This window comes from Lissotriton vulgaris, chromosome 4_1, assembly GCF_964263255.1.
Source record: "Lissotriton vulgaris chromosome 4_1, aLisVul1.2, whole genome shotgun sequence".
In the NCBI taxonomy this organism is placed as follows: domain Eukaryota; kingdom Metazoa; phylum Chordata; class Amphibia; order Caudata; family Salamandridae; genus Lissotriton; species Lissotriton vulgaris.
Window position 1 is genome coordinate 1,944,337,264 of NC_141691.1, and position 144,179 is coordinate 1,944,481,442.

The window sequence follows — 144,179 nt, forward strand, 5'->3', positions numbered from 1 at the left end:
TGATTTTAAACCATTGTACTCCATTTTTACACAATTTTAGACGTTTTGCGTGCTCCCTGGATGACGTGGTCCACCCATTGCCACGTGAAAGTTAACAACACACCAAGATGAATAGGGCGCCTCTGCTCCCCAAACCCAGATGCACAGCTATGATCATTGATGTTGCATTTGTTAATATTTTTTCTGTTCTTTACTCCAATAAATCCAATATACTCTATTAATTTGAATATTATTAGTTCATTTAATTCCAATGTACTGTCCACACATGATTAGCCGATGTTTTTAATAATACTTCTCATGCCACGGATATGCCACAAAAGGCCTTTTTCAGGGCACGCTTATAAAACATTAAACATCTTTAATATTCAATGATGATGTCACCCAATGCATTTCAGACTTTTTTTAAGTCCTTCCTCAGGGGTCCACTGAAAGTTTAAATAAAAACGTTGCTATAAACATTTAGCTTGAATAACTGCAATTAAATACAATTTGCAACAAGGTCACGTGACTCTACTGCTTTTAAAATCACCCCATGGTTGTACACATTTTAAGCGCTACCCTCAAAAACCGGAGCTAAAATGCTACCGTAATTGGATTTAAAACGAATCACCTAACTGACTTTCTTATCACGATATTAAACCCTCCACAATCTAACGCTCGGTGACCAGTATACCACCCCAGATATCTTCATTTTAAATCCACCCAATTCTCAACCGAGTTTTGCTGCCTCTCACTTCCATACCTGTAACATTAAGTTCTGTTTACACACACGATGGCGGCGTTGGACTGCACGCCATCTTCTCCCGTAAGTTTAACTCCTTAGATAAAACCCCGCCTTTTGCTACCTCGCCTATCACAGCCTGTCATTACCTTCCACACCGTCTTCCTACCTCTCCCATAATACCTCTGTGCAAAAAACCTGGTCAATGTATCCAATCCCGTGCATGTTGTTCACTGCTTTATCACTCTGCGCCGTGCGTGCTTACCCCAGCTGATTCATTACTATCCCCCGCCCACCCTGTAGATCTTATCTCATGCGCAAAAAACGATCTTCCTGACCACGTTGTTATACGTACAATTTACATTTTTCATGATAACGATGTTTAAAAACAGTAAAACCACATAGTAAATAATGGTTCATAGTACTCGTGTCCTCGCTCTGTAACAACGAAATGCGCCCAAGCAGGTTTCTTCGACATTAAAGATGTGCTTTTCACGTGAATTTTCCAGTCCATCAGAAGTCTATTGATCAGTTGTTTAGCTTGTTCATTTCTTTTATGGGTGCTACGTGCGAGTCGGACAGTAAATTTCACAATTCTAGTAGAAGTTGCTGTGCACACCTTATTTTTGATTTTAAACCATGGTACTCCATTTTTACACAATTTGAGACGTTTTGCGTGCTCCCTGGATGACGTGGTCCACCCATTGCCACGTGAAAGTTCACAACACACCAAGATAAATGGGGCGCCTCTGCACCCCAAATCCAGACGCACAGCTATGATCTTTAATGTTGCACTTTTTAATATTTTTTCTGTTCTTTACTCTAATAAATCCAATATACTCCATTAATTTGAATATTATTAGTTCATTTAATTCCAATGTACTGTCCACACCTGATTAGCCGATGTTTTTAACAATACTTCTCATGCCAGGGATATGCCACAAAAGGCCTTTTTCCGGGCACGCTTATAAAATATTAAACATCTTTAATATTCAATGATGATGTCACCTAATGCATTTCAGACTTTTTTGAGTCCTTCCTCAGGGGTCCACTGAAAGATTAAATAAAAACGTTGCTATAAACATTTTGCTTGAATAACTGCAATTAAATACAATTTGCAACAAGGTCACATGACTATACTGCTTTTAAAATCACCCCATGGTTGTACACATTTTAAGCGCTACCCTCAAAAACCGGAGCTAAAATGCTACCGTAATTGGATTTAAAACGAATCACCTAACTGACTTTCTTATCACGATATTAAACCCTCCACAATCTAACGCTCGGTGCCCAGTATACCACCCCAGATATCTTCATTTTAAATCAACCCAACTCTCAACCCGAGTTTTGCTGCCTCTCACTTCCATACCTGTAACACTAAGTTCTGTTTACACACACGATGGCGGCATTGGACTGCACGCCATCTTCTCCCGTAAGTTTAACTCCTTGGATGAAACCCCGCCTTTCTCTACCTCGCCTAGCACAGCCTGTCATTACCTTCCACACTGTCTTCCTACCTCTCCCATAATACCTCTGTGCAAAAAACCCGGTCAATGTATCCAATCCCCTGCATGCTGTTCAGTGCTTTATCACTCTGCGCCGTGCGTGCTTACCCCAGCTGATTCATTACTATTCCCCGCCCACCCTGTAAATCTTTTCTCATGTGCAAAAAACGATCTTCCTGACCACGTTGTTATACGTATAATTTACATTTTTCATGCCAACAATGATTAAAAACAGTAAAACAACACCGTAAATAATGGTTCATAGTACTCGTGTCCTTGCTCTGTAACAACAAAATGCGCCCAAGCAGGTTTCTTCGACATTAAAGATGTGCTTTTCACGTGAATTTTCCAGTCCATCAGAAGTCTATTGATCAGTTGTTTAGCTTGTTCATTTCTTTTATGGGTGCTACGTGCGTGTCGGGCAGTAAATTTCACAATTCTAGTAGAAGTTGCCATGCACACCTTATTTTTGATTTTACACCATTGTACTCCATTTTTACACAATTTGAGACGTTTTGCGTGCTCCCTGGATGACGGGGTCCACCCATTGCCACGTGAAAGTTAACAACACACCAAGATGAATAGGGCGCCTCTGCACCCCAAATCCAGACGCACAGCTATGATCATTGATGTTGCACTTGTTAATATTTTTGATGTTCTTTACTCCAATAAATGCAATATACTCCATTAATTTGAATATTATTAGTTCAATTAATTCCAATGTACTGTCCACACATGATTAGCCGATGTTTTTAATAATACTTCTAATGCCACGGATATGCCACAAAAGGCCTTTTTCCGGGCACGCTTATAAAACATTTAACATCTTTAATATTCAATGATGATGTCACCCAATGCATTTAAGACTTTTTTTAAGTCCTTTCTCAGGGGTCCACTGAAAGATTAAATAAAAACGTTTCTATAAACAATTTGCTTGAATAACTGCAATTAAATACACTTTGCAACAAGGTCATGTGACTATACTGCTTTTAAAATCACCCCATGGTTGTACACATTTTAAGCGCTACCCTAAAAAACCGGAGCTAAAATGCTACCGTAATTGGATTTAAAACGAATCACCTAACTGACTTTCTTATCACGATATTAAACCCTCCACAATCTAACGCTCGGTGCCCATTATACCACCCCAGATATCTTCGTTTTACATCCACCCAACTCTCAACCCGAGTTTTGCTGCCTTTCACTTCCATACCTGTAACAATAAGTTCTGTTTACACACACGATGGCTGCGTTGGACTGCACGCCATCTTCTCCCGTAAGTTTAACTCCTTAGATGAAACCCCGCCTTTTGCTACCTCGCCTATCACAGCCTGTCATTACCTTCCACACTGTCTTCCTACCTCTCCCATAATACCTCTGTGCAGAAAACCCGGTCAATGTATCCAATCCCCTGCATGTTGTTCACTGCTTTATCACTCTGCGCCGTGCGTGATTACCCCAGCTGATTCATTACTATCCCCCGCCCACCCTGTAGATCTTATCTAATGCGCAAAAAACGATCTTCCTGACCACGTTGTTATACGTACAATTTACATTTTTCATGCCAACAATGTTTAAAAACAGTAAACCCACATTGTAAATAATGGTTCATAGTACTCGTGTCCTTGCTCTGTAACAACAAAATGCTCCCAAGCAGGTTTCTTCCACATTAAAGATGTGCTTTTCACGTGAATTTTTCAGTCCATCAGAAGTCTATTGATCAGTTGTTTAGCTTGTTCATTTCTTTTATGGGTGCTACGTGCGAGTCGGGCAGTAAGTTTCACAATTCTAGTAGAAGTTGCCGTGCACACCTTATTTTTGATTTGAAACCATTGTACTCCGTTTTTACACAATTTGAGACGTTTTGCGTGCTCCCTGGATGACGTGGTCCACCCAATTGCCACGTGAAAGTTAACAACACACCAAGATGAATAGGGCGCCTCTGCACCCCAAATCCAGACACACAGCTATGATCATTGATGTTGCACTTGTTAATATTTATTCTGTTCTTTACTCCAATAAATCCAATATACTCCATTAATTTGAATATTATTAGTTCATTTAATTCCAATGTACTGTCCACACATGATTAGCCGATGTTTTTAATAATACTTCTCATGCCACGGATATGCCACAAAAGGCCTTTTTCCGGGCACGCTTATAAAACATTAAACATCTTTAATATTCAATGATGATGTCACCCAATGCATTTCAGACTTTTTTTAAGTCCTTCCTCAGGGGTCCACTGAAAGATTAAATAAAAACGTTGCTATAAACATTTTGCTTGAATAACTGCAATTACATACAATTTGCAACAAGGTCACGTGACTATACTGCTTTTAAAATCACCCCATGGTTGTACACATTTTAAGCGCTACCCTCAAAAACCGGAGCTAAAATGTTAACGTAATTGGATTTAAAACGAATCACCTAACTGACTTTCTTATCACAATATTAAACCCTCCACAATCTAACGCTCGGTGCCCAGTATACCACCCCAGATATCTTAATTTTAAATCCACCCAACTCTCAACCCGAGTTTTGCTGCCTTTCACTTCCATACCTGTAACATTAAGTTCTGTTTTCACACACAATGGTGGCGTTGGACTGCACGCCATTTTCTCCCGTACGTTTAACTCCTTAGATGAAACCCCGCCTTTTGCTACCTCGCCTATCACAGCCTGTCATTACCTTCCACTCTGTCTTCCTACCTCTCCCATAATACCTCTGTGCAAAAAACCCGGTCAATGTATCCAATCCCCTGCATGTTGTTCACTGCTTTATCACTCTGCGCCGTGCGTGCTTACCACAGCTGATTCATTACTATCCCCCGAACACCCTGTAGATCTTATCTCATGCGCAAAAAACGATCTTCCTGACCACGTTGTTATACGTACAATTTACATTTTTCATGCCAACAATGTTTAAAAACAGTAAAACCACATCGTAATAAATAATGGTTCATAGTACTCGTGTCCTTGCTCTGTAACAACAAAATGCGCCAAAGCAGGTTTCTTCGACATTAAAGATGTGCTTTTCAAGTGAATTTTCCAGTCCATCAGAAGTCTATTGATCAGTTGTTTAGCTTGTTCATTTCTTTTATGGGTGCTACGTGCGAGTCGGGCAGTAAATTTCACAATTCTAGTAGAAGTTGCCGTGCACACCTTATTTTTGATTTTAAACCATGGTACTCCATTTTTACACAATTTGAGACGTTTTGCGTGCTCCCTGGATGACGTGGTCCACCCATTGCCACGTGAAAGTTAACAACACACCAAGATGAATAGGGCACCTCTGCACCCCAAATCCAGACGCACAGCTATGACCTTTGATGTTGCACTTGTTAATATTTTTTCTGTTCTTTACTCCAATAAATCCAATATACTCCATTAATTTGAATATTATTAGTTCATTTAATTCCAATGTACTGTCCACACATGATTAGCCGATGTGTTTAATAATACTTCTCATACCACGGATATGCCTCAAAAGGTCTTTTTCCGGGCACGCTTCTAAAACATTAAACATCTTTAATATTCAATGATGATGTCACCCAATGCATTTAAGACTTTTTTTAAGTCCTTTCTCAGGGGTCCACTGAAAGATTAAATAAAAACGTTGCTATAAACATTTTGCTTGAATAACTGCAATTAAACACAATTTGAAACAAGGTCACGTGACTATACTGATTTTAAAATCACCCCATGGTTGTACACATTTTAAGCCCTACCCTCAAAAACCGGAGCTAAAATGCTACCGCAATTGGATTTAAAACGAATCACCTAACTGACTTTCTTATCACGATATTAAACCCTCCACAATCTAACGCTCGGTGCCCAGTATACCACCCCAGACATCTTCATTTTAAATCAAACCAACTCTCAACCCGAGTTTTGCTGCCTCTCACTTCCATACCTGTAACACTAAGTTCTGTTTACACACACGATGGCGGCGTTGGACTGCACGCCATCTTCTACCGTAAGTTTAACTCCTTAGATGAAACCCCGCCTTTTGCTACCTCGCCTATCACAGCCTGTCATTACCTTCCACACTGTCTTTCTACCTCTCCCATAATACCTCTGTGTAAAAAACCTGGTCAATGTATCCAATCCCCTGCATGTTGTTCACTGCTTTATCACTCTGCGCCGTGCGTGCTTACCACAGCTGATTCATTACTATTCCCCGCCCACCCTGTAGATTTTATCTCATGTGCAAAAAACGATCTTCCTGACCACGTTGTTATACGTACAATTTACATTTTTCATGCCAACAATGTTTAAAAACAGTAAAACCACATCGTAAATAATGGTTCATAGTACTCGTGTCCTTGCTCTGTAACAACAAAATGCGCCAAAGCAGGTTTCTTCGACATTAAAGATGTGCTTTTCAAGTGAATTTTCCAGTCCATCCTGTTCATTTCTTTTATGGGTGCTACATGCGAGTCGGGCAGTAAATTTCACAATTCTAGTAGAAGTTGCCGTGCACACCTTATTTTTGATTTTACACCATTGTACTCCATTTTACACAATTTGAGACGTTTTGCGTGCTCCCTGGATGACAAGCTAAACAACTGATCAATAGACTTCTGATGGACTGGAAAATTCATGTGAAAAGCACATCTTTAATGTCGAAGAAACCTGCTTCGGCGCATTTTGTTGTTACAGAGCAAGGACACAAGTACTATGAACCAATATTTACGATGTGGTTTAACTGTTTTTAAACATTGTTGGCATGAAAAATGTAAATTGTACGTATAACAACGGGTCAGGAAGATCGTTTTTTGCGCATGAGATAAGATCTACAGGGTGGGCGGGGGATATTAATGAATCAGCTGGGGTAATCACACACGGCGCAGAGTGATAAAGCAGTGAGCAACATGCAGGGGATTGAATACATTGACCAGGTTTTTTGCACAGAGGTATTATGGGAGAGGTAGGAAGACAGTGTGGAAGGTAATGACAGGCTGTAATAGGCGAGGTAGCAAAAGGCGGGGTTTCATCTAAGGAGTTAAACTTACAGGAGAAGATGGCGTGCAGTCCAACGCCACCATTGTGTGTGTAAACAGAACTTAATGTTACAGGTATGGAAGTGAGAGGCAGCAAAACTCGGGTTGAGAGTTGGGTGGATTTAAAATGAAGATATCTTTGGTGGTATACTGGGCACCGAGCGTTAGATTGTGGAGGGTTTAATATCGTGATAAGAAAGTCAGTTAGGTGATTCGTTTTAAATCCAATTACGGTAGCATTTTAGCTCCGGTTTTTGAGGGTAGCGCTTAAAATGTGTACAACCATGGGGTGATTTTAAAAGCAGTATAGTCACGTGACCTTGTTGCAAATTGTATTTAATTGCAGTTATTCAAGCAAAATGTTTATAGCAAGGTTTTTATTTAAGCTTTCAGTGGACCCCTGAGGAAGGACTTAAAAAAGTCTGAAATGCATTGGGTGACACCATCATTGAATATTAAAGATGTTTAATGTTTTATAAGCGTGCCCGGAAAAAGCCCTTCTGTGGCATATCCGTGCGATGAGAAGTATTATTAAAACATCGGCTAATCATGTGTGGACAGTACATTGGAATTAAATGAACTAATAATATTCAAATTAATGGAGTATATTGGATTTATTGGAGTAAAGAACAGAAAAAATATTAACAAGTGCGACATCAATGATCATAGCTGTGCGTCTGGATTTGGGGTGCAGTGGCGCCCTATTCATCTTGGTATGTTGTAGTGCTGCTATCACCCAGGTCACAAGCGCAAATGTGTTATTCTGTGAGTGCAGTGCCACAACATGGCCAACATGGAAGGTACAAGGAATCACTGCCCCTACATTGATCCATAGTTCCACACATGAAAGATTGTGGACATGACGCATCTGTGTGGATATAAATGTTTATTGCACATTCACTGGAGTGTTGCAGCTGTAGCAATCCAGGGCCACAGAAAGTTCAGGTTGCAGTTTTTGGCACATGGAGGGCAGCCAATTAGAGCAAAGCTTGTCTTCGTAGTTAGGCTGCTTCAACATATGTACTTATGTGGTCTGTCGGCTAGACTGCCGACCTTGGTGCTGGAAACCAGGGTTCGAGCCTCTGGGTCGCATCCACACCCTGTGATTGTAGGCAAATCACTTAATCTCCGCGTGCCTGAATGTGTAATGTAAATACGGTGCTCATTTAAAACAATCCAATACCTTCGGGTGGAGTTTGTGCTATATAAATATGCAACAACAAAAAACTCTGGCAATCCCCACTATACACTCTCCTTGTAGTACTCTAATGATCCAGTCTCTATGTTCGTACTTGTAGAATGAGCAAGAGAAAGTTACATAATTGATGTTTTCCCCACTGCTAGAGGTAACATCGTTGAATACGTTGTCTATAGCACAATGTAATGTGGTAGGGCCCAGGGGCAGCATCCTGCATACATAATGAACACCCCGGAACAGATAGATAGTGGAATTGGGTACGGGCATGTGCGCTTGACTTTTTATTACCAGGGCCACATGTCCAGTGACGTCTGTGCTGGATGCGTGTGGTGTGAGTGTAAGCCAGCCCTCCGGGATTGGTTGGTGCTGGTAACAAGTACAACAGTAATCATCGGATCATACATAGAGATTCAATCATATAGGGTCTTTGACTTGTGCTGCAGTAAGGTAGGTGCACCAGATGTGAAATAATACACAAAAGATTCTACCATAAAGGGTCCATGAGTTGTGGTGCACTGAGGTAGGGGCATCAGAAGCTTTGTGTTGATACGTAGTCTGGGCTGGGAGCATTGTCTGTTGCCTACTGGACTGTGTCATCTGCAATTGCGACTCGAACCAACGATGAAACATGAATTGAATACATTGTCGAAACATGTAGATTTCAGGACGTTATAGTTCAAATTGTGAGCTTGGGTGTCTGCAGTGTAGACTACTATTCAGTGTTCGTTTGGACTTGCAAGATGAATTTGGTTATAATTGTAAAGCTATAACTGATATAAAACAAGTTCTTGAAGCAAGGATACTAAAAGGATATTTTGTAGGTTTGAGGGACGTTATACTTAGTTGCCTTCTGCACTCTGCAATTAACGAGCGAAGACTCCATTTTAATTGTGAGCCCTGATGACTGCAGTGTAGCAGGAGGCAGCGGTCAGCAAGGGTCCACAGCCACGTGGCGTTGATTACAGCTGCACAGTTATTTGCAATTCAGCGTGTGTGCAGCCAGAGATGATAAGTGGTGCACTGAGTTAGTGGCACATACAGCAACCAGCATGTGTGGAGCCTGCGATGATGCCTGGTCCAGTCGGACCGCACTGGTAGCAATGTCTTTAGCCTACTGAATTCTACCTCATTAAGTCCACGTGGCGATGATTTATGGCGCACTGGGTTAGTGGCACCTCTGGAGCTCAGAGTGTACATATCCTGCGATGATGCATGGTCCAGGCAGGCCGCGCAGGGAGAAATGTTTTTTGCCTACTGAATTCTTCCTTATTAAGTCCACGTTGCGATGACTTATGGTACAGTGAATTAGTGGCACCTAAAGGACTCAATGTGTGCGCACCCTGTGATGATGGGTAGTCCGGGCGGGTCGCAATGTGTCTTGGCTACTGGACTGCGTCATCTGCAATCTCCACTCCACCTGAATTGTGAGCCCTGCTGTCCGCAGTGTAGATCCAAGGCAGTAGTCTGAACAGACATAAGTCTGCTGTGCTGTGGACGTGGGTTCGCAGGGGGTCTTTGTGGAGGAGGCCCGCGGTCATGACAGCAGCCACGTGGCACAGTGAGGACCTCCACTCTGGCAGACATGTTGGCCTTCCCACAAGTGAACCACGCCCAGAGCCCAGCCTATTTATTCACACTCCTACGCTGGAGTGGCATACATTGGACCAGCACACTCCACTTACGCTTCCAGGGGGGACAACACAGCTACATGACCGTGATCTTCCCCACTGCCTGAGGTAACATGGTTGCGTCCACTGTGCACAACATTACAAGTATCAGCAGCATATGTACATATGGAGAAGTTTGTGCTCTGCATAGTGAGGTCTGTCCAGCACATCACTGCTACACTTGGTATTGTGTGCATTATTATTGATGGGTGACTTGCGTCCTTGACACATACTAGGTTCCCACATCTCCGAACATTCAGCTATTGTGCGGCTGAGGTGCCATGGCGTTTTTGAGAAGGTCTGTTGTCCTGTTCTGCGCTGCCTCAGTGGTAGTAGGGGGGGTGTGGTCAGGGGGGAGTTCCTGGGGGTGGTTACGGTGGCCTTCTTGGGTGTCAGAGTTGCATGATCAGTAGTTCTATGACGCTTTGGTCTTTAGATGTGGCTCTGGGATGGGCTCCCTTTCATACTATAGGTAGTTGTCTTGCTTTACAAGAGTAAAAGGCTAGTGCAAAATTATTACTATTAACGCGGCTTATCGCCTGTTTTTGGATCGCATCGCAGATTTGACTGGCCGCTGAAAATATGGAGAAGTGGTGTTTTTGTGTTTTTTTTGCATGGGAATGCCTACTCTGAATATCATTAGATGTCACTCTCATTTGTGGCGATTATTTGGCGGAAGGTATCGATGGAAAACTGGCGAGATTTGCAGTTTTCACCAAATTGAGAATGGGATTATAATTTAAAAACACAGAAAAAACATAGGTTTAATGAACATTATATTTAGAAATTAGCATTTAAAAAAACCTTTGAAATTCACCAAAAAAACATAGGTTTCAGGGACGTTATAGTTAGAAATTATCATTTAAAAAACCTTAGAGATTCAATGAAAAAAATATATGTTTCAGAGACGTTATAGTTAGTTGGACATTTCACTCATACAAAACCAGTAAAATTCCCCTGTTGTTATAGTTAGTTCCGCTAACTATAACTCGCGCCGCCGCAATGCACTGCTGATGACATCACATATTGCATCATTCATGGCATGGTCAGTGACATCACTGATGACATCACTGATGACATCTCAAATGACATCACTGATGATATCATCCATGTGAAAATCTGATGCACCTTCTCTCACCCTAATATACCCTTTGATACACCATCTCCAAAATACAGAATACAATTTTCGAAACCATAGACACACCAATACCAGTTACTACATATCTAGTCACTGATTTTTAGGTCTACACATACATCCACTCATTTCTCTATACAATCACCCATACATGTAGTCATTCATCAATACAACACTATCATATGCACTCATACAACTACACAGACATTCATACACCAGCACTCATTCACTGTTACTCACACACCTAGTCAGTCAGACAAAGAATCAATCACACTTCCATTTACTGACCTATACAGTTGTACACACACCACCTCACTTATTCAAACATATAATAACACATACTTACTCTATTATACAACCACTAATACAAGTACACTCTCATCCATACAGCCACTCTCACAATCACAGACTCCCAATTAAGGGGTCGATTAGGATCGCGGACGGACTTGCGTCCGTCCGCGACCCCAGAGCAGGAGGGAACCTCCGCATGGCATGCAGTGTTCCCTCCTGTGCAATTAGGATGTGACCGCCACCCTGGCGGCCACATCCTCTATTTTTACCATTGCGGCGGGTGCGGCTTCAAGCTGCACCCGCGGCAATGTTAAAAATGCACGCATTGTATTTGCATGCAGAAAGAGGCAGGCACCGCGCGGTGCCTGCCGCTTTCTGCATGCAAATGCAGGGGGGTACCATAGGTACCCCCCATGTGCACCCCCCACCCCCCTTCACCTAGGGGGTCCGCATCGGGCCCACGCAGTGAAGTTCCGTATGCTTTTCCGCGGCGGAAAACCCGCCGCGGAAAAGCATATTTTACTGGCCATCCTAATATGGTGGACGGTGTCTGGAAGACACTGTCACCATATTAGAGCTTTTCCGCCGCGGTTGTAATCCGACCGCGGCGGAAAAGCTGCGGACGGAAACCAGGACCCACCAGCCATCCTAATCTGGCGGTGGGTCTTTGGTCAGTCCGCTGCGGATTTTCCGCATCCTCGGGGCCGGCAGTGGCTTCTGCCGGCCCCGAGGATGCGGAAAATCCGCAATCATAATGACCCCCATAGTCATGTTTATACACCGCCTCTCACATACACTGCCTTTTACATATATATTTAGTTGGACATGTACCACTGAGACATCCATTCTCTCACCAACAGACCCATACACACACTCACCCACCCATACAACTGTTTCAACATGCACTCTTAATCTCATACACCCAGTCAATCAACCACTCACATATCTATGAACTGAGTCACATACCTCCCACTAAACCACACACAGACTCAGTCTCCCATACAAATACTCAGGCAACTAATCAATAACCCATATAGACACTAATGTAGCTACTGACCAACTGATGCAGCAGCTTACAGAACAACAGACAGACTGATACAGACATTCACACAGTTTAGTCACTAACCCATGTATTTAGTGAAACACATTTAATCACTCACTTAAACAGTCAGTCACACTGTAGTGTAGCTCCTATATTCCCAATAGGCTCTGCACATTGGAATAATACATACTGTAGTTTAGACGTAGGACTGAGGTCGACTAGGTCTCTACCGAATATATTAAACTTAATAGTGAGTGCCAGCTAGCTCAAAGGTCACTAGAAACTTTCTCGAATAAACAAGAAGGGATTAGTTTCTTACAACTGCATAAACATGACAACTTTGTTTCCCAAGAATAAGAAATCAAATCTCTAGAGTCGCAGAACTATTTTACTCAGTCAATCGTGCATGCTTCGTTCCACCAGAGATGCAGAGAAATAGAGAGACGGACGTTTTCAATAAAAAGTATTTATTGAACAGTCTTCTTTCTCAAGCATTGGAAATGAACTGCTACAATCGTAATACTGGTTATAAAGTACAAGGCATATAATACAAACAGTATTATAAAGTAGTACTGTAAGAGCATGATATGGTTTCTAAGCCATAAAGTGCATAAAATGTATAAAATACATACAGTAATAAATAATGACTAAAAGTACTCAACTGGTGCTTCTAAAATATGCCTACCCCGGTGTACCTAACCTAAGTCTAGTACGAGGGAAGAAGTAAGTGAGGAGTAGCTTAAGTTTAGTAGTTCTCTGCCAGGAATCTATTCCTAGAATTATCTAAGAGGTCTAATCAGCTCCGTACCTTGGTTTTAGAATGAAAGAGGTCTTGTATCTCTCTCTCAGGACTCGATTTCCCAGATACCTGCAAGGGTAAGCCGGAAACACTGGAGCTGGATTTCTCGTCAAGAGAAAGGACAGCATCTCTCTCAGTGCGTAAGTTGGAGGGTCGGCTACCTTCGGCACTTGCTGCTGCAGGGCGTCGGGCAAGTAGATAATCGATATGCTCCAAAGCACTGTGTGTTTGTCTCGGCAAACCTAGGCATTTTTGTACCTTGAAGGTGCCAAGTTTGACGCATGTTTGTACTTAATAACGTCACTCAAAGGCTAAATTCTTGAAAAACGCCAGGAGTTCTTGGAGAACTTAATATTCAGGCAGGGGGAAGTCCCTAGCTGCTGAAGGCAGGTTTTTCCAAGAAACCGTTGTTGATTCTCGGAACTTAGTGGAAGTAGCCATGCCGTATTTGGGCTGTGTGGCTGTAAGGATATGATAAAGTATACCCATATAAGGGCATGAATCGGGAAAATTACACTAGGGTCCTATATTCATTTACAACCACACACCTACTGAATCCTCCATCCATCCACTCATTCTTCAGTACATCTTGGTGTATATATAATGAGCAGTACACACCCCACACAGAACCATCGAATCTAAGAACACAATGCTGGCAATGAGGAAGGCAAACGCCGAAACACGTCTGCCAGGTGTTTTTATTGAACTGTGATGTCCGGATGGTGGCAATAAAACTCCCCTGGTGTGGTTCCAATGCATGTGTTGGACCCGTTCTTTAGGAAGAGGCGGGACTGGTGGTGGATGTGTATGCAGCGGTCGGCGCTGCAAATCCGACACGCCTCTCGGTCTGGTGCTCCACTGAAGCCGGCATTTCTTTGTGGTGTTGCGTGCTGAATGCACACAGTGAGGCCCCCCCGCCATAGACTTTGTTTCGGTACCGGGGAGAGAGCAGCGTGATTCCAGCTGACTGGGACACCATCGGGAGACGATTGCCGCCAGGATGTGATATTGCAGCAGAAAGTGGGCAGACTCATACGGCCGACAACTGTTGGGGCATTACTAAGTGCACGGACCTGTAACTGTACCATGAGTCCACGTGTTGAGGAAGCGCCTACATGCCCTGTCTTTGAGAACTAGACGGACTACTTATCAGTGTGGGGACTCCATTTACCAGAATTCATAGCGAGGACTGCAGCAGAGGTATGAAGAACGGAACCTCTGATTGGACAAACTTGACTCCAATGGGAGTATAATGAGCAGTACATGCCCCACACAGAACCATCGAATCTAAGAACACAATGCCGGCAATGAGGAAGGCAAACGCCGAAACGCGTCTGCCAGGTGTTTTTTATTGAACTGTGATGTCCGGATGGTGGCAATAAAACTCCCCTGGTGTGGTTCCAATGTATGTGTCGGACTTGTTCTTTAGGAAGAGGCGGTACTGGTGGTTGATGTGTATGCAGCGTCCGGCGCTGCAAATCCGACACGCCTCTCGGTCTGATGCTCCACTGAAGCCGGCATTTCTTTGTGGTGTTGCGTGCTGAATGCACACAGTGGCGCCCCCCCACCCCAGACTTTGTTTCGGTACCGGGGAGAGAGCAGCGTGATTCCAGCTGACTGGGACACCACCGGGAGACGATTGCCACCAGGATGTGATCTCGCAGCATAAAGTGGGCAGACTCATACGGCCGACAACTGTTGGGGCATTACTAAGTGCACGGACTGGTCACTGTACCATGAGTCCACGTGTTGAGGAAGCGCCTACATGCCCTGCCTGTGAGACCTGGACGGACTACTTATCAGTGTGGGGACTCCATTTACCAGCATTCATAGCGAGGACTGCAGCAGAGGTATGAAGAACGGAACCTCTGATTGGACAAACTTGACTCCAATGGGAGTATAATGAGCAGTACATACCCCACACAGAACCATGGAATCTAAGAACACAATGCTGGCAATGAGGAAGGCAAACGCCGAAACGCGTCTGCCAGGTGTTTTTATTGAACTGTGATGTCCGGATGGTGGCAATAAAACTCCCCTGGTGTGGTTCCAATGCATGTGTCAGACCCGTTCTTTAGGAAGAGGCGGGACTGGTGGTGGATGTGTATGCAGCGGTCAGCGCTGCAAATCCGACACGCCTCTCGGTCTTGTGCTCCACTGAAGCCTGCATTTCTTTGTGGTGTTGCGTGCTGAATGCACTCAGTGGCGTCCCCCCACCACAGACTTTGTTTCGGTACCGGGGAGAAAGCAGCGTGTTTCCAGGTGACTGGGACACCAGCGGGAGATGATTTCCGCCAGTATGTGATCTCGCAGCAGAAAGTGGGAAGACTCATACGGCCGACAGCTGTTGGGGCATTACTAAGTGCACGGACCGGTCACTGTACCATGAGTCCACATGTTGAGGAAGCGCCTACATGCCCTGTCTGTGAGACCTGGACGGACTACTTATCAGTGTGGGGACTCCATTTACCAGCATTCATAGCGAGGACTGCAGCAGAGGTATGAAGAACGGAACCTCTGATTGGACAAACTTGGCTCCAATGGGAGTATAATGAGCAGTACACACCCCACACAGAACCATCGAATCTAAGAACACAATGCTGGCAATGAAGAAGGCAAACCCCGAAACACGTCTGCCAGGTGTTTTTATTGAACTGTGATATCCGGATGGTGGCAATAAAACTCCCCTGGTGTGGTTCCAATGCATGTGTCGGACCGGTTCTTTAGGAAGAGGCGGGACTCGTGGTGGATGTGTATGCAGCGGTTGGCGCTGCAAATCCGACACGCCTCTCGGTCTGGTGCTCCACTGAAGCCGGCATTTCTTTGTGTTGTTGCGTGCTGAATGCACACAGTGACGCCCCCCGCCATTAACTTTTTGTTTCGGTACCGGGGAGAGCGCAGCGTGATTCTAGCTGACTGGGACACCACCGGGGGACGATTGCCGCCAGGATGTGATTTTGCAGCAGAAAGTGGGCAGACTCATACGGCCGACAACTGTTGGGGCATTACTAAGTGCACGGACCGGTCACTGTACCATGAGTCCACATGTTGAGGAAGCGCCTACATGCCCTGTCTGTGAGACCTGGACGGACTACTTATCAGTGTGGGGACTCCATTTACCAGCATTCATAGCGAGGACTGCAGCAGAGGTATGAAGAACGGAACCTCTGATTGGACAAACTTGACTCCAATGGGAGTATAATGAGCAGTACACACACCACACAGAACCATCGAATCTAAGAACACAATGCTGGCAATGAAGAAGGCAAATGCCGAAACACGTCTGCCAGGTGTTTTTATTGAACTGTGATGTCTGGATGGTGACAATAAAACAACCCTGGTGTGGTTCCAATGCATGTGTCGGACCCGTTCTTTAGGAAGAGGCGGGACTCGTGGTGGATGTGTATGCAGCGGTCGGCGCTGCAAATCCGACACGCCTCTCGGTCTGGTGCTCCACTGAAGCCGGCATTTCGTTGTGGTGTTGCGTGCTGAATGCACACAGTGGCGCCCCCCGCCCCAGACTTTGTTTCAGCACCGGGGAGAGAGCAGCGTGATTCCAGCTGACTGGGACACCACCGGGGGACGATTGCCTCCAGGATGTGATCTCGCAGCAGAAAGTGGGCAGACTCATACGGCCGACAACTGTTGGGGCATTACTAAGTGCCTGGACCGGTCACTGTACCATGAGTCCACGTGTTGAGGAAGCGCCTACATGCCCTGTCTGTGAGACCTGTGAAGGACTGGGCTATTCTAAGGCCCAGCGGTGCCAGGGAACAACACCTGAAACCTTCGTGGGTTAACTGTTCCGGCGTACAAATTACAGAGACACGGGACACTTCCTTCGGCGTCAAAGATCAAGATTTATTTACTGCAGAGAACACAGAAGTCACAAGAAGTACAACGTGTGTAGGTTCTAGGAGACTGCTTCAAATTGCAACAGTGGATCGCTCCTTTTATACATATTTCCGTCATAGCACAACATGGCGAACAAAAGGTTACAACTCAGTTCCCACAGTAAACTTCAAAAGGGTCGCTTTCATGTCTTCAGGAGCCTGGAACATAATTACAGTAGCATCGCCGGTTCCCAACTATAAAAGTGCATTATCCCACGATTAAGTACATTACATTCCGGCTGTAAAACGAGTTTAAGGAAGAGTCAGAAACAGGTGCAAGGGAAGACAAAGATAGGCAACAGATTGAAAAGAGTGTAGGGGGCGATATCAAAAAACATGATTGCAGGATCAAAGGAGTCGTGCCTAATGAATGCACGGCTGAAACAATAGACCGATACGGCAAGATGCGCCTCGAGCGTGGCCATCTGCTTTTGCAGTGTCATCCCCCTCGCCATAAAGACACCCTCAAAGGAACACATGTCTTCCGCAAGAGTTTGGGAGTCCCAGGGTCACGAAGCGGACAATGTCCATTCGCTGGATACTTGAGGGCAAGAGACAAAATGGATGCCGTATCTAAAAAGGAACCCGTGGGTTCAGATGAAGAAACCCACGAATAAGACGAACGGTTCAGGACAGCGTAGCGAAAACGCGTACACCCACTAAACTCGTCATTTGCGGTTCATAGATACCAAACTCGTCCATATTCGAACGAGTAAAAAACACCACTATAATTGTCACGGAACCTTAGACGCCCTCCTTTTGCCCTCATGTAGGCAAGCACTAGTCGATATCAGAATCAATCTTGATATTCATCAGATCATTCAAATGTTGCTGCAACATCATTATATCCATCAATGCTTCCTTGGTAACAGATGGCCACCTTATACACGTCGTAGCACAGAGGCCACATAAGGCAGGACCACACTGTACGCAAAGACAACACGTAAACAGAAATGCTACAACAACCCCAATGATCATCAGAATCTTCCAACCCCACGTCGACATTAGGCCCCAAAACCATCCTAGTAGCGTCCAATCACCTACATCCACGTGTATGGACTCGGAGATCTTATGCAACTTCGAGATGGCTTGATAGACAGTTGGAGCGTTATCAGGGAAGAAAATGCAGCAACTCGAATGGATCACCTTACATACACCACCTCTATCCGCAAGAACAATGTCTAAAACCATACGGTTTTGCAACGTCATAAGCCTATCCGCCTGAAGCTCTGCTGTCAAATTACCAAGAGCACTTGCAGTTATATTAGCAGTCGATTCCACCACACGAGTCAACTGCCTCAGGTTCCTACTATTGATCATAGGTCCCCAAAACGGCAGGAAACCCTTAAAGAAGTCTCCTGCTTCTTGACCGGCAGTGTCTTCTTCGCTAATAACGCCTCTCACAACTCTAGTCTTGTGATAGTCCGACCCAACTGTGAAGGTCGGTGGCAACAGATTCGCAATATAACAGGTGCCGGAGAAGTCACGGGGCAACCATGTATATGCGCGGTCGTAACATACAAAGTATGTACCCTTGGCAGTCAGAAGAACAGCGGAAGAGAGTGTTGGTAAAACATACGTTTCAGTGCAAGCACTCCTCCCAAGCTGAGCTCGTGGGCTTCGGCCAACACCTTTCAAGCAGAAATTACCGAGATGGGGTACGATCCAGATCGGAGACGAACTTTTAAGCTGTCTATCACCCACTGACATGCTATACTCAGCCTCACTCAGATCCTTGTATGCTCGCACCTCTTCCTCTGGGATAAGCGATGCGTCAAAAATATCTCTAACCAAATCAGCAATCGCTCTTGCCAAAGGCTTGTGGTATGGGCCAGGACCATGATCTGCAGTGCGTGGCCCTCGATGGGGGTAGGAATCTAGTGCACTACGAAACATAGTTTGGAATGCTCGAGCTGACCCCTGGGAACTATAAGGAAGGACCAAATACGGAATTCCCCGATCCATGGTATGTGGCATTAAACCACATACCCAACAGTTAGTGGTGTTCATCACCAACTGATATTGATGAAGAAGCTGGACAAAGGAGTTATTCATGAATTCCGCACGTCTAATCTGTGCGTGTTGGGGTAGAGGATGAAAGAATTGTGGAGAAACAGTGGGAGTAGATTTTGGTACAGAAGAAGAAGTAGGTAAAGCAGAAGGCAGTAACGACTGTAGTCCAAAATACACTCCACCCACCATTAGCATGGAAACAGTCAGAAACAGCAGGAACACTTGAAACAGAAAGCATTTTGTTCGTACAACCCTATGTAACGTCGATCTTTGAACTAGCATCTTCTCCACTTCCGACAACTTTGAGAATTCCATCCTCTAAAAACCGTCCGCAACGTTCTTGACGCACTTCGTTCTGAGTAGCGATTATCAATTCCCAGGAGTTCCCAGGAATCGACCTAGTGTCAGGAACCTGCCAAACAGAAGGAAGTACCCGCACGGCCCTACGGTCAACCCGGATGTAAGGTTTTCTTTTAATCAAACATTCAATTTTAATGCGAATCTCCTAGCTGTGGAAAAAAACATACGTGGAAAAAGAACTCAAGAATTAATGGAAGATGCAATTGTTCATAATGTTCAAAATGACAGTAAGGGGGGGTAATATGAATTCAAAAAGGGCAAAAAAAAACAAAAACCGTTTTATTAGTCTTTGTTGTGAGAACGAAGAAAATATCTGCTTCTTCTAGGACAAGTCTGCTCTTCAAATAATTGTTCAGGTTGCGGAACAGAGTCCTGTCGATCAGATGATAATTCAAGCCTCGAGTTCTCCAATGGCAAAGGTTCAACAAATGTATCTGACTGCAATGAAGCGTCTCCTACAAGTTGAGCATCACTGAACGGCACAAATTTTATTGGGGTCTCCGTTTCAGTTGCGGCAAATCCAGTCCTCACCCAAGAATCTGCTGGTAAAGGAATAGGCACTTTCTTGGTGTGGGTGGCATGCACCCAATTTTTCCGGCCTTCCAGACGAACTGCAGTCCTTGTGGCTAAGAGGACTTGGAATGGACCAACGAATCTCGGCTCCAAATTGCGCTTCCTGCCGAAATTACGGGTGACCACCCAGTCACCCGGTTGGAGCCGATGTCCAGGACCCTCTGTCTGTGCCGGCAGTGCTTCAAAAACCTGTTGATGAATTAACCTCAGTTTAGCAGTCAGATCATGAAGATAATCAATTAACATTGGGTACTCCAGACTATCAAAGGCCCTAGGCCTCGGGACCCCCCCAATGTTCGCAGGACGGCCAAACACAATCTCATATGGGCTCAGCCCTACTCGAGAGTGTACAGTCGCCCTGGTTGACAAGAGAGCCAGAGGCAAGGCATCAGGCCATGACAAACCAGTCGTAGCTTGAATCTTAGCAAGTTTCAGTTTCAGAGTACCATTGTACCCTTCAACTAAACCTGCTGATTGGGGATGATTGGCGCTATGGAATTTTTGTCGAATTCCAAGGCCCTTACACACACTCTGCATTACACTCCCCACAAACTCACTTCCGTTATCCGACCATACAATCCGTGGCATTCCATACCGAGGAAAGTATTCCTTCAGTAGGATCTTTGCTGTGGACAAGGCAGTATTATCTTTAAGAGGATAAGCCTCGATCCATCTGGAGAATGCGCAAACCACAACTAAAACGTACTTCAGATTATTACATCTCTCCATATGGATGAAATCCAGTTGGATAACCTCAAAGGGACATGTAGGAGGAGAAAATGGCCAGGTGGAGTAGGGGTGCCTTTGCCGGGGTTGTACATCATACATACCATACAATTCTTAACCACTCTCTCAGCACACTTAGCGATACCATCATTCTTCCATACAGGGGACAGCAACTTGCAGATACCTTTCGCGCTAATATGTGACAAGCTGTGAGCCATAGGCACAACGGCTAGCACATATGCATCCGGTAACATCCATCTCTGACTTTCCGACAAATAAATCCAACATCCGTGCGCATCTAACTTTCCCGTGCTTTCTTTTCACTTAGTCTTTTCAGTTTCGGTGGCCTCATTCTGAATCGCTTTCACGCTCTCAACAGTGTCCTCACACATACCAGTCTCTGCCGGCCACCTTACTGAACTCGTAACGTACATTCGGGTTGCGAGGTTCTTAGCTGTCTCTTTAGCAATCTCATCCGCAAACGAGTTACCACGACCAACATCATCCGTCACCTTTCGGTGCGCGCTACATTTAACTATTGCCACCTGCTTAGGCAATGTAAGTGCGTCCAAAAGATCGTTCACGAGCTGTCCGTGTTGGATCTTCGTACCATGCGATGTCATAAATCCTCTTTCTCTCCACAGACGACCAAAGCTATGTGCAACGCCAAATGCATATTGACTATCAGTAAACACATTCACTCGCTTTCCCTTTGACAAAACACACGCTCTCGTCAACGCAATCAACTCTGCCGCTTGCGCGGAATTCTGACTCAATCTCGCAGTTTCCACAAACGTACTCAATGTAACCACAGCATACGCAGTCGTCACATCACCATTCGGCAACTTGAAACACGAACCATCAACATACAAAGTACCATCGGGATCTGCCAATGGAGTGTTTTTTAGGTCAACACGACCCTTCGTTTCTTCCTCAGTTCGCAAATAACATGTGGTGGTACATCATCTGATTCCATATGAGTTGGCAACAACGTCACCGGGTTTAGTACATTACAGTGTTTTATTTGTATATGACTTGCCAAAAGCGTCAACTCATAACCGGACAACCTTGCGCTCGTCAAGTGTTGGGTTTTTGTACGATTTAAAAGAGTGTCAACTGCATGCAGAACCATCACTGTAAGCATATTATCCATGACCAATCCTGCAGATTGTCGGATGGACACCGCAGCCGCCGCTGTTGCTCTTAGACAACTCGGCAACGCTCTAGCTACTGGGTCCAAGGTCGAGGAAAAATATGCACATGGACGCTGCTTACCGCCAAATTGTTATGTCAAAACACTCAACGCACAACCCTCTCTCTCGTGAACGTATAATGTAAACGGCTTGCTGTAGTCAGGAGTACCTAACACAGGGGCCGAACACAACGCATCACGCAATTCAGAAAAACTTTTCTGACACTCTTCAGTCCATGGCAAAGGAATCGGAACATCCTTGCACGTGAGGGCTACCAATGGCTTCGCTAGCAATGAAAAATTTGGAATCCACTGCCTGCAGTATGACGTGATACCTAGAAAGGCACGCACATCTCTCTGAGTTGTTGGCACAGTCATTCGAGCGATCGCTGCAATTCTCTCTGGGGTCAACCTTCTTCCCTCCTTTGACAATAAGTGACCCCGATAGGTTACTTCTTGACAACAATATTGCAGTTTAGAAGGTGACACCTTGTGATGTAAGTCACAGAGATGCTGTAACAGCGATACTGTAGCAGCTTTGCAGATCTCTTTATTATCAGCAGCCACAAGCAAGTCATCAACATATTGGATCAAGGCCGCACCAGCCGGTAACACAAACGCATCAAGTTGACTCTTTAGGGCTTGGCTGTATATCGATGGACTCTCACAGTAGTACTGAGGAGCGCGTTTAAACCTAAAGCTGCGACCTCCTAATGAGAAGCCGAATAGATCTCTGCTTTCCTCAGCAATCGGAATGCTAAAGAAAGCATTCTTCAGATCGATCACTGAGAACCAAGAAGCAGAGGCTGGAATCAGAGTCAGTAAAGCTGTAATGTCAGGCACCACAGGAAATTGTGGAATCACAATTTTGTTTACCTCCCGTAAATCAATGACAAAACAATACACAGGAGGTTTAGATGGATCAGTTCGTTTTAGAATAGGTAACACAGGACTGTTACACACATTTCCCCGAGTTTTCTCGATAACATCTTTCTTGATCAAGTCATAGATGATCGCTAACAACGCTCGTTCACCATCGAGAGAGATCCGATACTGGGGAATACGTGGCAATCGTACATTCGATTTCAATTGGACAACATAAGGTGATATGTCCAGCAGGCCCACATCATTGGGACCTGTTGCCCACAAAGACTCAGGAAGAAAACTCAATTCCGGTGGGAGCTTATCAGTTGACAAATACATAGGAGAGATCCCTCTCTGACCCAAAGTAAGCTCCACTCCCGAAGGAGAACAGTACAGGGCCGCATATAACCGTTTCAACAAATCCAGGCCCAAAAGATTCTCACCACAACCAGTAGTCAAAATCAAAGGAGCTTGCAGCTCACGAGGCCCAATTGTGAGGGGCAAAGGGCAAGAAACCGGATTGCTAACGGGGGCGCCAGAGAATCCAACGGAAACATTCGTTAAAACAGACAAAGGTGCGCCAGGGAGTTTCGAATGCATAATGGAACTTTTCGCTGCACCAGTGTCCAACAGAAAAGGCTCAACTACGCCCGATGTGGCAACTGCGACGTAAGGCCCTCTGTGATCAACCAGAACTGATACTACTCCCTCTCTTTGTCTATGGCTGGCTTAGTAGTTACCGTCATCAATATCATGCTCGACGTAACAGTCATCCACATGATACTGTGCAGATCTACCTGACGATGAACCACGCTGATCAAAGCATTTATTTGAATCTGATGAATTATTAGAACGCTCAGTCTGATTTTGAGTAACACCACGACCTCTACCACGTGAAGCCTGTTGAGGACCACTACAACCTCCTCGAGCCGAGCCACCATTATTTCGGTCGCGCAAAACCGGACAATCAAACTTCAAATGACCCTCACCTCTACAATATGCACATTGATTATATCCGAGCATAGATCTCGGCGTGGAAGAGTCATTATACGACTGCGACCTAGAAGACTGTGATTGTGATCTATTTTGCTGTCGAGAGTCATTCTGATTCGAGCGCGGAGGACACGCTTGCTGCAACAAAACTTTTGTTTTGAGATCCTTTGTTTTCTTATCTGCACGATCATTTTCCTCCTTTTCCCTATTTTCGTAATATTGAGCCGTGGCTAATATCTGAGCAGAGGTAGAGACAGCCCACAAACTTTCGGAATTTTTCAATTTGTTGCTAAGGTCAGGCAACAAATTCGATACAAATTTATCGACGAACAATCGCTGACCTCCCTCAGTACTCATATCCTGACCACTATGATCGATGAATGCCTCCTCAAATCTCGTAAAGAAATCGGAGATACTCTTGTCCTTCTTTTGCTTGCACGCTGACAGTTTATCCCAATTAACTCTCATTGCTGGCATAAGTGTCTTCATAAGCGTAATAATCCTCTGGGGCAAATTCTCAATAAGCTGTTCAGGCTTAGCCCCCCCAACTTGTCGCCCGTCGGACGCCGCAAGAGCAGCCCAATCACCGCCCAACTCGGCTACGTGATTCTCTTGACGGATTTTTGCCCAAATTGGTTGAGGTACTACGTTACCGAACATGTCAATAACGGCAAGGTTCATAATAGTAGCATCCACTAATTGGGATAATTCCTTATAATAACCTGCCGGATTTTTGCGGGGGTCAGGTAAAGTTTGCTTCACCTGCAAAACTTCTGACCGCTTCCATGGGAGGTGTATCCAAACTCTCTGGAAATGTGGCGGAATAGCAGGATTGGCATTAGCATCACCTGGCATCCAAACTGGAGGAACTTCTCGCATGGGATACTGCCCAGGTGTTGCCATCCACTCCTCAGTTTCATCCTTAAACAGTGCTCGAGGGAGTACAGTAGGCCGAAAAGATAAAAGTTGTCTCACAGCTCGTCGAACATTACTACCCACAATCATACCACTCGAAAACTGATGCTGAAGTTGAGTCACTTCGGGCGGCACATTGTCTACCTCATCATTATCCATTACTTCTTGTAAACATTTACACAGTTCCTCAAACACAAATCTCTGTGTTGGTTCATTAAATTCAGAGAAGGTCTCAAAAATTATGCGCGGGGTGTTTTCAACGGGATACCTAATCCAATTACGCGCCATTTTTATTAACGTATCACTTTCCCTACCACCAGGGATTTGACTTCGACGTTGAGGGACATCGGAAACATCGGACCCAAGGATAGGTCCAAATGGAGAGTAAAGAGTAGCAACAGCATTAGGTATGCGACTGCGAACAGACGGAGAAGAGGAGATAAGTACAGGAGCAACAACATGGGGACTAAACACAGGAGCAGTAGGAGCAGTAGGAGTAGCCAAGAGAGCAGAAGTAGCAGGAACAGTAGACTGAGAGGGTATAGGCAGTGGAGCAGTGGAAAAAGGAGCAGGCAAGGGAATAGGGACAACTTGGGGAACAAGAGGATTCGGAAGAACAGGACCAGCGACAGGCTGACCAGCAGCTGCCGGAACAACAGGTTGAGGAACAGGAGGAACCACAGGGGCTGTAGTATCCTGTGCATACGGAGGTGGTGATTTCAGTAGGTAGGACAACAAGGGGTCCTCTACCGCTTCCTCTCCCTTCTTATCAGAACTCGACGGTAAAACAGGATAACACTTATCCACCGCCATATGTTGCAGTCTAGCAAAAACTTCCTTTTCCTTCTCTTCTTTGTCTCACTGGAACTGCTCTGCATTTCTCATCACCGTAACAATACCTTCCCTCTTATTTTTCCTAAGCTGTTTGATTTCTTTCTGCTTGGCCTCTTTACGCCATAACCGAAAGGAATCAAACATGGCCGGCCTAGACTTCTTTTTGAACAATTTTGCTTCGAGATTATACAAAATTGCTGTTTCGAAACTACCATGAGGTGGCCAACTAAGGACACCATCATCCCTAGTGTAGCGGTTCCAATAATCGTTATACACGATGGGACCCACTCCGTGGCGACTATAGAGCTCATAGATCGGAGTTCCAACTGGAGGTATCGGACATGAGTCCTCCAATCGGGAATCCGCACCACAACTTTTAAAACAACTAAACAAAGTACTACGGCCAGGCATCGTGCACACTAACCGAGTTTCACAAACTTCAAGGGTTATTGATTTACGATATCCTCGCAAAAATGCAAGACCCTCGGTCTTTGGCAATTGCAATCGTCAAATAAAACTCAACAACTAAGAACCAATAACTAAGAACCACAAATGCAATGGAACCATGCAAACAACCAAGCAACAACAACAACCAAGGACTCTGGGAGCGACCCACAAATACTTAACTGAAAGAGCAATGGAGTCACCAGGAAGGCCCGTCTATCGTCTCGCTGTACAAAGGACTACGCCAGGCGCCAAAACAGGTCGACAGTCAGGGCATCAGTCCGTCACAGCCGTCAGGAGGCGGGGATCTTCGTGGGAAAAGTCTTCGGGCCACTTGTTTCGACAACAGGATCGATGAAGCGGGGTGCACCTTCCCTCGGAGATTTCACACGAAGTTCCTCACGATCGTCGGGCTTTGGACCGGTACCGCTGATGTCGCCCCACGTGGGGCGCCAACTGAAGGACTGGGCTATTCTAAGGCCCAGCGGTGCCAGGGAGCAACACCTGAAACCTTCGTGGGTTACCTGTTCCGGCATACAAATTACAGAGACACGGGACACTTCCTTCGGCGTCAAAGATCGAGATTTATTTACTGCAGGGAACACAGAAGTCACAAGAAGTACAACGTGTGTAGGTTCTAGGAGACTGCTTCAAATTGCAACAGTGGATCGCTCCTTTTATACATATTTCCGTCATAGCACAACATGGCGAACAAAAGGTTACAACTCAGTTCCCACAGTAAACTTCAAAAGGGTCGCTTTCATGTCTTCAGGAGCCTGGAACATAATTACAGTAGCATCGCCGGTTCCCAACTATAAAAGTACATTATCCCACGATTAAGTACATTACATTCCGGCTGTAAAACGAGTTTAAGGAAGAGTCAGAAACAGGTGCAAGGGAAGACAAAGATAGGCAACAGATTGAAAAGAGTGTAGGGGGGCGATATCAGAAAACATGATTGCAGGATCAAAGGAGTCGTGCCTAATGAATGCACGGCTGAAACAATAGACCGATACGGCAAGATGAGCCTCGAGCGGGGCCATCTGCTTTTGCAGTGTCATCCCCCTCGTCATAAAGACACCCTCAAAGGAACACATGTCTTCCGCAAGAGTTTGGGAGTCCCAGGGTCACGAAGCGGACAATGTCCGTTCGCTGGCTACTTGAGGGCAAGAGACAAAATGGATGCCGTATCTAAAATGGAACCCGTGGGTTCAGATGAAGAAACCCACGAATAAGACGAACGGTTCAGGACAGCGTAGCGAAAACGCGTACACCCACTAAACTCATCATTTGCGGTTCATAGATACCAAACTCGTCCATATTCCAACGAGTAAAAAACACCTCTATAATTGTCACGGAACCTCACCTGAACGGACTACTTATCAGTGTGGGGACTCCATTTACCAGCATTCATAGCGAGGACTGCAGCAGAGGTATGAAGAACGGAACCTCTGATTGGACAAACTTGACTCCAATGGGAGTATAATGAGCAGTACATACCCCACACAGAACCATCGAATCTAAGAACACAGTGCTGGCAATGAGGAAGGCAAATGCCGAAACGCGTCTGCCAGGTGTTTTTATTGAACTGCGATGTCCATATGGGGCAATAAAACTCCACTGGTGTGGTTCCAATGCATGTGTCGGACCCGTTCATTAGGAAGAGGTGGGACTGGTGGTGGATATATATATATATATATATGTATATACATATTCACTGAAAAAAACATAGGTTTCACACCAGTTATAGTTAGGTGGAAATTTTACTCGCATAAAACCATTGAAATTCCCACGTTATAGTTAGTTGGACTCACTATAACTTGCGCGTGCAATGCACTGCTGATGACGTCACATATTACATCACTCATGACATGGTCAGTGACATCCCTCATGACATCACTGATGACATCTCAAATTACATCACTGATGACAACATCCTTGTGACAAAGTGGCAGACCTCCTATCAGCATAAAATAACCTTTGACACACACATTCAAAAATAGAAACTAACATTTTCTTAAAAAAGGAGAAACCAATACCAATTACAACAACTTATTAGGTAATTCCAACATCTACATACACATCCACTCATTCACCAACAGTTCTATATAGTCACTCATGCATGTACTTACTCATCATATGTACTCATACACCTAGACATCCTGTTACACACTAATACTCATCCATATAGTTACTCACACATAAATTCACACATGCAAATAAACTATCAAAAAACCATTTACTTGATTATACGGCTATATACACACCACTACACATACTTCTACAGAAACGGAAACACATTTACTCTCTTAAACAATCAATTATAAAAACACATACTCACTAACCCACCCATACACACAATCATCCACCCATACAGTCTTGCACACATGCTGTCTTCAAAATACATACAAATAGTGAGTCACTCATTCATGCATCTGTGCTCTAAGTAATATCCCCCACCCAACCATACAGACACTGATACTCAAAAAAACAACGAATAACCCATATACACACTCATGTAGCTACTCACCAACCCATGCAGCCACTTATACACAAAGTGAGACACAGATACAGATATTTAAATATTTAAACATTACTCGCTAATATATGTATTCACTAGGATACATTTAATAAGTCAGTTAACCAATCAATTTTACACAAAAAACATCCATTTGGACATTTATCTACCCATTTATTCTTCCATCAACCTTTAGATATACATATATAAAAAATATTTATTTTTCAGAAAGATACACATTCACTGGATGATGTCATCAGTAATGTCATTTGAGATGTCATCAGTGATGTCATGATTGATGTCACTGACCATGTCATGAGTGATGTAATATGTGACATCATCAGCAGTGCATTGCACGGGCAAGTTATAGTGAGTCCAACTAACTATAACGTGGGAATTTCAATGGTTTTATGCGAGTGAAATTTCCACCTAACTATAACTGGTGTGAAACCTATGGTTTTTTCAGTGAATTTAATAGGTTTTTTAAATGCTAATTCCTAACTATAACTGGTCTATGGAAATTAACATGGGGAAAACACGTTTTGGGACCCCCCTTTTATCTCGGCCCCCGCATGACGAATCCCCCTGAAACTCTCAGGGAAGGACCGGAGCTCTGCAAGGCAAATTTGAGGAGGTTTTCAGGCAGATTCGTCAACCGGCGCCAAAGTTATTCACAATAGAATTTTGAGATTTTGCATTGAAAAAAATCCTAACTATAACTACCTACTATATATATAATACATATTTAAATGTTAAAGAAAACCACATTCACTGGATGATGTCATCAGTGATATCATCAGTGATGTCATTTGAGATGTCATCAGTGATGTCACGTACCATGTCATGAATGATGTAATATGTGACATCATCAGCAGTGCATTGCGGGGGCGCGAGTCATAGTTAGCGGAACTAACTATAACGGGGGAATTTCACCGAGGAAAAAGAGCCCATCAGTGGGGAAATGGCAGCACTACAAATCCCAGATGGCCAATCTGTGGGCGTGATGTATAAGAGCATGAGACTTTGTGTGCACGCGTCAATCTACTGCATGTGCCCGTGATCAAGGGGAAGGATCCCCGAAACGCGTTGGGCTTCGGCGCGTCCATTTGCACCAGCTGTTGTTTTAAAGAATAAAGGATCCTGCAGGAGACTGCAGAGCCCGCCTGCTTTCGTGTGCGGTTCCGTTTGTTGGACAAACTTTGAGCGTATATTTTTCCGGTCTGTCCAAGGTCGGGGGACCGCAACGCCGCCAAAAAGGGGTGGACTGTTGCTTCCACGATAACGGGGAGCAATACAGAAACGCAGGTATCGAGTAAGAACACCAGCGGAAACAACTGGAGGCTCATTGGAGCTTTGGTAAAGGACTACAACTACGCCGAGGAAGTAGAGCCCATCAGTGGGGAAATGGCAGCACTACAAATCCCAGATGGCCCATCTGTGGGCGTGATGTATAAGAGCATGAGACTTTGTGTGCACGCGTCAATCTACTGCATGTGCCCTTCATCAAGGGGAAGGATCCCCGAAACGCGTTGGGCTTCGGCGCGTCCATTTGCACCAGCTGTTGTTTTAAAGAATAAAGGATCCTGCAGGAGACTGCAGAGCCCGCCTGCTTTCGTGTGCGGTTCCGTTTGGTGGACAAACTTTGAGCGTATATATATATATATATATATATATATATATATATATATATATATATATAATACATATTTAAATGTTAAAGAAAACCACATTCACTGGATGATGTCATCAGTGATATCATCAGTGATGTCATTTGAGATGTCATCAGTGATGTCACGCACCATGTCATGAATGATGTAATATGTGACGTCATCACCAGTGCATTGCGGGGGCGCGAGTTATAGTTAGCGGAACTAACTATAACGGGGGAATTTCACTGATTTTGTATGAGTGAAATGTCCAACTAGCTATAATGTTCCTGAAACCTATGGTTTTTTCAGTGAATTTCTAAGATTTTTTAAATGCTAATTTCTAACTATAACGTCCCTGAAACCTATGTTTTTTTTCTGGGAATTTATATATATATATGAAACCTATGTTTTTTTCAGTGAATATATATATATATATATATATATATATATATATTTATATATATATATATATATATGTATATATATATATATGTATGTATATATATATATATATATATATATATATATATATATATATATATATATATATATATATATATATGTATATATATATATATATATATATATATATATATACTCCTCCAGTCCGACACATGCTCAGGCTTTTCAATTGTGTTTTTATTCCAACCAGTGCACATTTAATATGCCTCGTGATGTCCACAGTGTCAGCGTCCGGCAGACGCGTTTCGGCGTGTGCCTCTTCAGTGCCGGTTCAGTAGCTGACTGTGCCCAGGTGAAATTGACCACGTTGCTAAGGTTTAAAATACCGCCCAAGTGTTCCCATTGGTTGGGAGTCGATCTTGCACACAGCGGCCAGGGAAAGTTCCTTTGTTCGTATTTACCGCTGTGCTCCCTGCCAGGAAACCTCGGACTTCATGCACCACAATCCCGCGGTAAGGAACCGTTGAAAAACAAAAGTCAGTTTAAGGTGCAGTGACCCAACTTCGCACGCGATAATGCCTCTATTGCTCCTTCTAGAATCCTCGGGTGCGGGAGGCAGGTCGGCTTTCTTCACAATTGGGTAACCTTTAAGCGAACATCCTGTTCGCTCCCTCTCCCCAATGCCCTCGAGACACTCCAGGTAGGGGGGGCGCCGCACTTGTGCCTTCCAAGCACTATCCAGGAGAGTTTGTCGGTTCTTGTGCGGAGCTCCAGACCGAGGGGCGTGTCAGATACGGTGGAGCCGACCTCCACCTTAACATACTCCTCCAATCCCGCCTTTGGTAAAAAGACAGGTCCGACACATGCTCAGGCTTTTCAATTGTGTTTTTATTCCAACCAGTGCACATTTAATATGCCTCGTGATGTCCACAGTGTCAGCGTCCGGCAGACGCGTTTCGGCGTGTGCCTCTTCAGTGCCGGTTCAGTAGCTGACTGTGCCCAGGTGAAATTGACCACGTTGCTAAGGTTTAAAATACCGCCCAAGTGTTCCCATTGGTTGGGAGTCGATCTTGCACACAGCGGCCAGGGAAAGTTCCTTTGTTCGTATTTACCGCTGTGCTCCCTGCCAGGAAACCTCGGACTTCATGCACCACAATCCCACGGTAAGGAACCGTTGAAAAACAAAAGTCAGTTTAAGGTGCAGTGACCCAACTTCGCACGCGATAATGCCTCTATTGCTCCTTCTAGGTTCCTCGGGTGCGGGAGGCAGGTCGGCTTTCTTCACAATTGGGTAACCTTTAAGCGAAAATCCTGTTCGCTCCCTCTCCCCAATGCCCTCGAGACACTCCAGGTAGGGGGGGCGCCGCACTTGTGCCTTCCAAGCACTATCCAGGAGAGTTTGTCGGTTCTTTTGCGGAGCTCCAGACCGAGGGGCGTGTCAGATACGGTGGACCCGAGCTCCACCTTAACATACTCCTCCAATCCCGCCTTTGGTAAAAAGACAGGTCCGACACATGCTCAGTCTTTTCAATTGTGTTTCTATTTCAACCAGTGCACATTTAATATGCCTCGTGATGTCCACAGTGTCAGCGTCCGGCAGACGCGTTTTGGGGTGTGCCTCTTCAGTGCCGGTTCAGTAGCTGACTGTGCCCAGGTGAAATTGACCACGTTGCTAAGGTTTAAAATACCGCCCAAGTGTTCCCATTGGTTGGGAGTCGATCTTGCACACAGCGGCCAGGGAAAGTTCCTTTGTTCGTATTTACCGCTGTGCTCCCTGCCAGGAAACCTCGGACTTCATGCACCACAATCCCACGGTAAGGAACCGTTGAAAAACAAAAGTCAGTTTAAGGTGCAGTGACCCAACTTCGCACGCGATAATGCCTCTATTGCTCCTTCTAGGTTCCTCGGGTGCGGGAGGCAGGTCGGCTTTCTTCACAATTGGGTAACCTTTAAGCGAACATCCTGTTCGCTCCCTCTCCCCAATGCCCTCGAGACACTCCAGGTAGGGGGGGCGCCGCACTTGTGCCTTCCAAGCACTATCCAGGAGAGTTTGTCGGTTCTTTTGCGGAGCTCCAGACCGAGGGGCGTGTCAGATACGGTGGACCCGAGCTCCACCTTAACATACTCCTCCAATCCCGCCTTTGGTAAAAAGACAGGTCCGACACATGCTCAGTCTTTTCAATTGTGTTTCTATTTCAACCAGTGCACATTTAATATGCCTCGTGATGTCCACAGTGTCAGCGTCCGGCAGACGCGTTTTGGCGTGTGCCTCTTCAGTGCCGGTTCAGTAGCTGACTGTGCCCAGGTGAAATTGACCACGTTGCTAAGGTTTAAAATACCGCCCAAGTGTTCCCATTGGTTGGGAGTCGATCTTGCACACAGCGGCCAGGGAAAGTTCCTTTGTTCGTATTTACCGCTGTGCTCCCTGCCAGGAAACCTCGGACTTCATGCACCACAATCCCGCGGTAAGGAACCGTTGAAAAACAAAAGTCAGTTTAAGGTGCAGTGACCCAACTTCGCACGCGTAATGCCTCTATTGCTCCTTCTAGGTTCCTCGGGTGCGGGAGGCAGGTCGGCTTTCTTCACAATTGGGTAACCTTTAAGCGAACATCCTGTTCGCTCCCTCTCCCCAATGCCCTCGAGACACTCCAGGTAGGGGGGGCGCCGCACTTTTGCCTTCCAAGCACTATCCAGGAGAGTTTGTCGGTTCTTGTGCGGAGCTCCAGACCGAGGGGCGTGTCAGATACGGTGGAGCCGACCTCCACCTTAACATACTCCTCCAATCCCGCCTTTGTTAAAAAGACAGGTCCGACACATGCTCAGGCTTTTCAATTGTGTTTTTATTCCAACCAGTGCACATTTAAAATGCCTCGTGATGTCCACAGTGTCAGCGTCCGGCAGACGCGTTTCGGCGTGTGCCTCTTCAGTGCCGGTTCAGTAGCTGACTGTGCCCAGGTGAAATTGACCACGTTGCTAAGGTTTAAAATACCGCCCAAGTGTTCCCATTGGTTGGGAGTCGATCTTGCACACAGCGGCCAGGGAAAGTTCCTTTGTTCGTATTTACCGCTGTGCTCCCTGCCAGGAAACCTCGGACTTCATGCACCACAATCCCGCGGTAAGGAACCGTTGAAAAACAAAAGTCAGTTTAAGGTGCAGTGACCCAACTTCGCACGCGATAATGCCTCTATTGCTCCTTCTAGAATCCTCGGGTGCGGGAGGCAGGTCGGCTTTCTTCACAATTGGGTAACCTTTAAGCGAACATCCTGTTCGCTCCCTCTCCCCAATGCCCTCGAGACACTCCAGGTAGGGGGGGCGCCGCACTTGTGCCTTCCAAGCACTATCCAGGAGAGTTTGTCGGTTCTTGTGCGGAGCTTCAGACCGAGGGGCGTGTCAGATACGGTGGAGCCGACCTCCACCTTAACATACTCCTCCAATCCCGCTTTTGGTAAAAAGACAGGTCCGACACATGCTCAGGCTTTTCAATTGTGTTTTTATTCCAACCAGTGCACATTTAATATGCCTCGTGATGTCCACAGTGTCAGCGTCCGGCAGACGCGTTTCGGCGTGTGCCTCTTCAGTGCCGGTTCAGTAGCTGACTGTGCCCAGGTGAAATTGACCATGTTGCTAAGGTTTAAAATACCGCCCAAGTGTTCCCATTGGTTGGGAGTCGATCTTGCACACAGCGGCCAGGGAAAGTTCCTTTGTTCGTATTTACCGCTGTGCTCCCTGCCAGGAAACCTCGGACTTCATGCACCACAATCCCACGGTAAGGAACCGTTGAAAAACAAAAGTCAGTTTAAGGTGCAGTGACCCAACTTCGCACGCGATAATGCCTCTATTGCTCCTTCTAGGTTCCTCGGGTGCGGGAGGCAGGTCGGCTTTCTTCACAATTGGGTAACCTTTAAGCGAACATCCTGTTCGCTCCCTCTCCCCAATGCCCTCGAGACACTCCAGGTAGGGGGGGCGCCGCACTTGTGCCTTCCAAGCACTATCCAGGAGAGTTTGTCGGTTCTTTTGCGGAGCTCCAGACCGAGGGGCGTGTCAGATACGGTGGACCCGACCTCCACCTTAACATACTCCTCCAATCCCGCCTTTGGTAAAAAGACAGGTCTGACACATGCTCAGTCTTTTCAATTGTGTTTCTATTCCAACCAGTGCACATTTAATATGCCTCGTGATGTCCACAGTGTCAGCGTCCGGCAGACGCGTTTCGGCGTGTGCCTCTTCAGTGCCGGTTCAGTAGCTGACTGTGCCCAGGTGTAATTGACCACGTTGCTAAGGTTTAAAATACCGCCCAAGTGTTCCCATTGGTTGGGAGTCGATCTTGCACACAGCGGCCAGGGAAAGTTCCTTTGTTCGTATTTACCGCTGTGCTCCCTGCCAGGAAACCTCGGACTTCATGCACCACAATCCCGCGGTAAGGAACCGTTGAAAAACAAAAGTCAGTTTAAGGTGCAGTGTCCCAACTTCGCACGCGATAATGCCTCTATTGCTCCTTCTAGAATCCTCGGGTGCGGGAGGCAGGTCGGCTTTCTTCACAATTGGGTAACCTTTAAGCGAACATCCTGTTCGCTCCCTCTCCCCAATGCCCTCGAGACACTCCAGGTAGGGGGGACGCCGCACTTGTGCCTTCCAAGCACTATCCAGGAGAGTTTGTCGGTTCTTGTGCGGAGCTCCAGACCGAGGGGCGTGTCAGATACGGTGGAGCCGACCTCCACCTTAACATACTCCTCCAATCCCGCCTTTGGTAAAAAGACAGGTCCGACACATGCTCAGGCTTTTCAATTGTGTTTTTATTCCAACCAGTGCACATTTAATATGCCTCGTGATGTCCACAGTGTCAGCGTCCGGCAGACGCGTTTCGGCGTGTGCCTCTTCAGTGCCGGTTCAGTAGCTGACTGTGCCCAGGTGAAATTGACCACGTTGCTAAGGTTTAAAATACCGCCCAAGTGTTCCCATTGGTTGGGAGTCGATCTTGCACACAGCGGCCAGGGAAAGTTCCTTTGTTCGTATTTACCGCTGTGCTCCCTGCCAGGAAACCTCGGACTTCATGCACCACAATCCCACGGTAAGGAACCGTTGAAAAACAAAAGTCAGTTTAAGGTGCAGTGACCCAACTTCGCACGCGATAATGCCTCTATTGCTCCTTCTAGGTTCCTCGGGTGCGGGAGGCAGGTCGGCTTTCTTCACAATTGGGTAACCTTTAAGCGAACATCCTGTTCGCTCCCTCTCCCCAATGCCCTCGAGACACTCCAGGTAGGGGGGGCGCCGCACTTGTGCCTTCCAAGCACTATCCAGGAGAGTTTGTCGGTTCTTTTGCGGAGCTCCAGACCGAGGGGCGTGTCAGATACGGTGGACCCGACCTCCACCTTAACATACTCCTCCAATCCCGCCTTTGGTAAAAAGACAGGTCCGACACATGCTCAGTCTTTTCAATTGAGTTTCTATTTCAACCAGTGCACATTTAATATGCCTCGTGATGTCCACAGTGTCAGCGTCCGGCAGACGCGTTTTGGCGTGTGCCTCTTCAGTGCCGGTTCAGTAGCTGACTGTGCCCAGGTGAAATTGACCACGTTGCTAAGGTTTAAAATACCGCCCAAGTGTTCCCATTGGTTGGGAGTCGATCTTGCACACAGCGGCCAGGGAAAGTTCCTTTGTTCGTATTTACCGCTGTGCTCCCTGCCAGGAAACCTCGGACTTCATGCACCACAATCCCGCGGTAAGGAACCGTTGAAAAACAAAAGTCAGTTTAAGGTGCAGTGACCCAACTTCGCACGCGATAATGCCTCTATTGCTCCTTCTAGGTTCCTCGGGTGCGGGAGGCAGGTCGGCTTTCTTCACAATTGGGTAACCTTTAAGCGAACATCCTGTTCGCTCCCTCTCCCCAATGCCCTCGAGACACTCCAGGTAGGGGGGGCGCCGCACTTGTGCCTTCCAAGCACTATCCAGGAGAGTTTGTCGGTTCTTGTGCGGAGCTCCAGACCGAGGGGCGTGTCAGATACGGTGGAGCCGACCTCCACCTTAACATACTCCTCCAATCCCGCCTTTGTTAAAAAGACAGGTCCGACACATGCTCAGGCTTTTCAATTGTGTTTTTATTCCAACCAGTGCACATTTAAAATGCCTCGTGATGTCCACAGTGTCAGCGTCCGGCAGACGCGTTTCGGCGTGTGCCTCTTCAGTGCCGGTTCAGTAGCTGACTGTGCCCAGGTGAAATTGACCACGTTGCTAAGGTTTAAAATACCGCCCAAGTGTTCCCATTGGTTGGGAGTCGATCTTGCACACAGCGGCCAGGGAAAGTTCCTTTGTTCGTATTTACCGCTGTGCTCCCTGCCAGGAAACCTCGGACTTCATGCACCACAATCCCGCGGTAAGGAACCGTTGAAAAACAAAAGTCAGTTTAAGGTGCAGTGACCCAACTTCGCACGCGATAATGCCTCTATTGCTCCTTCTAGAATCCTCGGGTGCGGGAGGCAGGTCGGCTTTCTTCACAATTGGGTAACCTTTAAGCGAACATCCTGTTCGCTCCCTCTCCCCAATGCCCTCGAGACACTCCAGGTAGGGGGGGCGCCGCACTTGTGCCTTCCAAGCACTATCCAGGAGAGTTTGTCGGATCTTGTGCGGAGCTCCAGACCGAGGGGCGTGTCAGATACGGTGGAGCCGACCTCCACCTTAACATACTCCTCCAATCCCGCTTTTGGTAAAAAGACAGGTCCGACACATGCTCAGGCTTTTCAATTGTGTTTTTATTCCAACCAGTGCACATTTAATATGCCTCGTGATGTCCACAGTGTCAGCGTCCGGCAGACGCGTTTCGGCGTGTGCCTCTTCAGTGCCGGTTCAGTAGCTGACTGTGCCCAGGTGAAATTGACCACGTTGCTAAGGTTTAAAATACCGCCCAAGTGTTCCCATTGGTTGGGAGTCGATCTTGCACACAGCGGCCAGGGAAAGTTCCTTTGTTCGTATTTACCGCTGTGCTCCCTGCCAGGAAACCTCGGACTTCATGCACCACAATCCCACGGTAAGGAACCGTTGAAAAACAAAAGTCAGTTTAAGGTGCAGTGACCCAACTTCGCACGCGATAATGCCTCTATTGCTCCTTCTAGGTTCCTCGGGTGCGGGAGGCAGGTCGGCTTTCTTCACAATTGGGTAACCTTTAAGCGAACATCCTGTTCGCTCCCTCTCCCCAATGCCCTCGAGACACTCCAGGTAGGGGGGGCGCCGCACTTGTGCCTTCCAAGCACTATCCAGGAGAGTTTGTCGGTTCTTTTGCGGAGCTCCAGACCGAGGGGCGTGTCAGATACGGTGGACCCGACCTCCACCTTAACATACTCCTCCAATCCCGCCTTTGGTAAAAAGACAGGTCTGACACATGCTCAGTCTTTTCAATTGTGTTTCTATTCCAACCAGTGCACATTTAATATGCCTCGTGATGTCCACAGTGTCAGCGTCTGGCAGACGCGTTTCGGCGTGTGCCTCTTCAGTGCCGGTTCAGTAGCTGACTGTGCCCAGGTGAAATTGACCACGTTGCTAAGGTTTAAAATACCGCCCAAGTGTTCCCATTGGTTGGGAGTCGATCTTGCACACAGCGGCCAGGGAAAGTTCCTTTGTTCGTATTTACCGCTGTGCTCCCTGCCAGGAAACCTCGGACTTCATGCACCACAATCCCGCGGTAAGGAACCGTTGAAAAACAAAAGTCAGTTTAAGGTGCAGTGACCCAACTTCGCACGCGATAATGCCTCTATTGCTCCTTCTAGGTTCCTCGGGTGCGGGAGGCAGGTCGGCTTTCTTCACAATTGGGTAACCTTTAAGCGAACATCCTGTTCGCTCCCTCTCCCCAATGCCCTCGAGACACTCCAGGTAGGGGGGGCGCCGCACTTGTGCCTTCCAAGCACTATCCAGGAGAGTTTGTCGGTTCTTGTGCGGAGCTCCAGACCGAGGGGCGTGTCAGATACGGTGGAGCCGACCTCCACCTTAACATACTCCTCCAATCCCGCCTTTGTTAAAAAGACAGGTCCGACACATGCTCAGGCTTTTCAATTGTGTTTTTATTCCAACCAGTGCACATTTAATATGCCTCGTGATGTCCACAGTGTCAGCGTCCGGCAGACGCGTTTCGGCGTGTGCCTCTTCAGTGCCGGTTCAGTAGCTGACTGTGCCCAGGTGAAATTGACCACGTTGCTAAGGTTTAAAATACCGCCCAAGTGTTCCCATTGGTTGGGAGTCGATCTTGCACACAGCGGCCAGGGAAAGTTCCTTTGTTCGTATTTACCGCTGTGCTCCCTGCCAGGAAACCTCGGACTTCATGCACCACAATCCCGCGGTAAGGTACCGTTGAAAAACAAAAGTCAGTTTAGGTGCAGTGACCCAACTTTGCACGCGATAATGCCTCTATTGCTCCTTCTAGGTTCCTCGGGTGCGGGAGGCTGGTCGGCTTTCTTCACAATTGGGTAACCTTTAAGCGAACATCCTGTTCGCTCCCTCTCCCCAATGCCCTCGAGACACTCCAGGTAGGGGGGGCGCCGCACTTGTGCCTTCCAAGCACTATCCAGGAGAGTTTGTCGGTTCTTGTGCGGAGCTCCAGACCAAGGGGCGTGTCAGATACGGTGGAGCCGACCTCCATCTTAACATACTCCTCCAATCCCGCCTTTGTAAAAAAGACAGGTCCGACACATGCTCAGGCTTTTCAATTGTGTTTTTATTCCAACCAGTGCACATTTAATATGCCTCGTGATGTCCACAGTGTCAGCGTCCGGCAGACGCGTTTCGGCGTGTGCCTCTTCAGTGCCGGTTCAGTAGCTGACTGTGCCCAGGTGAAATTGACCACGTTGCTAAGGTTTAAAATACCGCCCAAGTGTTCCCATTGGTTGGGAGTCGATCTTGCACACAGCGGCCAGGGAAAGTTCCTTTGTTCGTATTTACCGCTGTGCCCCTGCCAGGAAACCTCGGACTTCATGCACCACAATCCCGTGGTAAGGAACCGTTGAAAAACAAAAGTCAGTTTAAGGTGCAGTGACCCAACTTCGCACGCGATAATGCCTCTATTGCTCCTTCTAGGTTCCTCGGGTGCGGGAGGCAGGTCGGCTTTCTTCACATTTGGGTAACCTTTAAGCGAACATCCTGTTCGCTCCCTCTCCCCAATGCCCTCGAGACACTCCAGGTAGGGGGGGCGCCGCACTTGTGCCTTCCAAGCACTATCCAGGAGAGTTTGTCGGTTCTTGTGCGGAGCTCCAGACCGAGGGGCGTGTCAGATATGGTGGAGCCGACCTCCACCTTAACATACTCCTCCAATCCCACCTTTGTTAAAAAGACAGGTCCGACACATGCTCAGGCTTTTCAATTGTGTTTTTATTCCAACCAGTGCACATTTAATATGCCTCGTGATGTCCACAGTGTCAGCGTCTGGCAGACGCGTTTCGGCGTGTGCCTCTTCAGTGAATACATATATATTTATTCACTGAAGAAAAACATAGGTTTCAGGGACGTTATATATATATATATATATATATATATATATATATATATATATATATATATATATATATATATATATGTATATATATATATATATATATATATATATATATATATATATATATATATATATATATATATATATATATATATATATATATTACCTACTGGTGGTCGCCAGTAGGTATATATAGTTAGGATTTTTTCTCTATGGGATTTTTGAAAATTCTATGTCTAATAACTTTGGCGTTTGTGGACGGAATTGGCTGAAATTTTCAGGAAAATTGAACATTTTGTTTCTGAGCAGCCCCTGACAATTTGGGGGGGTTTCATCAAGGGGGGGCCGAGAAAAAAGGGGGGTCCCAAAATGCGTTTTTCCCATGTTAATTTCCATAGGGCGGTTGGCCTCACTTTTAGCTCGAACGGCTGAATGGATTTGCACGAAACTTGGCAAAATTGTAGGGACTGTTAGCCCGATGTGCCTTTGCTAGGTCTCAATATATGTGCTCCAGTGGATTTTGAGTAATTTAGATTCAAAAAAAGATATATATCTGGGCGGAGCCTAACCACACATCTGATCTGATTGGCTGTCAGCACTTCATCCAAGAAGTGTTGGCAGCCATCTTGGGACCAATATACATGATAGCACCTCATTAAAAAGCATTGTAGTTAATAGAGGGTTTTAGGACTTTAGTTACATTATAAATCATTTGTTGATGGTACCATACTCGTTTTAGGAATTGTGGTGGGTTCTAAGGTGATTTTACCATGTGAAAAAACCTTCTGCTGTGATATCATGAATATTGTTTGAAAGAAAACTAATATCTCATGATTTTCCCACAGTGGTTTGGAAGGGGATCTATAAGCTAAACTGAAAGCATATTTTCTGTAAATTCACATTATCTTTCTCAGTCATGTGAAAATGAAGTCTGACATTCTCAGTAAAACATAAACATCCAACAAGGACAGAGACTGTCAGTTGATTCCTTTGTGTTCTACTGCAGCCTCCTAGAGTGTTCTAAAGAACAACTAGAGCGCTAACAGTCCTACTTATTACAAAGGTATGGCACACCTGAAGCCATCTTGATTGGAATAAAGTGCTAACTCTTAAAACATTTAATTTAAAAAGAAACAACATGAGGGGGTATATTTTGCCATAGAAAGTATGATTAGTGCTGCAGAATGAAAAATTAGGGCACATTTTGAGTGACTTCTCAAATCCTTTTCTATTTCATTAAAACATTCTGACATGCAGTCTCCCAAATTGGCCACCAGAGACAAAAGAGCCCAAATGTAGCCCAAATATCACCCAGATGTAGCCCAAGTATAGCCCAATGACAGAATGTCCCAGAGTGTTCTAAAGAACAACTAGAGCGCTAACAGTCCTACTTATTACAAAGGTATGGCACACCTGAAGCCATCTTGATTGGAATAAAGTGGTAACTCTTAAAACATTTAATTTAAAAAGAAACAACATGAGGGGGTATATTTTGCCATAGAAAGTATGATTAGTGCTGCAGAATGAAAAATTAGGGCACATTTTGAGTGACTTCTCAAATCCTTTTCTATTTCATTAAAACATTCTGACATGCAGTCTCCCAAAATGGCCACCAGAGACAAAAGAGCCCAAATGTAGCCCAAATATCACCCAGATGTAGCCCAAGTATAGCCCAATGACAGAATGTCCCAGAGTGTTCTAAAGAACAACTAGAGCGCTAACAGTCCTACTTATTACAAAGGTATGGCACACCTGAAGCCATCTTGATTGGAATAAAGTGGTAACTCTTAAAACATTTAATTTAAAAAGAAACAACATGAGGGGGTATATTTTGCCATAGAAAGTATGATTAGTGCTGCAGAATGAAAAATTAGGGCACATTTTGAGTGACTTCTCAAGTCCTTTTCTATTTCATTAAAACATTCTGACATGCAGTCTCCCAAAATGGCCACCAGAGACAAAAGAGCCCAAATGTAGCCCAAATATCACCCAGATGTAGCCCAAGTATAGCCCAATGACAGAATGTCCCAGAGTGTTCTAAAGAACAACTAGAGCGCTAACAGTCCTACTTATTACAAAGGTATAGCACACCTGGAGCCTTCGTGATGGGAATAAAGTGGTAACTCTTAAAACATTTAATTTAAAAAGGAACAAAATGAGGGGTATATTATGCAATAGAAGGTATTATTAGTGCTGCAGAAAGAAAAAGTAGGGCACATTTTGAGTGACTTTTCAAATCCTCTTCTATTTCATTAAAATTTCTGACATGCAGTCTCCCAAAATGGCCACCAGAGACAAAAGAGCCCAAATGTAGCCCAAATATCACCCAGATGTAGCCCAAGTATAGCCCAATGACAGAATGTCCCAGAGTGTTCTAAAGAACAACTAGAGCGCTAACAGTCTTACTTATTACAAAGGTATGGCACACCTGAAGCCATCTTGATTGGAATAAAGTGGTAACTCTTAAAACATTTAATTTAAAAAGGAACAAAATGAGGGGGTATATTTTGCCATATGAATTATGATTAGTGCTGCAGAAAGAAAAATTAGGGCACATTTTGAGTGACTTCTCAAACCCTCTTCAATTTCATTAAAAAATTCTGACATACAGTCTCCCAAGATGGCCACCAGAGACAAAAGAGCCTAAATGTAGCCCAAATATCACCCAGATGTACCCCAAGTATAGCCCAATGACAGAATGTCCCAGAGTGTTCTAAAGAACAACTAGAGCGTTAACAGTCTTACTTATGACAAAAGTATGGCACACCAGAAGCCATCTTGATTGGAATGAAGTGGTAAGTCTGAAAACACTCAATTTAAAAAGGAACAACATGAGGGGGTTAGTTTTGCCATAGAAAGTATGATTAGTGCTTCAGAAAGAAAAATTAGGGATCATTTAGAGTGACTTCTCAAATCCTCTTCTATTTCATTAAAAAAATTCTGACATGCAGACTGAAACATGCACTTTGAATACCAGCAGCAGACGTCCCTGGTGAGCAGTAGCTTTACTACAGTGATCTAATGTGCAACTAGAGTGCTAACATTCAGAATTTATGGCAAATGTGTGACACATCTGAATGCCTTCTTGATGGAACCAAAGTAAACAAGCATTGAAAATGCAATAGATCTCGCCCTCGTTTAAGTTAAAGCCATTCTGTTTGTAATGAGGTGCCTTTTTAGCTTTGCTTTTATTAGTGTTTTTTCAACTTTCATGTAAATAACATGCATCTGTATGCATATAAGTATATGTATGCATGCATTTATGTTTGTATTTATATAGATATACAGATGATATATGTTTATATATGTATGTATATATATATATTCACTGAAAAAACCATAGGCTATAGACCATATATAGTTAGGAATTAGCATTTACAAAACCTTGAAAATTCACTGAAAAAACCATAGGTTATAGACCATATATAGTTAGGAATTAGCATTTACAAAACCTTGAAAATTCACTGAAAAAACCATAGGTTATAGACCATATATAGTTAGGAATTCGCATTTACAAAACCTTATTTTACTCACACAAAACCATTGAAATTCCATATATAGTTAGTTGCACTAACTATATATCGCGCACCCGCAATCCACTGCTGATGATGTCTCATATTACATCATTCATGACATGGTCAGTGACATCACTGATGACATCACTGATGACATCTCAAATGACATCACTGATGAAATCTCAAATGACATCACTGATGACATCACTGATGACATCTCATTTGACATTACTGATCACATCACTGATGATATCATTCATGTGATAATACGATGAACCTCTTCAGACTCTAATATAACCTTAGATACAATCAGTATAAACAGACACTCACAGACTGTCACTTATCCATGGAGTTACTCACACACCTAGTCAGTTATGCAAAAAATCAATCACACTTCCATTTCCTCAACTATACAGTTATACACACCTTACTTATTCAAACATATACTAACACATATTTACTGTCTTATACAATCCCTGATACAAGTTCACAATGATCCATACAGCCACTCACACATTCACTGGCTCTTATGCACAGTTATTTATATATGTCAACTCTCACATGGACTGTGTTTTACATATCTACTTACTTTGACATGTAGCACTGAGATATCCATTCACTCACCAATACACTCATGCACACAGTCAACTGTCCATACAGCTGTTTCCACATGCACTTTTGAACCCATACATTTAGTGAATCAACTGCTCACACATCTATGCACAGAGTCATACACCTCCCAGCCACCCACACACATACTCAGTCTCCCATACAAATACTTGGGCAACCATTCAAGAACCCATATAGTTACTCATATAGCTACTGATTTAAACATGCAGCAGTTTACAGAACAACATATATAATGATGCACAAATTAAGACAGTTTAGTCACTAACCCATGCACTCAGTGAGACACATTTAATCATTCTCTCATACAGTCAGTCATGCACCTACTAAATCCTTCATCCAGACACTTATACATCCACTCATTCTTCAATATGTAAGACATATTTTGACTTTACAGAAACATACAGTCACTGGGTGTTGTCATCAGTGATGTCATCAGTGATGTCATTTGAGATGTCATCAGTGATGTCATCAGTGATGTCACTGACCATGTCATGAATGATGTAATATGTGACATCATTAGCAGTGGATTGCGGGTGTGCGATATATAGTTAGTGCAACTAACTATATATTGAATTTCAATGGTTTTGTGCGAGTAAAATAAGGTTTTGTAAATGCTAACCCCTAACTATATATGGTCTATAACCTATGGTTTTTTCAGTGAATATATATATATATAACATTCTTCAGCTTTTCAGAAACACACAGTCACTGGATGATGTCATCAGTGATGTCATTTGGGATGTTGTCCTAATTTCTATGCAGGTAAGTACTTATAAAATAACGCAGTCGGAAAGAAAGAGACAGAGTCCGTGGTGTTAGAGTTCTAAGGGGTTTTATTCCTTAAAAAGGAATGGTTCGTGAACTGGATATCATGCTCCTGACACCGCTGGGGTTCAGGAAGGGATAGAGCCTACTTTATTGATAATACATTATTATTATTATTATTATTATTATTATTATTATTATGTGTGTTCTTATATAGCGCTCAACTTACCCTTGGGCATCTTGGCGCTTGCATTGGGAACCCGTCCTGGCTTTTCCCTGTGAAATAACCCATACTGGGCATCCCCAAGGTGAAAGCCAGGCATCCCGCCGCGGGGGGCCGTAGTGGAGATTAAGCAAACTATTGCCCAGAGTTGCAGAGTGTGAGCCCATGATTTGAGTAGGCACCGATGCGAGAATTATCAGTCCGCTGATCCTGGTCCAAGACCCTGCCGCGTCGGGAATCGAACCCTGGTCCCGGGCCGTTCTCTGCACTCGGGTCTGCCGCCTCTAACCAGTGAGCCACACCTCTCCACCCTCTCCATACATAACTTTTATACTTAATGCACAGAATGAGAATCAATACAGAAGGCGTAACAGCTGAGAGAAACAAGATAAGAACACACACGTGTTAGCAATACGTAATCAGAAGGCGTGAACTAGGGCGTACACAGAGGTGTGTGCTAGAAACGTCATATGAAAGTGTCACAAGTGGGTGGGTACATAGCAGAATCTTGCAATGTCAGCAGAAATCTGAGGTCTGGATGCGCGCGCAGCTGCATGACGTATGATTGACGTGAAGCTGGAGGGTGCAGGGGACTTGACATTTACACTAGAGGAAAGAGACAGAAGTCTGGCATGTCAGATCAACTCGTTCCTATATCATATCTGATATCTAATGTTTGGGAACCATATTATCTAGAAGGAAAGGTCTCTTGGGCAGAGGCTATCCTATACTGACTGTGAATGCGTGCATATGTGCCTACGTGTCTGTGGGTAAAGCGAGGGGGCCATGGGCCTACCATGGTAACGGGAGCTATGAATTACTTGCATGGAGACAGAAAGGCCGGGCCCTTTGCTCTGCAGCTGAGGGGTTGTTTATCTATCCTGCTAGACTGGAATGTGTTTTCGGGAAGCTGAGCTTGGCTATGCTGATAACGTGAAGGTAAAATACTGTCTTTGGCAGGCAAGCAGGCCGAGCCAGGCCCCGCTCGCCTCGCAGGGAGTAGGACAGAGTTCATGGGGGTATCCCACGTTGCAGTTTCAGGAGGCAGAGATGACTTTATTAAAAGAAAAGGCTCGATGACAGAAATCGGGGCCTAGCTCACACAGAGCCAGGAATACAGAAAGTGCACCATACAAAGACGGTGGCAAGGCATACTTAGGAACGGAATATCCGACCCATTCATGGTGGATCTGAAAAAGGACATGTTAACGTTGGACGCAAATGTATTTGCGTCTTCATAGCTGGCACAGGAGGGAAGTTACATGCACTTTAAGCTCGTACATGGAGACGGTGGGGTACACGTTAGGGAACATTCCTGATCATAAAATTTCTATTTCCTCAATGTCATGAGTGATGTCACTGACCATGTCATGAATGACGTAATATGTGATGTTATTAGCAGTGCATTGAGGGGGCGTGAGTTTTAGTTAGCTCAACTAACTATAACTGACTAATTTCTCTGGTTTTGTACAAGTGAGATGTCCAACTAACTATAATGTCCCTGAAACCAGTTTTTTTCAGTTACATACCAAGGTTTTTTAAACGCTAATTCCTAACTATGATGTCTCTGAAACCTATGTTTTTTTCACTGAAAAAAAAAAAAAATATATATATATATATATATATATATATATATATATATATATATATATATATATATATATATCGCCCTACATCACCAGGCATTACAATTCCGCTATCAAAGATAGTCCATGACCTACATGGATAGACACCACTACTTGAGAGATGTCACGGACCAGCAAATGTCGGCGGTGTAAAGGCTGGAAGTTTGGAGACAATAACGGATACAAAACTTCGCCCAGGAACACACTGCGCATCCGCACCTGATCTAATTTGTAGCCAGCCTCAACCATGGGGAATGAAGGGAATCTGGATGAAGGACCGCAAATCGCAGCACGTTGGTGAAAGCAAACTGCACTCTGGGACTTGTAGTTTCACGTGCTGGATTACTGAGGCGGCTCCTCCCTAATGACAAGCAGGTGTGCAAGCAGATCTACTTTAGATGCCAGAACACTTAAAACTTTGGACCGCAGTGGCAGTGGCAATTTACAAGGAAGCGCATCTGATGAAAGCTTATTGCTGAAACGCATCATGCCAAACCTTGACCAATAAAGAATTTTGTTTTTAATCCAGTGTGCCCCCTCGTCTATCTTATGGAAGAGAGACAGCCTGTGGAAATACTAGCGCGGAGCAATACCGTGAGAGGGAGTCTCCTTCTGAAGTATCCAGTGTGTCACGTCTCGATGTGGACTAGGAAGCATCTGGATCGCCCTACATCACCAGGCATTACAATTCCGCTATCAAAGATAGTCCATGACCTACATGGATAGACACCACTACTTGAGAGATGTCACAGACCTGCAAATGTCAGCAGTGTAAAGGCTGGAAGTTTGGAGACAATAACGGGTACAAAACTTCACCCAGGAACACACTGCACATCCGTAACTGATCTCATTTGCAGCCAGCCTCAACCATGGGGAATGAAGGGAATCTGGCAGAAGGACCGCACATCGCAGCACGTTGGTGAAAGCAAACTGCACTCTGGGAGTTGTAGTTTCACGTGGTGGATTACTGAGGCGGCTCCTCCCAAATGACAAGCAGGTGTGCAAGCAGATCTACTTTAGATGCCAGAACACTTAAAACTTTGGACCGCAGTGGCAGTGGCAATTTACAAGGAAGCACATCTGATGAAAGCTTATTGCTGAAACGCGTCATGCCAAACCTTGACCAATAAAGAATTTTGTTTTGAATCCAGCGTGCCCCCTCGTCTATCTTATGGAAGAGAGACAGCCTGTGGAAATACTAGCGTGGAGCAATACCGTGAGAGGGAGGCACCTTCTGAAGTATCCGGTGTGTCACGTCTCGGTGTGGACTAGGAAGCATCTGGATCGCCCTACATCACCAGGCATTACAATTCCGCTATCAAAGATAGTCCATGACCTACATGGATAGACACCACTACTTGAGAGATGTCACAGACCTGCAAATGTCGGCGTTGTAAAGGCTGGAAGTTTGGAGACAATAACGGATACAAAACTTCGCCCAGGAACATACTGCGCATCCGTACCTGATCTCATTTGCAGCCAGCCTCAACCATGGGGAATGAAGGGAATCTGGCTGAAGGACCGCACATCGCAGGACGTTGGTGAAAGCAAACTGCACTCTGGGAGTTGTAGTTTCACGTGATGGATTACTGAGGCAGGTCCTCCCAAATGACAAGCAGGTGTGCAAGCAGATCTACTTTAGATGCCAGAACACTTAAAACTTTGGACCGCAGTGGCAGTGGCAATTTACAAGGAAGCGCATCTGATGAAAGCTTATTGCTTAAACGCGTCATGCCAAACCTTGACCAATAAAGAATTTTGTTTTGAATCCAGCGTGCCCCCTCGTCTATCTTATGGAAGAGAGACAGCCTGTGGAAATACTAGCGTGGAGCAATACCGTGAGAGGGAGGCACCTTCTGAAGTATCCGGTGTGTCACGTCTCGGTGTGGACTAGGAAGCATCTGGATCGCCCTACATCACCAGGCATTACAATTCCGCTATCAAAGATAGTCCATGACCTACATGGATAGACACCACTACTTGAGAGATGTCACGGACCTGCAAATGTCAGCGTTGTAAAGGCTGGAAGTTTGGAGACAATAACGGATGCAAAACTTCGCCCAGGAACACACTGCGCATCCGTACCTGATCTCCTTTGCAGCCAGCCTCAACCATGGGGAATGAAGGGAATCTGGCTGAAGGACCGCACATCGCAGGACGTTGGTGAAAGCAAACTGCACTCTGGGAGTTGTAGTTTCACGTGCTGGATTACTGAGGCGGGTCCTCCCAAATGACAAGCAGGTGTGCAGGCAGATCTACTTTAGATGCCAGAACACTTAAAACGTTGGACCGCAGTGGCAGTGGCAATTTACAAGGAAGCGCATCTGATGAAAGCTTATTGCTAAAACGCGTCATGCCAAACCTTGACCAATAAAGAATTTTGTTTTGTAATCCAGCGTGCCCCCTCGTCTATCTTATAGAAGAGAGACAGCCTGTGGAAATACTAGCGCGGAGCAATACCGTGAGAGGGACTCACCTTCCGAAGTATCCGGTGTGTCACGTCTCGGTGTGGACTAGGAAGCATCTGGATCGCCCTTTATCACCAGGCATTACAATTCCGCTATCAAAGATAGTCCATGACCTACATGGAAAGACACCACTACTTGAGAGATGTCACGGACCTGCAAATGTCGGCGTTGTAAAGGCTGGAAGTTTTGGAGACAATAACGGATACAAAACTTCGCCCAGAAACACACTGCGCATCCGTACCTGATCTCATTTGCAGCCAGCCTCAACCATGGGGAATGAAGGGAATCTGGCTGAAGGACCGCACATCGCAGCACGTTGGTGAAAGCAAACTGCCCTCTGGGAGTTGTAGTTTCACGTGGTGGATTACTGAGGCGGGTCCTCCCAAATGACAAGCAGGTGTGCAAGCAGATCTACTTTAGATGCCAGAACACTTAAAACTTTGGACCGCAGTGGCAGTGGCAATTTACAAGGAAGCGCATCTGATGAAAGCTTATTGCTGAAAAGCGTCATGCCAAACCTTGACCAATAAAGAATTTTGTTTTGAATCCAGCGTGCCCCCTCGTCCATCTCATGGAAGAGAGACAGCCTGTGGAAATACTAGCGCAGAGCAATACCGTGAAAGGGAGGCACCTTCTGAAGTATCCGGTGTGTCACGTCTCGGTGTGGACTAGGAAGCATCTGGATCGCCCTACATCACCAGGCATTACAATTCCGCTATCAAAGGTAGTCCATGACCTACATGGATAGACACCACTACTTGAGAGATGTCACGGACCTGCAAATGTCGGAGGTGTAAAGGCTGGAAGTTTGGAGACAATAAGAGATACAAAACTTCGCCCAGGAACACACTGAGCATCCGTACCTGATCTAATTTGCAGCCAGCCTCAACCATGGGGAATGAAGGGAATCTGGATGAAGGACCGCACATCGCAGCACGTTGGAAGCCTGTGGAAATATATATATATATATATATATATATATATATATATATATATATATATATATATATATATATATATATATATATATATATATATATACATATATATATATATATATATATATATATATATATATGAATTCCAACCGGAAGGTTAGTGCGACGCCTTTCGCACCAAACCCAATGCGCAGACACAGTTGAATAAATCCAAGCCAGACTTACTTCGGATATTCTTCCTTTATTGCATATAAAGTGCAGAGGTGCAACACACTGCCAAACAGACGCGTTTCGGGCGTGAACGCCCTTGCTCACTGTCAGCAGGTAAACGGTACAACATTCTTTTAAATACATCAGTTAATTGCAACAACGCGCCAAAAGTTCCTCATACAATTCAGTGCACTCAAAAGAGGACTGTAGCAAGGACCCATTCTCACTACACGTAAATATTGGTTCGGCCATTTTGGAATGGTGCAAAATTGCGTTGAGACATACCATGGCTTAGTTATTGAAGGATTAGAGGTATTGGTGTTAATCTGGAATCATTGGTTATTCTCCATGACAACGGCACATTTAATAAAAGAATAGTCTGATATAAAGTGCAAGTGCATAAATATCTTCAATGTGCAAATATTAACAGTGCAAATACGCAAGATTATCAACTGTGCAAATACGCAACATAATTCCTGTACAAATACATTAACAGTCCAATATAGGTATTTCATATATATACACAAATTTAAAATCCATTCTTTACACTTTTTCACTTGTGCCTCACTTTAAAGTTGTCATACATTTAAAAAAACAATTGTTTTTAAGAATCAAATTTTGCAGCAATGGAGATTCCATAAAATACCTAACCTCCATGATTGGCATGTTTTGTGTTCTATTGTTGCATTCCATTGACTGGGTTCATAAAATTTTCACTATAGAGGAACAATGTTTAGGCGCTATAGATATAAAACAAGTTGATTATAATGTATTACTGTACCGTAGGCAAAAGTGCAAAAAATTATATAAAGGTGAGGGAGTGCTAGGATGTCCTACTTGAGTAAACAGGAAGACATCAAGGGTTATGGGAAACAAAACAATCAAAAATCTTTAAATTCACTGTTTCAGTTACGTTAAAATATGCTAACGCATAAAGGTACATCATTGCCCATTTTGTTGCACAGGTAGGTATAAATGGTTATGTCACATGGTTAAAGCCAAAGGTCCCTGCCACAGACCATCGGCTTACCTATGGAATAGCAGTGCAATAGAGTAATCAATTATTTAGCGGTTACCGTGGTATATAAAAAAAGACAACAAAAGAGCAACTATAATTGTGCATCAAGATGATGTGTGTTTTACAAAAGAGGTAGCCGGACTAAAGTTACACATTGGCCCAAAACGATATGACTAACTGACACAAATGATAATGTCTTACAGAAAGGTGCTCAGATCTTCTCCCATGTTCAATCCTCCCGGGATCTTAGTATTGAGGCGAACTATGTACAGGGACTCCATCTGCCTCAATTTCTTTTCGTAGTCCCCACCTTTCTTGCTGGTTCTAACCGCATCTATTACAAAATAGCTCAGATGGGATAGATTTCTATTGTGAAATTGATCGAAATGGCGGGCTACTGGATAACTTTTATCACAGTTCACTATTGCTCTCAGATGCTGTAGAATACGTTGGTGTACTGGCAATTTCGTACTGCCAACGTACCTCAGATTACACGAGCATGTGAGAACATACACTGCTAGTTCAGTTTTGCAGGTATAATGAGATCTTATGTTGATGGGTTTGTCATCAAATGGTGTCGTGTACGATTTGGTGTTGGTGCCAAATTTGCACGCTCTACACGATATACATCGGAAGAAACCCTTCCGAGGTGACAACCACTCTTCTTTTTTAGCTGTTTCAGGTGAACTGGATACTAAAGCATTTCTCATGCTATATGCTCGCCTGTAAGTCACTTCTGGTTTATTGGGCATAATTTCTTTTAGAATGGGGTCAGTGAGTATAACCGACCATTGCTTCCTGACTAATTTGGAAATTTGACTTGCCTGTCGGCTGAAACCAGTAATCAATCTTAGGGCATTGCGGTTGTTATCATGGTTACCAACTAAGGGCATAGCATTAGAGGGGGACTGCAGGAGATTAATTCTATCTAATTTGTTGGCATTATTCATTGCTATTTTGAGGGCACTAATCTTGTAACCCCTAGCTTCCAACCTCTTCATAGCTTCCAATTGATGGAAGTCCCTTTGTTCTGATGAACTACACGTCCTGTGTATTCTAAGGAACTCTCCATAGGGGATGGATCTAATGGTGTGCCCCGGGTGAAAGCTGTGAGCGTGCAATATGGTATTACCTGCTGTGCTCTTTCTATACAGGCTTGTTGTTATGATACCGTTGACTATGCTCACTTGAACATCCAAGAAACTGATATCAGTCTTGCTGATATCAGCACTAAAGATGAGGTTGGAGTCATTGACATTAATAGCATTGACAAAACTCTCTGCCTCTTCCTTGCTCCCTCTCCAGATGATAAAAATGTCATCAACATACCTCATATATTTAACTATATTTTCCTGCCAAATGGTAGAGAACTGCGCCCTGAGGACATGCTCCTCCCACCAACCCACGTGGAGACCCGCGTAGGTCGGGGAGAAACATGCCCCCATAGCCACACCTCGTAATTGTTTAAACATTTTGTCATCAAACAAGAAAACATTATTGTTGAGGCACATTTCAACCATGGATAACAACATAGCACTATGTTTATATAATTCAACTGGTCTCTTGCCAAGGAAAAATCTCAAAGCCTTCAAACCATCCTGATGGGATATGCTAGTGTACAGGCTAGCAATGTCCATGGTAATCAATAGAAAATCTGAAGACCACTTGCATTGTTCCAAATTATTTAGAAAATCCGTGCTATCTCTAATGTACGCTGGAAGGGTGGTCACAAAGTCTTGCAAATAATGATCAATGTATTTCGAGGTGTTTTCAAACAAGCTTTGTATAGCTGATACTATCGGTCTTCCAGGTACTGGCCTTACCCTCTTGTGGACCTTGGGGATGAAGTATAAATTTGGTATGACCGGATGTTCTTTATACAGGTATTTCATTTCCTCCTTGGTGAGAAGGCCATCCCTTTTCCAACCATTTAACTGTTTCCAGTATTCTGTTTGGATGTTTCTGACTGTTCTTGAATCACAAGGTTCGTAACAAGCTGTGTCGTTGAGGTGGCGGTATGCTTCTTCCATATATTCAGATCTGCTCCAAAGTACCACATTGCCACCTTTATCAGATTGATTTATAATGATGGTGTTGTCAGATTGTAATTTCTTCATTAAATCATTGTAAGATTTAGTTTTCGAATTAATGTGATTCTTATGTCTACTAACTTGAGTATGCAATTTTTTTAAACCATCGGTTAGTAGGTCTGCATAGGTGTCTATGGCATCCTTGGGCATAGAAGGAATAAACGTTGACGGTGGTTTGAAGCCACTTGGTTCACTTTGGCCAATTTCGATGTTTTCTTCGCAGGCCACTTCCTGAGTGCATGGAGTGGATGTCAACTCATTGCGCAACCCATGCATGGATTTCAAAAGGGGGACATCTCTGACTTGTAGCCCACTTCTGTCTGGATTGAGTGTGGTTAGCCCAGTTTTTTTGGGCTGAGTTAAACCCCCTTTGATGGCATAGTATTTCCGTAATTTTAATTTTCAGATAAACTTGAAAACATCTACACGAGTTTTCCCATAGTTAAAATTGCTCTCAGGGCAATATGATAATCCTAACGCCAACAGTTGTTTTTCCGCTTGGTCAAGTTGCACATTGGTCAGATTCACAATGGTTTTTTCGATCGCTATTGCTTGTTCACCACGTTCTTCTTCTTTTGTGGCCTCCCTTTGCTTTTTGGCGCATTTGCGGCGTTCTCTACACCTTGTGTTTCTGCGCCGTTTGGTTTAGCGTTTCTCGAGCGTAGAGTACCTTTTCTTTGGATCCTCACGAACTCCATCTCCTCGTCCAGAGTGAGCTGCCCCAAATCCCCTTCCTCTGAACCCTGGGCTCCTCCATCCGATTCTTCGCTGCTTGGAACAAGGCTCTCTGATGAAATTGAGGCAGTGATATTCCCTGTTTCCGATGCACTCGCTTGGACTTGAGGAGGTGCTGGCGCAGGTTTGGGCAGTTTAGCTCCCGTGGCTCTCTGTTTGCGTAGCTGATCATACTTTCTCACAAACGTATAAATTTGTCCCAATTTGTAGTCCTGTTCGTCTCTGGCAAATTTGTACACTTTCCTTTGTTTAATGGTGCTTTCGTGCTTGCTTAATCGATCTTTTATGTCTTTACGCGTTTGTTCGATAAGGGCAATGTCCTTTGAAAACATATCCTTGGATAATTCTTCATTAATCCTCGTTATTTCCGTCAGGTCTTTGTCCCTATCGATTTTGGCATACTTCACTAACAAGCATAAAAGCCTCATGGATGCCTCCAGGTTACTCTCTGCCCAATCCTTCAACAGTAATGGATTCGGGTTTTCAAAACTGGGCACCAGCATAATTCTTAGGCCCCGGGGGACCCGATTCACTTCTCGATATTTTTCTAGTGAACGGATCTCCCACCATTTCGTGAGTTCGCTTCTCATGTGTTTCTCCAGCTCACGCAAAAGTTTTTTCACATCACTGTCTTTAGCCACCGTAGCGCTTTTACTCATGTTGCCACCCTGTTTCACTGTGGGCAAATTCTGAAACAGCTGCTCAAACGCCTCCTCCCGTTCCCGCTCCTCTGACATGGTTGCTCCTCACTAGATATGCACGTAAGATATATAACAAAAGAGAGAGACTGCACATGGACCGTGCGTCTCCTTACCGCTGGCTGCTCGGACACTTCTTAAACCTGCCTCCGGGTTTCACATCCGAAAATCAACAGTGGAACTGGACGTCCGTACCAAACGGCTCCGACTTCCGACGGCTCCCTCGGCACACAAAACGCCCCGTCACTGGATTCAACGATTCCGTGAATTACTCCGAGATGCAGGGGGCTGGTATGATTTGCTTCCCAGCAACACAATCCAGATGGTCAGTCTTTTACCAGCCTACTTCGTTCCAAGAAGGGTCTGCGTATACAGGAGCCGACCTCGTCCTGTGTAATACGAATTCCAACCGGAAGGTTAGTGCGACGCCTTTCGCACCAAACCCAGTACGCAGACACAGTTGAATAAATCCAAGCCAGACTTACTTCGGATATTCTTCTTTTATTGCATATAAAGTGCAGAGGTGCAACACACTGCCAAACAGACGCGTTTCGGGCGTGAACGCCCTTGCTCACTGTCAGCGGGTAAACGGTACAACATTCTTTTAAATACATCAGTTAATTGCAACAACGCGCCAAAAGTTCCTCATACAATTCAGTGCACTCAAAAGAGGACGGTAGCAAGGACCCATTCTCACTACACGTAAATTTTGGTTCGGCCATTTTGGAATGGTGCAAAATTGCGTTGAGACATACCATGGCTTAGTTATTGAAGGATTAGAGGTATTGGTGTTAATCTGGAATCATTGGTTATTCTCCATGACAACGGCACATTTAATAAAAGAATAGTCTGATATAAAGTGCAAGTGCATAAATATCTTCAATGTGCAAATATTAACAGTGCAAATACGCAAGATTATCAACTGTGCAAATACGCAACATAATATATATATATATTCACGAAGGACTCCAAATATGCCACTTCCAACCATACAGATTGGCGAAGCGCTAAGCAGGAGACGGACCACCAGATTGGATAACAGTTCTTTAATCCAGGTTAGATGTTATTTTGCAGGAAATGCATAACGCGTTTCGGGCTGCAAGCCCTTGTTCACATGCATAAAACTGTTTGTTACATCTTTACTTTTTATAATGCCAAGTGAACACTGGTGCAAGCCCCTCCCACACATCATGTGATCATAGACAAGGTAGACATACTTCTTGCCGTGACATGTGCAAACAAGCTAAATAAAAATTATAAATACTTGTATCAAACATGTAATCATTGTTTGTTTAAAAGCAATAAAAACTATTACCGGATAAATCCGTTAGTTGCTCAAGTTCTTTTCCATTTTGTCACAAACAAACACCCTTGAAATTCATGGGTGGGGCGGACCCTTATTCATTGTATGTCACTAACCTATTTCGGGGTGGGTATAGTCCAGTGAATAAAGTGTAAAGTGCTAAAAAAGTGTTACCAGTGCATGTCCTTAAGTGCAAAAAATCACATTGATATTACAATCTATTTACAAGAGAAGAGATAAAGTGCATAATACATGATAAAACTACCTGCATTTTAGAAATGGTTATTCCATACTAGCTACACAGATGGACAAGAGTCTCATTCTGTATGATAAAAGCTTGATAAAAAACATTTCATTTTATTAACAGGGTTCATCATAAAAAGTGATAAAAAGTGATACTACCAACACCTTGTGTATAAAATAGTGCTAAACTTTGGAAATATCAAAAAATTATTTAGGTTAAATATATTTATACAAAGGGGTTGATACTAATGTAGATTGAAATCCCTGGCTAACAGGGATCCTGACTAGCCAGGGCAAACAGAGCAAAAATGTATCCAAATAATTAACATTAACAACTGGTTCTGCATATCCCTTGGTAACAGGGAACCTGACTACCAAGGGTGACATAAATCATATTGATTCACAGGAGATCGAACACAAGAAATATCAGACAGTAACATTCAAGGACCAGCCTACAGAAAAGTATGTAAATCTTCAGTGTTGTTGAGGCCGTTTGGCCACTTGCTATCGAATTCCAAGATCATATTCGATTCGAGTTGTCTGAGCCTCAACTTTCTGTTACTGCCTCTTCTCAGTTTAGGCACTGCCCCTACAACAAAGTATGTTAAACAGTTAATATCTTTATTGTGTTTCATATCAAAGTGGCGGGCCACTGGGTAACTGGGGTCACTGCGCAAAATTGCACATAGATGTTGCAGAATCCTAACGTGCACCTGCTGCTTGGTACTACCAATATAATTCAAGCCACAGGTGCACGTTAGGACATATACTGCAAATTCTGTCTTGCAGGTGTATTGGCCCACAATTCCAATCGCCTTATCACTGAAAGGGGTAGTGTAGTGAGTTTTATTTACCCCACATTTACAGGCGCGGCAACTGGAGCATTTTCGGAAACCACCTGCAGATTGTAACCATTTCGTTTTTTCTTTTAATTCTGGACATGGTTGATCCAGAACCGCACCCATATTGCGCGCTCTACGAAAAGTTACAGTGGTTTCTGCGGTAAAAGGGCCCCCAGGATGTTATCAGATAAAACAATAGGCCAGTTCCTATTAATGATTTTTCTGATCTTGCGCTCCTGGTCACTAAAAGAGGTGATGAATCTAGGGCAAGGTTCGAATTTCTCCTCTGATGAAGTAGTAGGAACTACCTCTTCACAAATGATAGGTAACAGGCTTTCACGGGTCTTTAGGTCGGCTTTAGCCAAAGCTCGGTCAAAAGTTCTCTTTGAGTATCCCCGTTCCCTCAGTCGTACTTCTAATTCCACTACACATTGCCTGAAATCCCTCTCAGAGCTGCAAATCCTTTTTAGTCGGAGAATTTCTCCGTAAGGAATGCTCTCAATAGTGTGTTGTGGGTGTAGACTGGAGGCATGCAGGGTAGTATTGCCTGCGGTAGGCTTTCTGAATAATGTGGTTTGTAGTTTCATTGAGTCATCAATATAGACTTTAACGTCTAAAAACTCCACCTGGCTTGCACTAATGTGCGATGTAAACTTTAAATTCAGGGAGTTGTAGTTAATTTCCTCAATGAAGGAGACAGCTTCCTCCTTTGTACCTTGACACACAATAAAAACATCATCGATGTACTGCAGGTACTTAATTACTTTTTCATTGACCCACACTTTGTGTGTCGCATTGAGGACCCACTCCTCCCACCAGCCAGCGTACAGACACGCATAGCTGGGGGAGAAGCAGGCCCCCATTGCCACGCCTCTCACCTGTCGCCAAATCTCCTTCCCAAAAGAGAAATAGTTGTTTCTAAGACACCACTATATGAGACTCAAAATTGCCTTATTGTGTTGGTAATAATGTGTGGGTCTCTGGCTCAAGAAGTTTTTTACTGCATTGAGGCCATCTTCATGTGCTATACTCGTATATAAAGATTCCACATCGAGTGTATTCAGCAACATGTCTTTCTGCCATTCAATTGATTCTATTTTCTTAAGGCAGTCCGTGGTATCACGGACATAGCTGGGTAGCTTTTTGACAAAGTCCTGGTGGAAGAAATCTATGTATTGGCCCACCCTTTCACCCACACTATTTAATGCAGATATAATAGGTCTACCAGGCATAGGTCTAATGTCTATATGCACTTTTAGTATCAAGTAAAATGCAGGGAGGGTCAGGAACTCATTATGCATGAACTTGAACTCATCCCCTGAGATGAGTCCTTCCCTGCGCCATTGTGATATTAACTTATACAGTTTCTCACAAGATTTACCATAGTCCTTATTGCTGGTTTTAACATAGCAGTTAATGTCATGTAATTGTCTATGGGCTTCCGTGATATATTCTGTTTTGGGCCATAAAACTAAGTTCCCACCCTTATCCGCAGTTTTGATAACAAAGTTAGGGTTAGTGCTTAGCTTCATCATAAGGGCATAGTAATTAGCATGTTGTTGATTAAATACTTGCCTCTTGTTGCTGTTAGTCGATTTGTAAAGAGATTTGATTTCCGTGGTGATACAGTCATGAAAAGTATTGATCGCATCTTTTGCCATCAAGGGGACAAAGTCTGACTTGCCTTTAAACGGAGTTAGCCCCGCTCCTTGTTGTGTCATATGTATTTTACTCAGTCTTCTTTGAGTGGACAAGTCCACTTCGGGTCCTATATATATATACATATGCATACGTCCATACATACCGGCTTTACCATTGCTTATTTTAGCCGCCATAGCAAAATGTTAAGCATTGTAGATTTCTGAATTATTGGTGCCCACTTGATTGCATATTGAGCGAATTATATGTGCTAGTGATAAACTGGCTATTTCTCTGAAGCATTACCCCGTTACCATGTGACAAGCAGCGGCATTTGTTTGCCGCTTCCGCTGTCTTTTCATCGTTATGTGCATTCCTGGAACTTCTAACTTGTGCAGCTACTTAGAACCACTTACTTCCTTTCAGCCTGAGTACAACTCTTGACAAGTGCATTCAATTAGCGGTGAGTTTTGTTGACACTTGCCTGCATTGTGTTGTCTTCAACTACATCCAGCTAGGCTTTGTTACCCTGAAATATTCGTTTTCAAGAGCCCTTTTTTAAAGAGGCAGCTTTGAAAGTTTGAAATAAGTGTGCTATTTAAATCAGGGAATCGTGCAATAAGTAGTTTAAAAATAAAATAGGTACCAAAAGTCAGATATAAAAGGGGAATTGTGACTAATAGCACAAAATGGACAAGGAGTTTATTCAGAGTTTCTTTAATGGGCCTTTCTCACTAGTACTTGGTCAATTATTTGGATCACTTAACCCGCATTTAAATCTGTACCATACAGTGTAAATATTGCCTCATTTATCAATACCACAATACTGTCATCAACAGCTCTGTTACATCCAGCGTATTTAACTTATCAACCAAGTACATATATTTTATCACCCACCAGAATTCCCCAAATGTAAGTATGTTATTGAATCAAAAATGTAGAAAATAGTCAAATGTGAATGAAACTGATCAATCAGTTATTAGATAACTTCAATACCACATACTGACCAAATAGTTAACAGTCCATCCGGAAATGGACTGATGATGCACAAAAGTATCGGACCTCAAAGGATACCTGTGTTTTAATTAAACTAGTTATTCACCTTGAAGGAGCTTACATAATAGTTCAGGGCTTATCATAAAGTACAAACCAAGCAATTGTCTCCCAATGCACGAGGCTGTGCGAACGTCGGTGCACCCAGGCTGCACCATGTGATGCAGATATCTGAGGGCCTGGTCAGTTCTTGCCTAGTATATTCCACAGAGGTTTGAGGATGTGCTTGGTCCACAGTGCATGGTGGTGAGCGTGCACTGGCCTTTGACCACTGAATTTTTAGAAGTCAGTTGCCAGCCTAAGATAGAGAAGGTGCTATTTCCCTTCAAATCTGTTTTATCTCTAGACATCCCATTGGCTGAGACTGGTTGACATGAAAGTAGAAATGTTTGACCCATCAGTCCACAACATACAACTCTGTGAGATCACAATGTAAAGGGGCAGTAGTTAGCTCTAATTCCCTTGCTGCAGTCCAATAGGTATCTGGAGGTGCCTCGTTCACTTTGAAAATCCAACTATTACTAGTTATTTTACAGTCATTTTCCAGTTACGGCCCTAAAATGGATGCAAGGATGCATCCAGTGCTACGAAATAGCAGTAAAAGCAACAGAATACCAATAACAAGAGCAAGCACTTGCTAAATGTGCACTTGGGGTAGGATTTTTCCCCAACCTACTCCTAGCATTTAGCGCTAGTTTCTTCGTGCAAAAAGCACCTTTGCATCCAAAAAAGACACAAGGATGTATGTTGTGGTAAGAAAATAGCACTAAATGCAACAGAACATAAACAGCCGCGTGAACAGCCACTCACGCTTGCTAAATGGGCTTGCACTGAATGATTTTCCCTCCAAAAGTACTCTTAATTACACAAGCTAAGTACTAGGACTCTTTCAGTACTTGTAGACCCCCATTTGAATCTTAGTAGATGGGAACTCTTAGTGCAGTCAGTGATCACTCGTGATCTAAGCCCAGCCCTCCTGCTCTCTGACGATTGGATCACCTTCCTTAAACCACCCATGGTATGCCCTGTGGACGTAAACTACTGCAAAGTCGCTCGTAGCATTACTTGGCATTTCTTTAGGGCAGCTTTCCAGTGCAAAGCAAGTTTTACCCTGGACAGTCGGTCCCAATCCAACACTTTGCACCAGTCTGCATCAGTTTTATGATCAACCTGTTCATAAATCTGGGCCTCGATATCTTTGCAACATTCTGTTTGGCACCGTCTGTCAATGAGAAACACTGCCCATAGGAATGACCTGAGACTCGACTTTTTTACAGATACTGTCAAGGACTTGCAATTTAATGACTATAAGATAGCAGTTTTCCATGGACTCCTGTGTTATTCTCATTATTGCTCCCCACCACGTCAGCCTTATCAAATTATCTTCTTGGTTCCAGCATCTGCCACCATCATCAGATTTTTGTGTAGGTAATTTTAAAATTAGGCACACCCACCCTACTTGCACCTAAAGACCTATTTCTATTTTCTAAATCTGCAGCTCTGATTTAGCGTTGATTCTTTTATAGGTTACCACTATGTCAAACTCTCTGCGTTTTATTGCCAGCAACATGATTATCTAATTGGAGGGCAGTAGTAACTGAGGTCCTGAGAAACCAGTGATGAAGGTGATACTCATCAGGGACCCCGCACAGCAACAATCCTGGGTGAGAGGATGAGTTAAAGAGAATGTTATGGAAAGTGAGGCTGGGAGGTGGACATGGCTCTCTAAGGACAGTGTTAGAAGCCTACGCGTGAGTTACACAGGGTTGTGGGGATCTAATGTTATAACACACACCTCACCTTGCAGCTGCCTGTATGCTCATCGTGCAGGCCTACCTAGTGAGAGAGAGGCAGCTTTGGAAATTGTTTATTATTAGAGAAAGGGAGAACCCGCAAAGATCGTTGTCAACTGCTCTGATAAGAGAGAATAATCACTGCCCTACATTCATTACCACTTTCAACACCCTACCCATACATATCACACTGCTGTTTTGAGCAAACGTACACCCAAAACTGTTATATTTATATGTTATGTGGTTCATCACTTTATCATTACTCACATCTTTCACTCTTTCACTAGAATGTTGCTTTCTTATGATGGCTTAGATGGTTCTAAGATGATGTCATGCTTGTGACATCAGTGAGCAGTTGGTCCAGCTGTGTCTGGCATGAAGATGTTCAGGTCTTCCTTTGAAGAATAAATCCACTTGGAAATATTACCAGATCTACTTGGTTTATTTATCATAACAAAAACACACATAAATGAACTGTTACCTAAGCTGAACTATCAAGCGGATCCCCTCTGAACCGGAACACAAGCAAATCCCGACTAGTTTTGGCCTATTTTTGCCTCTTTCTCTTCAGCGGGGCGCAGCTTGGTTCCAGTGGTACAATGAGCATGGGACCCAAATATGGGCACTGGCAGTGTCACAATGAAGCATAAAAAAAGTGATGGACTGCATGCTTGAACTAATCCCAGGCACTGGCAGTAAATCAGTCTGCATCTCAGTCCATCATTTGTTGTCCACCATGCCACTTTAGATTAGACCATGACATATGAAAAACAGCCAGGATCCTGCTGCAATCAGAAAAGTCTATACCAAAGTGCTAAACCAGGTGGCCTTTGAGCCAAAGTGCAAGCAATCCAAAACTGGTTTCAGCCTATTTGGGCCTCTACCAGTGGCATAGCTAGACCTACTGCCACCCGGTGCAGTGACGTAAATAATTAATTTACTCTCTTAATTTCTATGCAGGTAAGTACTTAATCAATAATAACTCAATCAGAATGAAGGAAAACAGAGTCCGTGGTGTAAGAGTTTCTAAGGGTTTTATTCCTCATAAAGGAATCAGGATATCATGTTCTGACCACCACACAGGGTGTCAGAAGGGATAGATGAGCGCGCTCTCATTTTATTAACAGTACATAGCTTATATACTTATTTCATTCCATAAGTAATAGTGCAAGAGGCGTAACAGCTGAGAGAAGACAAGATAACAATATTACACGTGGTACATGTGCGTAATCAAGAGGCGTGAACTAGAGGTGTGTTCTGGAAACGTCACTGATAGGTGTCACAGAGGGGTGGCACTAACAGAAAATGTGGCAATGTCAGCAGAAATCGGATGCTTGGATGCGCGCGCAGCTGCATGACGTGTAACGAAAGGGGTGCAGGGGACTTGACATTTACACTGACGGAAAGAGACAGAAGTCTGGCATGTCAGATCAACTTGTGCTTCTATCATATCTGATATCTGATGTTTGGGAACTAAGCTATCTGGGCAGAAAAGGTCTCTAGAGCAGAAGCTATTCTATACTTGCTGTGAGTGCGTGTATAAGCGCCTGAATGTCTGTATGAGAAGCGTGGGGCAAGGGGCCTTCCATGAAAGCATGGCAACGGAGCTATGAATTACTTGCACAGAGACAGGTCGGCCCTTTAGCCCTGTAGCTGAGGAAGGATGTTTACTGAAGCTAGCAGGCTGGAATGTATTTTTGGGGAGGGAAACAGATAACTCGAAGGTTATAGTCAATCTTGGCAGGCAGCAGGCTGAGCTGAGCACGGAGGGCCGCGCTAGAAGTAAGTCAGAGTTCACGGATACGGGGGCTGCCTGGGCAGAGATTTCTCGGAGTCAGAAGCCAGAAAAGAGGCTCGGTGGCAGAGATTCAGGGCCTACTTCAGCCAGGGCTGAAAAACGTAGGAGTACACTACAAAAAGACGTTGGCATAGCATACTTAGGAACGGACCATCCAACCCATTCATGGTGGGTCTGAAAGAGGACAAGTTAACGTTGGACGCAAATGTATTTGCGTCTTCATAGCTGGTACAGGAGGGAAGTTACATGCACTTTAACTCGTACATGGAGTCGGTGGGGTACTCGCTAGGGAACACAACTTGACCATAAAATTTATATTACCTCATTCCCTCCTTGTTCCCTACGGACCCTTCATGATATATCGATCCTCATGAATCGATCGGTTTGTTCTTGTAACATTATATGTTCGTCTTTCTTTCTTTGACTGTTTGAGAGACAACTGGAATGCTCAATGCAGGATGTGGCACACAGTCCACAAATCGCTGGCCCACACTGCAGGCACAGGCAGCAGCTAAATACTATAACAAGGCCAATGCCTAGGAATGATAAGATCTTCCATCCCCAAGCTGTTAACGTAGTCCAGAACCAACCGGACCAAGTCCAGGTGCCTGGATTCTGATGTATCTGATTTGCAATTTTATGCAGACGGGTAATAGCTTGATAGACAGATGGTGCATTTTGTGGAATGAAAACACAGCAACTTGACCCGATGACCTTACAGGCTCCACCTCTATCTGCCAAGATGACGTCAATCACAAGACGATTTTGAAGGACAACAACCCGCATAGCAGATTGCTCCTCTGTTAAGTTACCTAAGGCGGAGGCAGTTTCATGTACTACTGCTTCAAGCGTTCTGGTTAATCTGCGTATCAATTTACTGTTTTGGACAGGTCCTAGGAAGAAGAAGAATCCTTTATTGAAATCAGTGTACTGTTCCCATGCCGTTTCTGTGTAGTCGACAAGGGGAATATCTCTTTTGGGTCTATTCGGTGCTAAATTCGTATTTCTATGGTAATCAGGGGGAGCTAGAAAAACAGGTGGCAGAAGGAATGCAATGTAACAGGTACCATCCCAATCTGGAGGTAGACGAATGTATGCGGTATGACCACAAACAAAGTAGGAATGACTGGTAGCTTTAAAGGACGATTTACCATGGTCACTGAACTCGACCACAGTAGTGCATTTACTATGACCTACGTGTACTGAACCTTTCTTGCTAACACATAATTCACCTGTGACTGGTAATACTAACATATGGGGCAGAACTGGAGCAGCTTCGGATTCAACAGTAAGGATCATAAGGCTAATTGTGTAATTACCTAATCCATATACTTCGTTTTCTAGATCAGTTCCTATTCGAGTGGGAAGCCCCTCTTTATCAGGGTAACAGACGTTGAGCAGGACTAAGTTCAAGTTTCCCCAAACCCAGCCCCCATCAAAAACAGCAATATCGGGATCTAAGGAATTAATTATTTTAAACCATGCTCCACAGGAGCCATTGTGAGTGAACGGGTACGGAAAGAGGGGCAGAGCTCCCTTGTAATTCTGGTAGGGAGGGAGTCGGCCACATATCCAACAGTCTGTAGCATTATTTGTCTGATGGGAATGGTGTAACATACTAATGAATGTATTGTTGCGCAGCGCAAGTCTGTAAGAGAGTTCATGTGCAGGAAGTTCACTAAAAGTGTGTTCAGCAGAGACATTGTAAGCAGATTGTTCACGCCTGAAAATAGGCCAATATATAGGTAGCAGAATGCTGGCAATAATAATTAGAATACTTAGAAAAAACATTATTAACAACGTCACTATGCAGTGACTACGCAGTGATTTGCAGTATGTACGTTTCTTTGCTTCTCGATCTAGGGGATACATGTCAGAAACTATTTAACCGATTCACCTAGGGGAGGACTTAAACAATTAAACTGTCTGACTTGCTAGATCGGAGCTTCATTCGATATAGTTCTTGGGGAGTCTTTTCTCGCTCGGCAACGGTAAAATCCTTCGTCTCAACACAGTCTTTGGTGGGGGTGGATGAGTCAGAGTCCTGTTTCAGTCCGTTCTTTAGTTCATTGCAAAGTTTGATGTGACTCGTATGGACCCACCCCTTTCTCCCCTCGATTTTCACGGCGGTCCTGGTGGTAAGCAGAACGGTCTTCGGGGATTTCCAACGGGGCTCCAGCGGACTCTTCCGGTCGAAATTCCGGACGAGAACCAGGTCCCCAGGACGGACCTCATGCGCCTTCACGTCGGTGTTGTCAGGGAAGGCTGCGGCAACCTGTGAACGACATGATTGGAGTGCAGACATCAAGGAGGCAAGGTAATCTGTCAACATGTTACAATCAATATCAGTGATCTTTTTCGGAATGGGCGTCCCCCACATATTCGGTGGTCTGCCAAAGACCACTTCGTACGGGGATAGCCCTGATCTAGAATGGGCGACCATTCTCATGTAGAATAGTGCCACGGGCAGGGCGACTATCCAGTCGACCCCTTTTTCCTGACAGATCTTGGCAAGGCGGATTTTTAGTGTCTGATTATGCCTTTCTACAAGGCCTGCTGCTTCGGGATGTCGGACACAGTGGAACCTCCACTGATATCCTAACAAAAGGGAAACTTGTCTCATCAACTCGGACGAGAACGGCTGTCCGTTATCTGAATACACGACACGGGGCAAACCGTACCATGGGAAGAATTCACGAACCAACTGCCTGGCAGTGGTCGGAGCAGTGTAGTCTGGGACTGGGTATGCTTCGGTCCAACGGGACAGAGCACAAACAATTACAAGGACATATTTAAGACCTCGACAGCTATTCATCTGGATATAATCCATCTGGAGGACTTCAAAAGGGTGATCGGGAGGATGAAATCCTCCTTGCTCTACAGGGACGCTTTTACCTGGATTGAACTGACAACAGATCATGCAAGTACGCACTTTCTGTTTTGCTGCTGCTCGTAAGTGTTTGTTGTACCAGAGATTCTGTAAACTGTCTAACATCGCCTTCTCTCCTAGATGAGCCGGGCTATGTGCTGTATTTATCATGACTTGAACCATTGCGTCAGGGAGAAACCATATAGATTTTCCCTTCGTCACCCAACCTTGATCTGTCTGAATCCCTCCTAGTTCAGTCCATTTCTTTATCTCCTCTGGAGTAGCATGTGTCTGAATGTCAATTACGTCTAGGGCGGGATCTCTAACTGCCATACACTTTGTTGGTACTATTGTCTTTGTCATGTCAGTAATCTGGGTGTGAGTCAGTGCTGTATGTTTTGCTGTCTGGTCTGCCAGGTCGTTACCCTGAGAAACAGAATCTGTAATTTTAGTGTGTGCCTTACACTTCATGACTGATATGCCCGAGGGCAAATGTATTGCTTCTAACAGTGCTTGAATGAGGGGACCATGTTGGATCTTGGCCCCATGGGAAGTCAGGAAACCTCGTTCTTGCCAGAGGACTCCGAAATCGTGTACAACTCCGAAGGCATAACGGGAATCAGTATATATGTTAACATTTCTGTTCTTGGCTAGAATACAAGCTCGGGTCAGAGCGATGAGCTCTGCTGCTTGAGCAGACAGTGTGTCAATACGATGTGTTTCTTTAATTTCAGTTTCAGTGGTCACGGCATACGCGGCCACTAATTCTCCTGTACTTGTTCTCATGCATGAACCGTCCACATAAAGTGTCAGGTCTGGATTTGTCAATGGAACATCTGTTAAGTCTCGTCTAGGCTTAGTTACTGCATTAATTATTTCTATACAATCATGTGGAGCTGGATCTGTCATAACTGTGGGTAACAGTGTTGCTGGGTTTAAGATACTGCAGCGTCTGATTTCTATGTGTGGCTGGAATAGTGTTAATTCATAACCTGTCAATCGTGCTATAGTCAAGTGTTGAGTCTGGGTTCTGTTTAGCAAAACCTCTACAGAATGTGGAACTTGTACTGTTAACTGATGACCTAGAACAATTGAATCACTCTGTCTGATTGCTAACGCTGTTGCTGCTACTGACGTTAAGCACGCAGGGAGTGCTTGGGCTACTGAATCCAATGTACTAGAAAAATAAGCACAAGGCTTATGTGAACCTGCTTGATCTTGAGTGAGGACAGACAACGCTGTACCATCACGTTCTGTAACAAAAAGTGTAAACGGTTTGTTGTAACATGGTGTCGCTAAAACTGGTGCTTGACATAAGGCTTTCTTTAAGTCTTCAAAAGCTTGTGTGTGTTCCTGAGTCCAAGGGAGGGCAGTCGAAGTCGCTGCCTCCTGTGTCGTTAACTGGATGAGTGGCTTGGCTAGAAATGCATACTGGGGAATCCATTGTCTGCAGTACGAGGTGAGGCCTATGAAGGCCCGCACTTCCTTTTGTGTCTGGGGTTGTGGCATATTTGCAATTAACTGAATGCGATCGGGAGTGAGCTGTCTCCCCACTTTGGACAGCAAGTGACCCAAGTACACAACTTGCTGAACACAGAATTGTAGCTTCGAAGGAGACACCTTGTGTCCCTTGTCGGCCAGAAAGTGTAGAACTGTCAGTGATGCTTTTTCACATTCGGGTTCACTTCGTGCGGTGATCAGCAGATCATCGACGTATTGCAGTAAAGCGGTGTTGACTGGCATTTGAATACAATCTAGTTGTCTTTTCAGTGCTTGACTATAGATGCTGGGGCTTTCTGTGAATCCTTGAGGTGCGCGCGAAAATTTGAAACTGCGTCCATTTAAACAGAATCCGAAGAGATATTGGCTCTCTGGATCAATAGGCACGCTGAAGAAGGCGTTCTTGAGATCAATTACAGTAAAGAACGTTGCTTCTGAATCAATAGCAGTCAATAGAGAGGAGATATCGGGGACCACAGGATACTGTGGGACAATACATTTATTCAATTCTCGAAGATCGATCACCAGCCGATATACTGGCGGTGCGTTGGGATCAGTACGTTTAAGAATCGGAATGATGGGTGAGTTACAGATATTGGAGTCGGTCTCGGCGACCACTCCTTGGGCAATGAGCTCTTCAATGATTTTCAGTAAAGCCACTACAGCATCGGGTGGTAACTTGTATTGTCTGATTCTGGGTAATACAACACCTGCCTTGAGTGTAACGCGGTATGGTGTAATGTGCATACATCCTACATCAGTTGGGCCTTTTGCCCACAAGTAATCTGGGACATTTTTCAATCTGACGTCAAACTCACGCAAAACATAATGGCCCTTGAAATCCCGCAGAAAGAGTCTAACTCCCTCCGGGGAACAGCAGATTATGGCTCCTAGAGCCTTCAATGTTTTAATTCCTAACAGATTTTCTGGACATGATTTCGTGAGTAACAGGTCTGTAACGCGTGATAATGGACCCACAGCCAGGGGGACTGGTTCGGACACTTCATTTACAATAGGCTGTCCCGAAAAACCAAGGGAAACATTTTGTGAGCCTGAGAGGGGTGCCCCTGGAACTTCGTCATGACTTATTGTAGTGCGACTTGCCCCTGTGTCAATTAAAAACTTTCTGTCTTTTCCCAATACTTGACTGTGTACATAAGGACCTTCTTGATCTACAGGAATCTCAATAAGAGGCAAGCCACCTTCCCTCTCTAGGCTGTTTCATGTATATCGGGAATATTCGGGGTAAGCAGACTGGGCATACTGGTACATCTGTTGTGAAACTTGCTGAGTTGCAGCAATGGGCTGTGGCTGTGGTACTGCTACGGTCTGTGCGGTCTGTGCGGATGCATGCATAGGCTGTGTATTCTGTGTAGACTGATGCTGGTTATGGTCTTGTCTAGGCGGATGCGGTCTTTCTTTAGTTTTACCTGTCGCTATGTTATGTTTCAGAACTGGGCATTCATGTACGTAGTGACCTGGCTGCTTGCAATAATTGCATGTCCCTTTAACAGGAGATGCAGTGTGACTTGTCTGGGTCGTACCCTTTCTGTGTCCATCGGATGGGACTGTCTGAGCTACTAACATTTTCATCTTCGTGTCTTTCATACGTTTCTGTTCCTGATCTTGTTCTTCCCTAATTCTATTCTGGTGATATTGTAACATTTGTAACATCTGAGATGGCGTATTTGCTTGCCATGTACTCTCAACCTTGTACACTCGATTTTTAACTAACGGTAGGGAATTCTCTACTAACTTTGATACAAAAAGATGTGGGTACGACTCGCTACTTGGCTGGAGGCCACTATTAATAATAAAACATTTCTCGAATCTTGAATAGAAGTCACTAGTATCTTCATCATGTTTCTGTTTACAGGACGAGATTGCATCCCAATCCTCCTTTCTAGTTGTCAGTAGTCTGGGCAGAACCTGTACTATCAAACCTGGTAATGCTTTAGTTTTGTCCCCAAGGCCTAACCCTGGGACCCGTTTCTTTTCCTCTTCCTCTATTTCTGCCCAGGCAATCTTTGTGTCTCCCACCTCCCATTCCTTTTCCTTTAATTTCTCGAATATACCCGTGGGCAATAATACTTTCAACATTTTCATGATATCATCATATGTGTAGTCCCCCATTAATAACATGTCTTTAAGCTCTCTATGGAAACCTGCAGGGTCTTTATCATGGCATGGTACTAGTTTCTTCATTTCTAACAGTTCTAATTTAGTCAGAGGCGTGTGTACATACACGCGTTTCAAAATTTTATCCTCACCCATAACAGGGTGCACTTCTCGTAAGGGGTTCTGACTTTCAATACCACCCCCGCACTGCATATGGTACATTTTCCTTTCTGGAGGTGAGGCGGGAACATATTCAGAGCTTACAAAGGTATCATATCTGTGCCGTTGTTCTAGAATTATTTGAATTAATTTAGTGCTTAGACCTCTCCATCTATCCATCAGTAGTGCTTCTAGTGTCTCGTGTAAGGGACCTGGATCGGAATAATGTTTTCTGTATTTAATGAGAAGGTGCTGAATCATGTATACACCTGCTAATTTCTGTTCGTCGGGGGAGAGGTTCAGAAATGTCTGCGCCACTGTGTCATCATTATATATCTCTGGCTTTCTTTTTCCGTAATACCTCTTCTACCTTTATGATGCACTCGGCATCCCATGTTCCGTGAACTGGCCATCGGTATCTTTCCTCTAAGTGCTTGGTATAATCGGTCCATAATTCTAGATACAGGATGGCGTCTATGCCATGCTTATTATACATAAAATTACCTGGAGTGTCCCTAGGGGGGATAGGAATTTCTTCCTCTAACATCCCTTTCCTAGTTCCTATCTGTTTTAACTTGTTAAAAAACGGCATTGTGCCTACTTGATACTGAAATGCTTGATCCTTGATACTTAATTTCGACTGTAACTATTTAAACAAGAAAACACAATAATGCACAAAAACAATCACATTCATACTACGACATTAATTACAAAAACATTTAAAACATAGATGACTACCCCTCTACACTAGATGTACTGCTCAACAGTACAGATACACTGTTGTAACAGTGCAGAATTTCAGGAATTCGGAATACTAGATATACTGCTAAACAGTACAGATACACTGCCTAAAAACAGTGCAGACCGGACTTGCGTACCCAAACCCGTCTAGATACGACCCAGCAATGGTACTCACCGGGAAGCACGGAAAACAGAAGGCCTCGGAAAACTCGACTGGACTCGACTCGGAACTTCGGAAAACTTCGGAAAAACTTCGGAAAACTTCGGAAAACTTCGGAAAACTGGTGGGCCTCTTCACACCTCGGACCTTGCTTCTTTCGGCTGGGCTCTGGTCGGGATCCTCCGCACTCCTCACCGCCTCGTCTGGGCACTGATTGCAGTCTTCGTCACCTCCGTGGGTCAGAGGGAGATGCAGGAAATCCTGCCAGTACACGTGTGTTCCATCTAACTGATGGCAGGGGACACAGTATGCAACGCGCCAACCGGCGCGTGAGGTGGGGGAGGGGTCCCTATTCGGGCGCCAAAATGACGTAAATAATTAATTTACTCTCTTAATTTCTATGCAGGTAAGTACTTAATCAATAATAACTCAATCAGAATGAAGGAAAACAGAGTCCGTGGTGTAAGAGTTTCTAAGGGTTTTATTCCTCATAAAGGAATCAGGATATCATGTTCTGACCACCACACAGGGTGTCAGAAGGGATAGATGAGCGCGCTCTCATTTTATTAACAGTACATAGCTTATATACTTATTTCATTCCATAAGTAATAGTGCAAGAGGCGTAACAGCTGAGAGAAGACAAGATAACAATATTACACGTGGTACATGTGCGTAATCAAGAGGCGTGAACTAGAGGTGTGTTCTGGAAACGTCACTGATAGGTGTCACAGAGGGGTGGCACTAACAGAAAATGTGGCAATGTCAGCAGAAATCGGAAGCTTGGATGCGCGCGCAGCTGCATGACGTGTAACGAAAGGGGTGCAGGGGACTTGACATTTACACTGACGGAAAGAGACAGAAGTCTGGCATGTCAGATCAACTTGTGCTTCTATCATATCTGATATCTGATGTTTGGGAACTAAGCTATCTGGGCAGAAAAGGTCTCTAGAGCAGAAGCTATTCTATACTTGCTGTGAGTGCGTGTATAAGCGCCTGAATGTCTGTATGAGAAGCGTGGGGCAAGGGGCCTTCCATGAAAGCATGGCAACGGAGCTATGAATTACTTGCACAGAGACAGGTCGGCCCTTTAGCCCTGTAGCTGAGGAAGGATGTTTACTGAAGCTAGCAGGCTGGAATGTATTTTTGGGGAGGGAAACAGATAACTCGAAGGTTATAGTCAATCTTGGCAGGCAGCAGGCTGAGCTGAGCACGGAGGGCCGCGCTAGAAGTAAGTCAGAGTTCACGGATACGGGGGCTGCCTGGGCAGAGATTTCTCGGAGTCAGAAGCCAGAAAAGAGGCTCGGTGGCAGAGATTCAGGGCCTACTTCAGCCAGGGCTGAAAAACGTAGGAGTACACTACAAAAAGACGTTGGCATAGCATACTTAGGAACGGACCATCCAACCCATTCATGGTGGGTCTGAAAGAGGACAAGTTAACGTTGGACGCAAATGTATTTGCGTCTTCATAGCTGGTACAGGAGGGAAGTTACATGCACTTTAACTCGTACATGGAGTCGGTGGGGTACTCGCTAGGGAACACAACTTGACCATAAAATTTATATTACCTCAGCAGGCAAGAGCGGGAGGGGGCTTGGCAGCCGAAGGACGACTTGTAGGGGGGGGGGGGAATGGTGGTAATTGACAGACAGGACTTGCCCACCTCCACTGCCCCCAAAAAGAGTGCCCCCCCCAGCTACGCCACTTGCCTCTACGGTCATTTGCAGCTTGGTTCCAGAGGCACAGTGAACACTAGACTAATTTCTGGGCCTAGCTGTTGCTCTAAGGGCATTATAATGAAGAGTAGAAAACAGTGATGGATGGAATTATTCTGTTATTCTCAGTCAGGGCGTGACTAGCCATAGCGGGCACCGGGCAATCCCCCAGTGTGCCGCACGGGTTGGGGGGGGCCTGGTTTAGGGCCCCTGGTGGGCGTTTTTGTTACAGGGCCATTTTTAATCAGCCCTGTAACAAAATCAGCTGAAAACCGGCCCTGGCAAAGAGCTCAGTGGCACCCACAATCCTGGATGGGGGGGGGGGGGGCGGCCGAGCACTTTGCCGTAGCCGGTTTTGGTTCCCTGTCCGGCCCTGATCTCAGTCACTGTTAATTACTCAGGCCGCACCCCAATCCATGATTTTTTGCCCATCACGCCATCTCAGATTAGGCCCAGTCATATGCAAATCAACCTGGCTCCTGCTCCAATAGGAACAGGCCTGCACCAACTGTCAGGTCAGGTCCCCTCTGAACCAGAACTCAAGCAACCCAAAACCTGTTGTACAGCAAGGGGCTGCTGGGAGGGACTTGTAGTCCAAAAGCACACAAGACACACTGTCTTATACCAGCTGTAAACAGATCAGGAATAAACACAGGATTAAAAATATATTTTATCATGGTCTAAGAGTTTGCAACAAATAATGAATCCATCTGTTGAGACGGGTCTGAGATCTATAACAATAGCATTTGAAAGAATCGACAAGAACAACTCAAGCAAAAAAACGTTATTAGGTTACATTATATTTTTACTGTACACACGCTTCCCTCATAAACCACAGAAGTTGCACAGTTTTGCAAAAAGCAGAGCCAGTCCAATAACCTCAACATTTTTGCACGTACCCAAAGAATCAAAAATAGATAATATTTTTTCCGAGCATCTATTTTTGGTACTGCATTGGGATATTGCCATGGAAACTGTGATAGTTGGATGTAAAGGCAAATATTCTGGCTTTTCTCATTTTTCAGCAGAGACTGTATCTTTTTCACAGATATAAAACGCGCCTCAGACCATCTGCTTACTGGAAATTGAATATTTATGTTCATTTCACCTGAACTCTGAAGAGCATCGCTCCAGGCCCTAATGTTTGAGCGCAGATACAAGACGTACACAAGAACTGGCTGATATCTTCATTCTGAATGCTAAATCCACTGACAGAGGCCTTCAGTCACCGAAGAAACAGGAATGTGTCAATGAGCACCACTTCTAGGCGGTCAGCAGAGACACTGTGTCTGCATTTATTTCCTATTAGCCTGCATGCTAATCATTCACCTCTCTGCCTGCTTATGTCTAAGGCCCGACACATCTGCAAAAAGTTAGGTAGGTTCTCTAGAATCATAGGAACTAATCCAAGTGCACACAAGAATGTTTTTGCCTCTTCTCAGACTCATAACTGTGCTACAGTACTTAGGGGCAGATTTACAAGCCCCTTTGCTACACGTTTGCACTGCAGGTGCGTCCCTTTTGTGACGCAGCAGCGGCGTGAAAAATGCGGCAAATATACAAGGTGACGCATCCAGGGAGATGCGTCACATTGTAAAGCCCTGTGTGACATTATACCTGCGTCAGGTATAATGTATGCAGGGTAGGCGTTCCCATGCAGGAAAGTCTCGTAAAAGTGACGCAGTGAAATCTACAAGATTTCACTGCGTGACTTTTAGGACGCTACTGCGTCAAAACCTTATGCCTGCTTGGAGCAGGCGTAAGGAGGGATGCAGTATGTTGGGAATAGGCCGCAACACGCATTGCTGGAGTTGCGTCATACTTGCTACACAACTCCACCAATGCGTGACTTTTCTGCCAACAGATGAGTCAGAATTTCTGACGCATCTGTCAATCCCTGCACCATAGTGCACCTATGTAAATAAAATGCATCTATGGTGGCGCAAGGGATTTTCACGCACAGGGCCGTTTCTACCATTAAGCAACACTAGGCGGCTGCCTAGGGCGGCAAAAGGGGGTGGGCGGTAAAATACAAAAGTTTGGGCAGGCTGGAATCCCCTTGAAAGGCCTTCAAATTCAACGTGTAGTGACTCCATATTCGGCGCCACGGGCGAGGGCCGTGTGCGCAGCTATGAGACTGCCGATTTTGCTCTCAACGGCTCGACCCGATCAAGTGGGCGGACCTTTGTGCTCACACCCTGTGCTTACCTCGAGGTGCCTGCCCGCTTTCAGAAGCATCCGTACCGTTGTTCTGAGAGGTAAGGGCTGGCCCTCGGCTCCAGGAACAACCCATGTGTGCACTGTTAAAACTTGTCACCAGCTGCATTTTCGCGGTAGTGGCAATTGGGTGACTTTTTGACAGAATTTTATGCAGGTGTGGTGCCTCTCCACTTCATGTACTCGGGCTTTACTCGCGAGCCACAGCCTCAAATGTAACATACCAGCTGACCGCTGGCCTATTGTCCCTCTCTGTCCGACCCTGGGGCAGCATCAGTCTTTCAGCTACACAGCAGTTAAAAGAGGCCAACTCATCCCCAGTCTTCCCAGCCTTTCAGAGACACGAGCATAGCAAACCCAGAGACTGTCTGACTGCTCCGCAATACTAATGGCCTTTCAAAAGCATGGAGGCGCACATGTCGCAGACACGCAGGAGTGTGATGAGTGTGGCTGGCGTTGATTCGACCCCAGCCCTACTGGCCGTCCAGAATCACGAGGATACCGATCCGTCAGAGGCAGAGGGGCATCTCGATTTTCTGAACAAAGGACAGACTCTCCGTTGGCCTCTCCAAGCCCTGGCCGCTGTGTTCAGACTCTCAGCAACAACAGCCTTTTAGAGGCCTCGTTGTTTGACTAACGCCCTCAACACTACTGCTGGCCTTTCAGAGGCGCCCCTGGCATGACTGATCCCACCAAGCGCCAGCAGGGTATCGTAGGTCGATGAATACTGTTATTTAAGAGGACAGCTTGTGAGCTTGTCGTGTGGTTGACTCTTCCCCAGCCCTATCGACACGGTCCCAAGGGTAGGCTGTATATCAGAGGGCCTCTGATGCGGGACCTAAGCGTGACTGAGCCGTCACGAGACAGTGTGAGGTCCAGCTACATTAACCATGTGCATTCTTGATCAAGGCCTGCTTATGGTCTCTCCAACCTCTCTACGAACAAGGGTGGGGGTTCTGTGTGGCTTCTTTCTATCACTTGGCTTTTCTCTTTCAACAACCTGCCCACCTCAGAGGAACCGAGACCCCCTCCCTCACCTTTACCTTGATCTTGCAAGCCTCTCTAATCGCCCAACGGGCCCCTCTTTTACATTCTAATTCCCAGAATTAATCTCATAATGAGAAATGAGGCATTATTTATTGAGAAGTTTGTGTGAACAGTGTGTGCCCTCCGTTTCACCCCAGAGCACCAGCAGGTGGAAAGAACAAACCTTATTGTTGGGAGGACCCATTAGCATGTAGTCAGGCAGGGGGATGAAATATGTTCGATATTACTCAGCACAACCCTTGTCCACAAACAATCAATTCCCTTTGAAGGGAAGTCTGAAAATCTAATTTTCAGTAGTTTTCCGAACTTCAGGTCGTTGACTTTAGCTTCTGAGCTGGCTTCAAGGGTGTCTCAGAGGGGGAACATCCTTAACAATGACTTCGGAGACAGATTCCGGAACAACAACGAGTTCCGGAGTCATGTTAGCAGTGATACATTGTGAACTGGACGTCTTGTGTCACTTCCATTTCTCCTCCCTCCTGCATTCACCTCTTTCCTCCAACAACAGAGCGGATTTTGACACCATATTTCATTCTGTAGTGTACATGCACGGCCGAACAAGTTCCACAGCACCGGGAAATGTGATGGAAAATGATGGAAAGTGACATTAGCACCACAGATAAACACACTGGGCTACATTTATGAGAAATGACGCATCGCTGCGTGAACGATTCAGAAAAGGGGGTGGTGATGAACAGAGTGTCTGAATTAAGCAGACCACTCTTACCTAGTCCAAAGATCAGGGCTTGATCCATCACCGTTTTTTAGCTCACTGCACCATCCCAGCTCAGAACCTGGCTATATGCAAATTAGTCTGACCCTGGCCCAGTGCATCATGGGAACAGGGCAGACCAAACTACCAAGCCAATTCTTATACTGGGAAGGAAACAAGCTTCCGGGGACCGGTTTCTGGCATTTCAGCCGTCTTCAGCCCGGCTTGCTTGAATCCTGATGGTGCAATGAGCAAGGGACTCACATCTGAGTATACCCTTCCACGCTTATGGTGGACAAAAACGATTCAGAGAAGGGGGTGGTGATGAACAGAGTGTCTGAATTAAGCAGACCACTCTTACCCAGTCCAAAGATCAGGGCTTGATCCATCACCGTTTTTTAGCTCACTGCACCATCTCAGCTCAGAACTTGGCTATATGCAAATTAGTCTGACCCTGGCCCAGTGCATCATGGGAACAGTGCAGACCAAACTACCAAGCCAATTCTTATACTGGGAAGGAAACAAGCTTCCGGGGACCGGTTTCTGGCATTTCAGCCGTCTTCAGCCCGGCTTGCTTGAATCCTGATGGTGCAAAGAGCAAGGGACTCACATCTGAGTATACCCTTCCACGCTTATAGTGGACAAAAACGATTCCGAAAAGGGGGTGGTGATGAACAGAGTGTCTGAATTAGGCAGACCACTCTTACCCAGTCCAAAGATCAGGGCTTGATCCATCACCGTTTTTTAGCTCACTGGAACATCCCCAGCTCAGAACCTGGCTATATGCAAATTAGTCTGACCCTGGCCCAGTGCATCATGGGAACAGGGCAGACCAAACTACCAAGCCAATTCTTATACTGGGAAGGAAACAAGCTTCCGGGGACCGGTTTCTGGCATTTCAGCCGTCTTCGGCCCGGCTTGCTTGAATCCTGATGGTGCAATGAGCAAGGGACTCACATCTGAGTATACCCTTCCACGCTTATGGTGGACAAAAACGATTCAGAAAAGGGGGATGGTGATGAACAGAGTGTCTGAATTAAGCAGACCACTCTTACCCAGTCCAAAGATCAGGGCTTGATCCATCACCGTTTTTAGCTCACTGCACCATCCCAGCTCAGAAACTGGCTATATGCAAATTAGTCTGACCCTGGCCCAGTGCATCATGCGTGAAAGCAGCGATGCGTCACTTCTCAGTGCGCATTCCTTGCGACATACCTGATGCGTCATATATAATGTATGACGCATCATGTCGCAAGGAGTTACAGATACGTCAGTATTTCTGACGTATCTGTAAGCGCAAAAGTGACGCATTGCTGGAGTGCGTCACAAAAGTGACGCAACTCCAGCAATGCGTCCTTTCACATGGGGGAAGCCCCATGTGAAAGGGCCTGCGTCAGTCTTGCGCCTGCTTTGAGGCAGGTGCAAGATTTTGACACAACGGTGTCCTAGAAGTGTCGCAGTGAAATCTCATATATTTCACTGCGTCCCTTCTACGGGGCTTTTTGCGGGGGAACCCCCCCCTCCATACATTATACCTGACGCAGATATAATGTAGCACTGGGGTTTACAAAGTGACGCATCTGCTTAGATGCATCACTTTGTAAATAGTGTGCAACAGGAGGCATGCGCTTTGTTCAGTGTTACCATTACGATGATGCGCTTTCTTGCACGAGCTCAATAATCGTTATTGCTGACTGAGTTGATGGGGTCTTTGACCTACACTTTGGAGGTCTTCAAATTGATATTTATGAATAGTTAACAGTCTCGGGAACATGCAAAAACATGGCAAAGCTCAAGCAGCCAAATTGTACCAAAATGAAGTTTGAACAAGCAGTGTTAAAGGCATTCTTTTTTTTTGGATCTAGATTTTGTTTACTTCCAACATTAGTTTATGTGGGATTCAATGTGTAACCAACTTGGTACTCTCATTGTAGAAAAACCATTGTAAAGGTGACTTGTTAGATACTTAGACGACTAGTGCATGATATTACATTAATACAATACAATTCAATTATAACTTTATTACAGTCTTTTAGACCATAAAAGTACATAAAAAGGTAAACATTTCCATCATACACCTAAACGATAACTATTTTTGTCACAATGGTTTGCTGGTAGAAATCACAATTTTTCTGATCCGGCCTAAATTTACAATTAAAACCGATGAATCCATAAATGCAATAAATATAATAAAAATATTTTAACAATTAAAAATCATCATATTAAAAGTTATATATAAAATCTTTCAGTCGCACTCCTCAAAATTTCTATTTGTCAAAGAATATCTAATATCTAATTGCTCCACCAATTTTGAGAGGTTGAAAAATTCATCACTGGGTTTTTTAGCAGATATAAGATATAAAATATAAAAGCAAAATATGTCAGTTATTTTCAAGAGTTATGTACAGCGATGTTACAGCTTCAAACCAATTTTAGCTCTAATAAACATCACATTACACAAAAATCTGGATACACAAAAAAACACCAATTGCATTGTATCAGTCCTTAATAGACGCTCTGCCTCTCTGCAATGCCTTAAATTTAAAGTGATGCAGAGGGGTTTAATCCATCTTTTTCTTGGAGTGTCATATAAGGGACAAAAACGAATATATGTGCATCATCTTCCTTGACCTCAGTCACATTTTTGCAAAATTTACATTTATCATAGTCTTTATCATCGCGATTACTACCCCATTTGGATTTATTATTGTTTGTTTGTAAAACCCCATTTCTAAATTTCAGGTACAAGGATTTGGCGATTTGTGGGCGTACCTCATCCAGAAGTGGTTCAAACTGTGCTATGTCTTTAAACAAGAGAAACAATGTAGTTAAATATCCTAGACTGGAATCATGCAGGAATTTACTACTCATTTAGATCCAAAAAGATGCCTTTACAACCTTACTACATGCCATAGTCAGATCTGAGGGCTCCTCCCAGTAATGTGATAATCCTACTTTTTTAAACCAGGTTGACACATGTTGGAGCCACGGTAAGGCCTTTAAAAAACTAATACTCACTATCTCCTGTAAGCCTTTTTTCTAATGTAGAAGCTCCACAGTTGACCAGATTCTTACCCAAAATAAAAGGGGGCGTAGTACAGCAAGGTTATCAGTACGTTTTAAGTTTAGGTCCAGTGTTACTGGAAGCAACGGGGTCCTATTAGGTAAAGACAATAATTTACGGATACATTTATTTTCTCCAATTTCAAAATTACGTTTGCAATAAGGTCCCCATAATTCTGCTCCATACAAGGCAGCTGACTGAGCCTTGAATTTAAAAACCTCAATGGCAGGAGAAACAGCCTTAGAGGTACTCCCTCCATGCTTCTTTTTGATGGGGGTACAATTATGGAGCAGAACTATTCTATTTGTTTCCAGTTGTGGCTTCCAGGTCAATTTTGTGTCTAATGTGATGCCTAAATAGTTAAAACTGTGTACATATTCTAGTCTTTGACAATTTAACTCTAGATTCTTTTTAAAAGATGTGTGTGGATTAATAGACATATATTTGGTCTTGCTGGGATTTATTTCAAGTCCCTTATTAGTACAGTACAAGTGGAAGGAATTCAACAAATTTTGAAGGCCACTGGGAGTTTGCGAGATAAAGATGGTATCATCTGCAAAAAGTAATGCGGGTATTACTTCACCTGCCAGCTTAGGGGAATCATTTTTGCAGTCTTCCAGGAAACAGTGGATGTCATTTACATACAAGGTGAACAAGGTAGGCGCCAACACACAGCCTTGACGTACACCCCGTCTCACAGGTGTTTCCCTGGTAAATTCTCCCCTCGGCCCCATCTCACTTTTGCGTAGTTTCCCTCATGTAGCCTAATTATCTTGACAAGCAGTTCGATTGGTACCCCTAGATCTTTCAGGCAGCCCCAAAGCCGGCTCCTAGGTACCAAATCGAACACAGCCCTCAAGTCTACAAAGGCAATATATAGACTACCTTGCCTTAGGGTTATATAATTCCAGCAAAGACACAAAAATCTGAAGAGTTGGTCGATAGTACTGGTCTTCTTTCTGAACCCAGCTTGATATTTTGAAAGTAGGTCAACCTCTTCAATATAGGCAGATAACTGAGATAGTAAATGCCTGGCAAATAATTTCTGTGGGATATCAATCAGACTAATGGGGCGATAATTCGCCAGATCGTGTCTGTCTCCCTTTTTAAAAATTGTGAATATTTCCGCCCCCTTCCACGTGTTTGGTATTGGTTCAAAGTTAGCTATCGCATTGCAAAGATGGTTAATATAGGGTCCCCAAAAACTCGAATCATCTTTTAAAAAATCACCCGGAATTGTATCCGGTCCTGGTGCTTTACCTGATTTAACTGATTCTAATATTAAAATCGTTTCATTTAATGTAAAGTGCAATTTAGCTGCCTATGCAGTGTTATTCATATCCTTTATCACAAAGGTATTGCCATTAAATTCAGAATAAAGTGCAGAAAAATGGTCCACCCATGTGTTTTCATCAGGGAATAGGTCTCTTTGCGTTCTTCCTGACCTGTTGTCTTTAGCCATCAAGTTCAAAAATCCGGCCTGATCCTTGGCTTTAGCCGCACGGATTAGGTCTGCCCAAATCGCCTCATCCCATGACCTCTTTGCATCTTCTAGAATCTGTTTGTAGTTGGGCTTTTTTCCCTTATTCTATCTATGTTTTCACTCTTAATAGCCTGGATTAACTCTATCTTGGCTATTTGGCAATCCCCGTTATACCAGGGATTGCCAAGGTCAGTCCTATCAGTTGCTCCTGCCTTCTTTTCTTTGGGTATTTTACTTAGTACTGGTCCTAAGGCACTTACCAATGTACCATGCAGGTCTGTCATCTTAATTTGGCCTATGGGATGTTCTATAAGAGGTGCTATGGTATGTACAAAAATTAAATAATTACTACCTATTGCTTTTATATTCCCTAAATTATGTGGCCATTTTACAGCTTGATTGTTTTTCCTTAGTATGATTTCATTGTTCATAGTGTCGATCTCATTGGAACCAGAATGGGATGGGAGAAAAATTTCCGGTAATACCAACAAACTGATAGGTCGATGGTCACTCTCAACTCTGGCATCTATTTTAAAATCGACCAGATGACTCCAAAATCCCAATGTCACTAAAATATAATCTATACTACTAAGCAATTTGCCTCTGCTAAACGTATAGGGATTTGGTCTATCGGATGGAAGTCGCCCATTACAGGCTCTGAGGCTATGGGCCATTATTAGCCTTAATAATTGAGTCGCCGCTACTGTGCAATTTACCTCTTTGTTACTTTCTATCTCTGGGATATTGTACCCGATACAGGCTCAAAATTACAATTGAAATCACCTCCCGCTATGATATTTGGTCTGTTTCCTAATGTATCAAAGAGGAAGTCCAGCTGGCTTATTACTAGTGACACACGATGTGCAGAGCCAGGTCTATTGTAAATATTAAACAGATTTACGACCCCACCATCCTTTGCAATTGATTTTAGGCCCAATATGTCTTGAGACTGTACATCCAGAGGCGCAATGTTAATCTCCAGAGAAACCCGAATTCAAATCACCAAGCCCCAGACGGTCTTCCTTTTACTGAGGGAGTAGCCCCCACACAAAATGTTTTAAAACCAACTCTGTGGGGTATATCTAAGAGCCAGGTATCCTGCAGGAGTATCACATCACTAGCCTCTATATATTCATTCCAAGTTGGATCAGACATATTCCTCGTTAAACCTGCAATATTCCATGATGTAACATGGAGATCTCCAGTAATCCCAGTGTTTGTGGGTGGATCATTAATATCTAACATATTGGATGAAGGAACCTCTATAGCTGCCATCTGTGGTTCACTAGGACCTTCTGCTATCACTGGGATAATTACTTCAGCCCCTGGATCCCTTGGCTCCTGAGGCTGATGGACCTCCACCATCCGTGTCTCAGGTACAAAGCTCCTATCCAGACAATCGTCTTTCCGGGGCACTGTTAATGTTTCCAGCCCAAAGTGTGTAGACTTTAGATGTCAATCCAGATCCTCAAGGGTTGATAGAACCTCAAAATAATTATTCACTGGGGCCATTGGGTCAGCACTATTTGCATTACCTCTCTCCATCGGTCTATAAAAGTAACCCAGCTGTAACACACTAATACAGGCATTCCCCAAGGCAGTCATCTCTTTAGTGGCTAAAATGGCCCTAATCATCTGTGGCCGTCTAAAGTTTACCCCCACACAATCCCCTCTGATGTTCTTCCTATATTCTCCCACCCAGCCTACCCTACGTACCATTAGGATATCAGCCTCTCTCATTGGATTGAATTGCCTAAATTTTGCTAGCCAATCAATCACCTTGTTTTTCAAGTTCATCCAATTCTCATATTGGTCCCTCCTAAGCACTGGTACCCCCGCTAGAATTAGCGTATAGTGCCATGAGGCAGGTGGTAAATTTAAAACGTCATAATTGGGAATTAGATCTGTACGTTTGGAACTGTACAATAATGGTTTATCTATTTGAGTTTTTTTTTTTTTGTCTCCGTCAAGGTAAGCTTCCTTCGAGACCATCAAAGCCCCGGGTTTTCTATGTCAGGAGCGTGGATGACGGGACAATATCGGGCCAAGCTGTTTGATTACCGCATGTGTCCAGCAAAGATCATCTTGCTGTTCGGAAGCCTTCCCGGAGGCCCCGCTATTCAGATTCTATATGATAAATTATGCCCCGCCTGGCCACTCACTCGACCCGCCCCCAGCTCGCCGGGTCTTTAACTACATAGAAACAGGGCAGTTTTTTGTTTCACATAAGCCTCCCTGGGGCCCCGCTGATCGTATTTTAAAGCATAATATTATGGCCCACTTGGCCATGTACCCGCCCCCATCCCGCCCGATCTATTGCTGAAGAGGTTGAGGGCAGTACCTCGGTTACCTCTCTGTCCCACATGTCAATGGATAGGAGTGGTGTGAGCGATACGTGTCTAACATCACATTACAGTACTGTTACCCAGGGAGCCATATTAAGTGGGGATTATCCCGCCCAGCCTCTCTCCCTTCTTGCCCCGATTATGAATTGCTGCTGGGAGAATGTTTTACGCTCTATCTGGGGCCGCTATTGCTGCTGTTAAGTGCACCACCATTCACATCTACCTTACTTGTCTAGGTTACCAGCTACCAATTTTTACATCCTATAGGTGCATCCAACCTTATAACGCTGGCCTCACGGGAGCATGCTGCGGGGCCCATTCTTAATCCCTTTAGGGGAAGAACATGACTAATGCTGCACGCCTGCTGTTGTTTCCTAGGGACGGGTTGTTATCTTGAAAGCTTCGGCTATATACCACAGTTTTTTCTTAAACACACAATGGAAATTCTCCAATTGTGATATTTGGGTGGTGTATGACATAGAAGGGACGTTGCACCCAAATTCCTGGTTCAATTGTTTTTCCCTTCCACACTACCCCCTTCACTTCTCACAGTGTGGAGCCTGTGTCACAAGAGTCACGCTGCACGATTTGAGCATTGAGTCACTATGTTGTATTTGACTTGAGTTGTTCTTTCTGTTTTTATATTTTGTTCCCCTACCTCTAGGTCGCCTAAATAGAGCAGGACCCCTTGGCCCTCTTGTCCTCCGACCCAGCGAGGTTGTATTTGCTTTCTTCATAGAGATTGAGCATTGAGTCCACATTTGTTTTTTTGTGTAGTACTTTATTTGAGGTCCTGACGAATCGCCTTTTGGCGAGAAACATGTTGACCACACTAGGGGGTAGAGTTATTGTTCTGTATACCTTTACGGTCTCTAAACTCCCCTCCCACCCCTTTTAACTAAGGAATCAGCCACGTTATTAAAGTTGGAAGTGGACTGATTACCTTTTTTATCACTTTCACTCACTATTGCACTGACTACACCTTCCTTCATCCTCACCCACATCCACCATCGGCAAGGAACTAAAGAACCCCGTCAAAAGAGTACCTTTGGGGACTCCGTCAGACATTGCAGCGCCGGTCTGACGAGGGGCAGTGAGCCGATGATGACACCGGACACCCTCTAGTAAGGGTGTGTTTCACGCTTATTACTTTGGGTGTGTGAGGCTCTCTAAGTTCCGACTAGGGAACCCTTCCTTTGCAGCCACGGTATTTATAATACCAACTCCTTGCTCCACACTGTTACACGCTCCCTGGGGAACTTTGTACTCTGCTGTTAGCTCTACTTTAGGACATGTACACTGGACCCCATTAAATATCGTCCTCTTCTGTTCCCCCTTTGTTAAAAATCTTTGCGTGGGCCAACCCACGGAACTGTTTAGGTTACCTCCAGCGACAGATCGCTGTGAGGCCCACTGGGTACCTCGAATTACTGGTTGCATTTGAGTGTTTCCCACATACCCCTTGCCTTACCCTTCACTTCCAACGACTCTATCCCCCGGGTGACCGTCCCACCATGGAGGACGTCCCGGGTCTTAGTTTCGATGAGGAAACTATAGCCGAAGCCTTGAGAGGTACACCCTCACTCCTGGGAACGTCAGAGGCTGCCGCCACTGGCTCCTCTACTGACGACTGGACAACACTCACCACCTTGAAAAAGGAGTGGTTACGTATCACCATACATGGACTTATGATGGCTGAATACCTGAGGGCTAATATCGCCCCCCAGGGACTCATAGTCAACCTCTTCCCCAGGATCTTCCTAGAAGACAACCAGTTCAAAGGGGACTGGTGCCAGGTCTCCTGGAAATGTACGAAAGACCTACTTTTCTTGATTGTCAAAACAGCCAAAAGACTGGCAGACGCTCTGCTGGACAAAATTACAGCTATAGAAACAACGATGAAGACAGCCGTTAGTAAAAATTCTAAAACGGCCTTCTCAGCTAAACTCGCAGAAATTAATCAGGAGATTGCCGATAATCAAGAATATCTCCTTAAACAGAAATTGTCCAAACTTGAAAAAGATGTAGCAAGGTTTGAGAAAGAAAAAGTTTACCCTTACCTCAAGGAAGGATACACCAATAAGAAAACCGGGTATTCCTCCGATGAGAATTCCGGCATTGAAAGTCGAAGGGGGTCCTCAAGCAGTGACTCCAGTACTAGCACCACCCCTAACAACAACCGCCAGCAACGGCGCCCAAACTGGAACCGGGGCTTCCATCAAGGACCCATGTTCCATGGACCCCCACAAATGCTGCCTCCATGGCAATACCCCTTTTACCCGCAAGGCCCCCCACAATTCTACCCCCAGAACCCTTTTCACGACAGAGGTTGGGGCAGAGGAAAAGGGCGCAAACGGAGCGGCACAAGAGGGGTGCATTGGCAAGACCAGCCATCGACATCCGCCCCGATGGAAACCAGGAGTACAGCGAGGGGGAGAAGAGTTTAGTGGTCAACCTCTCAAACAGAGTTCTCTCTCCTATAGAAACGACTACTCTTGAAAAGGGCTTAGGGTTTGTTCCCACGCCCATCCCGGACAGTTTTACAGAAATATGCGAGATTAAACAATTTTTCCACAAAGTGCGCCTTAGGGCCTACTTCCAGGATCAGCCATCCAGTGAAATAACTGATACGGGTCTGCATAACCCCTCCACCTTTACCCCAACGGACGGGATGGTCCCTCCGGAGGTATTGACCTTTGAGAAGGCTGTACTCAAGTCCTTGGAGAATAAACCAAACTCCAGTAGTTACAGTAATCTGAGCAAAGCTGAAAGACAAGCAGTCCTATCCCTTGGCAATGACACCGCCATCGTTATAAAACAAGCTGACAAAGGGGGAGCAACTGTCATACAAGACGCCATCGATTACGACACGGAGTGTAAGCGCCAACTGGCCAACACTACCCACTACAGACCCCTCCCAGCAGATCCAACCAACAGACTAATTACAGACATCTCCAGTCTGATCATTGAAGGTGAAGCCAATGGCTGGATCTCTAAACAAGAGGCAGAGTTTCTTCTGACGAAGCACCCTGTGGTCCCGTATTTCTATACTCTGCCTAAAATTCATAAAGGGACCAGTCCAGTCCCAGGGAGACCCATTGTCTCTGGTATTGGCTCATTACTAGAACCTTTATCAAAGTTTTGTGATGTATTTCTTCAACCCATTGTAAAGGAAATACCCTCCTACCTACAAGATACAAGAGATGTCCTACGTCTCATTGAGTCAATCGAAGGGAGAGAAGATGTGGACCTACTTCTCACGCTTGATGTAGAAGCGTTATATACTAACATTCCCCAAGCAGCCACACTAGAAGCCGTGGAATCCGCCCTTATGCAGCAGGAGTGGTCCTCACCTACCCCTATATCTTTCATCATGGCCTATGCAAGTATCGCGTTGACGGAAAACTTCTTCCAATATGGTTCACAGCTGTACCACCAGATCAGAGGTACCTCTATGGGTTCGACTTTTGCTCCTAGCATTGCTTGCATTTACATGGCGGCTTTTGAGAACCAGATCATCTATCCCGACTCTAACCCCTTCCGACAACACCTCACACTATGGCGTCGGTACATCGACGACATTCTGATACTATGGAAGGGTGACCGAGAGAGCTGTAATCAGTTCTGCACCTGGATTAACTTACAGAATCCCTACCTGAAATTCACTGGGACAATGTCAGAGACAGCTTTGCCCTTCCTTGACCTCACGATACGGCTGGGACCAGCCGGTCTGAGCACCACTCTGTTCCGTAAAGAGACGGACAGAAACAGCCTCCTTCTGTTTAACAGCCATCACCCCAGAGCACTACGTGAAAATCTTCCCTTCGGTCAATTCTTGAGGATACGTAGGAATTGCTCCTCAAGGGATGATTACAGACAGGAAGCTAATACCTTACAAAGTAAGCTGCTTGACAGAGGGTACCCCACCAAATTGATACGAGACTCTAGTAAGAGAGCCCTCAACAACCATAGGGAGGCCCTCCTGGAAGTACACCAAAAAGAACGCGACAACCTTATAACATGTGTCACTAGTTTCACCAGGAATTCTAACTTCATTAAGAAAACAGTGAATAAACACTGGGGCATCCTCAACTCAGGGGGTACTGATTTACCCAAGCCTAGGTTTGCATTTAAACGGACAACAAACCTAAAAGACTCCCTGATACACACACGTCCTAAGAAATCACCTGGTGCTGGACAACGTACTTTATGGGACCACCCACCCGTGGTTGGACACTACCCCTGTGGAGGCTGTGCCGTCTGTCCCCAATCTATACAGTGCAAAGAAATTACGTTAACAGACTCTTTCACTTGGAAACTGAATAGACATACTAACTGTAATAGCTCTAAGTGTGTCTATCTCCTCATCTGCCCTTGTGGCAAATTCTATGTCGGGATGACCATGAGACAGGTCAAATTGAGAATAACGGAGCATAAAAGCAACATACGATGCTCCAAGACTCACACGAGACTTTATGAACACTACCAACAATATAATCACCCTGCCGACAGCATCCAATGGCTAGTGCTTGAGTCCCAACCAGCCATGACCAGACAAGCTTTGTTCAGGCTTGAACAAAGATGGGTGCATCGTCTCCAGCTAGACACAATAGGGCTGAATGACGCTATTCCCTGGGCGAGTGTCTCGAGATAGATACCCTTTACTCTATCACCTGTTTACCCCTCCCGCCATGGTAACACATCCTGGGTACACCTCTCCTGCCATATACCCCTGACTAGCGGTGCAACACAACCCACAACCCAACCCCTTAATGCCACTATCATCCCGTTCCACCTTGATTCCTCTTAACAGAGGACCTCCAGTACAATACTCCATGGACCGACTGGGTTTAGTCGCGCAGTCCCGGCAGCACACAGTCAATGCAGGCACAGACTGACATAATGTGTAGACTATTACGCAATATGCGCGAACATCCGCACCACAACACACCTTATGGCCATTTTATGAATAATTATTCAGGCACTTTTTGTTGCGTCTCCTGCTCGGGTTTAATCACACCCGACTTTCTGAGATATTGATCTCGAAGCAACTCTCCATCTGTTTAAACATTATTACCACTCCCAAGATGGCCCCCTTACTGAGCCACTCGATTACCTAGCTCTGCCCATTGGACCAGACAGGGTGCTGCGCATGCGCATGACGCATTACAGATGCGCCTTCACCGGACCGGCACCTACGTCAGAGGCCCACTTCTTTCAAAACGGCGGACACCAGCGGAAACCTCTACCAGCTGCTCCGCACCCTGACCAGGTGCCGTGAGCGTGAGGGATAGGTGTTCCGCCGTTCCAGTGTCTCCGTCAAGGTAAGCTTCCTTCGAGACCATCAAAGCCCCGGGTTTTCTATGTCAGGAGCGTGGATGACGGGACAATATCGGGCCAAGCTGTTTGATTACCGCATGTGTCCAGCAAAGATCATCTTGCTGATCGGAAGCCTTCCCGGAGGCCCCGCTATTCAGATTCTATATGATAAATTATGCCCCGCCTGGCCACTCACTCGACCCGCCCCCAGCTCGCCGGGTCTTTAACTACATAGAAACAGGGCAGTTTTTTGTTTCACATAAGCCTCCCTGGGGCCCCGCTGATCGTATTTTAAAGCATAATATTATGGCCCACTTGGCCATGTACCCGCCCCCATCCCGCCCGATCTATTGCTGAAGAGGTTGAGGGCAGTACCTCGGTTACCTCTCTGTCCCACATGTCAATGGATAGGAGTGGTGTGAGCGATACGTGTCTAACATCACATTACAGTACTGTTACCCAGGGAGCCATATTAAGTGGGGATTATCCCGCCCAGCCTCTCTCCCTTCTTGCCCCGATTATGAATTGCTGCTGGGAGAATGTTTTACGCTCTATCTGGGGCCGCTATTGCTGCTGTTAAGTGCACCACCATTCACATCTACCTTACTTGTCTAGGTTACCAGCTACCAATTTTTACATCCTATAGGTGCATCCAACCTTATAACGCTGGCCTCACGGGAGCATGCTGCGGGGCCCATTCTGAATCCCTTTAGGGTAAGAACATGACTAATGCTGCACGCCTGCTGTTGTTTCCTAGGGACGGGTTGTTATCTTGAAAGCTTCGGCTATATACCACAGTTTTTTCTTAAACACACAATGGAAATTCTCCAATTGTGATATTTGGGTGGTGTATGACATAGAAGGGACGTTGCACCCAAATTCCTGGTTCAATTGTTTTTCCCTTCCACACTACCCCCTTCACTTCTCACAGTGTGGAGCCTGTGTCACAAGAGTCACGCTGCACGATTTGAGCATTGAGTCACTATGTTGTATTTGACTTGAGTTGTTCTTTCTGTTTTTATATTTTGTTCCCCTACCTCTAGGTCGCCTAAATATAGCAGGACCCCTTGGCCCTCTTGTCCTCCGACCCAGCGAGGTTGTATTTGCTTTCTTCATAGAGATTGAGCATTGAGTCCACATTTGTTTTTTTGTGTAGTACTTTATTTGAGGTCCTGACGAATCGCCTTTTGGCGAGAAACATGTTGACCACACTAGGGGGTAGAGTTATTGTTCTGTATACCTTTACGGTCTCTAAACTCCCCTCCCACCCCTTTTAACTAAGGAATCAGCCACGTTATTAAAGTTGGAAGTGGACTGATTACCTTTTTTATCACTTTCACTCACTATTGCACTGACTACACCTTCCTTCATCCTCACCCACATCCACCATCGGCAAGGAACTAAAGAACCCCGTCAAAAGAGTACCTTTGGGGACTCCGTCAGACATTGCAGCGCCGGTCTGACGAGGGGCAGTGAGCCGATGATGACACCGGACACCCTCTAGTAAGGGTGTGTTTCACGCTTATTACTTTGGGTGTGTGAGGCTCTCTAAGTTCCGACTAGGGAACCCTTCCTTTGCAGCCACGGTATTTATAATACCAACTCCTTGCTCCACACTGTTACACGCTCCCTGGGGAACTTTGTACTCTGCTGTTAGCTTATCTATTTGAGTGCCACGTCTGTCACAAGCTGGAACACAAAGTAAAGAACCTCCTATGTTACGTTGAGGTTCAGTACTGGCTCCTATCTCAGCCACCGTTGCTACTGCTCTATTATCTCCTGTGGGCTTATTGTGTGATCTGGGACTATTCCTGACCCTATCACGATGTATAATTATCTCTGGTTCAAGCGGGATAGGCCTATTAGCAGCTTGTGCACTTAATTTTAACGAATCTCCACGTGTTTTTTCCATGCCTCTCTTCTGGGCACAGTCACCAGGTGGGTGGCTACCAATACTCAGCAATCCTATAGAGTTTTGCAATAGGCCCAGTTTATCTTCCAAGGGCCTTAAAGCCTCACTGATATGATCCACTAGATCGGATAACATGCCTTCCTTAGTGGAATCCAGGGATCTCTTTACAATAGACTCGAGATCCCCATAGTAATTTGCTGGGACAGGGTAATTTTGATCATCATGAGGTTCTGTCTGGGTTACATACACTTTTCACAAGGACTCTAGTAGATTCAAGGCTAGATTTGGTTCTCACTCCATGTGCCGAACACCCAGCAGTCCTGGCCCTAGATTTCCTAGGAGCTAGTACTTTTTTTTACACACTTGACATCTACTTTTCCCCCCAGTGTCTGGTTTTGGTTTCTTGATCTAGTTCCCATTGTCAAGTTAGTTGTATCATTAGTCCATGTAGAACCAGATAAATTAGAGCGAATAAGTATCCAATCCATCCTCCTTGCCTGTTTCTATAGATACCAATGGTGATATATGTGGTGTGCCTGAAAGCCTAGGCGAACACCTTTGTGTGTGTATTGGTTCAAGAGACAATCTCATTTCGGCAATTTGAATCTCATGATTTAATAGAGATTCTGCCCTAATAATGAAAGCATCTAGGGTGGCAGCAGGCCCCTTACGTTTACTCATAATACTTCCCTTTATCACAAATATGAATAAAAAAATAGAAATAAAATACAATAGGATAATACAGGAAGTCCAGCCACTCTAACAGTTACAGCTTACCAAGCAGCTAGAGGGCTACCAAAGTCCAGGTATCAGAGGGGCGGCTCAGTCCAGTCTCTGTCAGGCTATGACAGGCACGGACGGGCCTGCCCTTGGCCCGGGCTTTGCCTGGGGACGCGCGTGAGCGTACCGCAGTGTGGGAGGCTCAACGTGCTTTTAAGCGCCTCCTGGCGCTTGAGGATGATGGTACTCCACTGCTTGCCAAGGAAGCTAAGGGAATGCTGGGAGTTGTGGTCCTTGACCGTCCGCGTCGCCACCAGCGGAACGGTCTCTACAGAAAGTGCTAAGTGTGCTTTAATTCACGATGCCGGGTAAGAGCGTTTTGCCAAAATGTAGTTGTCACCAAAGGAAAGGGAACCTGCGCTGCAGGAGGCTCAACGTGCTTTTAAGCGCCTCCTGGCGCTTGATGATGATGGTACTCAGCTGCTTTCCAAGGGAGCGCCGGGAATGCTGGAAGTTGTGGTCCTTGAGCGTCCACGTCGCCACCAGCAGAACGGTCTCCCCAGAAAGTGCTCAAGTGTGCTTTAGGGTCTCAGCTCACGATGCCGGGTAAGAGCGTTTTGCCAACATGTAGTTGTCACTAAAGGAATGTACATTAATACATATTTTACATAGTTCCTGAATTTGTAGATTTGTTTGTCGAATATTTACAATCACAAATGTATTCCCCTTCGGGACTGGAATTCTTGCTGCAATAGTATCAATTAAACTGATGTTCTGACTATTTTCACCAATCCATTGGTAAAAACCTAAAAATGTTCTTATTTCTCTTCCCTGCCTTGTCCCTGTTCTCTTCTTTATGTGTGTACCTCTCTGGCTAGACATGTACACATGACCACATGACTATGCTGAGTAAGAGAAATGGAATGAGTTAGGATACAGTTGATAGAGACATAAAGAAAACAGTATAACGAAAGATTAAAGTAGAGGGAGAAGGGGCTTGAGATAGAGATGATGTAAAAATATATCTAAGGTAGGGGGAGAAGTGAAGTATATAGGGAAGAAGGTGGGGTAGCCAGAAGGAAAAACAAAGCAATGCAGAAAGAGCACGGTTTCAGAAAGGTAAAGAGAGATAAAGATAGGGAGAAGGACATTTTGAGGGAGGCAAAGGAGTACAGTACTCAAAGTGGGGTGGTAGAGAGAGATGTAATGTAGGGAAAGAAGTGAATTAGAGAGAGGGAAAGTTAGAGAGAGGTGGAGGAAGACAGATAGACTTGAGAAAAAGATAAGAGTTAAGGGTAGGGAGAAAGCAAAATGAAAAGATGTTTAGAAAAAGGGGTCAGGAAAAGACAGTAATGGAGAAGAGAGAAAGGTAGAGAGAGGGTTGAATGGTAGAAAAAGGAATGTGGTGTAGAGCGAAAATAGATAGTTGAGAGACACACATGAGAAAGATAAGATTGGTTTATACAGAGGTAGGAGTTGTTAGAGGAAGAGTTGATGAGGTAGAGCGATCTATAAAGAAAGAGGCTGAGAGATATAAAGTGGAGGGGTGAGTTGAACTGAGGAAGGAGGTCATGAGAGAGTTGTGTGTTTGTATAAGAGATCCAAAGAGAAAAATGGTAGAGGTAAAGAATTAGCAGCGGCCAGAAAGGAGAAAGGTATTTTGAGAGTTGAAGTAACTAGAAGAGAGGTGGAATTAAATGAAGGGGGTGGATAGGTGAGGTAGTCAACTAATGATGAGGTAAATTGACTGATTAGTTAGTGAGGGAGTGGTGGAGTAGAAAGAGGCGATGTTGTGAGGGACATGTGAGATAGAGAAATAAACAAGACAGATGAGGAAGAAATGTGAGGTAGAGAAAAGACGGAGGAAGAAGAAGTGAGCTGAAGTAAGGAGAGAGAAATCACACATTAAGAGTATTTATCAATTTACCACCAACTGCCTTAGAGTGTGTAGCATAAGGCTTGGCAGGCCAGAGATGCAAACTAATGGGCACATTTATTATTTTTTAGTGTAACAATATAAATGCATGTTGCAAACAAAGAAAATAAACTGAACATTTCTAACATGGTTAAACTGTCATCTAAAAACCAAACTCCCTAAACCTACTTCTGTGCACTACGCTAGGAGAGAGAATACCTTGCTGCTAGATTTTTCTTAGGGATAATGGGAACACTGCATACCTTGTTTATAGCAGAATGCTATAATGATCAGGAGTCAATAAGGCCATGTTCCCTTCAAAAGGCAAACACGAGCTCAGCATCAGCATCAACTCCTCCTGGATCTGGGGCTTAGTATCAGCTTTCAGTAGAAAGTGCGATATGGTGGCAGTATCTCTGGCATGCAGGATCGTCTTCTGGTCTAGCATTATCTTGCTTGCAATTATCTGGGGCGAAGGACCTCACCTGATAGGTGGTCAAGCCGAAGTCCTTTTATAGTGTATCGTATCTGAAATGGAGTTTGCAATGTCAACTTAGGAATGTTTGATATATGCATCAAGATGCTAGGTTGGCATGCACGTAGTTCTACATACAAGGGAAAAGTATGACAGTGTTTTGACTTTTGTTTTTTGTTTGACCTTGAACTTGAGATAACAAGGCCCTTGTTTAAAGACCGAGGTTGCAACTTTTTGAAGAAACTACCTCCTCTTAAACAAACATTTTTTAACATTCAAAAGGGAAAAGTAAACCCAAGGGGACCCCTTTTCGTTTTTTGTGAATGGGTTACCACTACATGTTTGAAGTCGGTAAATTGGTAATGTTTTGAAACAAGAATTTGTTTGCAAAACATTCATACATACCACTCCCATTCGGAATTGGGAAAGGACACTCCAATCATGCTAGTTCCAAATACTGAAGCGCAATTTGGTGTTTGTACATAAGGAAAAGCATTTTTTAAACGCAAACCGCCCAATTCTGTGACTCTGCCATTTTTATCACAAACTTGCTTAGTTTATTTGGTCTGAAATCCTATGTCTAGACAATTTTGGAAACATTTCATATATTGTAGACTACATTTGTTCATGTAAGTGTCAGTTTCATGGAGGTGTCATTTTTTTTCTTGCAAAGGCCAGTCTTGATTTTGTAGGAGATTGGCTTTTGCATTACAAGTTATCTGTAGTTTCACTAATCTGCCTAAATTACACCTAAGTAATGCCACTTTGATGCAAAGTGGTGAAAAGCAGCACAAAATGCTATATGCGCAGAGAAAAAGGCACTTTTTAGGCAAAACATACTTATTGCACTAGAAAGTAAGGGCCTCATTAATGAGGCCCCTTGCGCCATTGGGACGTCACTTTTTGTGTCGTTCCTTGGTGCAGAAGCCTGCGTGATATTGATCAGGCAGCACTAAGCCACTTTTTTGGATTAATGCTGCCTGATAAATATCAGTCCCTTTAACGCAGTGTTCTGCGTTAAAGGGGCGTGCAATGGGTGTTGCTGGGGGTGTTCCCAGCAACATCCATGGCCTTTTGACACTGCCCCAGATTTACGAGAAATCGTAAATCTGAGGCAGTGCCAAAAGCTTACGCCTCCCCAAGAGAGATGTAGGGGAGTCGCAACGGGGAGAAATATCTTTATTTCTCCTTGTTTTTCCTCTTTCTATGTGTGCTGCATTCTGCAGCACACATAGAAAGAGGAAAGCCTCTTGTGAATATTTTTGTACAGAGAGGTTTCCCTTTTTGTACAAAAATAATCATCCCACAAGGCAGGCACCCTGGCACCCTTGCACCAGTGCACAGGGGAAGAGGACAGGAATGCACCATATCTTATATATATGGCGCATTCCTACCCTTTTCCTTTCTCATATATGAGGCCCTAAATAACCTTGTAATAGTTTATGCTGCTTTACATCACTTTTTGTGACTGGTCCCTGTTGGACAGCCTTAGTAAATCTGGCCCCAAGTTTCTGCTAATCATGCTCAGCTGTCAAAATAAAAAAAAAGCTTGCTTTTACAACCATGTTATAATGCCAAGAAGTTTACAGTTTTTCTTCACTTTACCGGGGGGACTTTGAAGGTGTGGGCCCTGGGCAATTGCTCACTCTGTGCATGCCTTGAAACATCACTGCATTTGAAAGGTGGTAGCCAAATATGTGGATCTGGGTTTGCCAATGCTTCTTGCTGACTCGAAATAGCATCAGAAAAAAAGGGGGGACCCGGAGAGAGCCGTGCGCGAGCCGGTCTCTCCCCAGGTAGGTTCGCGCTAGGAGATGGCCACGACAGGTGGGGTCCCGATTAGTGAGGGACAGGTGGGGCAATTAGGGTCAGCGCAAGGCAAGGGTTCACTGCGCACTAGGGAGGCGGGCGGAGAGGTTCGTTTCTGTGGCGCGTAATTCTGAACTTGTTCCTGAGTTGCTGATGGACGGTCAGCTCCCTTCGTGCCAAGCCTTGCTGGGTTTTCAAGGAAATTCAGCTTTTCCGGCTGGAGAGCAGGGAGGACGTCGTCTTCCTTAGGGTAGGACAGTTCTGATTGTTGCAGAGCGCAGTGTGTCTTCTCGGCCACACACTGCCGTAATTTGTTCCCGAGTTCTCCCTACCTTTCTTGTGTGTTCTTAGCGAGACGCATTGGGGTCATTCCAACCACGCGTGTTCACCTTTACTATAGTGGACATCGTGGTGACTGTATGTGCGGCGGATCACGGTGGTGAAAGTAACCACGCGTTACTGTTTGCATTTTATTTTTGTTTTTTTGTACGGATTGCCTAAAAACGGAGCGCGGTGGTACAATTCAAACCACATGTTACCGTATATCCATTGGCTAGGTCCTTAGTAGAAGCAGAGCGCGGTGGTGAGGATTCAACCATGCGCTGATGTATTCTCTAAATTACGAACATAATATTGTCCAGGGTTCTACACGGAACGTGGTGGCAGGAGACCTAGGGTGACCAACTGGCATTGGTGCAAATTCAGGACGGTGAGTGTAAAAATTCAGGACAAAGGGTCAAAATTCAGACACAAATTCAGGACAATAGGTACGTTTTACAGACACATCAGAGGTCGCGCAATAGTATATAAGTAAGCCCAGCCATTTCCAAACATATTCAACCGTTTGCAAACCTATCCATCATGTATCCTTCCATCTATCATTTCACTCATCTATCCCTTCATCCATCCCCTCATTCATCCTTTCACTCATCTCCATTATCCATCCATCCATCCATCCACCATTTCACCCTATCCATCTGTACACTTATCCATCCGCTCTTTATCCCATCCATCCATTCACTCATCCATTCAGCCATTTACCCTTTCACCAATCCAGCCATCCTTTCACTTACTAATCCTTCCACCCATCCACTATTTTAGTCATCCATCCATCCTCCCTTTCTCTCTCCATCGACCCTTTCACTTAGCCATCCTTCCTTCCATCCATCCATCCACCCACCCATCCATCCAGCCATCTACTCATCCACTCATGAATCCATCCATTGATCCTATCACTCATCCATCTATCATTTCACTCCTTCACACATCTATTCATCCTTTTGTCCATCTACCCTCCCTTTCACTCACTCATCCATCCTTACATCCACCCTTTCACTCATACGTCCATTCATTCACCCTTGCACTTATCAATCCATCAATCCATCCATCATTTCACTCATCCACCTACCCACCCATCATCCACCCACCCACCATCCACCCACCCACTCATCCATCCTTTCACCCACCCACCATCCAATCCACTGATCCATCCTTTCACCCACCCACTATCCACCCACCCACTCATCCATCCATTCATCCTTTCACCCACCCACTCATCCATCCATCCATCCTTTCACCCACCCACTCATCATCCATCTATCCTTTCACCCACCCGCTCATCATCCATCCATCCTTTCACCCACCAACTCTCCATCCATCCATCCTTTCACCCACCCATCATCCATCCATCGATCCATCCGTCCGTCCTTCCCCTCATCATCCATCATTTCCCTCATCATCCATCCATCCTTTTCCCTCATCATCCATCCATCCATCCTTCTACCCACCCACTCATCATCCATCCATCCTTCCCCTCATCATCCATCCATCCTTCCCCTCATCATCCATCCATCCTTTTACCCACCCCCTCATCATCCATCCATTCCCTAATCATCCATCCATCCATCCTTTCACGCACCCCCTCATCATCCATCCATCCACCCTTCCCCTCATCATCCATCCATCCACCCTTCCCCTCATCATCCTTCCTTTCACCCACCCCCTCATCATCCATCCATCCATCCCCTCATCATCCATCCATCCATCCTTCCCCTCATCATCCATCCTTCCCCTCATCATCCATCCATCCATCCTTTCACCCACCCATCCATCCATCCATCCTTCCCCTATATCCATCCCCTCATCCATCCATCCATCCCCTCATCTATCCATCCATCCATCCCCTCATCCATCCATCCATCCCCTCACCCATCCCCTCATCCATCCATCCATCCATCCATCCCCTCACCCATCCATCCTTCCCCTCATCCATCCATCCCCTCATCCATCCATCCTTCCCCTCATCCATCCATCCTTCCCCTCATCCATCCATCCTTCCCCTCATCCATCCTTCCTTTCATCCATCATCCATCCTTCCCCTCACCCATCCATCCATCCCATCCATTTATCCTTCCCCTCATCCATCCCTCCTTCCCCTCCATCCATCCATCCTTCCCCTCCATCCATCCTTCTCCTCATCCATCATCCTTCCCCTCATCCATCTTTCCCCTCATCCATCATCCAGCTACCCTTCCACCCATACATCCAGCTATTTACATTTTGTCTCCATCCTTCCCCTCACTCATCAATCCATCCATCCTCTCTCATTAGCCATTTATTCAATCTTTCATTCATCCATTCACCCTTTCACTAATTCATCCAGCCATTCACCCATCCCTTCACTTACTTACTCGCCGACCGTTCCATATTAATTTTGAGCTGAGCCCTTTTGAGAAGAGGCCCATCAAGAACTTCACCCTCGCTGCAGGGGCCGCTCCAGGACTGGGACAGAAGCCACCCAGGGAGGAGACAGGATCCACTACAGGGGGGGACAAGAGCCACCACAGGTGGGGGTGGACTGGAGCCACAACACGGGGGGACAGGAGCCATCCCAGGCGTGGGGTGGACTGGTCACTGGAGCCACCACATGTGGGGACAGGAGCCATCACTGAGGGGAGGGCAGGAGTCATCACAGGAGAGGGAACAGGATCCACCAGGGTGGGCACAGGGGTGGGCATGCAGTATTCTAGTATCATCTTGGGCTCCTCTCCTGCACAAGACAATGAGAAGAAAGGCTCTCTGTCCAAAATGCCATCCCCCACTGTGATGTACAGTACTTACAGGAGATACTCTAAGAGAACTGATTGAACTCCATACTTTGTTAATCAGTGTGGGTGCGATTGTGCCATTTCTTTATTTTCTTACATTATAGACTGCATGTTGAAGAACCGAGGTTTGCTTACAATTTAGTGACAGTAATTAAGCTCTGTGAAGAGAACCACGTGCTGCCTCGGTGTAATCAGGGGTGTAAAAGGGGTGTAATCTGGCCGAGTCTCGGATGTTTGGGGCCCTGGGTAGAAATGGAATGTGTGAGCCCCCTCTAAATAGAAGAGACATGACATATTCAGGGCTGTTTGCATGTGAATAGATGTTGCTGCTCCTGAACCGGCAGCCCCTCCCTCTCAGTCCTTCGAAGCACCTCTTAACAGGTCATCAAGGGCTGGAGGTGTGAGGGTTGCCATCCCGCTGTGCCTCTCCATTGCTGCTGAGTATCTGAGGAGCTTTGGTGCAGCATCGGAGTGAAGAAGGGAGGTGGGTGCAAGCTGTGCCGGCTTTAGGGTGAGGCAACCGGTGCCCTGTTAAAATGACGGACAAATGGCGTCCGTTAAAGATTCTTTCATGGACAACGGACAGACGGCCGAAATTACGGACTGTCCGTGAAATTTACGGACGGTTGGTCACCCTAAGGAGACCACACGTTGCCGTGTTACCGGATTTTAATTTCTTCTAAACTGTGCAGGAGTTTAATTTCCTTTGTTTTTCTTTCAAACAAACTATGTGCCATAGGAGACTATTGGTCTGACGCTCTGCCTTGTATTGACTTATATTTGAAAAGGAATCTAACTGTATGCTCCAAGGTTGCCCTTGATTTCATTTCATATCTTCATGGACAACATTTCACTGATAGCATTCTTATTGTTCCTGGTATGAGAGAGTGTGGTGTACGGATTAAGTACTATTACTATGCTCAGAAAGGTTGTTGCTCAGATTACCTATATATATTATATGTTTACAGATTGTGTCCTGGAGAAGATCTGTTTCTTTTCTTCTCTCTGTTTTCAGTGCTGCGCTTTGTGTGGTGCGAGTTTTTTCCTCGGGGATGTCGGAGTGCTTTGCATCACGCACCTCTTTCCCCTTGTTCTCACAGTATGCTTCCTCCCACATTTGGTTTGCCTTTGATGCTTTCACAGGTGCTCCCATTGCCTACGTTCCGTTGATGCTTGTGCCTGGGTTGTCTAGCTTATATTGCGATATTCTACCTCTACCTGTTCTTTGTTTCTTTTGTAACCTGCACACTTGTCATTTTTTCCTCCTGGCGCTTTTGCTACACATGTATTTTGCTCTCTCGCAATTGTCGCTTTTCCATCATGTTGCTTATCGGCTGCTTTTGTAATCTGTTCGTGGGTAATGTTTTCCTCATGTATAAGTCTGTTCTTTTTGGGGACCGCTCTGGCGCCTTCGGTGGGGTTTGCGCTTTTGGGAAACGCGTGAAGGGCTGTCTAGCTCCTAAATACATAACCTTAAGTTTTGCGTGCGTTGCATGGGGGATGCATGGAGGGACAGGCTATAGGGTCGCACAATGGGGAGACTGGTGCTTATAGTTATCTCTGTGTACGTGGGATGTGATACGCATGGATATACTCTACGGGTTACTTCGGAATTGTGGAGTACAGAGGGCAACTGCATTTTCTAGTGCTTCGACTTCTCTATAAACACAGGGAGGGGATACGAATGGATGTACTCTAAGCGTCACCTCGGCATGGTTGAGGTACAATGGCCCCGTCTCGTGCCCCTGCTTCTCCGGTGTGTAGTGGGGCTGGCCAGGTTTTCGCTACGTCTCTATGATTAGTTGGAAGGGCTTCTGTGCTGTCTACCTCTTACAACAGGTTCAGCCTGGGGCCCTTGGTTCGTCTTGTTTCGCCGTCTACTTGTTGTGGGGCATGGGGGTGTGTTGCCACTGAGGTACGCTTCTTTTCCTTTGGTTCGCAAGTGGTTGTGCCTGCCTCTCTGCATGCTGCCATAGTGCCATCTTAGTGCCATCTTGTCAATCGATCATGTATCCCAGCAGTTTTATTTCTCGAACAAGTGTGTTGCCCAGACTCCCCCCACAAGCGATACTCCCTGTGAACAATAGATTTTGAACCCTGGCCGGGCTGAAGGATATTGACTGATGGTTTAGTGAGGAGCTTGCTTGCTCTGGCTTGCAGGAGGAGGGCGGGGTACTTGTTAGCCCTACTTCTGTTGCTCATGGTCCTGGTATCACTAGAGAAGGGTGGGTCTCCCAGTAATTCCATCTCTGTTGCCCAATGCATACTATTCTTTCTCAGAACCACTTGCATGCAGGACCCTGTGCTCTGAATAATGACAGGGTACCTGATAGCCTAATCTCTGCTGCCCACTTGTCCGCTATCTCTGTACAGAATCTTTCCCCCACAGAAGCCATTGTGAGCATATGTATGGATGAAGGCCCAACAGATAATGCATGTTTAAATTTCCTACATTGGAACATAGCGGGCGTTCTGCTTCAACTGGAATGATACCCATAAGATCTAGTTGTTAAACTTCTACAATAACAACTTCTCGTTCAAGGGTGATTTCCAAGGTCTTTTTGTAGTGATTGATATGCTTGCGGAGAGAGAGGCTCAGAGGAATATCTACCGTAAGTTGTTGGTGGCGGGGAATTTTAATGCCAAATTGGGGCACCCTCCAACTCTTAATCCTACAACCTTTGATCTGTTTTCTCAAGAGTAACTGTAATGTGATGGATGCTAGGGGGCGGGCCTTATTCTCCCATCTGGCAGAACGGGCATGGTCAATAAGGTTCCTAACTCTATCAACCAATCTATTCCAACCTTCATAGGGGGGGCGCAGGGAGCACCATTGACTAAAATTTTGCCACCTGGAGTATGTCCTTAACTATTAAGAATTGTGAGGTCCTTATCCAGACCTTTAGTGACCAAAATCCAATTTCTGCCAAGATAGTGCTATCATATATGCAGCATAAGCCTAAGCCTCTGCCTTCACAGGCCCAATCTACTAAGGACGCAGGGCATAGGGTGGTATGGCGAACTGTGAACATGAACAGCATTATGTCCTAGGTGATATGCAAAAGTACTACCCCGGTGAATAGCTGTAATCGCATACCCTGAGATCCTGCTAGCATCCTAATTGACTTCACAAACCTCTTAGCTAAGATTAAAATGTTGCTTTCTAGACCCATTGCCCTGCCGAGTCACTGTGTTAAATCATGGTTTGATTACGCCTGTAGAGCAGCCAATAACATCCCACATAGGGCCCTACAGCAAATACCAAGAGACCAGCATGTGATTAGGGAAGTTATACCAGCATGCCATTAAGAGAAGAAAATCGGTTATGAAGAAGGAGAAGTGGGAGTCTTTTGTTGGTGCCTGCAATTCTAGAGACCCACAAGCCTTCTGGAAAGCAGTATGGTCTGTCCTATCCCCGTCACATCAACTGACAAAGTAACCGTCCACATTTCGGCTGACGCATGGGTGGCTCACTACGCTGGGTTGTATTGCTCTGATTGCAGGGCTGAAGATGCCCCAGCACAGACGACTACAACATGTCCAAACCTTGCTTTTAATGAAGAGGAGGTTTTATGGTTTAAATCGTTTTTAGAGCAATTGTTAATAGCAGATGCAAGAAGGCCCCGGGTCCGGATGGCATTCCACTTGATTTATTTACAGAAGACCCAGTGTTCTGGACCTCGGTCCTTACTTCAGTTTTTAATTCCGCGTCCAGCGTGGGTGTGCCAAGGTCATGGCGTTCATCTGTAATTGTGCCTGTGTTTAAAAAAGGAGATCTGCATGATGTTAAATGCTCTTGCCTGATATCTCTTTTGGACTGTTCTGTTAAAATTATTGGGAGAGTCATTTTGGACAATTTATTGAACTGGATTAATGCCAACAGCATACTTGCTCATAGCCAGTAACTCATTGTCAGTGACTCATTGTCAGTGAAATTGCTCTCTCACCCTCGTAGCTCCACCATTAAGTGAGGTGCCCCTGCACCTGCACTCTTGAGTGTAAGTGATCGAGGCCCTCCTCCTCCACCCACTGGTTTCCCTGCGCCTCATCCCTGGTGGTCCAGTGGACCTCTGTCTCCTTTCTCTCACTCTGCTCCTTCACTCGTTTTTCTACCCTTTCTATCTTTCACCCTTCTGCACCTTTCAGCATCTCTGCTCTTTTGTGCCTTATTTCTGCCCATTTTCCCTTTCTCTCCCTCTGATCCTTCACTCGTTTTCACTCGTTTTTCGACCCTTTCTATCTTTCACCTTTCTGCACCTCTGCTCTTTTTTTGCCTTATTTCTGCCCATTTTCCCTTTCTCTCCCTCTGCTCCTTCACTCGTTTTCACTCGTTTTTCTACCCTTTCCATCTTTCACCTTTCTGCCTTTTTCTGCATCTCTGCTCTTTTGTGCCTTATTTCTGCTTATTTTCCCTTTTTTTTTTATCCTTTCATTCCTCCCTTTACCTTTCCCCGCCGCTGCTGCCCCCGCGGCCCCTCACACCCTCAGCGTGACAGGCCCAATCCAGCTCCTCTCCCCGCTCCCGCCTCCCAGCTGTCCAGCCCTCCCCAACCCCTACTTAATGGCGGCCACTGCGGGGACAGGCGAGCAAGACCACTGACTCATTGTCAGTGAAATTGCTCTCCCACCCTCGCAGCTCCACCATTAAGTGAGGTGCCCCTGTCCCTGCACTCTTGAGTGTTAGTGATAGAGGCCCTCCTCCACCCGCAGGTTTCCCTGCGCCTCATCCCCGGTGGTCCAGTGGACCTCTGTCTCCTTTCTTTCTTTCTGCTCCTTCACTCGTTTTTCTACCCTTTCTATCTTTCACCTTTTTGCACCTTTCTGCATCTCTGCTCTTTTGTGCCTTATTTCTGCCCATTTTCCCTTTCTCTCCCTCTGCTCCTTCACTCGTTTTCACTCGTTTTTCTACCCTTTCTATCTTTCACCTTTCTGCACCTCTGCTCTTTTGTGCCTTATTTCTGCCCATTTTCCCTTTCTCTCCCTCTGCTCCTTCACTCGTTTTCACTCTTTTTTCTACCCTTTCCATCTTTCACCTTTCTGCCCTTTTCTGCATCTCTGCTCTTTTGTGCCTTATTTCTGCTTCTTTTCCCTTTTTTCTTTATCCCTTCTTTCCTCCCTTTACCTTTCCCTGCCGCTGCTGCCCCCGCGGCCTCTTCCCCCCCAGCGCGACCGGCCCAATCCAGCTCCTCTCCCCGCTCCCGCCTCCCTGCTGTCCAGCCCTCGCCGACCCCTACTTAATGGCGGCCACTGCGGGGACAGGCGAGCAAGACCACTGACTCATTGTCAGTGAAATTGCTCTCCCACCCTCGCAGCTCCACCATTATGTGAGGTGCCCCTGCCCCTGCACTCTTGAGTGTTAGTGATCGAGGCCCTCCTCCACCCGCAGGTTTCCCTGCGCCTCATCCCTGGTGGTCCAATGGACTTCTGTCTCCATTCTCTCACTCTGCTGCTTCACTCGTTTTTCTACCCTTTCTATCTTTCACCTTTCTGCACCTTTCTGCATCTCTGCTCTTTTGTGCCTTATTTCTGCTCATTTTCCCTTTCTCTCCCTCTAATCCTTCACTCGTTTTCACTCGTTTTTCTTCCCTTTCTATCTTTCACCTTTCTGCACCTCTGCTCTTTTGTGCCTTATTTCTGCCCATTTTCCCTTTCTCTCCCTCTGCTCCTTCACTCGTTTTCACTCGTTTTTCTACCCTTTCCATCTTTCACCTTTCTGCCCTTTTGTGCATCTCTGCTCTTTTGTGCCTTATTTCTGCTTATTTTCCTGTTTCTTTATCCCTTCTTTCCTCCCTTTACCTTTCCCCGCCGCTGCTGCCCCTATGGCCGCTCCCCCCCCCCCAGCGCGACCGGCCCAATCCAGCTCCACTCACCGCTCCTGCCTCCCAGCTGTCCAGCCCTCCCGACCCCTACTTAATGACGGCCACTGCGGGGACAGACGAACCAGACCACTGACTCATTGTCAGTGAAATTGCTCTCCCACCCTCGCAGCTCCACCATTAAGTGAGGTGCCCCTGCCCCTGCACTCTTGAGTGTTAGTGATCGAGGCCCTCATCCACCCGCAGGTTTCCCTGCGCCTCATCCCTGGTGGTCCAGTGGACCTCTGTCTCATTTCTCTCACTCTGCTCCTTCACTCGTTTTTCTACCCTTTCTATCTTTCACCCTTCTGCACCTTTCTGCATCTCTGCTCTTTTGTGTTCACTCGTTTTTCTACCCTTTCTATCTTTCACCTTTCTGCACCTCTGCTCTTTTTTTGCCTTATTTCTGCCCATTTTCCCTTTCTCTCCCTCTGCTCCTTCACTCGTTTTCACACGTTTTTCTACCCTTTCCATCTTTCACCTTTCTGCCCTTTTCTGCATCTGTGGTCTTTTGTGCCTTATTTCTGCTTATTTTCCCTTTTTTCTTTATCCCTTCTTTTCTCCCTTTACTGCCGCTGCTGCCCCCGCGCCCCCCCAGCGCGACCGGCCCAATCCAGCTCCGCTCCCGCCTCCCAGCTGTCCAGCCCTCCCCGACCCCTACTTATTGGCGGCCACTGCGGGGACAGGCGAGCAAGACCACTGACTCATTGTCAGTGAAATTGCTCTCCCACCCTCGCAGCTCCACCATTAAGTGAGGTGCCCCTACCCCTGCACTCTTGAGTGTTAGTGATCGAGGCTCTCCTCCACCCGCAGGTTTCCCTGCGCCTCATCCCTGGTGGTCCAGTGGACCTCTGTCTCCTTCCTCTCACTCTGCTCCTTCACTCGTTTTTCTAACCTTTTTATCTTTCACCTTTCTGCACCTTTCTGCACCTTTCTGCATCTCTGCTCTTTTGTGCCTTATTTGTGCCCATTTTCCTTTTCTCTCCCTCTACTCCTTCACTCGTTTTCACTCGTTTTTCTACCCTTTCTATCTTTCACCTTTCTGCACCTCTGCTCTTTTGTGCCTTATTTCTGCCCATTTTCCCTTTCTCTCCTTCTGCTCCTTCACTCGTTTTCACTCGTTTTTCTACCCTATCCATCTTTCACCTTTCTGCCCCTTTCTACATCTCTACTCTTTTGTGCCTTATTTCTGCCCATTTTCCCTTTCTCTCCCTCTGCTCCTTCACTCGTTTTCACTCGTTTTTCTACCCTTTCTATCTTTCACCTTTCTGCACCTCTGCTCTTTTGTGCCTTATTTCTGCCCATTTTCCCTTTCTCTCCCTCTGCTCCTTCACTCGTTTTCACTTGTTTTTCTACCCTTTCCATCTTTCACGTTTCTCCCCTTTTCTGCAGCTCTGCTCTTTTGTGCCTTATTTCTGCTTATTTTCCCTTTTTTCTTTATCCCTTCTTTCCCCCCTTTACCTTTCCCCGCCGCTGCTGTCCCTGCGGCCCCTCCCCCCCAGCGCGTCCAGCCCAATCCAGCTCCTCTCCCCGCTCCCGCCTCCCAGCTGTCCAGCCCTCCCCGACCCCTACCTAATGGCGGCCACTGCGGGGACAGGCGAGCAAGACCACTGACTCATTGTCAGTGAAATTGCTCTCCCACCCTCGCAGCTCCACCATTAAGTGAGGTGCCCCTGCCCCTGCACTCTTGAGTGTTAGTGATCGAGGCCCTCCTCCACCCGCAGGTTTCCCTGCGCCTCATCCCTGGTGGTCCAGTGGACCTCTGTCTCCTTTCTCTCACTCTGCTCCTTCACTCGTTTTTCTACTCTTTCTATCTTTCACCCTTCTGCACCTTTCTGCATCTCTGCTCCTTTGTGCCTTATTTCTTCCCATTTTCCCTTTCTCTCCCTCTGCTCCTTCACTTGTTTTTACTCGTTTTTCTACCCTTTCTATCTTTCACCTTTCTGCACCTCTGCTCTTTTTTTGCCTTATTTCTGCCCATTTTCCCTTTTTCTCCCTCTGCTCCTTCACTCGTTTTCACTCGTTTTTCTACCCTTTCCATCTTTCACCTTTCTGCCCTTTTCTGCCTCTCTGCTCTTTTGTGCCTTATTTCTGCTTATTTTCCCTTTTTTCTTTATCTCTTCTTTCCTCCCTTTACCTTTCCCCGCCGCTGCTGCCCCGCGGCCCCTCCCCCCCCAGCGTGACCGGCCCCATCCAGCTCCTCTCCCAGCTCCCGCCTCCCAGCTGTACAGCCCTCCCCGACCCCTACTTAATGGCGGCCACTGCACGGCCGCGCAGCGGCCGCTGGTGCACCGGCCGCTGGTGCACCGAAGGCGCGTCAAAGGCAAGCACGTCTGCGCCCGTCCGTGACCCGTCTGCGACCAGCACCAGGAACCCTGGGCCTCCGCCCCGCCAACGCTACGACTCAGCAGCACTCCACGCACTCAACCCAGGCTGCTACAACAACTGCAAGCTAGCATCACCAGCTGACACCCATGGACCCTTCAGCTGTCACTGCTGCCGGCACACCTGCAGCACCGCCAAGAACACGGATCCAGCACAACCCGCCCACAAGAACACAACCGAACCGAAGACCCTGCAATGCATCCTCCTCAACGTCCGATTCCTCCACAAACACGCCACAGAAATCTGGGACCTCCTCGACAGCACCACCTCGGACGTAGCATTCTTCACCGAAACCTGGACCAACGCCACCTCAGGACCGGACATCGCCATCGCCATCCCCCAAGGATACAAGATCTACAGGAAGGACCACCCCACCCACCCAGGAGGAGGAATCGCCATCGTCCACAAATCCAGCTCTGCCTAAGCACACTCCCTGATGAGTCCACAGAACTGATGGAACACCTTCACTTCAAGATACTGGCCAGCCCCACTGTCGCCCTCCGAGGAACCCTCATCTACCGACCCCCTGGACCACGCGGACCCTTCGCCAACTTCATCACGGACATTATCTCCCCGCAGGCCATTGCATCCACCAACTACACCCTGCTGGGAGACCTCAACTTCCACCTTGACAATCAACTGGACCCCAACACCACATGCCTCCTGGACAACCTCCACAACATTGGACTCTGCCAGATCGTGACCGAGCCCATGCACTCAGCAGGACACACCCTCAACCCCCTCTTCACTACAGGAAACTCCCATCACCTTCAGCCACACCACCGAACTCCCATGGACTGACCATCGTTGCATCCACTTCACCTTCAGAACACCCACCATCCAGAGACACCAGCACCTGCTTCCACAAAGAAACTGGACCAAAATCACCGACGACCAGCTCATTTCCTCACTCAACAACTCCACCCCAACCATCGCGGAAAACGAAGACCCCAACACCGCAGCCCGAACCCTGCATAGATGGATCTCGGAGAGAACCAACACCATAGCCCCCATCAAGAAAAACAACAATACCCGTGCCAAGAAAGCCAGATGGTTTACCACCGAACTTCGAGAGTCCATGCGTGGAGAAACACCAAATCCACAGAAGCCCACAACAACTTCAGAGCCGCCACCAACGCTCACCATCAACTCATCAGAGAAACAAGGAAAAAAGCGATTGAAGACAGAATCTCCACCCACGCACCCAACAGCAAGGGACTCTTCAGCATCATCAAGGAGTTCGCCCATCCCACCAGCGAGTCTACCGACATCCCTCCCTCACAAGACCTCTGCGACAAACTCAGCACCTTTTTCCACCATAAAATCAAGAGCATCTACGACAACTTCGACGAAGACAACCAACACACTGAACTCTCACCAACCACCCCCGACACCCAGAAACCAGCAATTGATGACTGGACAGCCCTCACCACCAAAGACACACTGAAGACAATGAAGTCAATCTACTCAGGGGCCCCCACGGACCCCTGCCCCCACCACATCTTCAACAGAGCCGCTGACACCATCGCACCCATGCTCTGCCACACCATCAACCACTCCCTGGCGACCGCCTCGTTCCCCGACGACTGGAAACACGCCGAGGTCAACCCCTCCTGAAGAAACCCTCAGCGGACCCCACCGACCTCAAAAACTACAGACCCATCTCCCTGCTCCCTTTCCCAGCGAAAGTCATCGAGAAAGCCATCAACAGCCAACTCGCCACATTCATTGAAGAACACAACATCCTCGACTCCTCCCAATCCGGCTTCAGAAAAAACCACAGTACGGAAACCGCCCTCCTCGCCTAACAGACGACATCCGCACCCTACTGGACAAAGGAAAAACAGTAGCCCTCATCCTCCTAGACCTATCAGTGGCGTTCGACACAGCCTCCCACCGCACCCTAATACGCAGGCTCTACGACACAGGAATCCAGGACAAGGCCCTCGACTGGATCTGCTCCTTCCTCTCCGGCAGGACGCAACGGGTCAGACTCCCCCCCTTTCATCTCAGACCCCACACCTACCACCTGCGGAGTCCCCCAGGGCTCCTCCCTCAGCCCGACACTCTTCAACGTCTACATGGCTCCACTTGCCCCCATCGTCAGAACCTACGGACTCAACATCGTGTCATACACAGACGACACCCAGCTCATCCTCTCCCTATCCAACGAGCCCAACACCGCCAGACGCAACTTTCGAGAAGGCATGGAAGCCGTCGCCAAATGGATGAAAAACAGCTGCCTACAACTAAACACCAACAAAACAGAAGTACTCATCATGGGCCCAAACCCCGACGCCTGGAGCGACACCTGGTGGCCACCGCCCTCGGACACCCGCCAACCCCCACAGACCACGCACGCAACCTGGGAATCATCATGGACTCCAAGCTCAAAATGGACCGCCAGATCAACTCTGTCTCATCTTCCTGCTTCCACACCCTACGCCTCCTTCATAAGACCTTCAAATGGATCCCCCTTGAACACCGAAAGACAGTCGCTCACGCCCTGGTCACCAGCAGACTCGACTACGGCAACGCACTCTACGCCGGAATAAACAAAAACCTCATCCGCAAGTTACAGAACATCCACAACGCCGCCTCAAGACTGGTCCTCAACCTGCCAAAACACTGCCACATCTCCCAGCACCTGCGCACACTCCACTGGCTCCCCGTCGAGGCGAGAAAAACCTTTGAGATGCTCACCCACGCACACAAGGCCCTCCACGACACCGGACCAGCATACCTGAACAGCCGGCTCAAATTTCACGCACCCCAAAGGACCCTACGATCAGCCCAGCTCTCCTACGCCGAGGTCCCCCGCACCAGAAAGACCAGATCGGGAGGCCGCTTCTTCTCCTTCTTCGCGGCCAAAGCATGGAACGCCCTTCCGCTCCACCTCAGACAGACAACATCGCTCCCCATCTTCACAAGAAACCTCAAAACCTGGGTCTTCGACAGACCCCCTCCTTGATGTATTGGAACCTGCACCCCCACCCCTAGCGCCTTGAGACCTTTACGGGTGAGTAGTTGCGCTTTAACAAACTCCTGATTGATTGAGTATGGGTTCAGAAAGGGGCTCCGCACAATTGAACCGTGCCTTAACCTCCCCCTCGTTCTGGCAACATATAAATATGCCATGGGTGCTTCCACTCTCTTGGCATTTATGGATCTGTCAAGTGCATTTGATAGTGTCACTCGCTTAAAGTTGTTTGTCACCCTAGAAAACAAGGGTGTTGATGTGGCCCTGATAACATTCTTCAGGCATCTCCATCATGACCTTTCTGCTTCAGTTAGGTTTGGTGGTGCTGGCGAATGTACAGAGCTGTTCAGCATCAAACGCGGGGTGCGCCAAGGTTGCGTCCTTACCCCAATCTTATTCCTTCTCTATACAAATGATCTGGAGAACACTTTAATTTCAGTTGGGGCTGACGTCCCACATGTGGAGAATAAGGCTGTGCCCGTGCTGCTGTATGCTGATGATGATGTTGATGATGCAGTCCTTCTGGCAAGAACTGCGAATGGTCCTAAAAAACTCATCGTTAGCCATTTGGTGTTCATCCTGGTCCGACAAAGAAGCTGATTTTAACCGGGCTGTTGTTAGAAACTGTTTAGGTTGTGCCCGTGGCCTGTTCATCCCTTAGCTTCAATATATTAGAACTTGCTTTTCGGCACTTGGTTGTGTCTCATTGTTTGAGCACCCAGAGACATTTGGTAAAGAGGACAGAAAGTGGGTTATGGATAGTTTTCGAAAACACAAGCAATCTTCTAGGGATCTATCGGAAGTGATTAAACCCTCAGTTATTGCCTCATTCAAGCGTCTCCATCAATTGCTCCGTATTTAATATACGTGGCCAATGTGCATGAAAGAATCCTGTAGACAAGATTCAGGTTGGCATCGTTTCATTGTATGATATGTTTCCCTCTAGGCCAGTATTCTTCTGAAGCTGTTGCCATCTGTCCATGTGATGAGCAAACTATTTTACATTTTGTCTTTTCCTGCCAATTTTATCTCCCTTTTACTAGGAAGTTCTTATTACCGCTACTGCGCAGACATACATAAAGCGGCCCTTTATTATCTGCAGCAACTCAACGACTGGAACGCCTGCGTTGCAGTTGCGAGTTTTCTGAAGTGCACTTTAGCCAAGAGTATGCTGTTTTGATACAATAGCACTTTCGGGACTGTATTGTATTTGAATTCTATTTGTAAATGTTCATTGTTGATACAAATTCTCAGTATTTATTGTTACAAAATGTATTCTAGTGCTCTTTTTAGCAATTACTCCTCTGGGAATGATTTTTATATGCTCATCACTGATGCTAATTTTTATAAATGTTTACTTATTTGCCTCTTTGCTGCTATTTTTGGATCCATTACTGTTGTGCCATCACTTTATTTGGTGTCTTCTTGCCCTGGTATTTTATTCATTGTACATCAAGATATGTGTGCTTGTAATTTTAAAGCAAAAATATAGCTGCTCTTGTTTTAACATGTGTTGATTATGATGTAGTTTGCCTTTTTTGATCTAATATTGTCTGTATCTTTTATGGTCTGTCCTTGGAAGATCGAATAAAGACAATGTGAATTGAATTGACTTCAGTGGGATGGGATGGGATAGGATGTTTTCCTGCGTCACCATGAATGTGCAGGTATATTCCCTAATAAAGCAGCCACTTCTTTTAATTATTATTTTCCATTCTAAAATGGTGTGCACCCCTTGTGGAACGGTATAGTACGGAAATAAAAAGTGTGTGAAAGTGCAATGAAAGGAGCATCCTGGTAGCAAATTGTAACTACAAAGCCCTCATTAAAAAAAAGGAAAAAAAACGAAAAAGGACGGGGAGCATCAGAGGAGATTGGGTGAGCAAGTCAACACAGCTGAAGAGTGGTAGTGCATGGAGGGGGAGCAAAGAATGAGCCTGAGGAGGGGAAAAAAGAGGGAAGAGAGAGGGAAGCAACAAATGAGCTGAGGGATGAAAAAGTGCATGAATAGTGCAAGGGGCAATGATGTGATGGGGAAAGCAGCAAACTGAGGAAAGTTTGAGAGAGGATGAAAGCACAGGCACTCCTATAGTGTGCTGAGAGCCGACCAAAAAAGTAGTTCACTGAATGTAAGCAGTGGAGGGTTCAAGTAATCCATTTAGCAGAATACTAAAAAAATACTATGCTCCAGGGGCAGCCCAGCAAGAGAGAGGAAAGCCATTGAATACAAAGCAAGTGCATCAGACTGACAAGAAAGCCAGCCATTGATAATCAATGGGCTGCCCCATTGCCCACTTAGGGGGATGTTCACAAGGACTTATTTCCGATTTATCTCCACCTTAAGGCATCAAAAGTGGAGATAGATTTAACACCCCATTCACAAGCTTGTGCAAACTGCAGACATTGCCAGTATTCCAGCGATAACTGCCCCAAAATGTATCTCCACGGTGGACACCACCAACTAACCCTAATGAGATGCAGAGTAGGAGTTCCCGTGCAAAAAACACACACAAAAAACCACTTTCACAACGAACTGGCAGATCTGCGATGCGAACCAAAAACATCGGATAAGCCGCGGTAGCAGCAAGGAATTAACACCTGCCTTTTGCTGGTGTTAAGCAGGACAACTACCTGCAGCACGAAAGGGAGCCCAGTCAACAGCCACACCTGAAGAACCACAGATGCCCTGGAGACAATGATCATGCAATGCGGATCCCCCTACGTCATAGCTGGATTACCTCACGTGTCAGGGACAATCAACTGCACACACGTACCCCTCATGGCCCCTGCCCACACTACACACAACTACCACAACAGAAAGCACACGCATACCATGAATGTGTAGGCAATAGTGGACCGCCCAGGCCTCCTCAAAAATGTTGTGGCCAACTCCTCAGGCAGAGTGTATGAAACTCACATCTCCCAACAGTCCATCATCACCCAGCGCTCCTAGGATGGCACACATGAAAATGCAGTGCCCGTTGGTAAGTCTAATAAAAACTCCACACACCTCTAGGCCACAGTCATGCAATTCACGACACCGCCAATGGGCACGCAGCACATGCCAACCAACCAGACACAACAACACGACTCCATTGGGAATCTGGCCTTGCCATGCCCATAACCTAGCCATTACCAAACAACCAAGGGGTTTGACTCTATTCAGTGAGGCAGAGTCCAATATACTAAACAACCAAAACAAGTGCCAGCACTGAAACCTAATGACCTAAATCTTTTAAACAACAGACTAGAAACTTCAATTTTTAGTCATATTTTAAGATGAAGTCTGTGTTCCAATAGGGAAGGAGGAGGGTCGCCTTCGTAAGGTAAAGCCTGCTTGAGCGTTGGCGGCGTTTTTCAATTCCCTATGCCGAAGCGTAGGTGGCGTTCAGTCGAAATCCTCTCCATTCGATTCAGGGAAGGAATACGGATCGCAGTACCGTGGCCGTCAGTTTCAGGATCACCGCGGTTTCTCGGATCTCTCGGTGATCTTAAAATATCACAAGCCTAAGAGGAGTCCCAAGCCGCCCGTTTCCCTTGGCCATCTTTTTTGAACAGCTCAGCTCCACACCTCTTTGGAGAATTACATATCACATTCGGTCTGAATGAACCTACTGTCAAAAACAAAGATTAGCTGTTGGTCCTGATGAGAACCGGACAAAAGGGTCCGGTTTGAAACGCGTCGACCTTTTGCTTGTTTTGGTTTGACCTACGTTGATAGCCAGTTTCATTTGTTCAAATGCTTGTAATAGGAATCATATAATTCAATTGCACAGTGGCAGATCAAATTTGTCATTTATGTTTAATGCTGCCATTGATCAGGATATGATTGTTTAACTGAATTATAGGTTCACGTAGGCACCATCAGAATTTTAAACTTGTTCTCTGCACGACCAAGTGCATGTTGTGTTTGTCTTTGTGAGTGTGTGTGAAAAGAATCTAGTTGTGATTGAGGGAGTGACTGTGAAAGAGGGTGTATGTATTTTGTTGTTGAGCACCTTGATTTGTTCACTAGCGTCGGTTGTCTTTGTTTATTGCACATATTTATAAATAATTTTTGTATACTCTTTTGTTGATAAATTGAAAAAATAAAAACAAATGTTGATGGATTAATTCAACCACATGACTAAAAATTGAAGTTTCTAGTCTGTTGTTTAAAAGATTTAGGTCATTAGGTTTCAGTGCTCGCACTTGTTTTGGTTGTTTAGCATAACCTAGCCATGGCATGGCACCACAGACACATAATAGCAGCATGTGAGGATAATCATGGAGCAGGCATGTGCGAGAGCTGCAAGTGATTAAGGAATGTGAACCTACCCAATGCCAGGTGTGGCGTGTAGGTGTGCAAACCACGGAAAAGGACATTTGGAGATCAACTGCTGGTGCATGGAGTGTAGTGGCCAGTTTACGCTACCCTGTCCCCACAGGCTTGGGGAAGAATGCGGAAATGTTGACGTTACGTCCCCCCTGCATGCACGTGCATAGTGGGTTGGACCTGTGTACGCCAGGCATGCGTAGGGGTGTGAACAAAAAGCCTGTCGATCTGGTCGTGGTTCTCATTCAGAATGGGCAACGTGTCTGCCAGGGTGCCACCTCTCAGCCCGCCACGAGTCCTGCGCCGAGCACCGAGGGGCATGCATCCCTGTGCGCCTGCTGCATCCCGGGCCGCTGGTTCCCAGACCCGTCATGCCTGCCCCAGCACACCAACAACACTCTGCTTACCTGCCTACACCAGTGTGTGTCAAAGAGGGCCCACCACGTGCCGGTGCAAGCTCCAAGCACCAGTCCTGTGACCTCTGCAGCCTCTGCAGACCACAGCTGGCCCCCCACCTTGGCCCACATTACTCCTTTCTCAATGACATACTCCACCGGCATCCTCTTTAACCCAATAGGTTCCACATGTGGAACTGTATCCTCAGTCCAGAATGTTCAATGCCAGCCTGTGACACAGGGTGCCACTAAGCCTGTTCAACACCAGCCTGCAACACGTTATGCCACTAAGTCTGTTCAAAACCAGTCTGCGACACGTGGTGCCACTAACCCTGTTCAATGCCAGCCTGCGACACATGGTGCCACTAAGCCTGTTCAACACCAGCCTGCAACACGTCGTGCCACTAATTCTGTTCAACACCAGCCTGCGACACTTGGTGCCACTAACCCTGTTCAATGCCAGCCTGCGACACATGGTGCCACTAACCCTGTTCAACGCAAGCCGGTGACACGTGGATGAGGGCTCAGGCCTACCCTGTGGACCAGTTGGTCGCACATCCAGCACTTAGTCCCGAATCATGAATGGCAGAGTCCACACTAGTGAAAGCATGGAGAGTAGTAAGAGGAAGATGCGGCTCAGTCTGGACAAAAGCCATATCAGAGTCACGGAGGTGATCAAACACAATCAACAACTGATCTGGTGCCATCAACCCTGTTCACCGTAAGTCCGCGTCCTGTGGTGTCACTGAACCTGAACTACGCAGGCCGGTGAGGCCATCCTACCTAAGCCGTTGACACTCGGTGAATGGCCTGTAATGACCACTGCCTCAGGCATATATTGCAGTTTAGTAGGTCACACGTGTGTACATCTCCTCCCCCTGTTGAAATTGTTAAGATGCTAAGAACCTAGGTGTTAACATCATTTGTCAGCTCTCCTATAAACAACAGATCTCGTCAGCCTCTTCCTCTTATTTCATATTACCAAAGTTTTCCTTCAGGTGTTAGATGCTCTTCCTCTAAGGCAAGAAACATCCATGCCGTAATAATTTCTCTGCTTTACTATTTAAATGCCTTAAACCTTGTCCATAATTAAAACCTCACCATCAAACTTTAGCAGGTGCAGGTTGTTGAAACCAAGTGACCTTCACTGACCCTATGGATAAAATGGTTAGAGTTAGGATCTTGGCATATATACACAGGGTGGTCTTTTAAACCTGCCCATTTAGTCTACAGAAATTGCTCAGATTTCAAGCCTGGGGTAGATTACTTACATAGTCTAATGCATATCAAATCATACCACCCAGGTATAGTACCATTCGGCTAGAAGAATGCTTTGCAGCAGTTGCAGTGGACAGACTTTAGAACTCTCTCCCCTTATCTCTCCATTCTGAAATTAACAGAGCTGGGTGTACCCAGAACCTGAAAAACTGGCTCTTCCAAAAAAAGTATACTTTTCTACCTCTGCCATGTGAATTGTTGCTTCCCTTGCACTTGCTACTAGTGTTTTTAGCACTTTGATGGTCTGTTTTGAACATAAGTTGCACTTTATAAGTCAAGTTGTTTGTATGCAAGACCCAAGCATGTGTGTCAAAATACTCAAACGCAGTCCAGGGACTGGTTCTCATAGTGCTTTGGTCCAAGCACAGATGGTGTGTCAGACTTTGTCTTTACTATGAGGGCAGGCTAAAAATACACACATATAATCACACCCCAACAACTCAACATGTCTTATTCCCACATCTGTATCAGTCCTGCCCATGTGCTGTGCCTTTCACCACTATTATCAGCTGAGCAGTCTGAGCATAAAGTAAGAGCACTAAAAACACTGTGACGGTACTCTTATACCCTCTATCTGCACCTCTGATATTTATGTGTTCACAACATATGATGTCATCAATGATATAATTTGTCCTATCTTCTATGTTTGCATGTGTAAAATGAATGAATGAATGCAGGGATTTTTAAAGCGCACAGCTACTCAGAGAATGTCCCAGCGCTAAGAGCAAAATGATACGCAGCCCAAAGACCAGAGGAACCTGCTTAAGATCACATGGAAGCTTGTTTCATGTTTTAGCTTCAAGGCACAAAAGTTATTTGCCACCCTTCTTCAAGCACTTAATGCAGGAGACAACCAACAGTGAGGCAGAAGCAGAGTGCAGCACTCTAGAGAGGAAATAGTACACAAATCTCCTCACAAGGTAGCCGTGGCTGACTTGAAACACTGCTGTGTGAACTAAGACAAGGAATTTCAATACGATTCACTTCCTGACTAGTAACCATGAGTGATAGGGGTATGAGTGGGCACATGCATAATGAGTCTAGCAGCAGCATTTTGTACCATCTGAAGGTGACCTAACAAGGCTTTCAACACTCTGTGGTAAAGAGCGTTGGCAAAACGTGGTGCAATGTGATCAGAGCATGGATTATCATCCTCCTTCAATGTAAAGGCAGGAGGTAAAGACATTTTCTAAGAGTGCAGAGCATCGCAAAGCATTGACCCACTGCCGTAGTGATCTGAGGTTGTATGGGCAGATGCTTGTCTAGTTTGACCCCCATATTTTTAACAACCAAGGAGGGGGTTTGGGGGACAAGGCAGAGGTCCAGATGTCTTCCCACCAAGTCGATGTGTGGGAACCAAACAGAAGAATTTGCGTTTTGTCTGTATTACATTTGAGTTGGCCGTTCTGCATCCATTCAAAGACCACAAGCATGCAGTCCTAGAAAGGTAGTCCAATGACGCCACTTCTGAGGCCAATGGTGACATGAAAACGTTGAAAAGGGTTGGACTCAGTAAAGAGCCTTGCAGGACACCTTGATTGACGACTTTAACTTCAAAGGTGAAAGGCACTATCCAGACCGACTGATCTCTGGATTCCAAGAAGAAACTTAAGCCAGACCCATGCTGTGTCGACCACATCCATTTTGGCAAGACGATGTAAGAGAATGGAGTGGGGAACAGTGTTGAAAGCAGCAGATAGATCAAGGAGTGTAAGTGCTTCATTTTTGCCCTGATCTAACTACAATTTAAGTTGGTCAGAAATCTCCAATACCGACCTCATCATACATTGATGGGGACAGAAACCAGATTGACTCAGGTGCAACAGCTTGCCCTTCCCCAAATAATAAGAAAGCCGATCGTTAATCAGTTTTTCAAGCATTGTGGCAAAGGCCTGCAGAAGAGAAATAGGTCTTTAGGTGCTGTAGATGTTAGGATCAAAATACAGTTTCTTGAGAAAAGGAATCACTTCAGCAAGATTTCATGCAGCTGTTATGGCACCGGAAGCTAGAAAGAGATAAAATATTCTATTAATTACCAGATTGAAAACATCTACCACCAATGTTAGCAATGCAGGGGGGAGGCATCCAGAGGAGATCCCGATTTACATTTTACACAGGCCTCAATCGATTGCTATGGGAAGATTGGTCTACACTGGTCAGCTCGTTGGCCGCATCATCAGGCTTGGCACGCAACAGGCACTCCTTAAGACCAGGAAATGTCTTTTTTTATGTCAGCCATCTTAGTTTCAAAGAACGCCGCTAACTCGTTCCACAACTCTTCCCAGGGCACAATCGCCCTATGGCAGGATTTGGAAGAAAGGAAAGATTTAGCAATCTGAAAGATAGCTTGAGAGCTATTGGGAGCAGCATGGATTTTTTTTCCTCGAAGTAAAGGATTTCTGATGTGAAGATTGAGGTCGCCCAACAAAGTAATACTAGCATAATGCAATAGGGAAGGGGCCAGAGACACCTCCAAACATTTAATAAAATCCCCGATGTGCAGTGGTATAGTTTGTAGCATTTGGAGTGTTGTGCCATAACTTTAGTACCACATCAACTAAATCTGTTTCCAATACTGTTCAATGTTTCAAAAATAATGTTGTTAGTCACTTTTCTGGTTATTTGAGTAGGGTATCAAGCCATTGTATCCTTATAATTGGGCCTCGATAGGGGACCTCCTCCTGCTGCAACACTAAAACAGAAAGAGAGAGACCCCCCGCATATAAATAGGGAAACAGCCAACGACAACATTGAGGGAGCTGTGGAGAGGCAAAACCAATATCAGTAGTAAAGCAAACAGACTAAGGGGCATATTATTAAAAAATGTATCGCCGCGCATCGCAGGATTTTATTGCGGAGATAACGTGCTATTAGCAACGTTTATCTCCAAAGCGATAAAATATCCGGCAATAGCGGCGAAATGTGTGATTATCGCTGGAAATCCAGCGATATTCAGGCATTATTGCTAATAGGGACTTAGCCTGAAAATCCACCTCTCATTGGATATAAAGGCTAAGAACTGGTCTGAGCAGGCGTTAGTTTTCAGCGATATTCGCGCTTAGCGCAATTTTACGCCTGCGTTGATAATAGGCGATAGAGATGTTAGCGACTGCTTTTAGTCGCTAAGAGGTTGGGTACGCCCACTTTTCATGTCATTAGCGAAAAAAATCGCTGACATGCAAAGCGGGCCCCAAACCGCTCGCTATCACCTAAAAGCTGTCGCTAACTGATGTTAGCGACAGCTTGCTAATAGGGCGATTAAATTATCGTCGCTTTGCGGCCAAAAACGGCTGCAAAAGCGGCGATAATTCGATCTCGCCTGCCTTGGTAATATGCCCTTGTGTTCTTTGTTTGCACCTTATGTTTACTTGGGTTGAAAGCCACTGTAGCAGAGGTCCAGTTTCTATACATGTAACTGTTTTATGAGCAGAAAAGGCAAAAGACAAAATTCAACAAATGATAGCGTTTACTTGCACCCATGAGAAATTAGGTTCAGTAGAATACTATAGTGAAAGGGACCCGGGATAGTGTAAATCAAATTGTCAAATCCCCATTGTGAAAGTAAAGTTAAAATGTTAGGAGGATGCAACCATATAGTGGTGAACATAGCAAGTGCCAACAACTGTCAACTAATTATCTAAGTTGTAGCACAGTAGGAACCCAGGAGTAGATGTTGTTGGGCAAAACATTGACTCTTGAACTTAGGTAGTTGTAAAGATATCTCTCTTCTCTCCTAGTCATCTTTTATACAAGGGTTTGGCTTATACTCTGTCCCTTCTAAACATCCATTTTGGTCCATCTGCTTGCAGTTCCAGGACTGTAAGGCGAAATTGACTAAATTGTTTAACTTCTGGGGAGCTTGTATGCTGGCCCAGTTTAGGAGGATTTGCTTGTCGGTTGACTCTGTCACTCACAAACTACTAATTTTTGCAATTAATACTTTTCAGACTTTAAAACATGAAATGGAGTATCAATAGCATGTATATAATATTGATGTTGCCGTAGGTACCTTCAGGATCAAAGCCTTCATGATATCAGCTATGTGAGTGAGGCTAATAAAACGTTACTAATTAACCACCATGTCTGCATAATAATTTCACACATTCATCTTTAATTGTTCCCTCATTCTGTATCCGAATCTGGACAAATTTGCATAGCACCTAGGAGATGATAAATTTGTAATAGCAATATGTTACAAGCATCATTGTCAAACCTGCATATTATGTTTGTAAGAACAATAAATAACATAGTTATAGTGATTTGGGAAGGTCCCAAATTGAGACTTAAATCAGTGTAAATAGCTTAATAACACAAGAAGATTGTGCCTTTTACTCCATACCTCAACATCATCAGACCAGTCACAAAGACAATCACTTTAACTTCTGCAATCTGATGTTCTTCATACCAGACCCTGATTTCAAAATGACTGTTTTGGCCCTTCTTTTCTGCCATCTCAGTGGAGGTCATGGCCTCTTGGCCCATGTTGTAGATAACCACGTGTCTCCACTGAAGAGTGTTATCTTTGCAGCTACTGAAGAGTGTTATCTTTGCACCAGCTTTCTCTATTCAATATTTTCCCAACATGATAGAATTACTCCCAGAAGCAGATAGCGTCTTAGTCTACCACTGTGCTCACTCACCACAGGTAAAACCTGCTGCCTTGTCCTTAGAAAAATGCAAGAAGGGAAAAGTGAGATGCTAAGCCTCATCATACTACTGTTATGTTATGTTATGTTATGTTATGTTATGTTATGTTATGTTATGTTATGTTATGTTATGTTATGTTAAAATGCATTTGTATAGCGCTCGGCTACTCTAAAAGAGTGTCCCGGCGCTTTCCACGGGCTGGGGTGTAGAACAACATAACAAGAAAAACAGATTCCAAAGAAAAAGAAACCCGCCTAAACAGAGGGATTAAAAAGCCAAGTCTTCAAATTTTTCTGAATTGAAGCAGATTGGGGGTACTGCGAAGTGCCAGTGGGAGCGAATTCCACAGCTGGGGGGCCTTGAGGCTAAAAGAGCGCCCTCCAATGCGGGCCTTCCTCACACGCGGGACCACAGCAGTGAAAAGGGATTCAGAACGCAGTGAGCGAGCAGGGCGATAGAAAGCCAATCTCTTCTGCAGATATCCCGCGCCTGAGCCAAACAGAGCTTTGTGCACCAGCGTCAGGGATTTGAACATAATCCGCTTCCGGATCGGCAGCCAATGAAGCGTCTGCAGCAGCCCAGAAGCCCGTGCTCGTCTATGCAGACCAAAAATCGCACGGGCAGCAGAGTTCTGTGCCACCTGCAGACGCTGGACCAAGTAATCAGGAAGACCTAAGAAAAGGGCATTGGCATAGTCTAGCCTGGATCCGATGAGCGCCTGCACCGTAATCCGCCTGTGCTCCGCAGATAATAGAGGAAGAATTTTGCGGAGCATTTTCAGAATGCCAAAACAAGTGCCGGACAGACCAAGAACGCGCGCTCTCAATGAGAGCTTGCTATCCAGCTTAACACCAAGGAGGATTGTGCCGGGGGACACATGGCAGCCGGCCACCATTGCCGCCACTCAGGATCGATGGCACAGCCGAAAAATAGAACCTCCGACTTACTGGAGTTGGCCTTCAGACTATTCCGCTGGAACCACCCAAAGACCATGTCCAGGCAGTCCCGAATTCTCTCCCCATCAAATGGCTGATCTTTGCCACATGTGAAGAGGAGTTGCGTGTCGTCGGCGTAGGACACGATCTGGGCTCCGTAAGCCTCCACCGCAGCCGCCAGAGGGGACATAAAGATGTTAAACAACGTCGGGCTCAACACAGAACCCTGTGGAACCCCGACTCCCAATGGCGGCATCTCGGCGGAGCTCTGGGAAACCCAGACCGTCTGGCGGTGGCCCTCCAGAAAGGATGTAAACCATCTGAGCACCGTCCCCCTTAGGCCGATGTCATAAAGCCTGGCGAGAAGCGCCTCGTGGGGGACGGTGTCGAAGGCCGCCGACAGGTCAAACATGACTAACATGGCCTTGCCACCCACATCCAAGGTCTCCCTGATGATCTCGGAGACCTCCACCAACGCCGTTTCCGTGCTGAAATTCGGACGGAAACCGGATTGGGATGGATGGAGCAAATTGTTGGATTCTAAGAAGCTCAACAAGACGTCATGGACATGTTTCTCGGTGATCTTGGCCAAAGCCGGGAGCAGTGAAATTGGCCTATAATTGGCCAGAACCTCGGCATCAAGACCCGGCTTTTTCAGGAGGGGGATCACCATCGCCCTTTTCCAGGTGCGTGGGACACTCCCTTCCCTCAGGGAGGCATTGAGGATCGGGTTGACCTGAGGGTTCACCACTGCCGCCATCCCAGCCAAAAATTTGGCGGGGCAGGGGTCGAGTGGCGAGCCAGATTTAAGGCTGGCCAGCAGAGTCCGGGACGCATCACTGGAGACAGGTGGAAAGTCCGCCAGTACTGCCGTTGACAAGGACGATGTTCCAAGTCCTGCCCCGAGGCCACAGCAACCCTCCTCCGAGCTCTCCGAGAAGGAGGCCTGAATTGCCTTGATCTTGTTGGTGAAAAAAGTGGCAAGATCACACGCCCACGCATCAGATGATACTGGCGGGGGTGAGTAGGAGCTAGGGGACGTGAACTCCTTCACAATCGTGAAGATCTCCTTACAGGAGTTCGCCGACGCCTCAATCCTCCTGGCAAGGTATTCCCGCTTGGCACCAAGAATGTCGCTTTGATAGGCCTTCACAGCCGACCTATAGGCGAGTTTAGCCTCCCCATCATATTGAAGGCGCCAGGCACGCTCAGCAACCTTACATTGTCTGCGAGCCACACGCAGCGCCTCCGTAAACCACGGCGCAGATTGCCGTATCGCCGTGGACCGAGGTGTTACTCTTGGGGCAAGATCGTCCAACCTCTCAGTCAGCCATCGCTGCAGAGCCTCAGTGTCTCTTTCCGGATCCCCCGAGAGATGGCAAGGATGTTCCGTGAGCGCCTGCTCCAACATAGCAGGGGTCACTCTGTGCAACGCTCTCGAGGCTGACCTGGGCACTGTGGGGGCGCAGATGTCAGACCGCCCATTCTCCAACACGGAAAACCCAATCAGCCTGTGATCCGACCAGAGCACCGGCCGCGTTTCAATGTCAACAATTGGGACTGAAGAGAACACTTGATCGAGGGTATGCCCTTTCTCATGTGTAGGCCCTGACACAAACGGTGCCAGGCCAAGCGGAGATGTTATATCGAGCAATTTAACCCCATCCGGATCGTCCGTGACATCAAGATGAAAATTGAAATCGCCTGCCAGCAAACAATGCTGAGCAGACAGCGCCAACTCCGAAATGGCTGTCTGTAGGTCCTCCCAAAAGGAACCCACCGGGCCAGGTGGCCTGTAGACCAAGAGTCCTTTAAGCGCTTGACCCGGAGATAGTCTGAGCATAAAACCAAGGGATTCAGAGCCCTCGATGGAATTCACGGGAAGAACTGAGCAAGAAATGTTCTTCCTCACCACCACAGCAACTCCGCCCCCCCTTCCCTTAGCTCTATCTTGGCGGAAGATGTTATAGGTTGAAGGGATAGCAGTAAAGATATCCGGATTGGACGCCTCTCCCAACCAAGTTTCGGTCAAAAGCAGACATAGAGGATTTTCCCTGACAAGAAGATCGTAGATATGCAGGGCATGACATCCCACCGACCTTGTATTAAGCAGCAAACAAAGATGTTTCGCGTGCGCCTCGGCTGTCCTGAGGACGCTGACCGGTGCCCCAGTGGGCAACCAGCCGCATGCCGGGCAACGTCGTTTGCCCTTGTGACGACCGGGAAATACTGAGCGACACGAGCTAGATGTGGTACGCATGGCGCGAAGCGTCGCCGAGGTATAGTGAATCATCCTCGCACACGCCTGACCGGAGTCCACCGCCGCCCCGCCGCCTCCGGGACGCTGACGGGCGCAGACGGGCAGGACTCCGGCACGACTCAGGCTAAGCGAAGGCGTCCACCTGCGCGTCCCGCTGCGCATAGGGAGCGACTTTAAATAGGCTCTCCAGTGAGCCCTTGGTGCGCGAGTCCGCTCAAAGATGGCGGCCGCCGCCGAAAAACAAGCCCCAAACAAAGATGGCGCCCGAAATGGAATCCCAGGACCCGGACCCACCAAAGTGGTGGTGCTTTGGAGGCACAGAGGTGCACTTATTAAATGCAGTAAGGGGAGCGGGGCGCAGGCTACAAGCAACCAGGTTAAAAACAGGGGTAAGTTTAACACAAAAAGTAACCCAAATAGAAAACGAAGGAAGATTAAAAATACACAGCGCTAATCCAGCGCGCTCGCAGCAGTATGGAAGGTGGTAGAGACCACCGCCACACGAAGGACCGCCTTAAATAGGCTCTCCAGTGAGCCCTTGGCGCGCGAGTCCGCTCAAAGATGGCGGCCGCCGCCGAAAAACAAGCCCCAAACAAAGATGGCGCCCGAAATGGAATCCCAGGACCCGGACCCACCAAAGTGGTGGTGCTTTGGAGGCACAGAGGTGCACTTTTTAAATGCAGTAAGGGGAGCGGGGCGCAGGCTACAAGCAACCAGGTTAAAAACAGGGGTAAGTTTAACACAAAAAGTAACCCAAATAGAAAACGAAGGAAGATTAAAAATACACAGCGCTAATCCAGCGCGCTCGCAGCAGTGTGGAAGGTGGTAGAGACCACCGCCACACGAAGGACCGCCTTAAATAGGCTCTCCAGTGAGCCCTTGGTGCGCGAGTCCGCTCAAAGATGGCGGCCGCCACCGAAAAACAAGCCCCAAACAAAGATGGCGCCCGAAATGGAATCCCAGGACCCGGACCCACCAAAGTGGTGGTGCTTTGGAGGCACAGAGGTGCACTTTTTAAATGCAGTAAGGGGAGCGGGCGCAGGCTACAAGCAACCAGGTTAAAAACAGGGGTAAGTTTAACACAAAAAGTAACCCAAATAGAAAACGAAGGAAGATTAAAAATACACAGCGCTAATCCAGCACGCTCGCAGCAGTGTGGAAGGTGGTAGCCAGGATATGAAACTCATCTCAGTTTTAATCCAGATTGCCAGGTACTCCCTTGTGGATCTGACTCTTTACAAGGGAGTGATCCACCTAGGCTTATTGCAAGAGGAATGTACCATTTTAGAAACTCTGCCAAAGTAATCAAATACAAGTACTATTCTATTTACAACTGATCATATCCTGTTCTCAGGTAATAGTTCAACAAATGTCAGACCTATCAGGACTATATCAGTCATTGAATTGCATAAATGTATCTGACGTGGGGTGATATGTCTGGCACTGTATCTCAGTTACTAGTACTATTCTGGGCTCAGGTGGAATAGCCCCAGTGGCAGGAGCCAAGAGTCCAAGGAAATAGTGCACAAAGGGGACCTGAATCACAACTTAGTGATTTTGCTGTGTTACTGCTTGATGTAAAATAACTGGACAACATGTCTATATTTTATGTGTTCATTGAACAGGATCTCTAGAGACCCAATTGTTGGAGTAGTGGGGTGGGAAGCGAATTTCCTAGTAGGCAGATCACCAGCTCTCCTGACAACATGGTAGACGAACAAAATACTGACCTGCTCCTGTCACTAACCATGAAGAGAACCATTTGCACCTGCTTGCCTTTGTTCAGAAACTCAGAAACGTTTCCTGGGCAGGGGAGAAGGGGCGGGTGGGGTAAAGAGGAAGAGGGCATCTGAGATTCCACAGCAGTCCAGATAAATGTAAATTCGTGTCTCTAGAGAGTCATAATGTATACATAGTTCTACACCAAATGGTCATCAACAAAACTACGGAAGAGTCACAGAAAAGAGGCCCTCAGCCAGTTCTATCCTATCAACCGGCAGCTCCCTGCACAATTCAAATGGGTAAGTCACAAATGACTGCAGGAACATGTTCCATTGCAAGAAAATACCAGACATCTTGACCACTGAGTAAATTGACACTGGAGACTTCTTGACACAGGGCAGCACATACATCATAAGCCTATCTGATCCCTTTTTAGGTCGAGCCTGTTGTGGTTGAGTAGCGAATAGAAGCCCCACCCACTCTCCACCCATATTTGCTGTCTGTCCTAAATGCCGGCTTCTGATTCGTAAATAGGCTTGTTAGTCCCTCCTTAGTACGGCCTCCTCCTCATTTGTCACCTCCCATGGCGACTGGCCCCTTTACTTGCTACACGGTAGGTGTTATTTAGACGGTGAGCACTATTTTCTTTATTCAGTTTCGCTTACTGCAGGCACGATGTGCTTAGTTGCCTTTTTTACCCACCTCCCTCCTGTTGTTGCACCTTATTTACCCCCTCCCTCCCTCCTGTTGTCTGTGCCTTCTCTCTCTCCATCTCCCCCTTCGCCAGCCCGCCGGCCCATTGTCCGTGATGCCTACCATTTGCAATGCAATAGGTCTCGCATTTAGGCAAGTTTGAGCTATTGGCATTGTAAATCACAATGCCTTTTATTTAGGTTTTGGTTTTTAAAACATAAATTAAGGTATTGTCATTTACAATGTCATTAGCTTAAATGGGCGTAAATGCGAGACCTATTGCATTGCAAAGGCTTGTTTGAAACAGGAACAGGTAAAAAGGTCATGGCCCCTACACAATAGGTTCAGCTTCCACCAATTATCAGTCTCTCCATAGGACCATGATGGGACAGTACCCTCCTTAAACTATGATATTTGATATTTGATATTTGTGGGTATTTGTAAAGCGCAAACTTTCGCTCCGGAAGGAGCATCTTGGCGCTGATCATGTGTATGGGAGACAGGTGGTGGAAGATCTAAATAGCTGCCAATACATAGGTATCTGATTGCTGATATACCCATGTCTTCAGTTGTTTCCTGAAGAGACTCTCAGTCTCGATCAGTCTGAGATTTACGGGCAAGTTGTTCCAAGCCCTTGCTGCCAGGACTGTGAAGGTTTTTCCACCCCTGGTTTTGTACTTGAACCTCGGGATCTTCGTGAGGTTGGCCCCTGAGGATCTCAGTCATCGTACGGGGTTGTAATGAGTGAAGCGATTGACAAGGTAATGAGGACCTGTATTTTTCAGGGATTTGAACACTGTAAGTAAAAGTTTAAAAAGAATTCTCTTATGAAGTGGCAACCAGTGGAGGGAGTTCAATGCCGCTGAGGCCGAAGACTTTCTGGGGAGTCTCAACACCAATCTTGCAGCCGCGTGCTGTATACTTTGCAAACTTCTTAAGGGTGGACTTTTTCACTCCAGCCATTAATCCATTGCAGTAATCGAGTCGGGAGAGTATTAGTGCTACCACGACCGATTTCCTAGCGGTGATGGGGAGGAAGTCAAAGAATTTCTTTAGAGATTTAATTAGTCCAAAGCAGCAACCAGCCGTAATCCTGACGTGATCGTCAAAGGAAAGGGATGCATCAAATTGCACGCCCAGGTTTCGCGCAGAAGACACCGCACTAGGTGGGGCCTCTGAGTCTTTGGGCCACCAATCTTTTGAGTTGCGGTACACTATGTGTGCAACCTTTGTGGAGCAGAAGCTTGAGCTTCATAGAGGCAAAGCAAGGCAAAGTTAGAAACCCAAGGCAGAAATACCAAACTAGGTGGGTGACACATTTTTCCTAGAATTGTGGAGACTATAGTCCCCGCAGGATTCGGGTATGCACCTACTTTTCATTAATATCTAATAGGATCACAGTTCCCATGTATGAAGTCGTTTACTATAACATTAGTATCTTAAAACTCTGAGGTCAGTACCCAATATTTAAGGATTACATTGATTTTGCTCATCCGTCCTTTGCCTTTCTGTGTCCACTGACATTATGACAAACTATCGCAAATGTCATTTGCATATTATTCTATTATTGCAGATGTAATTTATGGATTTGTTATGTGGTGGAAAGGTCAGAAGTAGTGCAGTGCATAATTGAAAAATGAGCATAACTGTAATCCAAGAAAGTGCATGAAAGTGTTACCATAATTATCCAATGTCTCTTCTGTTTACTTGAATGTACAGCTCTGATTGGTACTTCTGCCTGCAGATCCCTTGCCTTTTAAATATCCCAGGTGGCAGTCTGGATCCAGAATCTTTTCAAAAGCTCTCTCATGCTAGTAGGGGGCACCAGCTCTATCACAGCTTGACTGGCAGCTCTGCATGATGTCACTGAAGCCATAAAGCTCCACTGTTGAAGTGCTGACACCAGTTCCCTTTTTTCTCTACTATCGACATGGTCCTGAGCTCTTCCACGCTCCTCAGAAGTCTGTTGTTTTTTGACGTTTTTATTTTATCCTTTTACTTTGGAGCAGTTTTTTTTTTCACAATGTTGCCACCGAAAAGTGAAATGTGCACAGGTTGCTCGTCAGACCTCATGAAGTCTTGACCAAGGTCAGAGACCGTGAGGGGCTGAGGGAGTTTGAAGGAGACGGAGCTGGGGACATGATTCAGGGGAATAAAAAAAAAAAGCAAATAACGAGCTAAACAGTAGTACAGCTCAAGGCTGCTTTGAAAAGAAAACTAACGTTCAGCGAAAGCAGTACAGACCCCAATAAAAGACAATACAAAGTGCTCCCCAAGAGGCTTAGGGCGCATAGGACACAGGAAAAGCACCAAGCTGGGCACCGTGAGGAGACCCCAGTCCCAGGAAAGAAGGTGGATCAGCAGTGAAAATCTAGGGCGGCGGGCTGGGCCTTGTGTGCACCAAGGAACACTAAGGAGCAAGGAGTATTTTAGAGACAAGGAGCAAGGGAGTAAGGAAGCAAAGGGGCTGAAGGAACTGGAGGGGACACGAGGGGTCTTAAGACTCCAGAGTACCTACCAGGAGAATTTCGGAGAAACCCTGAGAAACCCCGAGATACCCGGAGAGCTGAGGACAGCCAGAGTCAGCTCAATAAGCAGAGGTAAAGTCTCAGAAGGTGAGAGACGAATACTGGGTATAATCAATCCAACTGACAAGTGTACTCCTTTGACGGCAGCTGCCGCTGCGGCGGCAGACGGGCTTAGGGAGTCTTGGTCAAAGAAAAACAGTATACGAGCCGGAAGGAAAAAACATCCCTGAAAATTGTAGCTGGAAGATGAGGTCAAGAAAAATTCGACAGCCTCGAACACAGAAAGCAAAAAGAAGGTTGGCCACAAAGGGGAAAAAAGAACAAGGGAACAAAAGCAATTCAGAAGAGACAACCGGGAGCGACCAACCTGATCAGGTACATATCCCCATGACAGAGCTTTTCAAGTTCGGGGGGGACAAAGTGAAGTATAATTTTCAGTTCACAAAGGAACAAGGGGCGGTAATATCAGGCAATGGTGAGGGTGCAAAACCTCAAAACAACCCGAAAAAATTAACCCATTCGACGCCATCAAGTAAAAAACGCAAGATGAGAAAAGACTCGGAAAAAAATATGAGTCCCAATCTCAAAGAAAAATCAACAATAAAGAATTGGCTGGTCAAAACCACGGCACAAGTCCATGCAACCTGCAATCAAACAATGCTAACTTCAAATTTAACCCCTAATGAGATTAACAAAAATAGTCCAGCAAACTTAAATCAGAGCACTTCAGGATCCCGAATAAATCTACAGAAAAGCGCACAAAAGATAGAGTGGTCCAAATCATTCTCTATCTTTGAAGAATCAGAACTGCGGAGAATGCTTGAGGAAAATACACACAAGGAGGCCGACCCAATGCAACTGAGTCTCGAAAATTCGAGTAAATCGGAAAAACTCGAAAACACCGATAAAAGGAAGGATAATGGAGAAAAAAGGAAGCCAAGGAAGCAAACTTCCTCACCAATAATCCTAACATCAAGCCCAATTAGTCAACCGGCCGATAAGAGCCAGGTCTCCGACATAGGAAAGAATACAACAAAAGAAGATCAGCATATAACGATTTCTTCCTCAGAAAGCCCAACCAGATCAACAGGGGCACAGCCGCTACAAACAAAAGAAAAATCTATACTCTGGGGGGACGTGCTCCTAAAAAGCCTACAACAATCAATCACTGCGCTGAATTTCCAATCGAACAAACTCGATGTGCAGGTAGATCTGATGAATCTAATGGCATCACATATATCGGGAATAAATCTAAAATTGGAAAAAATTTCGTTATACCTTATAAAAGAAAAGGAAGAAGAAAAACAAAGGAAAGGGAAACTAATAGAACAAAACTGCGTCTGCAAGGAAATAATAGATAAATTGGTTTCACTACCAGACATTTTGAAAGAAATATTAGCAGCAACTCGTGGGAAAACCAACAAAAGTGATAACCCCAATACAGAGGCCGGTAAAGCTGAAATAAATAGAACTATTCACAACATAGAAGTAGTAAAAACTTCAAATGACTCAGATGACAACAAACCACTAAAGCGACGTACGGAAGAAAACAAAACATTGGGTTCATCGGGCATGTCAGAACCCCTGACCAAAAGACAGCGGAAACGGGCAAGGAAGGCAAGAAAAAATGCTATAAAAAATAAACAGGCAAAACAATTCTTTGCCATTTTTGAACAAAAGACAAAAGAGGCCCCAATTAATCAAATTACAGATACCAGTATCAACGAAGACGGAAACAAAGGAAGCATTAAAGGAATTACTTCAGACGAAGTAGGAGACCAAACACAATCCCCAGACCAGATCAAAATAATGCCAAGTGAACAGAGAAAACCAGAATATGAGGAAAAATCAAGCACAAACAAAGTTAACGACAAAAGCGACATACTAAAATCAAATCAAAGAGAGGCCATAGAGCAACAAAAAACACATGAAAATAAGTCACAAAGGGAATGTGAAACTTTGACCCGTAAAGGTTTAAATTGGCAGGCGGGAGGAAACCTTCCATCTATCAAGGAAAGAATGGTAAATGATCAAAGCCATAAAACGGAGGCAGACCTAGCGAGGGAACCAAACATTGGTCTGATAATTACAGCAGGAAATAAAGGAAGAATTTGCAGAGACCTTCATGAACTTGAGCCAAATAAAAAGACAATACAAAATGTAAGCAATACACAAATAAATCAAGGCGAAAAGCCCCCCATAAAAGAAGCATCTATGGCAGACCACATTCGAGTAGACCAGATAACTACGGTCCACCAATTTGACAACATACCTCACATTCATCTTGACCCAGCAGAGGGAAAAAGGAGAGTTTACCAAACACGATATCTCGAAACAGCAAGCATGGTAACAGAATGTAACCTACTATTTAAACCGGAATTTCAAACAAAAGGGAATTCAGATACGCTGAACAGGGGAAACATCCTGCGACTAATCGAAGAGATACCAAAACTAAGGGGAATTACAACAAGCGACCTAAAGGCTGTAGAATTCATTCAAGGACACAAAAATATGAATTCAGAAATAAGCAGTACCACCTGGGCATCTAAAGAAATAGCAGAACTTATTTAGTCAACCAGGTCACACTTTTCAGAATGGGGAATAACTGTAGAGCGTCACACCGCAACAAAATATCCGTTCCCCCTATTAAAAAGCAAGATTTCTCAACCGAACAATATAAAAGAAACATCACAAACAATCTTGAGGGGAGCAAGAAGTAAATCAATCTCCGAACAAGATCTGAGTAGCACTAAAATAAATCAGCAATATCAGGGCTCGAAGGAAAACAAAGACTGGTCTTGGTTGGCACAGGCACTAAACACCCATCGATCCTGATGTAGCCAAAGTGGCGGAAAGAACTGAAAAACAAAACACCAATCAATTTGCAAAATCAGAAACAAAAATAAAGATTTGCTCATGGAATGTACACGGTTTTAAAGAAATGTCCCAAGATCAAGAGACAATAGAATACCTAAGCAAATTTGAAATAATACTACTCCAAGAAACATGGAACATAACCCCGGGAAAAATATTGGGATATGAGCAACATCACACAATGGCAGAAAAATTTGCAAAATACGGACATCCAAGGGGTGGCCTGTCCATTTTCATCACAAACAACTTAGACTGGAAAACTGAACTGATAGAATCAGGGGAGAACTGGATACAAGTGATCAAAGTAGAGTCTAAAGTAAGCAAAAAAAGCCCCGGATGGAAGTTATTAATTATAAATCTATATATCCACCCAGACAAGGCCACAAAAGGGAAAAAAGCCCAAACAGTAGTAAATTTGATAAAAACTCTAAACAGAACTTATCAAGGCCATGAGATATTTGTCTCGGGCGACTTCAATTGTAACCTAATAAAAACCAACCGAACCAAGGACAATATTCAGAAAATTTGGAGTGATCTGGAACCTCTAGGCTTATCAATTCTAAATGGCAATAAGGAAAGGAGACATACCCGCCAAGACCACTTTCACCAGTGGCAAAAGGAACTCCACAATTGACTTCACCTTAATAAGTAAGGAATTAAGAAAGAACATAGACCACTTTGGTATTCACAGCCGACCAGAGAGTGATCACTCCCCACAAGAGACAATAATGAGGAAAAAGATTGAGGAGAAAACACAACTAGAATATCTGACTGTAATACCGGAAATATATAAACTGAATAAAATTAAAAGTAAGGGCCCAGTAAAAAAGGAGATAATGAACGCAGTTTTGGAACACGAAAAATTGACGAAGGCCATCGAAAATCAATCACCCATAACCAAATGGGAAAATTTACATAAATTTGTGCTGGGAAAATTCGCGATTAATACATCAGCAACTCATGGCCTCAATGCAAACACTGAGCCATGGTATAACACTAAACTAAGAGATATGAAAAGGGAAATTGCGAAAAAACTGAGAAAAAAGGCAGCAGAAAACAAGTCAGGAAAAAAAGTAGACAACAACGACTTACAAAAAATGAGGAAAGAATACAAAGAGGAGTGCAGAAAAGCTAAAAAATCCCACACAGAGGAAATCTGGGAAGAGCTGTTAAGGACCAGTAAATTGCCACATAGTGGAGAATTCTAGAATACAATAAATAAACTTTCAAAAGGAGCTGGTGGCCAATTGAATATAGCAATAAGTGAAACAACATGGGCCGCGTATATTGATACTCTGTATAACATCCAGAGTTTCCCAACAAAAAGAGAAGTAATCAAAAATTCAAAAAACGGCATAGAACAAAAAGAATTAGTCCTTGGACAAAGAAATAATGATGGACAGGACAACATTGACAAAGATGAACAAATGCCGCTGACAACAATCAAACAGCTAACTGACCTAATAAAGAAAATAAAAGCGGAAGGAGCAGCTGGGCCGAACGGAATTCCAAATGCCTTATTCAAATATGACACCGACTTCTGGGCAACATACCTAACACCTTTATTCAATTACATTCATAAAGAAAAAAAGATCCCACCGTCCTGACAAGGAAACATCTTCCATCCAATATACAAAGGTGGATGTAGAATGGAACCAGGGAACTACAGATTAATAGCTCTAATCGACGTGGAGGCAAAACTCTTTTCATCTTGTATTCTGTCCCTTCTACGACAATGGACAAAGGACAACAAAATAATACCCATATTCCAAACCGGTTTCAGAGAAGGCATGGGCTGTTTAACCAATCTGTCTGCTCTGTCACTATTAATCGAAGGTGCAGTGAAAAGGAAGACCGGATTAATAGCTTGCTATATAGACTTGAAATCCGCTTTCGACCGAGTGCCCAGAAGTCGCCTATGGAAAAAACTGGAACAGTTGGGTCTTCCGAAAGTATTATTGGAAACAATAATGGCACTATACAGCGGAACATGGGCAAAAGTAAAACTGGGAGACGGAAGAAGAATATCGGCAGAACAAAAAATAACAAACGGCCTCAAACAGGGCTGCGTGCTCTCCCCAACCCTTTTTAACATATACTTGGCCGATTTGAAACATCAACTTAAGAATGTGAATGGACACCCGCCTAAATTGGCAAACGAAAGTATTCAATTTCTCCAATATGCGGACGACATTGCAATCTTAAGTCAAACACCAATAGGCCTACAAAGATCAATAGTGGAATTAACAGATTATTTTGAGAGAGAAGGCCTGGAACTAAACATCAAAAAAACAAAAGTGGTGAGATTGGCGGGCACCAGTAAAAGTTCTTTCAAGTGGTTCACTAATGGCAGACTCATAGAGGAAGTAACAGCGTATAAATATCTAGGGGTCACAATAAGCAAAAACATGTCATTTTCAACTCAAAAAAGAATAATCGCGGCAAAAGCACAATCACTGAGCTTTGCGTACAAAGTTCTCCAAAAGAAACTGCAATGCCCTTCATACGATCACCTGCTAAAAGTAATGGCAGCCCAAGTTCTACCCACTCTCTCATACGGTCTGGAAATATGGCACGGAAAAGAATCAGACATTTTAAATACCCTACAGACAAAAATATATAAATCTGTGTTTCTCCTACATAAAGGAACGGCCCGGCCCAAATCAGGCTGGAATTTGGTTTGCAAAACCAAATATACCAAAGGAAAGCAGCACTAGTGAAATGGTGCTGGAAACTGAGAATGGCAGAGACAGGATCCTTAAATAATTTATGTTGGCAAGAAATCAAAAAACAACACGACCAACAGGAACATAATTCATGGGGCTACGACCTGCGAGCATCATTGGAAACCCTCAAAATGGTGGAGATCTGGAAGAACCCACCAGAAGAAGCCGCCTTCAAAAAGATTTGCAAGCTAAATACAAAAGCCCTCTCTTTGGTTGAAGACAAAAAGACCCTGGCCAAACGACGACACGCATGGACTATCCTAAATTCGTACAAATGTTTAAAACCACAACCGTACCTCACGGCGCACTTTAGGCTATCTTTAAAAAGAAAATACATGGCCCTCAGAATGGGTGACCATTCCTCCAAAGACTTGATTCCATCTTGGAAGGACACATATCAGGGACAAAGATGCAGACTATGTGATTATCACAGTGAGACACTGTGCCATCTCCTGTGTACATGTGCTCCCTTAAAAGAAAAGAGAAACATTTTATTGAAACCAATTTTTAACATGCTACAGATTCGCACCTGCAGGCAAGCTGTGATTAGCTGGTTGGGAGGAGGTTCAAACATTTTAGCATGCCGTGGGGTAAAATTTATGAATTTTGTAGAGTCTCAGTTTTAAAAAGCAGAAACAGATCATAGATAAGGCCTGAGACAAAGTGGTTAATTTAATGAACAATAAGATATATTTTATTTAAATGAACTTTTAACTTGCTACTATTTTTATGGAAGTCTTTTTTGTATATGTATGCTTTATGGTTATGATTAACCAAATAAAGTAAAAGTTTGACTGACTGACCAAGGTCTAGACATCCTTCTCCTCCTCATTCAAAATCATCGGAAGGAACCATAAGAAGAAGAGGAGCCACAAATAACATTGTCAGTTTTCAAGTCACTGAAGCCTTCCACTCTGCAGCCGATTTTAGACAAGCAGCATGAAGAGGTTGACCTAATGCAAATACCACCAACTTCACCAAGACAGGCTCCTGTGCCTCCAGATCCAAATCATCCTGTGACACCATCTCCTCAGCACACAGAGGATTGGCTCTACCCAAAGTTCACAGCACCTGATAAAGACCATACACAATTATTGCATGCAATGTTCAATTTTTTTAGTAGAACCATACTTCCATTTGGTGGACAAACTGGTCCCATGGAACCTATGGCCTATTCTTTGGGAGGCTTTCTGGTATCTTACCAATTGGTGCCTTTCACATCAATTCTGCCAATGCCCTAGGTACATCAGATGACTCAGACACCAGCGCCAAATGTACCTCCGCTGAAGACAATGAGTCCATTGGTGCTTGCTTCTTCTTCTCCTTCGGTGCCGGAATTATTTTCTCCAACTCTCCATTCATCGCCACTAGTGCCACAATCAATGCTACTGCCTCGACAACCAGTGCTGACAGTGCCACCGCTTTCTCCAGTGACATTGCATTGTGCGATTCCACAACCAACACCGGTGACCCAAGTACCCTTAGACCTGCTTCCCTTGATACCTCACTGCTCAGGATGAAAGGCAAAAATATTTATGGACAAGGAAAGGTTTTTCTCTGGGGATATTAATCCTCCTGCGCGAACTGCGGATATCAGGGGTCAGCCTACAATGCTGACGTCCATCTCCAGAAAGCCTTGTAGTGCATGCTTCTTAATCCTCTAAACGTACTCCCGGTTTCTTTGCATCCATGCCATGAGACCAGGAGTCTAACAAGATGGATCATAATGCCAAGGACATTTTTGAGGAGACAGTATGGCTCTAGAGTCTGTCAATGTGACCTGCCTACTTGCCAGGTAGCTTGTTCATGCATTAAAGGATTTGATATATGATTCCCACCATAAAATGTGGGACTGCATATTAGGAGAAAAGGACTTCAGAATGCAGGGACTGAGTCCATCTACACCATCAGAGTTATTGGCCCAACTCCTAGCTAGCTCACAGTGCCTCACCCAAAACCCTAAACCTTTGGGGGTAGCAGGTGATTTTGGCAACCTCGAACATGACACTCTGAATCCCAAGGGAATTGTAGGAACAGATATTACCCCTTTCGTCATTTAATTATGCATGCCATTGGTAAACATAAGATATGAAGGACGTTTTCAATACATTTATTGAAACAATCATAACCTTGCATAGAAGCTGCGATTATTGGGCAGATTAACAAGAAAAACTAACCAGCATTGTGAACATGGTGAAACGAATGAACAGTCTAACCATGGCAGTCTGATTTCTATATATCTATACATCCCTAGCAAGCACTGCCCCTACACTGAGAACATAGGGCCAGATGTAGGTCGGTAGGTAACGGCCGAAAATCGGTATTTTCGGCCGTTACCGACCGGTATACATGATTTGACATGTAGGTGCTCAATTTTACAGAACCGGTAACTTTACCGATTCGGTAAAGTTACCGATTCTGTAAAATACTGAACCGGTAATTTTACCGATTTGGAGCCACCCATATGTAGGTGGGACTCTTCAGAGTCCCAGGAGCCTTAACGAATCGGTATTTTACCATCAAATCCAATTTGATGGTAAAATACCGATTTCAGGTGTGCATGCACATGTGTGCATGCACACCTAGCCATGTGACAGGCAGACCTGCCCTTAGGGCATGTATGCCTGTCACATGGAACCCAAGCTTGTTTTGGGGGTGCCAGGGGGTGTCAAAGTGACACCCCCTGCACCCTTGTGAATTCGGTATTTACCGATTCGGTAAATACCGAATCGGTAATGCCCATTCATTCCTATGGGCTTCAAAGCCCATAGGAATGAACGGGCATTACCGATTCGGTATTTACCGAATCGGTAAATACCGAATTCATCCGAATCGGTATTCCAGCACATCTGGAATACCTACATGTCGGACCCATAGATTTACCGATTTTAAATTACCGAATCGGTAAAATTCGGTAATTTAAATTCGGTAAATCTTTTCTACCTACATCTAGCCCATAGTGTGTGTGCCCTCTAGCCAATCTCTTAGTTTAGCCTGAGATCCCATACTTGGATTACTTGGTCTTGAGGTGGATTGGCAATTCCTCTCTGCAACATCAGGATGGAAGATCAGTGTTAGCAGAGCTGCATGTCGAACATGGTATTTGTGTCTGGAGTGCCCCCTCTGAGCATAAAGGGGCACAGCGCTGTTTATATAATAAAACTACTGTGTTAGAGTTACAGTTCTGATGTTATGATGTGTCTAAATGTTAGTAGCTGTCTCCGAGTGGGCAACGCAAACACTAAGATATCTTATTCTGCTCCTTATCCTTGAACGAAGTGTACTGAGTAAGTCACATGAAAGGCTTACTAAATGCAAGCAGCATGTACAACGTTTCTTTGAATATTATTTATAAGTAAAACATGTAAAATGTACCAGGACTAAATGAAGTCTGCTAGAAAAGGGAAAATGTAAAACTAAAACAGAGAACCAAAGTGGGCACAAGAGGGCCTCACTACAGCCCAGTCAGTCATCTCTTATTTACTAATGGACATGCAAAATAATTTTTCAGAATCATTTAGTGATTGTCAATCTGCAGCACAACATGATATCTAATCTGGGCTTGATATAGCAGACTTTGGGGCAAGAGCAATGCATCCATCCATATCTCTTGCCTGGTTGAGGAGTTCAGGCTTCTCTCCAGATGTACAGAATACTCCAATGGACTTGTCTTTTGATGGCTCACGTCTCTTTGAGGCTAAGACAGATGCTGCACTGAAGAGATTTAAGGATAGTTAAGCTACAACTAGGTCTCTGCCGCTCCAACCCGGAGAATATAGACAGTTCAAGATTCTTTGGGGCTTCAGTAGTTGCTTTTCCTTTTCGAGGGAGTCAACAGTATGCTGCTCAACAACAGCAATATCAAGCAACAATCAAATCCAATCTATGAGTGTTACAAAGGACGCAGGAGGGTCCGATAACAAGCAGTCCCTCTTCCTCTTTGCTATTCCTCCTTCTCCTCTCCTGCTACAGCACAGAGGCAGCTATAGTTAATCTTACCCTAAACCAGGGTTCTTCAAACTGTGGGGCCCGCCCCCCTGGGGTGGGCGCGGCTCCATCCCAGGGGGGGGGCGCGCGCTCCACTCTGATCTTCCCTTTGTGCCCGTTCCTTTGTCTGGGTGAATCTCCCAGGAGGGGGCAAATTCATGGAGTCGACAGCTTTGGCTGCAGTGCAGGCAAGGAGTCTCCTCTGCTAAAAACGAAAGCAAACAAACAGACACGCTTTCAGCTTTAGCAGAGGAGACCCCTTGCCTCCCACTGCAGCTGAAGCTGTCGACTTCGTGAATTGGCCCCCTCCTGGGAGAGTTAGCTCTTCCCAGAAGGGAGAGAAGGTTTCCAGAGAGGGTTTGAGGCATGGGCGGGGTGGGCTCTGGCCCAGGGCCCCAGCCTTTCAAAGGGGGTGGGAGTGGGGGGGCGGGAGTCCTTGAGTTATTTTGGGAAGGGAGGGAGAGGTTGCAATCCGGGTTTGGGCCATGAATCGGGACGGTGGGCTCTGGTCTGCGGTCATCAACTCATGAGGATCTTTGTGTGGGGCACCGAAGTGTCTGTGTTCAGGGATGTTGGTCTGCAGATTCGAATTTGAATCATCAAATGTGTGAGGGATGTCGGGTGCAGCCGGCCACCAGACGTTCGTTATGTTGCCATGTGAGTGAATAGATGTATGGGTGGAGTGGTGGATGTATGGATGGAGTGATGGGTGGAATGGTGGATGTGTGGGTGACATGGTGGATGTATGGGTGGGGGGGTGGATGGATGAGTGAGGGGATGGATGGATGGGTGAAGGGGTGGATGGATGGTGGGAGAGAGGATGGATGCATGAGTGGAGGGATGGATGGGAGTGGATGGATTTGTGTATGGTTGGAAAGGTAGATGGATGGGTGGAGGGATGGATGGATCAGTGAAATGGATGGATTGATGGGGGGGTGGATGGTGGACGAGTCGGTGGGTGGATGGATGAGAGAGGTGATGGATGGATTGATGTATTGATGGGTGAAGGGGTGAAAGAATGAATGGATGGATGGATGAGTGAAGGGGTGGATGTGGGGATGGATGGGTGATTGAGGAGGGTGGATGGACGGGGGATGGATGGAGGAGTGAAGGGGTGGGTGAGAGGTCAATGGATGGATTCATGAGTGGATGAGAGGATGGATGAGTGGGTGGATGGGTGAAGGGTGGATGGAGGGATGGGTGGCTGGGTGAGGGGGGAATGGAGAGAGAGGGGGAGGATGGATGGATGAATGAGTGAGGACATGGATGAATGATTGGCAGAGTGGATGGGCAGGTGTGTGCATGGATGGGTGAGGAGAGGAGCATGGAGATGGATGGGTCAGAGAGTGCATGCATGAGTGGGGGGAGGGTGGAGAGCGGGAGGGATGGATGGGTGGGTGGATGGATGAGTGGGGGTTGAGTGGGTGGACGGATGAGTGACTGGGTGGATGTATGGATGAGTGGGTGGGGGGATGGCTGGATGGGTGAGAGGGTGGGTGGTTGGATGGATGAGTGAGTGGATGGATGGGTGGAGGAGTGGATGGATGGGTGGAAGAGTGGATGGATGAATGGAGGAGTGGATGGATGAGTGGGAGGATAGGTTGGGTGAAGGGGTGAGTGGTTGGATGGATGAGTGGGTGGATGGATGGATGGATAGGTGGAAGAGTGGATGGATTGGTGAGGGGATGGATTGGGTGAAGGGATGGATGGATGATGGATGGATGGGTGAGGGGGTGGATGGAGGGATGGATGGGTGAGATGATGGATGGAGGAATGGATGGTGGATGGGTTTGCAAGTGGTTGAAGGGGTTTGGATGTGGATGGGGCACAGATGGAGGGACGGAATGAATGGTGGGGGAGTTGGTGGATGACAAGGTGTACATGATGGATGGGGAGGGTTGTGATGACTTCCTTTGCCTTGGAGGATTGTGTTTTGAGCTGTGTGGTACGCCTCTGTCGTTTCACCACACCCACTCACAGGCCTGCAGTTTGCTAGACACTCTTGTTGTGTTGAGCATTGTTTGCCGGATATGGCCCGTGGTGTGCGCGTTGCAGTCGATCATGTGGTGTGCCGGATTCCCGAGGTTTCGGTCGGGTGGTGGGGGGGCCCAACATCTGGGGGAATTCAGCTGGGGGGGCTCAACCTGGAAAAGTTTGAATACCTCTGCCCTAAACAAACTGCCCATTGCAGGGCGGGCATCCTCCTTTTCACATCTCTGGAGCACTATCACTTCAGACCTTTGGGTTTTGCAAATTGGGGAAAGAGGGTATGGCCCACCCTGCCAGCAAAAACAGCCGCACACAATGCCACAAGACCATCTGCATATCCTGCAACAAGAAGTGCAGTCCTCAATCCTCAAGGATGCTGGAATTATGTCTAAGATGTTACTCCTAATACTTTCTGATTTCCTAAGAACTCAGCAGTCTAAATCCAAACCAAGACCTCAGGATTTTGAACTGGTTCATCGAAAACGGAAAAGTTCAAGATGTTTTCCCTAGCTTGGGTTCTTCTGGCACTGGAAGCGAAAGACTGGATGCTGTCAGTCGATCTGAAGGATACCTACTTTTACATCTCTATTCTGCAGTCACACACAAAATTCCTAAGCTTCACGGTCAGAACCAAACGTTACCACTTTGTCATCCTTCCATTTGGCCTCACTTCAGCACCTCGAGTTTCGCAAAGGCGATTGCACTGGCTGCTGCCGATCTCAGATGGGTGGGAATCTGAGGATTCTCTTACCTGGATGACTGGCACATCAAAGCCAGATGTGGTGTCTCTCCCCTTGCATGTGACAACCCAGTTGTTATTTGACAGGGGAGTCTCTAAAAAAGGTAACGTGGCTGATGATAAATGGTATCGCCCAATATCCCTACTGGATCCTACAGCCAAAATTATCGGGACGGAAGTCCTGGATCACCTACTTGACTTAAATAATAAAAAAAAAATACTCACCCCAAGCCAGTATGGTTTTAGAAAGGACCTAGGAACAATTGAGCAGTGCCTCAACCTTCACTTAATCGTGGCCAAATATAAATATGCTAAAGAAGTTTCCACCCATTTGGTGTTTATGGACCTGACAAGCGCTTTTGACTGTGTTCCCAGAGAAAAGCTGTGGTCTATTCTAGAGGACATGGTTGATGACATGGGGCTGGTTTCATTTTTAAGAGTTCTTCACTATGACCTTATGGCAACAGTTAGGTATGGTAGTGCCGGAGAATGTACAGTACCGTTTAGTGTGAAATGGGGTTGCACCAAGGATGCGTGCTTGACCCAATTCTTTATCTCCTTTACACAAATGATCTGGAAAAACCCCTGGCTTCCGTTGGGGCAGACGTACCGTGTGTAGAGAAAAAGCCCTTCCAGCACTCCTATATGCTGATGATGCGGTTCTCCTGGCAAGGACGGCCAATGGTCTCAAGAGGTTTATTTCCAACTATGTTCGTTTTATGAGTGAGCTGGGTCATGAGACTAACCGTAAGAAAACCTTTACCATGGTTTGTGGTCCAAGGTACATGATAATACGCACTCTCAACATCGCTGAGAAAACTTTAGACAGGGTTAGCTCCTTCCCTTACTTGGGTTTGGACTTCGATGATGGCTGCACTTGGTCCACCTGTATTAAAAACAGGATAAAGCATTTTACCCAAACTGTTGGCACTACTTCTGCGCTTGCCTTGTCTATTGGCAAAAAACCTATTGCACCGATCGTAGAGAGCTATAATTCGAAGTGTTTGCCAATTCTGATATATGGAATGGGTATCTGGGGATATAGGGATGCCCTTGCTATGCAGACAGAAAAGAACAGATTTTGTCGCCGGCTACTAGGTGCCCCTTCATCAACCCCGCATTTTCCACTGCATCTGAAGCTAGCTTTGGGATATGTTCAAGAGACTATTAATGCAGACCCCTTGGCTCTTTGGTGTTCTATCTGGTACAAGAAAGAAGCTGAATTCAATCAGGAAGTCATCAGATATTTTTTATCTTTTGACCGTGGTGTGGCCATCTCATGGTTAAAATTTATCAAAGAGAGTTTCTTAGTGCTGGGATGTGCATGCCTGTTTGAGCATCCCGAGACAATTGTAAAGAAAAATAGAAACTGGTTCCAGGGCTGTTTTTTAAGCATAAACAAGCAACCAAGGAAGAAATGGAAGTGCCCAAATCTGCAATACGAGACTACTGCATTATCTAAATGGTCCCAACTACTGCTCCATACTTATTATATGTGTCCAATGTGTATGAGAGACCCTGCTGGCAAGGTTCAGGTTAGGCTCCTTCCATTGGTTAATCTGTTTCCCCCAAGGAGAGTATTCCTCTGATTCCATTAGAATTTGCCCATGTGACGAGCACTCTTGCCAAACAATTTTACACTTTGTCTTCTTTTGTCAAATTTATTTGCCATTCACAAAGAAATTTTTATTTCCCCTGTCACGCAGTCATACATTTTCGAAGTGTTAAGGAGCCCAATTTTACATGCAACGTAATGACCCCTGTGTATGGCACACTGTCGCCAGCTTCTTGAAGTGTGTCTTAGCCAAAAGAGGAGTATGCTGTTTTGATGAAATAGTTGTTATATTCTTTTTAAAAGGCTTGTGGGTCCTGAACTTTAAAGTGAAAGTTTGTCCCTGGCATCTTACCCATATTTATTTTAATATTTTATTAGATTAGATGTCCTTGGACTTCAAATCTGTGCACTGTCACTTTACATATTGCAAATTACTATAATTTGTAGCTTTTTTAACATAAATGTCTTAAACTGCATGATTTGATTTTTCCATTCTATGTACCTTTTATGCCCTCGAGAGATCGTATAAAGATGACGATGATAATGATGATGACAGGGCTCTGCAATCAACAAGGCCAAATATCACCTGGTGCCCTCTCACCACATCCTGCTCATAGGAAAAGTACTGGATACCACATCAGGTTGAACCTTCGTTCCTCCTCAGAAGGTTCAAGATTTTTAGGCTGTGATTCTGTTGTTTCAGGATGAAGTGATCATATCAGTACTGATGGTCTTGTGCACGCTCAGTCTGCTAGCCTCCTGCATTCTGCTGGTCACCCAAGCACATTGGCACATGCCCTTCAGTGGTGCCGCCACTGGCAATGTTTCCAACATTTGGAAGTCTGCTTCAGGATCTCCCAGGCCACTGCAGAGGATCTGCATTGGTGGAGCGTGAGTGACAGATTTTCACAAGAAAAGCTGTTTCCCCCTCTTTCTCCAGTGGCAACAATAATCACAGATGCTTCTACTATATGTTATGTTATGTTAAAAGAGCTTATATAGCGCTCGGCTGCCCCAGCAAAAGGGCGTCCCGGCGCTGTAAAGACAAAAGTGTAGCTGCAGATGGAGCTTGCAATGAACATAACAATACCAGTTTAGCAGATGAGGTGGGTATTCAGTGCCTTTCTAAAAGATAG